The following is a 112614-nucleotide window of genomic DNA, read 5'->3' as shown; positions in this document are numbered from 1 at the left end:
CCTCCTGCTGCTGCTGTGCCACCGGAGCACAATTTCTGTTCTCATCCTGAAGCTAAGTTCTTAACCCGAGGTACTATTTCTGGGTTAGCGGAGTCTGTAACCTGAAGTGTATGTAACCACTGTAAGCGAGGTACCACTGTAATGACAAATCTTTTTTAATGAAAAGAAAGAGAGAATGAGTTTTGTGCCAATGTGATTAGTTTAACAGCAAAACCAGACTACAGACTCTCCACCCTTTCTTTGCATTTCATCATCAAATTAAAACAAATAAAAAGCTTTAGGAAATTGGATGAACAAATAACAAAGTGACTTAAAGATTAACACATTTAATAATGGCACAAGTTTTTGTGTAGTAGAGCAGACTGCATCAGAGGCAGCAAAGAAAGAAAGCACTCTGGAAAATGGATGAATGAGTGTGAGAAAAGACACCTAAGTTTACACACACACACACACACACACACACACACACACACCAATTAATAACTTACACAACAATATGCTTTTCCAACTTTGCATATTGGTAATGATAATGCCAAATCATAACAAAAGGAGTCCATGTTTTGCAGAGTTGATATAACAGACCATTTTACAGACACACTTTGTCATTATATGCATTTCCATGATCTGCAACTCCAAAATGATCCCTCTACTAAAAGTCCAAAGACTTGCAGTGTGATCCTGCACATGATTCAGAATCCTGCAGTGTGATCCATCATCCCCCTGGATTTGTGTAGAGATTAGGCTGTGTTGCATATCCTACACTTCATGGTGCCTTTTCTAGTCACTTTTCTTATTGCAAAAAGTCCAGATCCTATTAGGGAAGCAGGTTTACCTCACAAGAGCTCCAAACCATTCTTTAATTGTGCAGCCATAATTTGCTGGGATGGGGCTGAATCCAACCAGAAAAAATAGTGGCAGCCTGGAAGCACCCGTAATGTGAAGTTCCAGCTCCATTAACTACCCTTCCTCCTGAGCATCCATTGATGGCCTTTATCATTCTTGTCTGCTTTCCTACCTGCATTATATAGGTTGCCTTACTGAAGTAGCAGAGCTCTTATATGGCTGATCATAAGTGGACAAGCAGACTGAAAATATGATTAATGGCCTCCAGTTTGCCTATTCTTACAGCGCTCTTCTTCCTCTCCCCCACCCAGGTTTTTTTGTTGCTTTTTCACAAGGCTCTCCTGGGCAATTTGTAAAAGTAAACACAGAAACACCGATGCAATATCAGACACAGGTCATTTTCTTCCTGTCAGCCCTGTGTATCATTTGCTAGTTTATTGACATCCCAGGATCATGCAAGGAGGGCTGCCAGAGCTCTTAGCATTATTTATTTATTCCTGAGTTTGCTCAGACCTTTAATCAAAGTGCAAAAGCATTTCAAGAAGAAAAACGGGCTTCCCAAAACTGTTTGTATTCAGGCTTTGTTTTGAGGGGTTTGCGGAACGTGCGTCTGTCTGTAGATTTTTTCATGTAGGCTTTTTGGATGGGACCATTGCAAGGTCAAATCTATCCATACCTCATTTTCTCCTGACAAACAACCTGATGATACAGGCTAGGCTGATGGACATCTTGCTTTCTGGAATACAGGCATTAAGAATTGTGTTAGAAAATCCACAATAACTTTAGTGTGCGGATGTCACTGTGATTGAAGAGGAGGCTGATGGCATGCCATAATGGCAGCCCCAGTGGATCTAGAATGGCCCATTTTCATTGCCAGCACTAGCACCTAGAAGTCTGGTCTATCAGTTTTCCTGAGAGAAAGAGACATTTGCTCTTACGTTCCCCTACAGTAGTGCGCCTTCTTCCCCTTCACATTGGTGTTAATGGCTTGTATTCAATTCAGCACCAAGCAACGGTGTCATCAGCACAAGGGTTTATAGCCCATATACTCCCTAATTCTATCCTAGGTTTTCCCCCAAACCTCTGGATCAGATTTGAAGAGGGTGCAGGACATGCACAGGGGAAGGAGAGGGGAAAGTCCTGTTGCACAAGCATCCATCCTTGCATTGATGGGACTGTTACTTAGTGCTGCATTGAATACAAGCCAATGTTTCTTTCCTGGAAAACAGTGTTATGCACTGCCCCCTTCCCTGAGCAGGGAGCGTTTCTGTGCGCTCTGGTTTCCATCATCGTGTCCCGTTGTGCCAGAAGTGGTTTAGTCATGCTGGCCACATGACCTGGAAAGCTGTCTGTGGACAAACGTCAGCTCCCTCGGCCTGAAAGCAAGATGAGCGCTGCAACCCCATAGTTGCCTTTGACTGGACTTAAGTGTCCAGGGGTCCTTTACCTTTATCTTTCTTACCTTGCCTCTGAATACCAGTTACTGAGAATCGCAAGTGGGGAGAGTGCAGTTGCACCCAGCTCCTGCTTGCAGGCTTCTCACAGGCATCAGTCACTCCAGAAACAGGATATGATTTGATAGGGCTTTGGCCTGATCCAGCATTGTGGACAAGTGTCCAATTGAGCAGGGTGAGCATAACCAAGGAACACACCGAAGTGGAAAGCCAAAGTGTTTATTCAGCCATGGCAGAAGGCACAGAATAGGTTAATACCTGAAAAATCTGTGTGACTCTAAGGAGCTCACGACACATATTTATACAGTTATACATCATTACACGTGAAGAACATGTGATCACAGACATGCTTTGCTAAAGTCAAACAGATAATACCTAGTTGGGCTTCACAGGAAACACCTTGTGGCCAGTCTTCAGGGCATGAGGGTCTTAGTTCCTAAATAAAACGTTTTAGCAGATTTGGTGGTTGCTCTCTGTCACAACCTCTTCCCTCCTGGACATTGCCTTTCTGACAACACCAGGAACCCCCCAACCACGAAGTCTGAACGTTTGACTTTCCCAAAAGGCACCAGCACTACCAGGAAACTTCCGACCACAAAGTCTGTCGAAAGTGGACAGTTTGACTTTTCTTCTAAAAGCACCTTGTGGACAGCTAAATGGGTCATGCTAAGTAGGTCATGTCAGTTGCAAGCCATCATCATGGACACACTTAGACCAAGAGGGTCTCTCTAGCTCCTTCACCAGCAGGGCTCTTCTTTTGCTCCTGCCAGCGTTTGGAGGGCCCTTGAACAAGATATCCTCCTTGGATCCCCTTCCTCAGTTTGACTATCTCCTCTTCACCATTATCACTCCCTGTGCCTCTTGTTCCTCATCATTGCTACCCCTTCCTAACTTCCCTGGCAGAGAGCTGATGAGCAAGCAGGTAGTAGCATCTATTGCTCTTCGTTCTTATAACTGCCTTCTGTCTATGCCAGAATGAAAGGTATGTGAACGAATGGGCTGTCAGCGGGCCCCCTTCTGAGTATGTGCCCTCAGCAAATGCCCAGCCATGCTGATCCTCTGATGAGCAGAGCATAAACAGAGGCAAAGAGAGATGCCTACAAAGCAGATCCCTAAATTCCATTGAACTGCCTGGTGGTGCCTGTTAGTGGCCGGGATTGTTGCAAAGAATGTTGAATTACAGTGGAGCCTCAGGTTACATCACCCTTGGCTGCAGACTGGTGCAAACCCAGAAGTACCGGAACGGGTTACTTCTGGGTTCACACTGTCCATGCTTGTACAGAACTGCTAAATCGCGTGCGAGCGCAGATGCGATGCTTTGCGTTGCGTCGTTTTCAGGTTGTGGCGGGACCTCCGGAACAGATCCCCACCATAACCTGAGGTTCCACTGTAGTGTATTTTAGTCTGATCTAGGAAAGTGGTTCATAAGTACAACCGCAGACTTGGGATCCCTTAATCCAGATTAGCTATGCCTGGCTTGAGTAAGTGCCCTACTTTAGATATGCAGCACACACACGTGTGTGTGTGTTTTAAGCAGACCATACAAAACTGAAAGTCAGTTCAAACCCCGGAATAAAGAAGATGAAAGAATGTTATTTGCTCCATTTCCACACAGAAATTTCCCTGCTGCACTGCCTTATAAAAGCTTCAAAAGGAGGAGGCTATAGCCCGATGTACAGAACGTTACCTTTGGAGTGGTAATGCACTTTCTGGCAGCTCAGAGTTTTGGAGGGCGGAGAACAGTCCTTCAGCAGTGGCCTTTCAACCAATCCATGAATAAATGAAGCCTCTAGATCACTGGAACACCAGAGGATGCTTCAAAATAGCCTCCTTGGTGCAGTGCATTAGTTGACTACATAGCTTCAGTGTGTGTAATGAGCAATATATTAATTTATAATTAGTGTAATACAGTAGAGCTCAGCAAATAGCTTGGTGCATCCTGGATAATTCATCAAGAAAAGGAGCAGCCCTTAATGGGTTCGAAGGTTTGCCTGTCCCCTGTAATCGGGAAGGGCAGAATTTATTGTGATTCCTTTTACGGGGCAATTTGATTGCAGCCACACATCTTCATTTCGTGCCTCTTTCCTGCTGCTGCCGCTGCATCCTGCACAGAGAAGGCTGCTCCAAAACTAAAGGACTCCACTGTACCTTCTGTGGCCTCATTTGCTAATACGCATTTGCAGAGTGTGCTGCTTCACAGAACCTTTGACCTCAAGGACTCCCTCCAGTATAAACTCTTTGCTCCAAAACGTTGTCTTGTCACTTTCATAGCAGTTTCCCAGAAGTGTGCTTTCTCTCTCTCTCTCTCTCTCTCTCTCTCTCTCTCTCTCTCTCCCTCCCTCCCTCCCTCCCTCTCCCTCTTCTATTTTATTTGCATCCGCCCTACCTATTCTGTTTTATAGGATTTTGGAGTCATATCCTGGTGGTTCCGATATTTTTATGATCTGATCATAGGGACAGTAAAAGGTTGAAACTGAGACCACAGGAGAAACACTATGCAACTGTAGTTCCCGCCACTCATAGATCCACTAATGGAAATTTTCTCAGCATTCTCGCTGCAAGAAGTGAAGATACAAGGAACCAGGCAGAGGGCCTTCTCAGTAGTGGTGGAATGCCCTTCCACCAGATGTCAAGGAGATAAATGACACAACTTTCCAAAGACACCTGCAGGCAGCCGTGTATCAGGGAGTTTTTAATAATGTTTGATACTTCACTGTGTTTATTTTATATTATGTTGGACGCCACCCAGACTGGCTGGGGCAACACAGTTGAATGGGTGTGGTATAAGTAATAAATCATCATCATCCAAGGGAGGAGCATTAGTAGCAAAGCATTTGTTTTGCATGCAGAAGGCCTCTGGGTCAGTCCCTGCTATTTCCTGCTAAGGGACACTGGATTTAAGTTCTGAGAAATATCCCTGCCAGACAGAGTAACTGGCACTGGCAAAGATGGACCAATGGTCCAAGTTGGGGGATGATTTGCCTCTAAGACCTTGTTAAGGGTTAAATCTTAAACAATCTTACAAGTGGCTGCAAACCTCCTTTGGCCCAGTCATGTCTTTACCTGTCCTGCAGTTGACATCATGCATGACATCAGGAGTACGGCAGGTGGGTGTGGCCAAAACAGTATTGCGGGCGAAATGGGGAGGCCTGGAGGGTCTAATTATGCTCCCGCCCTTTTGTCCCAAAATGGTTATGTCAATCAAGCCCTGTTCTGTTCAGCAATAGGAAGCTCCCCACATAATTCTTGATTTCCGCCTCCTGCCACCTGACAAATAGCAGCTAGGAGGCAAGTTAGATCAGGAAAATGGCACTGGAGAAACGTGTTAAATAACTCCCCCTTCCGCCAGCAATGCTATACTGATGAAAAGTGTGAGGTCCTAGAGAACAAGGAAACTACTGAGACTTATAAAAAGCTGTGGGAGAGGGACACTGAGTGACATCATGGGAGGGGTGTTTCTAGGACTAAGGTAAAACTGTGAAGCCCCCTTGTTATTTTTCCAGTTGGTGGTGGTTTAAGTAATCTTCTGTAATGCTTGCTTGGAATGCATTCCCTTTTTTCTTTGTTGTAAGCTGCTTTGAGCATGATTTGTTGATGGAAAAGTGGCATATGAATGAATGAATCAATCAATCAATGAATGAGCTGGCAGAAGAGGGAAGTGGGATAGCACAAAGGGACACTTCCTTGCAACCAAATATAGTTATATAGTGACTCCACTATGAAGAGAGGTTGCAGCATTTGGGACTTTTTAGTTTAAGAGAAAAGGCAAATAAGAGGTGGCATGATCCAGGTTTATAAAACGATTCCTGGCATGGAGAAAGTGGGTACAGAAATGTTTTTCACTGGTCCAGCACCTTGTTCTCGCGGTGCCCAACTAGATGCCCATGGGAAGCCTGAAATCAAGACCTGAGCACAACAGCACTCTCCTCTCCTGCAGTATTCAGACGTATGGAGATCAGTGAAGGTAGAAAATAGCCAGCAGGTTTAGTAGCCATTGTCGCATCTCTAGCCAAAGACTCTATGTAAACTTGAACAAGCCAGTTAATTTTTCTGGGCCTCTTATACAAAACCCATTGATATGGGCTCCTTCTGTACAGCATTAAATGTAGAAGACCATATAAGCCAAACTTAGGCACTTGACCTTTCAAAACCTTAGGAGGCAGTTCTGAAATTGACAAGATCACTTAAGTACTGGTATAAAGAGCAGTGTGGTTTTTCAATAAAATCTACATACATAAAATCAGCGGTTTTGTCCTAAAAGGCCACTTTTGGAGTTTTGGATAGAACGAACTTCATTAGGATTTCATTTTCTTCCTTGCCTGGGGAGCTGTTAGTTGTGAAGAATAAAAACTACCTCGGCTCAGCATGCCTTTTTCTATACCGAAAGAACTTCGTGAAATCTTGAAAGCTGCAGGCTTCTGTGGGAAGGGGATTTCATTTTCTGTGAAATGATTTGGAAGCAAACATATTTGTACTTACAGCAATGAAATTTTAATTGTGCAGGCTTCATCCGGTGAACAATCTGGTCTAATTTAACAAGAATTTCAGTGATTAAAAAAAAAAGAAATTTATCTGATTTGGTTTCACTTTTCACGACGAAAACGTTTTTATTTTGAGAGTAACACACTATTGGCTTGTTATCACAGGACTATTAAGGGGTTTCCCTCAATTATTTGATTAGTATTAAAAATGCATTCGATTTAGCTCCCTTGTTCAATAACCATTAAATTGTTATTGTTGTCTTTTAAGCTTTATGATCTTGGCATCCTGAATAGTAAAATGTTAGAACCACCCAGGGCCCATTTTAAGTGTGTGCATTCTTGATATATTGCTCGGCCAAATAATGTTTAAATGTTATCTCACGCTACACATTTGCTCTACAATTGTGATTATACCAAGCATGGGGGGGCATGTTACACTGTTTATCCAAATACATACTGGGAAATGGCAGGGACTAGACCACTTACCTACGTGTAGAATAAAACAGGTTTTGTGAACCGGTTTGAAGTTGCAGTCCATCCTGGCCCCAGAAGCCCATCAGCTAAAGTAGATCTTGCTGTAGATATGTCTGCATCAGGTCATAATGGACTGCCAGCCACTCTGCAGCAGCAGCAGCCTGCCTGCATTGACCACCACCCCACTCATTGCAACTGCAAGGGGAATCCCCTTCCTGAGCTCCAAGCATCATACAGCTGCATTGGTCAGAATGGCACTGAACAGCTGGGGCTGGAAGGAGACAGAACCAGGCCCTTTATATTTTCTTCAGGCAGCAGAAGGCTGTCAGGAGGAGGAGCAAGAAAGGACACAGGGAGGGAGGCTCTTCACAATGACCTCTGTAGAAAGCAGGGAGAGTGGTCAGCCATTATATTCTTATTTTGCATTTATATAGAAATTGTGAGCATAGAAAATATTTCACATGTATTCTTGGACTCTTTACAACACCCCTGCAAGGCAGGCCAGTGTGATACTCCTACATTGTGGGTGGTAGGTGGGAAACAGAGAGTTCCTAATGCCATCTAATGTGTTCAGAATGTGAACCAGTGACTTATTAGGCTTTGCACTATGCTAAGAAGTCCTAGCCTAGTGTCTTCTATTTTTCTGCCCGTCTGGCTCTCACTGACATACTGAGCCAATTAGTGATTCCTCTCTCCCAAAGTCTTCCACTAAATTCATTTTATACTTTGAAATTCAGCGCTTTGCCTTTGTTCTCCTTTAAATTTGGCACAATATGCACGCACCCCTGATACTCTCCCGCGCTGAACCCCAACCCCAATTAAGCGCGGATGGGACCGCAAACTTGATCGACCTCCAGCGACCCCCCAAAATGCAGCTCCTCACCCAAAGGCAAGGAAGGAAATGCATCTCCTTCCTTGTAGCCTTGGAAGCGAAGGGACAACGCAGACTCGCCACTTTTGCTCTCGAACAGCCTCGCGTCAGGCAGACAGTCACGCTTTCCTTACCTCTGCACCAGCATGCCAGAGGAAAAGCTCCACCTGTTGAATTTCTGCCTGCCACACCGCTGATGATGAAGGTGCAACGACTCTTACCTGCCGCGGGAAGAAGCACAACGCAGCCCCTACGCCCAGACGGAAGGGAGGAATCTAGTAAGGGGACCTCCCTAGATCCCTGGAGCCTAAGACGCTCCTTCACCTCCAAAAAAGGGAAGAATGCCCCTGGCGGCCTGTAGGGGTCGCTGCGGTCCTTCCGTGCGCCCGCCTCTGCGCGCCCAGCAGCCCCCGGAGGAGGCTGAGGCTCAGGCTGGCAGCGCGCGGAGCAAAGGCAGCCGGATGCCGTGGCGAGCGGAGCCTCCTGCAAAGGCTGCGCGCGCGTGCCGAGCGGCAGCAGGGAGACGCCGGGCAGCCCCGCCGGAGAGACTGGCCGAGGCGATGCCAGGCGGCCCCGGGCGCCAGAGCCGAGGAGGCGCGGGCACGAGGCACCGTTGCTGACTCGCGGTCGCGACGGACGGATCCCGACGGACTTCCCGGGGCGCAGCAAGCTGGGTAGAACGAGAGGGGCGCCAGAGCCGAGGGGGCCCGCTGCCAGGACGCGCCGCCCACCGGTAAGGGAAGCACGTCGGGGGTGGCTCGGCGCGGCCGCTTCGGAGGGGGACGAGCGCGCCAAGTTTCCCCGCGGGCTCGACGGGGCAGCGAGCCGCTTCTGGGCTCCTCTCGCGCAAGTTTGGGGGCTTGGCGGTGGTCCTGCAGCCGGCTGGACAGCGAGAGCTGCGCCGCTCCGTCGCGCCTGCTTGTGCCTGGCCGGCTCACCGGGGACGCGGTGGTTTCGGCCAGCTGGCTGGCCAGGGTGCCTGCGTTGCGCGCTCTCGGGGTTGGAGCGACGGGCGAGCTAGTTTGGGAACTGAACTTCAGCGTTCTCAGCGCCGAGCGCGTTGTCGAAATCGGATCTGGGATGGGGGTCCCTTCGCTCTTGCTTCAAGGGAAACAGGAGCGCCGGCAGTCAGAAGAGCGAAACGGGGTCTGCTAAGCCAGGCTCCGCTTGTAAGGGACCGGCTCTTGGCAACGGAATCGAGGGCTTCCTCGCGGAGTTCGCGGCGGCTCCGATGCCGTCTGGGCAGGTCTGACGTGCACTCCATTTTGGCTGGGCTTTGGCAGTGCGCACGTTTGAAGACAACTGGTGTTCTTGAGAGGGGTGTGTGTGTGTGTGTGTGTGTGTGTGTGCGCGCGCGCGCGCGTGTGTGTGTGAGAGAGAGAGAGAGAGAGAGAGAGAGAGAGAGAGAATGATTTAAAGCTTTCCGAACAAGGTGGAAAGCAAAACTCCGAGTGCTGGCACCGGCCACTAACAAGAAATCCAGAAAATCTAACAACAGCAATTGCTCCTAATACTTCCTCGGTCAGCCCTACTGTTAATTCAGCAGTCTTCCATGCGTAGAATAGGAAAGCACAGTACGGGCGGGGTATCTGCAAGAGGCAGTGAATCTTTGGAGGTCTTCATACCTTCCCCAACAATGCTTGCACGGGGATTTGTTGAGTTCTGGTCCATAGCATGCAAAATCAGCACCTTGCTCTCCGCAGAGGTCGACCTCGGGCCCGCATAGAACATAGGAAAGAACATTCCTGCCCCACTTGTGTCCTGCCAGTCCCAGATTCCGTTGCTGACTTGCATTCCCCTTGCAACCTCACCCTCGTGCGATGGAGCTCCCTAGCTGGCACACAGAAGCAATGGACAATCTCAGGAAAGGTAGGATGGAGGCTGTTGACATCAGCTACAGAATGGAGAGCACCTCCTGGGTCCCCTAAGGGTACAGAGGAGAAGTGTTTACCTACAAGGGGAGTTGCCCTGCCTCACCCCTGATTATTATTATTTTTTTTGGGGGGGGGGTTGGATCAAGGTAATTTCTTCTGCAGCGAGAGTGGCATTTTGTTGCATCACTTTAAAGATAACCCTGATGTCACAGTAGGTGTCAGCGAAGCAGGCTGCTGCTGAGGGCTGCAGCACAGCCACATGGGGCCTCCCGGTTTCCCCTGCTGCTACTTTCTCTCAGGACCACCCAACCTCCAGGTTAAGACACCTGCTTCACTAGATGCAGTTGCAGGGCCAACCCTACTATTAGGCAGAGGGAGACGGCTGCCTCAGGCAGCTGATTGTGGGCGTTGTGAAAGGGTAGCAGATTCGTAATTAGGCGTGTTGTTGCATTTGTAGTTCCAGGGAGGGGAAGAAGCAGCACGTGTTGGATTTTCTGCCTCAGATGTCGAAACAGCTTGACTTGCGTGGAGTGTGTCACTTGTGATCTGCCCAGGTGGCAAAATGTCTTGGGCTGGCCTTGGAAGCATAAACCAAAATAATTTTGTTTCTCAAATTACACTCAAGGCATCTTGTTACTTTCTAGAAATGCTTTCCCCCTTTAACCTATTATGCACTTAAAGTCACCTGTTTACATGTAGGCCTGTTTTGGGTCTGGGAGCATCTAATCCTACAGTACAGGTGAACTTAGGAGTTGCTGGACCACCCTTGCTTGAGTGGGAGACCCCCATGAGCCTCATGGAAAGCCACTCTCAAGGAAGAGCAGGACATAAGTAAGATGATGATGATAATATAGGCCAACTCATGAAAATGCTGTGGCTTTTGTGCGTTCTAGTGGAATGATGGTCTCCTCACACCACATTGCATTCCTTGGAATGTGAGTTCTGATGTGCACCATCCAAATTCAAATTCCTTTGAAAGTAATGCAGTGTTGATAGACATTCTGCACTGGGATGTATATTTGGAGATGTATACTGTTATTACTAATAATTCTAACAGTGGAGGAAAGTTGGATTCAGAGAATGTCTGCTTAAAGCTGTGTATTTTCCAAGACTTATCTCCTCCTTTAATCCTTTCTCTCTCCCTCCTTCCACCAATCATTTAAGTTGTATGGGAGCAGTCCTCCTTGCAGCTTAAAACATTGTCCATTGTCTAGCGACCTCTTCTCTTGACTAGCAGAAACTGCTGGTCAAGAGGACCTCAAGAGGGCCATACTATGTGCCCAGTTAGCCTCAGCCAGCACAATTTCCCTGCAGCATTTCAGCTGCATTCCCTCTCTTTTCCCTGCCTAATTTCGTAGATGCATGAGAACACCTGGCTTAGCAAAGCAATTGGTACAAGTGGCAGGTGCTCTAGGGCTTGTCAAAAGTTCGCTGCTGCTCAGAATTGACAGCAGCTTGTGGCTGCAGTGAGCTGGGCACAGAATGATACCCTGATCTGTGCTTAAGGGCCACAGGTCTCTCCTGTGTGATTTCAGGAATTGCGAGTCCAATTCTGTGTGCACTTGTATCTGTATAAATGCAGAACATGTTTTAATTTTTCTTTTCTTTTTAATTCATGGGCAGTAGCAGATGAGCCTATGCTGATCTCTACATTTCCTTCCCCCATAAATAAATAATGCTGACACCTTTCCTTGATAGGAGGGTGACATCATGGGGTAGAGACATTGCTACTACTTTTTCCTGGAGAAAATATGATGTTTGGAAGACTGCTGTAAATCCACCTCTTTGGCCTTGCAGGTAGCAGCTGAGCCCTGATGCCATCTTACTCAAAATCATGGCTGTCTCAAATCAGGTAGTCTTACTGAAATGAGTGGCTTATGACCATCAGAGTATCTACAAAATTCAGAAATCTTGACTCGTCTCCTCCTTTTGGCCATGATAAATATATTCGGCTGCCAAAGACTGAACCATAACAAAATTGACTGAGGGCAACTTCATAGCCAGATTCCAAAGAAAAGTGCTTGCCCCAAAATGGCTTAGCCGGTGGTTGAACCATAACACTCTCAAGCTCTTTATCACATAGTGATGGCAGCAATGGAGCTGTAAGATGAAAGAGAGAAAATGGTGGTGGCGATTTGTTAGCATCCCCTGCTCAAGGTTTTTTTAAAATGGGATCACCTGCAGCTTAAGGAGGATACAGTTGAGAACCAGGAGCTCACTAAATTTTGTAGTGTACAAAATTGAGAAACTGATTATTTTTCATAGTGACAATACTGTCTAAGGTGCCTGACCCTCCCACTTTTACCACAAAAGTGTGCTTCTGTAGGTGGTATCCAATTCCTTCATCTCACCAGTACACAGATTTCTGCTTGCGCAGTGGGATCCCTCCCATCTCCTCCCCCTGTGTGCCCTGTACCCTCTCTAAATCTGCTCTGGAGATTTCGGAGAACCCCTGAACAGATGTAGGGGGCGGGTGGAGGGAGGAGGGGAGAAAGTCTTGCGACCCAAGTGAAAATCCTTGCCTTGACAGGACAGTTACTTACTGCTGCAACTGGATACTGTATAAGCCCATATTTTTCTGTGGTTGTTTTCTATATATTCCTATATACTATTGGAATGTGGACTAGAAAGATGGAAATGGAGTGACCGTGAACATAGCAATGAGTAGGATAGTTTCCAATCCTGAGGAGTGGAAGGGCTTTGGGAACTGTGTTTGTTAAGCTGAAAACAGAACAAAATGAGTGAGCACGCTATACTGCAACATTTTGCTACAGTCCCACTTGTCTGTAACTATTTTAAGGCATGACAACTTACAAACACAAATTTCCCTTACATTGTTTGATTTTTATAAGGCCAGGGGAGCTGGAAACTGACACTGGGTTTCTAGTGCTGCTGTCAGTATTTCCAGTATTCCATGAGTGGGAAGTGGTCCCAGTCCATAGGCTCAACTCTCTGGCTCTGCCCTGGCTAAGAAGAAGAAGAGTTTGGATTTGATATCCCACTTTATCACTACCCGAAGGTGATAAAGCGGCTAACAATCTCCTTTCCCTTCCTCCCCCACAACAAACACTCTGTGAGGTGAGTGGGGCTGAGAGACTTCAAAGAAATGTGACTGGCCCAAGGTCACCCAGCAGCTGCATGTGGAGGAGCGGAGACGCGAACCCGGTTCCCCAGATTACGTGACTACCGCTCTTAACCACTACACCACACTGGCACCACACTGGGATCTAAGGATGCCATGAGGCTATTGCAGAGATGCTGATGGCAAAGGAAACTGTGGAGAGGGACGATGAAGCAAAAGCATAGCATGTGCTGGGAGATGTGATGGTCTAATTTCTGTAAGCCTGTCTGCTCTTGTTTTTATTATGGAATATTCCTTGCAGAATGGCCCTGGAGCATGTGGTGCTTTCTGAGGCTCTGCTTTCTAGGCTGGATCTTTCCAGCAGCATTACAAAGAGACTCCCAGGTTCTCCACAGCTACCTGTATTTTGTGGAACTTGCTGCCACAGAATGGCACTGAGGTTTAGGATTCAGCTGTGGGTCCAAGTGGTCATCGGCTGGATAGCCAGTATAGGAAAGCTCATATTTTAAATATATGAGCAACCTTGCATATAGACAGCTGTGTGGAAAATCTACTTTGTCCTGAGTCTGGACATTAAGGAAATAATGGTGTGTTTGAGGTATCCCTAGTGGTTCAGATTAGGGCTGCCAAACCCTCCCTCATGGGTTCTGTATATGGGTGTAGTTTCAGCTGCTGGAGTGGCTTGAGATATTACTCTAAACCTCTTACTGACTAGAGCAGGCATGGGCAAACTCGGCCCTCCAGATGTTTTGGGACTACAATTCCCATCATCCCTGACCATTGGTCCTGTTAGCTATGGATGATGGGAGTTGTAGTCCCAAAACATTTGGAGGGCCGAGTTTGCCCATGCCTGGACTAAAGGCTTTCCTCCCTCTCTTCCCCCCATGAAAACCCTGAAATTGGCTCTCGGGGCCCCACCCCCTCTCAGAGGCCCCACCAACATGTACTTTTGCTGGGCTGAAGTACGTCCCTTGAACTGTATTAATACCTCTTGCTTGCCTGAAAGGAGGAAGGAGAGATGTGTATGTAAGACCTCTGTCTTTTGCATGGCTGAGATGTAACCTACCGTACAAAAGCAAGGATTACATCTATTGTTGTGTCCATTTTCATGTCTGGACCCTTCCATCCCTTGTATTAGTGCCACAGAATGTTATCCACAAGGAAATGTGACCTCTACTTTTAAGGCAATTTGTTGAATGACATTGTATGGTGGTTATTGTTCCAAAACATGTTAGTTGGTGTCTTATTGCTGGCAGTTTTGAGGGCCATTGATGAGAAAGTGCACCATTAAATAGAATAAATGAAGAAAGCATAACGAGGAAAACATGATGTACCAAAGTGGAGAATGGTGTAGAACTGGCACTTTTTTACTTTTGTCCAAATAATGATATAACTAGCCTTGCCATAATTACCTTGGAGACATAGTCAGTGATTCATAATTTGTAGGTTCCTTTAGAGAAGGTTTTCCCCCCTAAAGGTTACTGCTAGGTTTGGTATAAATCTAATGCTGGCATCATGTTTTGTGGAGAAGTGTTAAAGCCCATTATATGCCACTCATCCATTTATGTAGAAGTCCTTCCAGTTGTTCATCTGGAGTCCATTTCTGCAAGGTGCCAGAAATGACAGAAATCATACTTGGAGATGTAGCTTGGATTGCGTAGACCACAGAATTTCATAGAATCATAGAATCATAGAATCATAGAGTTGGAAGAGACCACAAGGGCCATCGAGTCCAACCCCCTGCCAAGCAGGAAACACCATCAGAGCACTCCTGACATATGGTTGTCAAGCCTCTGCTTAAAGACCTCCAAAGTAGGAGACTCCACCACACTCCTTGGCAGCAAATTCCACTGTCGAACAGCTCTTACTGTCAGGAAATTCTTCCTAATGTTTAGGTGGAATCTTCTTTCTTGTAGTTTGGATCCATTGCTCCGTGTACGCTTGTCTGGAGCAGCAGAAAACAACCTTTCTCCCTCCTCTATGTGACATCCTTTTATATATTTGAACATGGCTATCATATCACCCCTTAACCTCCTCTTCTCCAGGCTAAACATGCCCAGCTCCCTTAGCCGTTCCTCATAAGGCATTGTTTCCAGGCCTTTGACCATTTTGGTTGCCCTCCTCTGGACACGTTCCAGTTTGTCAGTGTCCTTCTTGAATTGTGGTGCCCAGAACTGGACACAGTACTCCAGGTGAGGTCTGACCAGAGCAGAATACAGTGGCACTATTACTTCCCTTGATCTAGATGCTATGCTCCTATTGATGCAGCCCAGAATTGCATTGGCTTTTTTAGCTGCCGCGTCACACTGTTGGCTCATGTCAAGTTTGTGGTCAACCAAGACTCCTAGATCCTTTTCACATGTACTGCTCTCAAGCCAGGTGTCACCCATCTTGTATTTGTGCCTCTCATTTTTTTTGCCCAAGTGCAATACTTTACATTTCTCCCTGTTAAAATTCATCTTGTTTGCTTTTGCCCAGTTCTCTAATCTGTCAAGGTCATTTTGAAGTGTGATCCTGTCCTCTGGGGTGTTAGCCACCCCTCCCAATTTGGTGTCATCTGCAAATTTGATCAGGATGCCCTTGAGTCCATCATCCAAGTCGTTGATAAAGATGTTGAATAAGACCGGGCCCAAGACAGAACCCTGTGGCACCCCACTAGTCACTCTTCTCCAGGATGAAGAGGAACCATTGATGAGCACCCTTTGGGTTCGGTCAGTCAGCCAGTTACAAATCCACTGAGTGGTAGCATAGTCAAGACCGCATTTTACCAGCTTCTTTACAAGAATATCATGGGGCACCTTGTCAAATGCCTTGCTGAAATCAAGGTAGGCTACATCCACTGCGTTCCCTTCATCTACCAGGCTTGTAATTCTGTCAAAAAACGAGATCAGGTTAGTCTGACATGACTTATTTTTCAGAAATCCATGCTGACTGTTGGTGATCACAGCATTCCTTTCTAGGTGCTCACAGACTGTTTGCTTAATGATCTGCTCCAGAATCTTCCCTGGTATTGATGTCAGACTGACTGGGCGGTAATTATTTGGGTCCTCTCTTTTCCCCTTTTTGAAAATAGGGACAACATTTGCCCTCCTCCAGTCTGCTGGGACTTCGCCTGTTCTCCAGGAATTCTCAAAGATGACTGCCAGTGGTTCTGAGATCACATCTGCCAGTTCTTTTAATACTCTTGGATGCAGTTCATCTGGCCCTGGAGACTTGAATACATCTAAACTAGCCAAGTATTCTTGTACTATCTCCTTAGTTATTCTGGGCTGTGTTTCCTTTGCTGGATCATTTGCTCCAAATTCTTCAGGTCGGGCATTGTTTTCTTTATCGGAGAAGACTGAGGCAAAGAAGGCATTGAGGAGTTCAGCCCTTTCTGTGTCCCCTGTTTGCATTTCACCATCTTCTCCTCTGAGTGACCCCACTGTTTCTTTGTTCTTCCTTTTGCTACGAACATACCCATAAAAGCCTTTTTTGTTGCTTTTAACCTCTCTAGCAAGCCTGAGTTCATTCTGTGCTTTAGCTTTTCTGACTTTGTGTCTACACGTGCTGGCTATTTGTTTGAATTCCTCTTTGGTGGTTTCCCCCCTTTTCCATGTTTTGTACACATCCTTTTTTAATCTTAACTCAGTTAAAAGTTCTTTAGATAGCCACCCTGGCTTCTTTAGGCACCTTCCATGTTTCCGTCTCATTGGTATTGCCTGATGTTGTGCTTTTACTATCTCCCTCTTAACAAACTCCCAGCCATCATGAACTCCCTTTCCTTTTAGTATTACTGTCCATGGGATCTCACCCAGCACTTCCCTAAGTTTTATGAAGTCGGCTTTCTTAAAGTCAAGAAATTGAGTCCTAGTATGCTTGGCTGCTCCTTTCCGCTGTATAGTAAACTTCAGAAGAGCATGATCACTCGCGCCTAATGATCCTTCCACTTCTACCCCACTAACCAGGTCATCCACATTGGTTAGGACCAGATCTAAAATGGCTGTTCCTCTTGTTGCTTCTCCCACTTTCTGGACAATGAAGTTGTCTGCAAGGCCAGTGAGGAATCTGTTTGACCTTATGCTCTTGGCTGAGTTTGACCTCCAACAAATATCCGGGTAATTGAAGTCCCCCATTACTACTATCTCCCTTCCTTTTGCATGCTTGGCCATCTGTTCCAGGAAGGCATCATCTATGTCCTCCGTTTGGCTTGGGGATCTATAGTAAACTCCCACAATGAGGTCTCTGTTACTCTTCTCTCCCTTAATTTTGACCCAAATGCTCTCACTTTGGCTTTGAGGTTCTAAATCTTGGATTTCTTCACAGGTATACACATCCCTGACATATAACGCCACTCCTCCTCCTTTCTTGTCTGGTCTGTTTCTCTGAAATAGATTGTATCCCCCCATTATTACATTCCAATCGTGGGACTTATCCCACCAGGTTTCAGTGATGCCTATTATGTCATATTTAGTTTGCTGTACCAAGAGCTCAAGCTCATCTTGTTTATTTCCCATGCTTTGCGCATTAGTGTACAGACATTGAAGTCCATTAATCATTCCCCCGTGTCTCTTATTTAAGGATTTTTTCCTCCCACCACTTGGTCTGCGTGCTGTTTGCTCCATTTGGTCTATGACATTTGGATGATCATCTTCATCAATTGATAGACTCCTACCTTCAGGAGCACTGTCTCCCTCCCCCACATTAGTCAGTTTAAAGCCCTCCTGATGAGGTTTCTGAGATTTTTGGCAAAAACATTTCTCCCAACCGTTGTGAGGTGCAGCCCATCGCTTGCCAGAAGTCCATCTTCAAGAAACTGCAGTCCGTGATCTAAGAATCCAAACCGTTCCTGTTTACACCATTTGCGAAGCCAGCTGTTCACTTCCACTATTTTTCCCTCTCTCCCTGGGCCACGTCGTTCAACTGGGAGGACAGATGAGATGACAATTTGTGCATTTAGTTGCTTCAATTTCCTGCCGAGAGCCTCGTAGTCTCTTTTGATCTTCTGGAGGCTATTGCTTGCAGTGTCATTGGTTCCCACATGAACCAAGAGGAAGGGGTATTTGTCAGTGGGTTTTATGATTCCTTGCAGTCGTTCAGTTACATCTTGGATCTTAGCCCCGGGGAGACAGCACACTTCCCGAGACATCTTGTCAGGCCCACAGATCACTGCTTCTGTTCCCCTCAGTAGGGAATCCCCTATCACCACTACACGCCTCCTCTTAGGTTTGGTCGGGGTTCTTCCGTGAGCTGTCCGTTCCAAGATCGCCTGCACATTCCCTGAGGACTGACTTTGCTGCTCATCTTCATATACCTGATCGACTGTAATGAGGGAGAGATCCTCAAATGGAGTCTGCTCTTCGTCTTCCATGTTAGGGGAGAGGACCTCAAAGCGATTGTGTATTTCTAAACAATCAGAGCGAACCCTGGGCCTCCTACTTCTTTGAGTCACGTTTCTCCATATATCTGGCTCCTGTGTTGGGGAACTAGCCTCCTTCTCAGGGGAGTCCCCTGTCTCCTCCTTGGTGGAGACGGTGTGCTCTGTTGCTTCCAAGAAGAGCTCCAGCTCTCTAATTCTTTGGAGCGTAGCTACACGTTCCTCCAGTTGCTGGACTTTGTCTTTTAAGAGGGCAATCAACATGCAATTGCTGCAGGTAAAGCTGCCTGCAACCTTTGGCAAGATGGCAAACATTGCGCAGGAACCGCAGGCGACTGCAGCTGTTCCCTCCCCCTCCATCTTGAGAACGTGTCGTTGGGGGTGGCTACAGCGGTCCTCCATCATAAAAAGCGTGAAGACAGGACAAATAACTCCCCCCACAAGAAAAACACCTAGGTCTCCCCCAACAAACGTTTGAGACTAGCTCCCCTAAATCTAAAAGATGGATCAAACTGCGCGCGCCGCTAGGCGCGCGCCGCTGCCCTTCTAGGTCTGATAAGCTCCTCCCACAGCTAATCCCCTGCCTCAACAGAAACCCTGCCCCCTCTGACCTTTGCACAGGGAAAACAGCTAATCAGCCACAAAGAAACACACAAGAAAACCCTTTTTGCTCCTTCTTCAACTGCTGCCCTTCTAGGTCTGATAAGCTCCTCCCACAGCTAATCCCCTGCCTCAACAGAAACCCTGCCCCCTCTGACCTTTGCACAGGGAAAACAGCTAATCAGCCACAAAGAAACACACAAGAAAACCCTTTTTGCTCCTTCTTCAACTGCTGCCCTTCTAGGTCTGATAAGCTCCTCCCACAGCTAATCCCCTGCCTCAACAGAAACCCTGCCCCCTCTGACCTTTGCACAGGGAAAACAGCTAATCAGCCACAAAGAAACACACAAGAAAACCCTTTTTGCTCCTTCTTCAACTGCTGCCCTTCTAGGTCTGATAAGCTCCTCCCACAGCTAATCCCCTGCCTCAACAGAAACCCTGCCCCCTCTGACCTTTGCACAGGGAAAACAGCTAATCAGCCACAAAGAAACACACAAGAAAACCCTTTTTGCTCCTTCTTCAACTGCTGCCCTTCTAGGTCTGATAAGCTCCTCCCACAGCTAATCCCCTGCCTCAACAGAAACCCTGCCCCCTCTGACCTTTGCACAGGGAAAACAGCTAATCAGCCACAAAGAAACACACAAGAAAACCCTTTTTGCTCCTTCTTCAACTGCTGCCCTTCTAGGTCTGATAAGCTCCTCCCACAGCTAATCCCCTGCCTCAACAGAAACCCTGCCCCCTCTGACCTTTGCACAGGGAAAACAGCTAATCAGCCACAAAGAAACACACAAGAAAACCCTTTTTGCTCCTACTTCAACTACTGCCCTTCTAGGTCTGATAAGCTCCTCCCACAGCTAATCCCCTGCCTCAACAGAAACCCTGCCCCCTCTGACCTTTGCACAGGGAAAACAGCTAATCAGCCACAAAGAAACACACAAGAAAACCCTTTTTGCTCCTACTTCAACTACTGCCCTTCTAGGTCTGATAAGCTCCTCCCACAGCTAATCCCCTGCCTCAACAGAAACCCTGCCCCCTCTGACCTTTGCACAGGGAAAACAGCTAATCAGCCACAAAGAAACACACAAGAAAACCCTTTTTGCTCCTTCTTCAACTGCTGCCCTTCTAGGTCTGATAAGCTCCTCCCACAGCTAATCCCCTGCCTCAACAGAAACCCTGCCCCCTCTGACCTTTGCACAGGGAAAACAGCTAATCAGCCACAAAGAAACACACAAGAAAACCCTTTTTGCTCCTTCTTCAACTGCTGCCCTTCTAGGTCTGATAAGCTCCTCCCACAGCTAATCCCCTGCCTCAACAGAAACCCTGCCCCCTCTGACCTTTGCACAGGGAAAACAGCTAATCAGCCACAAAGAAACACACAAGAAAACCCTTTTTGCTCCTTCTTCAACTGCTGCCCTTCTAGGTCTCCCCCCACAAGAAACTGTGGATTAGCTGTGGGAGGAGTTGTTGAGAGTTGTTGTTGTTGTTTAGTCATTTAGTCATGTCTGACTCTTCGTGACCCCATGGACCAGAGCATGCCAGGCACTCCTGTCTTCCACTGGCTCCCGCAGTTTGGTCAAACTCATGCTGGTAGCTTCGAGAACACTGTCCAACCATCTCGTCCTCTGTCGTCCCCTTCTCCTTGTGCCCTCCATCTTTCCCAACATCAGGGTCTTTTCCAGGGAGTCTTCTCTTCTCATGAGGTGGCCAAAGTATTGGAGCCTCAGCTTCACGATCTGTCCTTCCAGTGAGCACTCAGGGCTGATTTCCCTAAGAATGGATAGGTTTGATCTTCTTGCAGTCCATGGGACTCTCTAGAATATCCTCCAGCACCATAATTCAAAAGCATTGAGAGTTGTTAGATGATCCCTATTCCCTTCACAGAGCTACATTTCACAGAATTCCCTGGGAAGAATTGTAGCTCTGTGAGGGGACTAGGGGTCTCCTAACAACTCTCAGCACCCTTAACAAACTATAGTCCCTAGGATTGTTTGGTGGAAGCCATGAATGTTTAAATAGCTTTAAATGTGTAATGCAGATGGGCCTCACTTTCTCAATATTCTGTGCCACTGAGTTCTTATGAGGTTGTTTTGAGGGGCTCCCCTTTAGTATTCTCCCACTAACACATTCACAAACCTCAGGGTTACTTTGAGTCTGCTGGAACCTTTCTCTTGTGTGTGGGTGGTGCAGTTTTGGCTATATAAACAAAAGCATGAGGTGACTTGAACTGAAATTAGAAGGAATTGTGATGAACAACATAAGGTGTGATACCCGATTGCAGAGACCATTTGTGTGGCCCAGCAAAGCTGTTAACATAGGCTTGTTTGCAGCACACAGAACTGCACTTCCCTGAACCCTGAGCATAATTCAGTGTGATAGGTAAAGGTAAAGGGACCCCTGACCATTAGATCCAGTCGCGGATGACTCAGGGGTTGTGGCGCTCATCTCGCTTTATTGGCCGAGGGAGCTGGCGTACAGCTTCCGGGTCATGTGGCCAGCATGACTAAGCCTCTTCTGGCGAACCAGAGCAGTGCACGGAAACACCGTTTACCTTCCCGCCAGAGTGGTACCTATTTATCTACTTGCACTTTGACGTGCTTTCAAACTGCTAGGTTGGCAGGAGCAGGGACGAGCAACGGAAGCTCACCTAGTCACGGGGATTCGAACCGCCAAACTTCTGATCGGCAAGCCCTAGGCTCAGTCCCTCATTTGTATCACGTACAGCCCATCAAGTAGAGTCCTATGCAGTCTGGTGGTAAGTGGAGGGTGTATGTTTTACAGCAGCTTTTTTCCATCAGTGGTGGAGGGATGACTTGTTTTTAATGTTCACTCTGGACCATATAACCTTTTAGAAATGAAATCAACACTTTAGTGCTGAGATCATAATTTTCCTTGACTCTTGGTGATTAGCCCCTGCTAACTCACTGTAGCAATTTATTTCTCGCAGTTCGACGCTGTGGCTCTTTTGAAAAAAGGACTGCATTGAAAAATTAAATAAAATGCTTTAATGATGGTGGCACAATAGGGGCTGAGTGGACCAAGGCTGGAAAATGGAATTTTTTATTATTATTATTTTAAAAAGTGTGCTCTATCACTTAGTAATTATTAGCCTTTGCTGGAATGGGGGCACTAGATGTGGCTTCTCTTTTATCTTGATAATATAATCTCATCAGTGTCTGACAGCCTCGCTAGCAGCACCCCTGGGGTATTAAATGCTTGGGGGATGAACACATGAAAATCATAAAAGTAAGTTGGAAAGCTGTGAGGGATAGTGAACCCTAGAAGGCATTGTGCCTCTCTGTCTTTAATATTCCTGTCAGAGTCCCTTTTGGCAACTGAGCTGACAGGAGCCCGTAGTATCTTAACTGGCATTGTCACAAAACACATTGTCTGGCTTGCAAGTCAAGGCTCCATGCCTGGCTTGCCTCATTTGCTGATTACAATAGAGCATTTTGGCAGTGGTCATGCAGGCTTGGGGCTTTGAAGATTTAGGGGGTGGGGAGAAGAGGGGGTGGGCCTGTCACTTCTCCTTCCTGTTTTGCTTTGGGCAAGGCATCTATTCCTATCTGGTTTGTAGGGAGTGAAAGTTCCCCCAGCAGGGTTCATGAGAAGCATTATGCACAGTTGTGTGTGGGAAGGAGGGAGGAGGTTTTCCTTTCCTTTTTTTATATTTCTTAAAAAGGGAATCTGTAACACAGGGGCCAAAGGTATCATGTTGATATTGTCTGAAGACACAAATGGTACGCTGATAGGCCAATTTTACTGTGTAGCTCAAGAAATGGGTCTCAGGCCGCAGATCCTGGCTTACCTGTGGACTCTGACAAATGGATTCTGCATAACATGAGGCATCTGTTACAGCTGGTGGTGCCATAATTCAAAAGATGACATCCCCACAGAAACAAGTAATGCAAATGGAGTGCAGCAGTATCATTAATAACAGGGCTGTATCTTCCAATGTGGGGGACGCGGGTGGCGCTGTGGGTAATACCTCAGTGCCTAGGACTTGCTGATCGCAAGGTCGGTGGTTTGAATCCCCACGGCGGGGTGAGCTCCCGTCGTTCGGTCCCAGCTCCTGCCCACCTAGCAGTTCGAATGCACCCCTAAGTGCAAGTAGATAAATAGGTACCGCTTTATAGCGGGAAGGTAAATGGCGTTTCCATGTGCGGCGCTGGTGCTGGCTCGCCAGATGCCGCTTAGTCACGCTGGCCACGTGACCCGGAAGTGTCTCTGGACAGCGCTGGCTCCCGGCCTCTTGAGCGAGATGAGCGCGCAACTCTAGAGTCGGACATGACTGGCCCGTACGGGCAGGGGTACCTTTACCTTTACCTTTTATCTTCCAATGTACCTTGTAAAAGCTCCATCACAGGTCTTTGCATGGCTGTTTCCTATGTCCACAACTCCAAGTGGTGGGAGTTGTCTTTGAACTTGTTGTGGAACAGATCAGTGCCAGGATGGACGGATCTTGGGAGTCCTAAATATGCTTCTCCAAGCCTCCCAACAGAAAGAACAGGATCTAATCTTTTTGCCACTGTTTCATGGGGCCCACATCACATGGGAAATGTCTGCAGAAATGGGAGCCAATATTCCCTCTGTATGCCTGGGACCCAGAGGACTGTCTTTGGAAAAATATTCAGTGTAATGTATAATAATAATAGTCATGTGTATTTATATCCCGCCTTTCTCCCAGAACTGGGACAAACCGGGACTCAAGGCAGCTCACAAAAATCAAAACAAACACAAATAAAACTCAAAGCTAAAAGCCTATTGTCAGGGAACTGCCATCGGAGGAACAGGTGGGGAGAGGGCTCCTGGAGGCTGGGAGGGACTCAGCAGCGAAAGCAGGGACCAGCAGGGGGAGAGATGGGTCTCTGGAGGAAGGTCTCATGAATGCGGAGAGAGACGCAGCAGCTAAAGCAGGAACTAGCAGGGAAGGGGAAGGATCTCTGAGGGAAAGCGAGCAAGAGGGAGGGGTCCGGGACACGTCCAGCGAGAACAGTGGGGAGGTGTCAGAAGCTCCCATAGGGAGACCCTTTCCTCGGCGGAAGCTGTCACGTCGTGAGTCCAGAAGACGTGTTTCCGTTAAGGAGCTCCTATGCTGGAAGCGCTTCCGAAAACAACCACTGTCGGAATCTGCAAGTGACTAGGGCAGACATGTCTGAGGAGCTCTGTCACACACAGAGGTTTGTGGAGTTGCACAAACTCTGAGGGACCACGATTTTACGCACAAGCAGCTAATCATCCCATCACACCTATAAAAGATAATAGTAAAAAAAATAAAGTATATATATGTCAAATTCAGATATCCAAAACTCCCTTGCCAAACTAAATAGTGAAAACTGGCTTTTATGATGTGTTCTGCTGCTTTTCTTTTTCTACATTATCTGCTCTGTATTTATTTGGAAATTAAAACCTTTGTGCTGCTCTTGTGTTTTGTAACTTAGATTATATTTTGCTTGTATATTTGGTTTTATGTTGAGGAAGAATAACAATAAAATAAAATGCTCAAAGCCAGCTGCAAGTGAAGCCAAGAGGACACAAGGCACAAAAAACATGCAGTAATTGGTAGGATAAGGGAAGTTGGGAGGAGGTTATTTCCACTGAGCTTTGAGATTAGCCTAGGACCACTGTGCAAGCCTCCAGGACTTCTCTTGCTCTTCTCTTGCCTCAAACAGGTGCTCTGGTTAGCAAATGTGAAAATGGAACAAAGACTGTTGCAGTCAAGCTGAAACCCCCTTCAGATCTATCAGTTGATTTCAGCTGAAGGTCTGCCTGGCCCTTCATTACAGGAAGGTGGTGATAAGGCTCTTCCTCCTCCTTCACATTATTTTAAGTACTACCTGTTGATTAACCCATTTTAAACACATCATGCACAGTCTTGTGGTTGGAGCAAGAGGTCTTCCTTTAAGAAAGAATCTCTTGCTCCTGCCACATGGCTGTACTAGATGAATTTAAAATCCCTGAGTCTGGTCACCATGCTAGGTAATGAGGCTCAACATTCACTCAGAATGGGGAGTGTCTTTAGCATATATTATTTTCCATGTATTTGGAAGGAAGGGGGTTGAGATTAAGAGTGGAGGGTCAAATGGTTGTGGCTGATGATGGTAAGATGCTTTCAGGGTGCAAGACAGCATGTGGCGTAAGCTGCCTCATTGCTCTGTTCTTGCAACCTGGCTATCCCTGTGAGAGAACTGAATTGGCTGCTCTATATGCAGATGCTGCTGCTCAAGTAATTCATTCATGTGATAAGCATTTCTCTGACTTGCTCAAGGACAGAGGCTCACATTTCAATTGCCTGGAGGATCTGCGAACATCTGGCTGTTATTGACTGACCTTCAGCAGATGGATGAGGCACCCAAGCAGGGAAAGGTTGGGAGTCCCTTATGAACTGTTGTGCCTCTTGGGGCTCAGAATAAGGAGGCAGGCTTCTTACTAGAGATGCTTTGAAAAGTGTGCCTATATATAATTTTCTGGGTACATTCTGGTATGAGGGGAAGAGAAGAAATCAACACCCTGTGCATCTAGGCAGGTCCACTTCTCTTCTGTCTGATAGCAGAGTACTCTGATTGCAACTGCCACATTGCCATGCTATAAGAACATATACAGTAGTTTCTGTGCCCCTTCTGCTGCTCAGCAACAATAAATGGCATATTCATGTATTTTGTTTTGGAACTGGAAGAAGGGGAAAGTGAGTTGGAGTGGCACTATTTCCTCCATCCTGCTATACAAGGCAAGAGAAGAGCCTTTGTCCATCCCATTTAAACCTGTGCCAGGTGTTTCTCTTCCAGATGCTCTCAGTTTCTTTTCTCTTGGGCCAACTTGGTATGTAGGCAGGACACTGCAGTGTGCAAGAGGATGTGGCTTTGTTCTGCCTTCAGCACCACTGGTTGTGGACAGCTGCCTGACTTCAAGTCCTATTGTAGAACCAGGAGTGCCCCTAGCTCAGGCCCTCCAGCTGTTTTGGGACTACAATTCCCATCATCCCTGACCACTGCTCCTGTTAGCTAGGCATGATGGGAGTTGTAGTCCCAAAACAGCTGGAGGGCCAAGTTTGGCCATGCCTATCCCTAGCTGGTCTGATGCATTGTTACTACTTTTGCATTTACCATGTCAAATTGTGAGGGTCTTTCCAAATTATTGTTTCCCCTTCCCAGTACTCTTACAATTATACTGGCTCTAATGCTAATTCAGGCCCGTTGTGGGTGGGATAGGTGGTTAATCCAGAGGTAGAGGAAGAGATTCAGCAAGGGCAAGCAGACTTTAAAGAACCATACCATTTTCTTTTCATGGAGATATAGAGAACGAGATTTACTTATGAGGTTGAGCACTCTTCTTCTTCTTCTTCTTCTTCTTCTTCTTCTTCTTCTTCTTCTTCTTCAAAAGAGCTAGTGACTGTTTCTATGCTTGAGTGCTAGTACCATCTTCTTGCTTTTCCTTTCAGAGAAGTGATGAGTGGACACCAGGTTTTAAGGATCTACTTTTTCTTTTTAACCAGACCCCTGAATTTTATCAACCAGAGCCTAGTGCAAAGCAGGGGTGGGCTAAGAAATAGAGAACAGGGTGCCTCTGAGCACATGCTCAGCTCAGAAATTTTGCAATCAGTTCCAGAACCAAGCCCAGAAGTCCCTTTCATGGAAATCCACTCCATTTCTTTTTTTAATGTTCTTTTTCAGCCACCTAATTTTGAGGATAAACTTTTTAGTTGTTGCTATTGTTAGACAATTGGCAGCTGATCTGCTGCAACTCACTCAGATTTATACTAGTAGATCTCAATCTACCTTCTGTCCATCCCAGTTTTAGAGAATGGGTCTCTTCCCCCTCCCCCCAATTCCTGAACTTGCTATCAATTTTTGATACCCATTCCTCAATACTTTCACCATCCCTCTCAAGCAGGCATGCTGTTTTTTTGGTTGTGGAGAGCCCCTTTCACTCGGAGTACAGTGTCTTTTTCCTGTGGCCTGCAGGAGCTCTGATGGGAAGCTGATAAATCAGCTGTAACATCCCTCTTATAATGCTGAACTGTGGACGACCTTGACAGAGACAGGCATCTGATGGCAGGTTGGTAAGTGCAGCTGACAAGATGTTTAATCCTGCAGAAATAGTGCTATGGAGAAGAGGCTCTTGTGACACTTCGTTCCCCTGCCTTGGTGGATAAAATTGCTCGCAGAGGTCAGGAGGTGGTGCTTCGTGAAAAAGAAAACAACTGGGATGCCTGAAAGTAGTTTGGCCACTTCCTCATTACTCTCTCTATCCTAATTGCATCTCAATAGTGCTGAACGTGGAATGCACAATGACTTCTTCACCCTTTTCACAATGGTGTTTATGTGTGAAATAGATTGTTACACAGACAGGCTTAGATCCCTATATATATTTCACCCAGGCCTGTTTGTCACAGGAGAGATTGGAGATGCATATGGAGTAAATGTTTTGCGAGGGGCTCCCTAGTGAGTGGGTCAATTCCTTCCCAGCCACCCACAGGTCAAAGAAAGCGTATAATGAATTCTCTGCCTCCCCAGAACTGACTTTTCAATAAAGTCTTTTCCCTGCTGGGACATCTTTTGTTCATTACCTTTCTCTCTCAGAGACAGCAAGAGTAGGGTGGGGAGAGAGAGATCCTTTTTCTGTGAGTTTCTCTTGTTCTAATTCTCTTTTTCTAAATCTTTTCTATTTCTACTTTTTCCATCAATGATTCGGTGATACTTGGGGGTGGGGGAGAGACTGAGCAAAGGAAATAGGACATGAGGAGAAAAAGGGAATCTTGACAGGAATCCCACTGAAGTTACATACCAGTAAAAACTTTTTTGCTTTTTGCCTTCCATGATCATTGTCAGATTTTTGGGATTCAGACACTCCTGGAATATGCATGCATATTTATTTTATAGACTTTTTCAAAGTTGGTCCTTGTACAACCAAATCTCGTGTGTGTGTTTGGAGAGTGGGGTAAGAGTGGTAAGAGTATCTGGGGAGGCATTGGTTGAAGTTCCCATGCATCCACAAAATCCACTGTGTCTTTGAGCCAATCACTATTGGGATACCTGACAGTGTTCTTGTCAGGATAAAGTAGGTTATTATTATTATTATTTCATTTCTACACTGCCAAAGTGGTTTCAAAATGGTTTGCAAGTGTAAAACCAATTACAGAAACACACATAATTAAAATGCATAATAAGGCATTTTCATCAAAACATTAAAATAAGCACCTGCAATTAAAATGTACAAGGAAACAATCCCACTCAAACAGCACAACAATCAGAAACCGTTTAAACAACCATAAAAATAGGAGTTTCAAGTCAGGAGATCAGGGGAATGCTAACAGGTGTGTCTTCAAGAACTGACAGAATGTCAATATTAATGGGTCTTTTATATTTCAGTAGGGAGAGCATTCCACAACACTGGTGTCACCAGTGAAAAGTCCTGCCTCTTTGTCAGCGAAAGCCAACAATCACCAGGTCATGGCAAAATGACGTGTTGGGTTTCATTTGTTTATCATAATACCCTTGCTTGAAGGGGTTGAAGGGGAAGACACCCTGCCTCTTTGGAATAAAAGCAGGGGGCGGGGGACCCGACACAACAGTTTCTGACTCTTCCAATGCATGCTTGGGGCCAAGTGTGGGTCATGGCTTCAGTTGAGTTCTCTGAATTCAGAACTGGGGTAATGGGGCTTATCAGTGGTTGACTGGAAAGGTGTGAGGGACCATGGTAGCTGGAGTGTCAGACTTGGATCAAGAAGACCTGGGTTCATATGTGAGCTCTGCCATAACACTGATTGGGCTAGCCAGGTTAGGCAGTGATGATAAAGTAGCAGTAACCCCCATGTATGCCATCCTCAGCTCCCCGTAACGTCAGGATTGTTCTTTGATGAATAAGCAGCTGGAAGGATTATTATTTAAGGGCAGCTAACCAATGCAAATGTGTTAATATCCTATTTCACATGCACTGGGGATTAAATCTGGCATTGAAAATCTATTTGGGAGCCGAGTCCTGGTGATTCAATCAAGCCTGGAGGAAAAGCTGCGTGGGGATTTCAAGTGACTGCAGCTTTCTTTGGACTTTGATGATCAGGCCTGAAGCCCCTGTGGAATTGCAAATGGTTGGTACAAAAATGCAGTTTAGTGGCTCTAGTTTGCTATTCCAGACTGTCCCCAGCTTTGGGCAGCTTTGTCCCCAGCCTGGCTCAAGTCTTGCTACTCTCCAGTGTCCCAGATGATTCTTTACAGCCAGGTAACTCCCAATTTATGTGGGGATTACGTTCTGGGGCATCGCGCATTTCCGTGAAATTGTGTATACTTGAAAACACTATTGGAAAAGCCTGCAAGCGCCCTCTAAACTTCTGGAATCCCTTGAAAAACCCTTGGAGAAAAACCAGCAGCGCATACTAGATGCCAGACTTTACTGCAATTGCTCCATCCCAACCTCCTTGCCCAAACTCCCAACTCTCCACAGGCCTCAATAGTCAGAACAAAGGCTCCTGGGATTGCTAAGTACTGTTTTCGCACATTTCCTGCCCTTTCTGGACTCTTTTAGGGCTGTTTTTGCCAGTCACTTCCAGTTTTGGTACGATGTGTGCATAAACTGGTCATTGCCTGTAGAGAAAGAAGCACAGGTTTTGCTTTGAAATGTAATGAGCCCTTCCTGAGCAGTGGTCTTTCCCTGCTGCTTCCACCCAGGAATCTCCCTGGCTCAGCTGCCTCCCCTCTACAGCTCAAACCAAGTCTCTCTTTAAAAACAAAAAATAACCCTTTCATGGTGCATGCTTGCCCCAAACCAGCCCCCCACCCCATATCTGGAACCCCACATGCACATCTATAGGTGGACCTAGCATGGGTTGCTCCCCGGTTTCAGAGATGCTCTTGAAAATGGGTTATCTGAGGGGAAGCTCTTGCGATAAGCGTTCAAGCTACAATTCTTTTTAGCTTGTCATTTGAACCTCCTGCAAAGATTGCAGTCTCTGTATATTGTATAAAGAAGACCAGGAATCCCCAGAGGCTGGGATAATATGGAACATGCCACGCTGGAGTAAGGAACGCAGAAAAGAACATAAAGGGCTTTTAAAAAATAAAACCAGATCCCTTTGTCATCAGTTAAATACATCAAGCAAGAGGGGTTGCTTTTCTCTTTGGCTTTTTTTGAGGGGGGTGTATGTGACTTGCTTCACTGTGTTGTTATATGCAACTAAACTTCAGAAATATGGAGCCAATAGAATTTAATATGAGGTCTTCTTAACATGAGGAAATTCTCTAAAGTACAGAATCTTTATTGCATTGGGGAAAGAGCTGTTTGAGATAAATATGGGTTTTTAATGCATATGTGGAGAAAACAAAACTTGGGGGTGGGCTGTAGCTCTGTTGTAGAGCATGTTCTTTGCACGCAGGAGGTCCCAAATTCAGTGCCTGCCATCTTCCAAGTAGGGCTAGAAAGGAAAACCTGCCTGAAACCCTGGAAAGCTGATGCCAGTCAGCACAGACAATACAGTGGTACCTCGGGTTACATACGCTTCAGGTTACATACGCTTCAGGTTACAGACTCTGTTAACCCAGAAATAGTGCTTCAGGTTAAGAACAGTTTCAGGTTAAGAACAGACCTCCGGAACGAATTAAGTACTTAACCCAAGGTACCACTGCACTGAGGTAGATGGACTGATGGTCTGTTCTAGGTCTGGTTAGCTGTGTTTTGGATCTGAAGCTGAGTACAGTGGTACCTCGGGTTACATACGCTTCAGGTTACATATGTTTCAGGTTACATACACTTCAGGTTACAGACTCCGCTAACCCAGAAATAGTGCTTCAGCTTAAGAACTTTGCTTCAGGATGAGAACAGAAATCGTGCTCCGGCGGCGCGGCAGCAGCAGCAGGAGGCCCCATTAGCTAAAGTGGTTCTTCAGGTTAAGAACAGTTTCAGGTTAAGAACAGACCTCCGGAACGAATTAAGTACTTAACCCAAGGTACCACTGCACTGAGGTAGATGGACTGATGGTCTGTTCTAGGTCTGGTTAGCTGTGTTTTGGATCTGAAGCTGAGTACAGTGGTACCTCGGGTTACATACGCTTCAGGTTACATACGTTTCAGGTTACATACACTTCAGGTTACAGACTCCGCTAACCCAGAAATAGTGCTTCAGCTTAAGAACTTTGCTTCAGGATGAGAACAGAAATCGTGCTCCGGCGGCGCGGCAGCAGCAGCAGGAGGCCCCATTAGCTAAAGTGGTTCTTCAGGTTAAGAACAGTTTCAGGTTAAGAACAGACCTCCGGAATGAATTAAGTACTTAATCTCAGGTACCACTGTATACAGTACTGTTTACTCACTCTCTCACTGCTGGCGTTTGAAACTGAGAACACATTATTATTATTATTATTATTATTATTATTATTATTATTATTAAGTTTAATAGATAACAGATCATTCTTATATATGGTATTTCAAAAAAAGATTACAAATAAAAATCAGTTTGTTCGTATACAAAACATTTCACCACACATTCTTACATGAATACGTATGACTTCCCGCCAGCCCCCCCCCAATGTATTCACATTTTCTATTATCCAGTTATACAAATACTGTAACTATTGCTTTATTTTATTTACAATATCTTGTAATTCCTTACTACTTACAAAACCATTTGCTTTGGTTTTATAGTTCATATATACAGAAAAAATTCAAATGCTGTCATAGACGCCACACCACGGTTGTATTTCATTAAATATTTCTTAAACGTGTCCAATTTTTGAATAAAATTTTGTTTTATATTGCTTCTCAGCCTGTTTGTCATTTGAGCCATTTCAGTGGACTCTACCAACTTATTTAGCCACTCTGTTTTTGTAGGAACCCTCTCCCCCTTCCAGTTCTGTGCAATTAGGATTCTTGCAGTAGCAGTTGTATACAAAAAAAAATTCTTTTAAGTTTCTTACTATCTCTCTATTTACTGTTCCAAGTATAAGAAGGTCTCAGGTTTTTGGGGAAATGTTACTTTTATATTTTTTTTCAGTTCATCATATATAACATTCCAAAACTCTTTTATTTTTGGACATGCCCACCACATGTGGAACATGTTTCCTTCAGATACTCCACACCGCCATCATTTGTTTGAACTGTTTTTGTACATCTTAGATAACTTTGACGGCGTCAGGTACTCATCTAAACTGCATCTTCATGAGAACACATGTTAGTTGCAATCCAGATCTATCCTGTGGTTTCTTGAGAAATACTCCTGTTGGAAACTCGGTTTCCCCTTGAACCAGTTTCCATCCAGTTGGAAAACTTTAGCCACATACTCACTTGGCAGTGGAAGCTGAGGTGTGTACAGTTGAGACAGCCATTACACACATGGGGAGGACAGGCCATGTGCATGGAACAGCTGTATGGGTTGGAGTCTGATGGGGTTGCAGAAGTGGAGAAACCAATCAAGTAATGTACATCACAGGAAGACATCCCTGCCCCTTCTGTGATGTGTACAGCAGTGTGGAATTGTAACCTGAAAAACCAGAAGCATTTCTATTGGGTATTGTTGGGAGTGGAGTGATATAAATAGAAATGAATCTAAGCTCTTTTTATATGCAATAACAGCAGCAAGAATATTGTTAGCCCAAAAATGGAAGCAAGAAGAATTACCAACGATTGAAGAGTGGAGGATGAAGTTAATGGACTATGCAGAATTAGATAAAATAACAGGAAGAATTCGAAACCGGCGGGACCAGAAATTCACGGAAGACTGGAGTAAATTTACAGGCTATTTGAAAAGTATTTGTGAAGACCAGACGACGTTTGTAGGTTTACAAGAAGTTCTGTGAGGAGTATTATTGGAAGTATTGCAAAAATAGATAAAGGAAAGGATAATCTGTTAAGAGACTTAAAGGCAATATAAAGTTGAGAAATGTATAAGAAGTGGATAAAATGGTGGATTATCAGAGGTGCTGATGGAAGTCTAAAAAGATTGTATAAGTGATAAGTTTTGTGGTACATTTTATAATTTATATGTTAAAATCAATAAAAATTATATACACACACACACACACACACACACACACATATATATATATATATATATATACCGTAATTTTTGCTCTATAAGACTCACTTTTTCCCTCCTAAAAAGTAAGGGGAAATGTGTGTGCGTCTTATGGAGCTAATGCAGGCTGCGCAGCTATCCCAGAAGCCAGAACAGCAAGAGGGATTGCCGCTTTCGCTGCGCAGTGATCCCTCTTGCTGTTCTGGCTTCTGAGATTCAGAATTTTTTCTTCTTGTTTTCCTCCTCCAAAAACTAGGTGCGTCTTGTGGTCTGGTGCGTCTTATAGAGCGAAAAATACGGTATATGTGTGTATATATATATATATATATATATATATATGAATTGTAACCTGAAAAGCAGCAGGGCGTGTGTGGAAGCAATAATACTGCATTTCAAGCCACTAATGTATACATACTCTCCCTCCCTCCCTCTCTCGTCTCCCACCCCTTTCAACCATATGCTGCAAGGCAGCTCACAATTTACTTTATGATCTATTGTTTTCCAACAAAAACATTTTTGTTAAAGCCAAAACAAACCAGCAATGGCTACTGTCTTAATCTCCTGAAAGGACATCATCACATGCCTGGGCAAAAAAACCCCCAAACCTGTATGTTTCTCTAGCCTGAAAGCCATCAAATTCTATGCCAGTCCAATAGATATGGGGAGGGAGTAATTCTATACATGTTGGACTGCAGAATGAGGCTTTCACAGTTGTGGTTGTCTTCTTCCCAGGGCTTAACTGCACTGAGAAGCATGTCCAGGTCTATCCTTGTGCTCTTTTTGCCAGCAAGTGAGTTTAAAGCTGGACTGGGGAGGAATTCAGGAAGGTTTCTCAGCATAATGCTGTTAAATAGCTTAAGTTGAGCTTGATTTTAAATGGAGATTTTATTGCTGCTGGTTCGCTAAACAGCCACTGGTTTGTTTGCTTTTTTAAAGAATGCACTGTGTTAAACAGATGCATCTCCCTCCCCTTTTGCTTTGCTTCGGGTGTTTTCCAGAGAAGGAGCTAATGCCTTTTTATGAATAAAAATAAATGCCGAGAGAGTATGAATCTTAACCTTTCAGTGGAAATGGGGTAGTTTGTAGCAGGGAACGGAAATTGGTTCTGGGAGTTTTGTTTGCTGCCATAATGCCTTTTGGAAGCAAGAGCTCTTGGCTGCTAAAGATGGGCAGGCCTAATCGGCCTAACAGTATAATATCTTTTATGAACACAATGGTATTGGGGTGGGTGGGAACTGGCCTTGCTACAGTAGAAAACTCTGAGGTTTACTGCATGTTTGACCTTTTCAGAACCATGTTAAAAGTGTGCTTAGTCACTTGAGTGTTTAGACAGCCGCCAGAGGCCCTGTTTCTTCCCCCCCAGTCTTCCCCCCAAAAGTGGGGCAGACCTCGTTAGTGGTTATGCCCCAGCAACTTCCTCCCTTTTTAAGGCTTTCCAGTGGAGGGGAAAGTTGCTATTTCAGAATTATCATTATCATTATTATTTCCCGCCCATTTGGCTAGGTTTTCCCCAGCCACTCTGGGCAGCTTACAGTGCTTCTGCCATCAAATTTCCCATTATTTGCTGGTCATAGTTTTTACGTTGCTATGTGGGTGAGTTATGTTCTTTGTTGTCACGTTAAATTTATGTTTGTTTGTTTGTTTATATTTTTTTAAGGAGAAAATCCTACGACCTTCACATTTTTATTTATGTTTCTCTTATTTAACAAAATTTATACAGTTTGATGGTAAGAACCTCTTAAGTGGTTTACAAAAATATAAAATAAAGCATTTTAAAAATAAAATAAAAATAAAAACAGTTAAAGAGGGTATCTAAAAAACTTCAAAAGATGATAAATGTCAAAAAAAGCTAAAAATAAATAAGCATGTAACTTCTACATGTCCGGATAGGCGTGCCTAAACTAAAATGTTTTTAGCAGGTGGTGAAAAGAGTACAGCGAAGGCACCTGCCTGATGTCAATAGACAGGGAGTTCCAAAGTGTAAATGTTGCCACGCTAAGCAGTTTCTTACAAGTGCAGAACAAATGTTATGTGGCGCCTGTAACAGTTCCAGTTCCACAGATTGAAGCAGTCAAGTGGGCACACATGGGTAAGGGGTTCCTGCAAGTAATTGTGCTTGGGATTTTCAATTTGTTTTTGCCACTTTGAGCGGTTTCTATAGAAATATGGGAGAATTATGTTTTTGGTAAATGGAAAAGAGAGCCCCCAGCCCCCAATGAGGCTGATGCTGGAGATTTCTTTTATAAAAAAAACACCTAAAACATCTTCATGGAATTAAGGGGTAATACTTCTTTTATCTGGGATGTGGGTGGCGCTGTGGGTTAAACCACAGAGCCTAGGACTTGCCGATCAGAAGGTCGGCGGTTCGAATCCCCGTGTCGGGGTGAGCTCCCGTTGCTCAGTCCCTACTCCTGCCAACCTAGCAGTTCGAAAGCACATCAAGTGCAAGTAGATAAATACCGTATTTTTCACCCCATAGGACACACCGGCCCATAGGACGCGCCTAGTTTTTTCGGGGGGAAATAAAGGAAAAAAAATTTTATTTCCCCCCAGGTGCGCTGCGCTAATCCCGAAGCTTGGGGCGTGCGGAGCTCAGCGCGCCCCAAGCTTCTGGGTGCCAGCAAGGTCTCCGCTAGCCGTGGGAGAGCCGCGCGGCTCTCCCAGGGCTAGCGGAGCGCTGCGCTAATCCCGAAGCTTGGGGCGTGCAGAGCTCAGCGCGCCCCAAGCTTCTGGGTGCCGGCAAGGTCTCCGCTAGCCGTGGGAGAGCTGGGTCTCCCACAGCTAGCGGATAGCTTCCTGAAGCCCGGAGAGCGAGAGGGGTCGGTGCGCACCGACCCCCCTCGCTCTCCAGGCTTCAGCGAAAGCCTGCATTCGCCCCATACGACGCACACACATTTCCCCTTCATTTTTGGAGAGGAAAAAGTGTATCTTATAGGGCGAAAAATACGGTAGGTACCGCTCCGGCGGGAAGGTAAATGGCGTTTCCGTGCGCTGCTCTGGTTCGCCAGAAGCGGCTTAGTCATGCTGGCCACATGACCCGGAAGCTGTACGCCAGCTCCCTCGGCCAAGAAAGTGAGATGAGCGCCGCAACCACAGAGTCGGCCACGACTGGACCTAATGGTCAGGGGTCCCTTTACCTTTACCTTACTTCTTTTATCTATTTTATCTATTTTATTTATTTAGGGACGTGGGTGGCGGTGTGGGTAAAACCTCAGCGCCTAGGACTTGCCGATCGCATGGTCGGCGGTTCGAATCCCCACGGCGGGGTGTGCTCCCGTTGCTCGGTCCCTGCCAACCTAGCAGTTCGAAAGCACCCCCGTGTGCAAGTAGAAAAATAGGGACTGCTTACTAGCGGGAAGGTAAACGGCGTTTCTGTGTGCGGCTCTGGCTCGCCAGAGTAGCTTTGTCACGCTGGCCACGTGACCCGCAAGTGTCTGCGGACAGCGCTGGCTCCCGGCCTCTAGAGTGAGATGAGCGCACAACCCTAGAATCTGTCAAGACTGGCCCGCACGGGCAGGGGTACCTTTACCTTTACCTTACTTCTTTTATCTGTCAGTTTTCTCTGCTTCTGTATGTGCTTAACAAGGCGCCTCTGGCTTAGTGCAGAACAGAGTGTTCAGCCTCTGAGAAGAAATAGGAAAAGTCCATAAAAAATTCCACATCTCAGCCTTCGCCATCATCCTTCCCTCTGATGTTTTGCATAACATGGATTGGACATCTAGCTGTTTTTCTTTTTGTAAGGATTTGAAGACTTGTCACCCTCTATCCTTAAACATGCTCTTCCTGCAGTGCATATGAAGGTTTTGATGTACTCAGGATAGGGCTAGCCATCAGGTAGATGACACTAAGGAAGTCCCAGTAGGTAGAGGCAAGGACCTAGGGAACGTATGCAGATTATTGGTTTTCTTAACCTGAGGGGGACACAATGAGAGATGCCAGCAGAATCAGGCACTCACCTAGTTTTCACATCATGGTAGACCATAGCTAGTTGATTATTGTGACTCTGCTGATGTCACTGACTTTGCTTTGGAGTGTGTGGAAGGAACACACCACAATCCCTGGTTTGGCGTTCTTGTTGTTACCTTCATTACCTGCCCTTCACCAGCATGGACTTTAGTGCGAATTTCTCCAAATAAATATTTTTTTGTAAGCAGTTTCACCTAATATACAGTTTCCCCAAGCAATTTCCCCTAATATAATGCATTTTTCTATGTTATTTTCACTAATGCACACTTTACTGTGCAGCGTTTTTGTATACCTTACTTGGCTGGAGAGCTGCACTGCAAAATTCGGAAAAGTGTGACTTTCGAAGAGTGGCTGTGTTTCAGTTTGCCTGTTGTTTCAAAAGGTGTGACTTCTGTAGGTTTGCCTTTAAATGCAGACTGAACCTCATTTCTTGCCCAGCCTTTCTTGGGAAGCCTGGGCTTGTGTTTTCTTATCTGAGGCATATGGCTTGTTGCCATCCGAGCCATTGGAGCATTCCCTTGTCCCTCTGTCTGCCCTAGAAATAACTCTCAGTGCCATTCTCCAAGCTTGACTGCTTTTTAAAAATAGCATTTGTTATCCCTCACTGGGGATCTTCTTTCCCCTGGTGAACCTCAGAGCAATCTTATTTGAGATGACCTTGGGGCAGGTAAAAACAACTATTTGGGTGATTCGGAGGGAATAAGCAGTGTGGTTGACTTTCGTTGGGATCCCCCAGATTCCAGAGTCTGAGTTGCCTTTTCTTTGACACTTTCCAGAGTCACCTAGTATGCATTCCTCATTCATTAATATTTGCTGGGCATGGTGTATATTCCCATGCTTCCACAGTACTGTAATAAAATCATCATCTGGGAAGCAAGCAATGTCTGTTCAGAGTGGCTCACAGTGTACATTACATTTACCACTGCAAATTACCCACACCATCACTTAGCTCCGCTTGAATCATTTATTAAGTTAGGGTGCTCTGTAGCGATGCCTGGATGTTGGAAAGGATAATGAACCCTCCAGTGGTGAGAGTGCCTGGGGGTGCAGTGTGGGGAAACTATCCAGACCTTACAGGCTAAATAGAGATCCCTTTGGGACAGGATGCACTTTTTGCTTAAGGGTCTGTGTCACCCCGATCTCATTTCATCTCTCTGCAGGCATAAAGGGGTGTAAATGACACTGACACTTGCTCTAAGCCTCTTTACACTGACAATCCAATGCAAAGCAGCCTTTGTGTAACCGAGATCTCATCGGCACTCTGTGTATGTGTTTTTTCTTTCCAGAGGATCAATTAACCTGCATTAGTTAATGCAGTTTCACCTTCCCTCCTCTTTTTCTGGCTTTTCCTTGGAGCCTTCTCCGCACATCACATATTTATGATGCACCCACAAATGTGGTAATGCAAGTGCACACAGATTAATGATGGGTGACCTACCCACCACACAGTTCAGAATTGGCCTTGGCGAAATGAGTGATTTCCCTCGCTCCGAGAAAGTAAACAAAACCCCTTCATTATTTCTTGACCCTACTTCTGAATTCAAAACTGCATCGTGCTCCCTATGACATCGGGAGCACAACAGGACCCAGACACCTCTCCAGCCCAATCCTCCAGGTCTGAATTCAGAAGAACCCAGGGTCAATTTGTTATTGAATTGAGGCTGTTCAGACTTCAAGAGTTGGTTATTCCGAACTTCCCAAGTTTGGAATCTACTCTCATCACTTATAGAAAAACGTGCTGTAAGAATCTGACAAATGCATGTTCAAGTTGGTTGTTAGTATTCATCTGTCTTGAGAGACAATGGTGTGCCTCCGAGGGGGAAGCCAAACCACTGTGTTAGCAGCACCCAAGTTGTAGCACCACCAAAGTCTCCCCAGGACACAAGCCTGGGCAGTATGTATGGTGGTCCTGGGCTGCTGAGACAACACATCGCGGATGTGTTGGGCTGCAGGGCCACATCTCTGTTCTAACTTATTCGCTGTGTGGAGGATCCTCACATAATTTAGAACCCAGAGCACTCAAGAGTTCCAACTCCATGGGAAGCCCCCACATATGCAGAAGATACAGATATATCTAAATAATTGGTGTAGATATTGGGCTCAACACAGCAGTGGAAGAATAATAGGAGTAGAAGGAATGTGGGGTTTGGGGGCCAAACACATGGCTCCACATCCCCATTCACTTTGCTTGCCCTCTGTGCACAAGTAAAAAGGTAAGGTAAAGGATCCCTGGACGGTTAAGTCCAGTCAAAGGCAACTATGGAATGCGGCACTCATCTCACTTTCAGGCTGAGGGAGCCGGTGTTTGTCCACAGACAGCTTTCTGGGTCATGTGGCCAGCATGACTAAACCACTTCTAGTGCAATGGGACACCATGACGAGTGCTAGAGTGCACATAAATGCTGTTCACCTTCCCGCTGCAGTGGTACCTATTTATCTGCTCACACTGGTGTGCTTTCGAACTGCTAGGTTGGCAAGAGCTGGGACAAAGCAATGGGAGCTCACCCCTTTGTGGGGATTCGAACCGCCAACCTACCACTCGGCAAGCCCAAGAGGCTCAGTGGTTTAGACCACAGCACCACCCGTGTCCCTTAGGTTGGTTGCGTGGCAAGTCCCCTCCTCCATGTGAAATGAAGACACTGGACACATTATTTAAGGTTAATGGGCATAAAAAGGCCACAACTTTATTGATTACAGAATTGAAAGGTATTGGCCTTAGGCATTGGCTCCTATCGACTACCCGGCATGGAGACCGGGAAGGGTTATCCATAAGCCGTGGGAGTCCTGTTGAAGTACGCCAACTAGGATCCCACGGGTATCACCGCTCAGGGGCGTGCCGGAGGCCCTTACCTCCCTAGGTTTCGGACAAGACAATGCCCCCCGGAGTCCTCTACCGGACTACCCTTTCCTTAGGGGAAGGTGATGGCGCTTCCTTCCCCCCATTCATTTGCATAACAATAAACCCCTGCCAATGCCTAACCGCCAATACCGTGGAAGTTGTGACGTTTGCTACGAGGTAGGCGAAAAAACCAAAAGGCTGACAGTGCGCCAAATTGGAAAAATTCCTACGAGGCCCCTTGCGGTGACCAACCGGAGTCCATAGCAAGGTCATAGCTAGCTAAGCCTAAGGGTGGGTGGGATGTGAAAACCGCTTGGCTGGAAAGGGGAAAGAGGGCGGTCTCCCGGGCGTGCCTGGCCTTAAGTAGGCTAGGCCACGCCTCCCCAGCCCGCCGATTGGCGGTCCGGGTCGAAGGCACGCCCGGGGATTCCCTGGATCTCGCAGGGGCAAAAGGCCAGCCCCCGTGTGTTGGGGAGGGGGTAGCCCGCAACCCCCTCTCCTCCCAAGCTCGGAAATGGCTTTGTTAACTATTTTGGACATCAGGCTTTTCCATGAATACAAACCCAGACAATATAGTTGCCCCAAGTGGGATGCTGGCCAAAGCCCTCCAAGGAGTGTTAATTTGGTAGTAAGTAAGGTTTGCTGTCATGTAATGTACAGTGGAAGATGTCTCTCAAGTGAGTTCAAAAAGGTTTTGTTGGTTGCAGAGTCTTGGCATGAGACTGTATCCTTTGATCATCATAGCCATTTCTCCAGTATGTGTTTTTTCTTCTTAAAGAAGGATGATTTGGCTCTTTTCTCAACCTTAATCCATTTAGGGTTGTCCAATCCACCACACACTGTAAGTCAGCACAGCAGGGGGAGGACTTGATGATGTTGGCTGTTGTGGGCTTGCTTTCGGAAGGAAGCAAATTGATGGGGATCTTCTCTTGCTCCTTCTGTGAGCAACACATAGCATGGCAGTTTCCCCATATGGATAGGGTTCTGTATTTCTTCGGCTGCATCATATAATGATGTGTTATGTACTACAATCTACTTAGGAGATGCATATTTTGCAGTGCAAGTACCAGGTGATTTTGAGAGACTTTCAAACTAAACGGAAGTTTCACTGCAAAGAGAGAGGGACTGACCAAGTGCATGTGTTGTGTTCATTTATCTTTCCTTCATTTTGCTCTTTCACACAATGCTGGCATTTGAGCTTTAGATCTGTAGCGTTTGTAACATGAGCAGCACGCTTCTCATGATATGTTTGCAAGGGGCATTTCTGAGCAATCGGATGCAATCTTTCAGTTCATCCGAAGGTCACAGAGTGTCCATATTCAGTTGCCATTTGCTCTTGGTCTCTTTGCACTGTGTTATCAGACAGTCGTGTGATTGGAGGCCTCCATATGGCAGTCTTCTCCATTTGTGGGGGTGCTGTTGACAATGAGGGTCCTGCATATTATGACCCCACAGAACCTAGTCTTATTGTCCCCTACTGACACTCCCGTATCTGTCTGTGAGGTTTAACTGGAGATTATGGGACACACTACTCCATGTTCAGAGCCCACAGGTTCTCAGAGGGTCCAGATTGTGCAGCTGTTCTTATGGTGTTGATGTGTGTAAGCTGTTGTATAATAACAGTTTTCATGCACTTTCTAAACAGCTGCTTCACCACTTTGATACATGACCAGATTAGCCGCTCTTGTTGTTGTTTCAACAGACATATACCACACAGCAGGGTGTGAGCAGTCCAGGCATGAGAAAATAAGCCTAGTTTTTTTAAAAAAAGTTTTAAGAGCTATAATGGAACATTTTGTATTTCTTAATTTTCTTCTGCATTTTTTTTTATATAAGCATTTTTTTATATAAGCATTTATATAAACTCACATACTGCTCATATAAACTAAGATGTATATTTTTAAAGCATCCTATAGGAACATTTTATTATGAAGCATTGCATTATGAAATATATTGTATGTATGTTTATGTGTGTTATAAACATCTGTTGTTGTTGTTGTTTAGTCGTGTCCGACTCTTCGTGACCCCATGGACCAGAGCACGCCAGGCACTTTTGTCCTCCAATGCCTCCCGCAGTTTGATCAAACTCATGCTGGTAGCTTCAAGAACACCATCCAACCATCTCATTCTCTGCCATCCCCTTCTCCTTGTGCTCTCCATCTTTCCCAACATCAGGGTCTTTTCCAGGGAGTCTTCTCTTCTCATGAGGTGGCCAAAGTATTGGAGCCTCAGCTTCAGGATCTGTCCTTCCAGTGAGCACTCAGGGCTGATTTCCTTCAGAATGGATAGGTTTGATCTTCTTGCAGTCCGTGGGACTCTCAAGAGTCTCATCCAGCACCATAATTCAAAAGCATCAATTCTTCGGCGATCAGCCTTCTTTATGGTCCAGCTTTCACTTCCATACATCACTACTGGGAAAACTATGGCTTTTACTATACGGACCTTTGTTGGCAAGGTGATGTCTCTGCTTTTTAAGATGTTGTCTAGGTTTGCCATCACCTTTCTCCCAAGGAGCAGGCGTCTTTTAATTTCGTGACTGCTGTCACCATCTGCCGTGATCATGGAGCCCAAGAAAGTAAAATCTCTCACTGCCTCCATTTCTTCCCCTGCTATTTGCCAGGAGGTGATGGGCCCAGTGGCCATGATCTTTGTTTTTTTGATGTTGAGCTTCAGACCATATTTTGCGCTCTCCTCTTTCACCCTCATTAAAAGGTTCTTTAATTCCTCTTCACTTTCTGCCATCAAGGTTGTATCATCTGCATATCTGAGGTTGTTGATATTTCTTCCGGCAATCTTAATTCCGGTTTGGGATTCATCCAGCCCAGCCTTTCGCATGATGAATTCTGCATATAAGTTAAATAAGCAGGGAGACAATATACAGCCTTGCCGTACTCCTTTCCCAATTTTGAACCAATCAGTTGTTCTATATCCAGTTCTAACTGTAGCTTCTTGTCCCACATAGAGATTTCTCAGGAGACAGATGAGGTGATCAGGCACTCCCATTTCTTTAAGAACTTGCCATAGTTTGCTGTGGTCGACACAGTCAAAGGCTTTTGCATAGTCAATGAAGCAGAAGTAGATGTCTTTCTGGAACTCTCTAGCTTTCTCCATAATCCAGCGCATGTTTGCAATTTGGTCTCTGGTTCCTCTGCCTCTTCTAAATCCAGCTTGCACTTCTGGGAGTTCTCGGTCCACATACTGCTTGAGCCTTCCTTGTAGAATTTTAAGCATAACATTGCTAGCATGTGAAATGAGTGCAATTGTGCGGTAGTTGGAGCATTCTTTGGCACTGCCTTTCTTTGGGATTGGGATGTAGACTGATCTTCTCCAATCCTCTGGCCACTGCTGAGTTTTCCAAACTTGCTGGCATATTGAGTGTAGCACCTTAACAGCATCACCTTTTAAAATTTTAAACAGTTCAGCTGGAATACCATCACTTCCACTGGCCTTGTTATTTGCAGTGCTTTCTAAGGCCCATTTGACTTCACTCTCCAGGATGTCTGGCTCAAGGTCAGCAACCACACTACCTGGGGTGTACGAGACATCCATATCTTTCTGGTATAATTCCTCTGTGTATTCTTGCCACCTCTTCTTGATGTCTTCTGCTTCTGTTAGGTCCTTACCACTTTTGTCCTTTATTATGGTAATCTTTGTACGAAATGTTCCTTTCATATTTCCGATTTTCTTGAACAGATCTCTGGTTCTTCCCATTCTGTTATTTTCCTCTATTTCTTTGCATTGCTCGTTTAAGAAGGCCGCCTTGTCTCTCCTTGCTATTCTTTGGAAATCTGCATTCAATTTCCTGTATCTTTCACTATCTCCCTCGCATTTTGCTTGCCTTCTCTCCCCCACTATTTGTAAGGCCTCGTTGGACAGCCACTTTGCTTTCCTGCATTTCTTTTTCATTGGGATGGTTTTAGTTGCTGCCTCCTGTATAATGTTGCGAGCCTCCACCCATACTTCTTCAGGCACTCTGTCCAGCAAATCTGAATCCTTAAACCTGTCCCTCACTTCCACTGTGTATTCATAAGGGATTTGGTTTAGATTGTATCTTACCTGTCCAGTGGTTTTTCCTACTTTCTTCAGTTTAAGCTTGAATTTTGCTATAAGAAGCTGATGATCTGAGCCACAGTCAGCTCCAGGTCTTGTTTTTGCTGACTGTATAGAGCTTCTCCATCTTTGGCTGCAGAGAATATAATCAATCTGATTTCGATGTTGCCCATTTGGTGATGTCCATGTGCAGACTCTTGTGTTGTTGGAAAAGCGTGTTTGTGATGACCAGCTTGTTCTCTTGACAGAACTCTATTAGCCTTTGCCCTGCTTCGTTTTGATCTCCAAGGCCAAACTTGCCAGTTGTTCCTTTTATCTCTTGATTCCCTACTTTAGCATTCCAATCCCCTATAATGAGAAGAACATCCTTCTTTGGTGTCACTTCTATAAGGTCTTGTAAGTCTTCATAGAATTGGTCAATTTCAGTTTCTTCAGCACCAGTAGTTGGTGCATAAACTTGGATTACTGTGATGTTAAAAGGTCTGCCTTGGATTCATATCGAGATCATTCTATCATTTTTGAGACTGCATCCCAGTACAGCTTTCACCACTCTTTTGTTGACTATGAGGGCTACTCCATTTCTTTTACAGGTTTCTTGCCCACAGTAGTAGATATGATAGTCATCCGAACTGAATTCGCCCATTCCCGTCCATTTTAGCTCACTGATGCCCAGGATGTCAATATTTATTCTTGCCATCTCATTTTTGACCACATCCAACTTACATGGTTCATGGTTCTTACATTCCAGGTTCCTATGCAATATTTTTCTTTAAAGCATTGGACTTTCCTTTCGCTTCCATGCATATCTGCAACTGAGCATCCTTTCGGCTTTGGCCCAGCCGCTTCATCAGCTCTGGATCTACTTGTACTTGTCCTCCGCTCTTCCCCAGTAGCATGTTGGACACCTTCCGACCTGAGGGGCTCATCTTCCAGCGTCATAACTTTTATATGCCTGTTGTCTTTGTCCATGGAGTTTTCTTGGCAGGGATACTGGAGTGGCTTGCCGGTTCCTACTCCAGGTGGATCACGTTTGGTCAAAACTCTCCACTATGACCTGTTCATCTTGGGTGCCCTGCTCGGCATAGTTCATAGCTTCTCTGAGTTATTCAAGCCCCTTCGCCACGGCAAGGCAGTGATCCATGAAGGGGCATAAACATCTACCATTTAGAAAAAGGGCAGCTTGCTGCATCTAGTTTCTGTAGCTCTTGTGTGGTGGGTTCCAGATGGACTACAACTCCCATCAGCTTGTATTGGTTGGGGCTGCTGTGAATTGTGGTCTGAAACATCTGGAGGCTATCACATTGGAGGATACAGTTATAACAAAATAAAGGGAGGGAAGGGGTCCTGGACCTTTAAAAACACTTGCACAGAAGAGTACCATTCACAAGTACTGTATTTTATTATATATGGTATGTTATTAAAATTGTCAAAGATTTCAAACACTCGATTAAAACGGCAATAAAAAATAATGCAACATTATAAATACAAAGGCTAAAATGGAAGCAGCAGCCGTAAAACAGAACAAGCGTTAAATACAGGAGCGCATTACAGTTACTCATTCAATGCCTGGACAAATAAATAAATGAAAGTCTGCATTCCAGGTACCAAAGTGAGCCTCTGGCAAGCTACCCTGCATGGAGAGTTTTCCAAAGCTGCAATGTCACAACCATCAGGCTCTCCACTTTCTGTGGATGCCACTTTCGAAAGGACCTTGGAGACAGGGCTGCTGATTGCAAACAATTGATTTAATAAAATACCCTTCCCGTGAAGAGCTTTTTCCTGACCCACTGGTGCCAAGATGTACCCACTTGAAAGTGCAAGGACCTTAGCAATGGGCTTCCCTTGCTCCCTCACCACCGCCTTCCATCTTTTGTCTAAAGTTCTGCACTTGATCTTTGTGTGTGACTTTCAATCAGTCAGAGCCCTAATGGCCACAGCCTCGCAATCTCTCTTAATTTCAAGCATATTAGTACCGCATGCAATCAGCCAATCATGCTAGTTGCCCCCTCAGCAGTGCTAGGAATGTGAGAAGGGCATGTATAATGATAGGTACAGAGCAGAAAGCGCTCAGCTTGATTGCCCTTTGGCCAGTGTTAAATCATTTCAATGCATGCAAACTGTGCGCTGCAAAGCACCAAAGCCATGTGACAAGCCCTGTGCAGGATGATTCTGCCAGAACTTAAGAATTGAGGGCATGTTTTTTAGTCTGGAGCTCCCGGTTGCTGTGAGCAGCACTCTTGAAAGGACAGTGAGTTAGGGCTACAAGTTTTCAAATAAAGCATTTATATAAATATCACGCCTGAGACTATAAATTTCCATCCGAACCAGGCAACATTAGGTCAGGAGGTTTTAGTCTTTGCCGTGGGATTTCTAGTACATACGCCTATACTCTGTGTGGCTCCTTCTTTTCCCCAGCTGGAAACTCTTATGCACACTTCTCATTTTTTGGGTCAATGGCTTCTATACTTTATGGGGCAGAGTGTGCATATATGTGTATCTACATTAAGAATCTGACTGTGAACCTCTGCTTGGTTCAGATGTTCAGTGTTAGTGCTCAGTTAAATAGAGCTCCTCCCCTTTTCCAGCTCCAATCAGAATTAGGCAGAATAATACTCTTCATTAAGTCAGAACTCTGGCTTAGCTCAATCAAGTTTAACACCCTCTTTAAATTGGTTAAAATTCATGCAAGCACCCCTGCACTATTTCAGGATCAAGACATACAGAATAATCAAAAATAACAAAATAATCAAAATAACAAATCCTGACCAGTAGATGAAGTAATATTAAATTAGCAAATAGCTGAGGTCAACTGTGTCTTTGGGAGCAAGGCACATTTCTATTCCTTTGCAAAAAAAATTGCCAGAGTTTGCCAAGAAGAACAAGCAAATCAGCAGTGCAGATTTGCATCAGTGAGTTGGGGGAAAAAAACATCCCAACAATCCTTTAAATTATTTCCAGTGGCTGTGATATCTAATACAAACAATGGAGATTTGATCATGTAGGCACTGCTGTTTTCATACATTTCATGAAGAAGAGGAGCAGGTGAAATTCAAATGCACTCTCTGGAGAATGAAAATATCTCACAGGGCAAGTCACTATTGTGATGTTTAATTTCATCCTAGGTGGGCTGGCTTAAAACTGTTTGTGGAGAGGAATGCTGCCAGGTTAAAAGCTGCTACCTGATAGCTCCCCTGGGTTGCCCTGCCACCCACTCCTGCTCATCATGCTTTCTCCGATGTGGCATGCTAAGCACAGGATGCTCCAAGGAGCCGTTCGCCTGGCTACCACCTCCCTTCGCCTGCTTTGCTCCTCTTGGGGTTGCAGACACAGGGAAGTGCTCCAGCTGGGACAGAGCATTGGTGGGTGGACTAGCTAGCAGGCAGCTGCCTCCTTGCTTGCTGCCTGCCTCCTTGCTTAGCGGGGTTTGGCTGTGTTTTGTGCTGCTGTTGCCTGTAAGGGGATGAGATTCCTAGCTGGCTAGGCCCACCATGAGTCCACTTCAGGGTACTGGGAGGCTAAAGGCTAGCTGCCTGTTGCTTACGGTAATTGCAAAATGGAACTGAGAGGAAGTGGGAATGACAAATAGTTCAGAAAGAAACTGAGTTGAGCTGGGCAGCCTATGAAGTGCCTCGGACTGAGGTAGGCTGTTTTCTGACATACCAAATCAAGGTCAGAATTTATGTAAAAAGTTGGGTCTCAGTAGGTGCTCCATTAACTTTTTTATGATTGAGTGGGCAATGGATCTGTGTTGGTCATAGGATTACCATTGAAAAAGTACATGAAAACCACTTGTTTTAACACGCATGAATTCACAAGAAAGCATTTAGAAGTAATCTTGTGTACACCTGGTTCTGTGATGGATTCTGCTGTTCCCTCTCTCCAGCATCCCCCCTCATGAGATTATCATTGCGTGAGAAGGGAGCGTGAAGCTCTGCTTCCTGGTTCCTTTCCTTCTGTTGCAATTCTCATAGCCCTCTATGTGTTGGGAGCTTTTTCTATTCTAGGCTCCCCTTGTGAGTTCTGAATAAGCTTGTAGCTAGAATCATATAAAATTGGGTCACTAAAAGGATCCCAAATGGCTGTGAGTCAACATTTTCCTTATTAGTTTGGAAATTCATGCAGAACCTTTTTATACTACCACTTTGCAAGTGGATCTCACCATTGTCTGACTAGAAAAATAAACTTATGCGAACAAGGCTGTTTGAATGGAACATTAGTCTCTGTAATGTCTGTGTAAGTGATTCCTATGCCATAACATGACTTGCATGTTATGAGACCTTACAAAAAAATTATCTGAGAATGGGGGGAAATTGGAAGGGTTTGTGATTGTGCTTGTACAACTGAGTGCCCACCTGTCAAGGCTTGACTCGGGTGTAGGTCAGCAACAAAAAAACAAATCACCCGAGGCCAGTTTTTATTCAAGAAAACAAACCACAGAGCTCCAGCCTAGTGGTCTCAGCAACTCTTCCTAGGAGGTCCTGCCCAGATGAAGCAGTTGCAAGCACCCTTCTCTACGACTCCTCCTTTTCAGAGTTTAACCCACACAGTCTCAAACTGTGTCTGTGCACAACTAACCTCTTTTCATTTCTCTCTGTGTTCTTGGAGACCAAGGGGGAAGGGGAGCTGGTCGCAGCAGGAGGGGGAGGCTTCCTGGATTCTTCAGCAAGCTCTTGACCCCCTCCTTTCCAGCCTCTGCTTCAGCCTTAGACTCAACTGCATTTTGTCACAGACTCTTCTTGTTCACTAAACCCTGTCTCCTGTTGCTGACACCTCCTCCTTGCAGCCTTCTCCTTCTTCCTCTGACTGCTCATCATTGTCCCACCAGCACTCCTTTGGTTCTGGGCCTTCCTTCCCATGGGGGTTCCCTGGCTGGTGCCTCCCACCACTTCTCTGCATCCAGCCAGTCCATGGCATCACTATAATAGCATAGCTATAAGACAGCAGGCGCTGGGGAGTAGGGATATAAGAAGGCAAGTTCCATTCCAACCTGTGTTCATCATAATCCACATGGTTTATGTTCTGCTGCAGTTCAGTTTCTGCCAAATACTGTGTTAGCCATCTCACAGTCTGCTAGTTAACATAAGTTATGCAACTTATGAAACTATTTGTGTAACTTGCATTCATTTCAATGTAAAGGAAATGTCAAAAACAATGTATTCAAAGTAATGAATTAGGTATCATTTGCATATTTAAAACAACATCAATGCGAATGACTACAGATTATATTGGCAGGATTGAGTTTCGTTCCTGACCACAGGTGAACATGCAACCTGCAGCTTTTCCACTTCCCTTTGCTGTTTTTGTCAGAATCCTCCAGCATCTCTACTGAGGGGATGGTGCAGTTGGTCATCAAGTAAACGGCATCCATTGAGACTCATAGCTCTTCTCATATTCAGCAGCAAGCCCTCTTGCTAATGGGGCCCTAATTTTGTCCCCATGCTCCTCACAGCTGAATTGAACAAAGGCAACACTGAGTCTGTGGGGGATGAAACCAGCAGGCACTGCCATACCCTGGGCTACATCTAAGTAATGAAGCAGGCAAGGAAGGGCTCTCTGAGGGCAGGTGGGAGTTGGTAGGGCAATGCCTCATCCACCGTAATGGATTGGGCCCCCACTACTGGCCTTGCTTAACAAATACAACTCAGTAACATGGTGCATACACAAACTATGCTCCCCCTTCTGTGAATTCGTTACAGCCATTTCAGAGTTTGGAAGGAGATTAGTTCTCATCCAAGAAGCCTTTCAGGCAGCCTCATAGCAAATACTGTACTGTGATTCCTGAAGAACAAGCAAATTAGAATAGTGGGCCACAATAAAACAAGAGTTTAAGAATTGCTGTCATAGAACGACAGATTAAAATGCTTACAGATAAATCATTAGAGATCCAGTGTTATGTTTTGACAAGGAACAGTTGTGAGCTGGCCCTGTGCCCAGGAAGGGCTCTCCATCACCACAAACAACATACACTCGCTCTCCAGCTCCCTGTTAATAAATTCTGATTGGGCACTAAAGTTTTACAGCTTCTGTGGTTGTTCACTCTGGACCCCGTTAAATCGCAGCAGGTGATATACAAGGCTGTGAATTGTCGTCCCCCCCCCCATCCCTAGTAAATGGAGACTGCACAGGCAAGAAGACTCTATGCTCTGCAACTGCTTGCTGTCCCTTAACATTTCTACATCCTCATTCATAGGACTGAAACTGCATTGATTGCGCTCGTCAGTGATCTCCGGTGGGCTAGGGACAAAGGTGAAAGCTGCTTTCTAGTTCTGCTGGATCTCTCAGTGGCCTTTGATACCACTGACCATGAAATCCTTCTGGACTGCCTAGAGGAGCTGGGAGCTGGGGGCACTGTTATACAGTGGTTCCGCTCCTTCCTCCTGGGCCATGTACAGAAAATGGTGTTGGAGGATGAGTGTTCAGACCCCTGGGCTCTCACTTGTGGGGTGCCTCAGGGTTCCATCCTTTCCTCGCATGCTTTTTAATATCTACATAAAGCTACTAGGAGAAATCATCAGGGGGTTTGGGCTGGGTGTTCCATCAGTATGCGGATGATACCCAGCTCTACCTCTCTTTTAAATTTGAACCAGTGAAAGCGGTGAATGTCCTGTGTGAGTGTCTGGATGTGGTTGGAGGAGGGATGGCAGCTATAGGCTTGCCGTAGGATCTGGCGCTCTGGACAGCAGGCAAAAAAAGAAAGGAAACAAAATGCAAGAAGAACTTTAGGTGCTAGAAATGCACTTTACAATAAGCTCAACCTGTTTGGGGAAAAATCACTTCCGCAAGGGCCCATTTTTAACAGCATTTCTCACATCCAAGGTATAGAGCAGTTTGACTGTGATCCCCATATAGATGTATTCCAGCTGGAGTTACATGAATGGACGCCCCTTTCACCTATTGCCCTTTAACTGCTGCTATCGGCCAGTCATTTTGTAGGGTACAGAAAGAACTGGAAAAAGTTCCTAGCAGCAAGCTGCCTCTTCACCCCAATCTGCCTCATAGAACGTGACACAGTGCAAATGTCCCATTTATCCTATGAGTGGGCTACCCTGGCAAAAATAGCTGCCACCACTGTCCTCAAGGGAAGAAGGGAAGAATAATACCTGACAGTCTTGCAACTAAGGAGGACAGAATGCTGGACTAGGCAGGTCTTTGGTTTCCTTCAGCAGTGATCTTGTGCTCTTTTATCACTTTCCTGCCTTCCCAGATTTCTGTTCAGGTGTTCTATTCAACCCTTCAAAGAGAGGACTGTCCTCTGTAAAATAGGCACCCATGATGTTAGCTGAAATACGAGGAGGGCAGGAGAGGGACTAATAATAATAATACTACTAATAATACTAATAATAATAATAACGCCACTGTTTCTGCAAAGAGGATTAGCCTCTGTTTACAAGCTACTGTATGTGTTATTCTAGAATTTTGTCTTGGGCAGTACGGTTCACTGGTGCTTTTAGGCAGACTCTGTCCACTGTAAATTTAAGTAGCTGTTTGTTTGTTTGTTTTCATTTTTTAGATGCCCTGATGTTTGCCCTTCTTTGCAAATACCGAGTCTATATGAGATTGGCCAATGCACAGACAATAGCTGTGAAGCCCCAGTAGGAGGTAAGTATCATTATTCAAATACCTATTTCTATTATTGCACAAGAAAGCCTGTTGTTAAAAGGCTGAATGAGTCTTGGCAAAATGGTGTGTTTTTTAAAGTGGCAGGAATCTATTTGGAACACACAGATCTTCCTTTATGCCACCAATTCCCTTTTCCTGGGCTGAATTTTGGACCAACTTATTTTGGCACCAAAAAGAAGCTCATTTTGTTCTGAATTTATTTGGACTATATTTGTATAACCCCACTCACTTAGTTTTGAAATGCTGAAATATGTTAAAATAAAGCTTGTTTGTTCCAGAAACAGCAACTTGATCTAGTCTGAGATGCTGGGATTTTTCTGACCTGTAGACTCCCTATCCATGACATGTGGATCTTAATGCAATTTCTTTTTCCTTGGCAGAATGAGTGAGAGGGACATCCGAAGCTTGAGCAAAGGGGTATTGGTGCTCTCTCTCTGCCTTATAACGCTATGGGGAAGGCTGACTCTGGCCTCATCACACCACAGAAGCCATTCAGGTAGGCCAGACAGTCTCTCTTGAATCTGCCCTTGTTTCTTATTGCAGCGCTTTGACTAAAAGTGTGTGCGCAGGATTAGACTTCTTGCATCTCCAGACCTTCTGAGGACTTGCAAGATGCTACCAACTGGACTTCTGAAGAAGGTTCAGTTTTTTATGTTGAGAGGTTTAGAGCAGGAGTCACCGGTGTGTCCAGCAGTACCTCCTATGGCACCTGCAAGAAGTCTCCATAAATACTCCTCAGAAATCTACGGTGCGGGAGAGATTGTTTTCTCTTCCAGTTCAGTTGCTGTTTACACTGGTTTGGCTTCTCCTATACACAGCATCCATTTTGTGACTGGTGCCCTTGGTACTTTCTCAGAATTTCAAGTCTGTTCAAAATTCCAGGTGTGAGAGGTGTACTCAGATGTACTCTAGAGGCAGAACGCCACCATTATTTTAGAATTCCTTCTCAGAGCATGCTCTCTCAATGCTCTTAACAGCTGCATAAAGCCAGCAGGTATTTGACACTGGGCACAGAGGGAGGGGGAAGCCAGCCACTTACTGAACTCAGTAAATATGAAACTCAGACCCTCATCCCTTTCTCCTCTCTGCAAAAGGCTGTTTTAAGGATTGGAGAAGGTGGAAGAAACAACATCACATAGGTTCTTGCCTCAACACTGTCTCCTGATGGGTGGAGTTCACATGAGCACATGAGGTTTGGCACCTGCCAATTCTCAAAGAAAAGAGCCTGGCTGCAAGGTGATTTCCTAGCTGCCCAAGCCAAGAAAGGCATTGGCAAATTGCAAGTGTGCCTTAGGAAAAAAGGTGCACAAACTTCAGAACCCTTTCAGAGTTTTCCCTCAACATAAACCTCCTTTCTGAGACAGACTCAAGCCGCTTTCACACCTATGATGTGCATTGTGGAGAATGGTGAGCAGCATTGCAGCAGCAGGCTTAGTCCCTGAATGACAGACATTCATTGTAATGTTTGAAATGACTCCCACATATGTGACTGTACACATGGGCAGCTTTCCTCTGCTCGCTTGGTAGTCCTTTTTCAGGGTTTCCGAATGCATGGACAGAGTCATCTGTGTTTGCAGTTGTTCTCATAGTAGTGTTTTCAGAAACTACAACGAATGTGCATGGGGTGGCTGGGTAGAACTTGCTGGAATGCTGCAGGCACTCTCCCATTTGTGCTTATTGTACCTGATATAGCCTCTGAAAATGACATCAGGCAAATGCAACTCCCAAGTGGACATCTCTGAGACAGAGCCCAACGTTCCATGTGCAGAGAAGGGTCTTCTCCCTGCAAGAAGTGCAGTCGCTTTGCTGCAATCAGTATCTGGTTGACCACTGTGAAAACAGGCTGGTGGATGAGATGAGTCTTTGGCATGGTCTAGTGGGGCTCTTCTTATGTTATTATTGTGTTTTAAATGGAATGGAAAACTCAGCAAAATCTGATTCAGCTAATGATTTATCATGGATGTGAAGGTGATTCCTGCTTTGCTTTTCCCTTGCTGTCGATGGGAGCAATAAACATGACCTCTGGCTTAGCTTTATGTTCAAACCAGGGTTGCTCCAAACAAACCATAGTGTGTAGCCAAGGTGTGTTATTCAGAGTTAAGAGTCTGAGCAAAATAAACCACTATTCCTGATTCAGATGTCAGGATACTCCAGGTATTGTGTATTATTGCTTGTGCTAGGCGAGGAGCAAAGCAGGAGTCATCTCTACTCTTGTGGTGTACCATTCACTCAGATGTGTCAACTGGGCAATAACAAACTATGGAGAACTTCTGCTCACTAAGGTATAAAACTATTGTCTGTCCCCCACCCCGCAAGCTTAGTGCTTTCAGCTTACGCTTAGCCTTATGATATTTACATTTTGACCTGTTTATTGTGTCCAGTGGGAATACTGTAGCGACATGCCTTTTTGCCAGAACAAGTAGTAAATAAACCTCAGAAATTGACAAATGTTCCCATGATTCTTGTATTTTAGTTTTTGGATTTAAAAACTGATTCTTATGTTTTAATTCTAAGGAACTGGAAGTGTTCTTTAGTTGGGTTAATTCTTTATTTGTGTTAGTCATAGGGCTGACTCAAGTTGCAAATCCCACAAATTTTCTTATCGTGGGTAGCCATTTGGTCATATCTGGTATTTTCCTCGGCTGTTGACTCAGTTTTGCAGCCTGTAATTTCTGTTGCATTTCTGGCCTGGTGCTGTATATGCAGGTGGCAGTTCTTGTCAAGAGTGCTTTCTACCCGTTCCAACTTATTTCAGCCTGCAGTCTGACTTGGAGAGATTACCACCATATGTATGTCTTTGCTGCAGCCAAGCTTGGTTAAGATTAGAAGTCATATTAAGCCTTTATTCCTTGAAACTTCATCTGATGGAGAATGTGATGAGCTTTGGTATCTGGCACTTCCACAAACTGTACCTAGTTGCAAGTTTATTTTTCTGGCTATTTCAAGGTACAGTTCTAATGCTTAAAGCTGCAAACAGCTTTGAGTCAGACCCCGCTCCCAAATCACTAAACAATCTATCTCTCCTTGCCTTACTTACCTTACTATCACTAGATTTGGCCCCAAATTCTACCCTTAAATCTAAAGAATTAATTTCTTTCCTGTTCAGAGCAGCTAAACGAGTTATTGCCCAACGATGGAAGAAAGCCTCTAATATACCGGTAACGACTTGGATTAATAACACCTGGAACATTGCTTTATTAGAATGCCTCACATACCATGGGCAACTAATCAAAGTCATCTCCAAGAAAGATACCTTTGGCACAATTTGGTCTCCTTTTTTCTCTTTTATTGAAAAAGAACAGGATATTTTGATGCCACCATCATCACAGAGGTGTCTTTGGAGGCGATATATTAATTTAAAATGTCCAGTAAACCAGATTGAGAGTATTTGGTGAGCCAGCATGACAGTGACAAGGGACTGAGGATTGGAGTGACAAGGGACTGAGGATTGGAGTGATCATTCTGTGATATTATGGCAGTGGACGAAGCTGTGTTGTAACTTTTGAATAAATGTGTTTTAATAAAGAGGGGGAGAGAGAGCTTTTCCTGGAGGCTTTAAAATGAGTGGCATTGGCAATTCGTGGGATGCAGGTGGCGCTGTGGTCTAAACCACTGAGCCTCTTGGGCTTGCCGATCAGAAGGTCAGCGTTCGAATCCCCGCAAAGGGGTGAGCTCCTGTTGTTCGGTCCCAGCTCCTGCCAACCTAGCAGTTCAAAAGCACGTCAAAGTGCAAGTAGATAAATAGGTACCGCTCTGGCGGGAAGGTAAACGGCGTTTCCGTGTGCTGCTCTGGTTTCGCCAGAAGCAGCTTAGTCATGCTAGCCATGTGACCTGGAAAAACAGTCTGCGGACAAACGCTGGCTCCCTCAGCCTGTAAAGCGAGATGAGCGCCACAACCCTAGAGTCGTTTGTAACAGGACTTAACTGTCAGGGGTCCCTTTACCATTTTTTATTGGCAATTCCGGCATGTTTTATAGGAGCTACTATGCAATTATGCCAAATAAGGCAAAGGGGTCACTTGATGTACTTTCAGACTGGGACCTGAATACAAAGAACAACAAGAATAAAGTCTTGAAATGTACTCAGCCTTAAAAAGCAGCGGTACAATGTGTGGTCTTTTGCTGTTAGAAATATGCATCTAGGAATAGGAATCTATACCTGACCTACTTGCTTCTGTCATTGTCAGCATGGGTCATTCCCAAGTATGCCGTTGGGTGGAGGATGAGCATCTGCTACACACAGAGTCATCTAAACATGGCAATGTAGAATTTAGATTTTTCAGACGTGGGCAGTAGTGAACATAGTTAGCACACAACGGCATTAATGTGTTGTGCATGCCAAAAACCTGTCCCACTGTTTTCTGCTGTATCTGAACCGAGAGCTATGGAGCTGCAGGCAGTTGGAGTTCAGGATATGAGGACTTCAAAGGATTTCTGCCTGAGACTTGCTTCCCTAATTGCTCCATGCTACAGGGAGCAATTAAAAGTGAGTAGCTGCTCTGGTGCTCTTCCTAGTCACAGGCTTGGGAGAGCCTCTTTAGTTTACCGCAGGTGCCTAAATCCCATTTCTGCTGTCTAGCATGTGTCTCGAAGTGTGGTTGGAATTTAGAGAAAGAGAGATGCATAATAAACACCTGTCTGCGGGGAATAAAGGCAAATGATGTTCCAATCTCAGAGGTATGCCTGCATTGTAGCCATCCAATTTGCAAAAAACAACAACAACAAAACATTTCTGTCATTTTCATATGCAAGTTATTTTCCACATCATTTAAAAGAGAAGTTCTTTCTTTCGATGGAGAGAGCTGGTGGAACTTGGGCAAATTAATCTCCTAATTTGGATCTCAATTCCATCCACGTCTGTGGCATACTTGCATCTCACACTGCAGTAATGTCTCTAAAGTTTGTGTTTCTGCCCTTGGTTTCTGCCCATCATGGTCTGGTATTAAGGCAATCAAGCCTGGTGACCCTTCCCTGCATTTTGGCATAGGAACTGTGTTATAAACTTGCTTCTGTGCATAATAAAGTGGGAGGGCCACGTGCACACAGCGAGCTCTGTGAAAGGCACACAGATTATTTCCAAGATCATAGAATTGTTGAGTTGGAAGGAATCCTTAGGGTCATCTAGTCCAGCCTCCTGCAATGCAGGAATCTCAACTAAAGCATCCATGACAGATGACCATCCAACCTCTGCTTAAAAACCTCCAAGCCCACCACACCTTCCAAGGGAGTCCATTCCACTGTCAAACAGCTCATACTGTCAGAAAGTTATTTCTGATGTTGATTCGGAATCTCCTTTTTGTAGCTTGAATCCATTGGTCCGGGTCCTGCCTTCTGGGGCAGGAGAAAACAAGCCTGCTCCATCTTTCATTTCCCCTAAAAGTTGCAATAGTCCTGGTTTTGCTCCACCCCGCTTAGGTTAGGGCTATATTAATGAGTCCGTACGTAGGAATTACTTACAGAAGTACTCCCATGTGTGGTGATTATTTATTTATTTATTTATCTATGTATTTATTTATCAAGTTCTCTGTACTACTTCTGTGGAAAATGTGGTACATAATAAACCAATAATGCACTGCATTCAGTTTTACATATGAGCACAGAAAATTGCTTTAGGCCTTTTCAGTCTGTAGATTCTGTTCAAAATCCCGTCTGCATCCACAAGCTGCTGATTTTACCATCTGTGGGACATATTTGGGCCACACATTGATGTTTTTCAATTTAATTTTAGCAATGTAAATTTGAGCATCAAGTATATGAGGGAAGATGCAGAACAATTAAACTGCAGCTGCATTTGCTAATGTATGACCTCACATAGACCCCTGTTCCACTTCTGCCATTCCCTGCTATAGATAAAACAATTCTAATCCTATAATCCCTAATATCACTGCTCACAACTAACCTATATCTCCCAGTGTGACTATTCCAAACAATCAATGAGCATTCAGCCCCTTTATCATCTTGCTAACCTGCAGCCATTTACATATGAAGATAAACGTAACAATAATAATATCATATTTGGAGAGAATGCAGAACTTGCCTACAATATTTGCAGTTTCCGCAAGTGATCTCATGGGCACGATCCATTAGGGGATTCCTAGGAAGGAGAACAGTTGCTGTAAATAAAGATAGTCCCAGTTTTGGGAAGATTTTGCATAGGGGGAACTGGCATTTTGTGGATAGGAAAGGCTTGCAGTGTTTAGATATTCATCATATTTGCATGTCACAGCAAGCCATAAGACATAGCTTACTGTGTGATTTGCTTCCTGACACTCCCTGCACTTGCTAGAAGGAAACAAACCATGACTGCTGACTCAGAATCATATCAGGAAAAAAGGGATTGAGGTTTGGTTTGCTCTGTAGCTAAGGGTTTTTTTTTTGGCTTATTGATTGCAGTTTGTTTGCATTTTGAGCAAAGCCATGATCCCTGATTTGGGCAAGGTGCTGAGCTTTGTTTCCGCCTTGTATCATCGTTACACTAGGTGACTTATCTTCAAAGGAAGTGCCAAATGTTGGAGGGATTAGCTCTGAAGGAGAAGTGATACTAGTACGCAAGGGATCCGATCTTTTGCTACCCTGTACAGATCTGGCCTCAAAACTCTGTGAACCACCCTGACATCTTATGATGAATGGCAGTATATAAATCTAATAAATAAAATAAAATCAGAATTAAAAATTAATTTGGCACCCAATTCAGAAGGCAAACCATTTTCATGAGTCCAATTGAGATTTCTTTGCAGGGCTTTTCTGAAGTGGGAGGAGGACTGGGATGAGAATGCAGAGCTTGGATCTAGGGGAAGGGCCCTGTGGTTTGGGAGGTGCTGATCTGGATGCTAGGGAGAGGCTTGGTGAGTTGCCTAGAGACAGTCACAACTTAGTGTCATCAGATGCCCCAAATGTCATGGTATATCCTCCTGGTGTGATTGCACTTCCTGAAGCTAAATTGAATAGTGAGCTGGCTATGCCGACTCCTTCTTGAAGGATGTTGTGATGGCTGAGACCATGCAAGTAGATCCAACCTACTTGCAGGAGCTCTGAGTCCAAGATAGGCAACTGAGATAGGCAACTGAGCTCTGAGTCCAAGATAGGCAAAAACACCCAAGCAGGCTGCAATGCAGGGCTAGGGAGGGGTGTGGCTTGGAGAAAGGGGGTGGAGCCTGGGGAGAGTTCCGAGCACCAGGTTAATAAGCTGGGAGGGCTGCATTTGGCCCTGGGCCTGAGATTCTCCGCTCCTGCTGGTAAATAGCTTGATTGCTTTGTGAATGTATCCACTAGATTTCCTGCTGCGGAACAGAGCACCTGTTAAAGATCTACCCACTCACACACTCCCCACTCCTCATCGACAGTGATGGATTTTTATTAAAGTAAGAATGGTATTATGATGAGGACTAATGATCGCAAGCCAAAGCTGCTTGACTGCATCCATTTAGGCAACTTAGGCTGGGAATTCATTGCCTTGCTGAGCCTAATGCCACCCCTATTTCATGTGGAAATACCTTAATCGCATTGTTTGATGTATGCATCTATTTAAATGCAGCTGCTTGTTGAAAGCAGCTCTGTGGTGCCTTCTCATCATGCACTGCTTGGACCTGACTGATTGGATTCAGTTTCAGAAAACCGATTTTAGAAAAATGATTGTTCTTGAACAAGCACATGCTAAACAGGAAGGTGGCGATTAGACAAGGCGACAGATCTAATAGCCCTAAACAGTCATCTCGTTTCCAGATTCCTAAGTAAAGAAATCTTTTGTGTTTAAATGCCATAGAATTAGTGAGGGTCTCTCCCTCTCTTAGCTCACATTGGATTGGACTGGAAAATATGGCTGACTTTTGGAGCCATAGTTTTGGATATCAAATTTGGAATTGCTGTGGAAATGGGAAAAATTACATGTCTGAAGTAGCCCTTTTTTCCTCGTGCACTAACAGCCTGATGGAAAGGAGAGGATAGTGAATGCTGGATATGATTGTTCGGCTGCTGCCACAGCTGGGTAAATGTGGGAGGGGGAAGTGTATGGAGGCACTGGAAATGGTAGGTGAGTACACTGGAAATTCTTCTCCGGATTGGATTTTAATCTGAGACAGATAAGAATTTGGGGGGCCTCTCAGAATCATAGAATTGCAAAATTGGAAGGGACCCCAAGGGTCATCTAATCTAACCCCTGCAATGCAGGAATCTCAACTAGTTTATACATGACAGATGGCCATCCAACCTCTCCTTTTGAAGTAACAATTATATATATTTTTTTTTTATAAAATTTTTATTGGTTTTACAGGATTTTTTAAGAAAAACAAACAAACACTTAAAAAGACAAACATACACGTATAGTTTCAAACATATTTTCATAAACCTCTTTTCTTTGACTTCCCCATACCCCCCCTCTCTGCATCCCAATGTCCATAATTCTACAAACAACTCCCAATTATTACTTTCCGATCTCTGTCATCTTAGTCCTCTTTTGTATTCTAACCTTATATCCCTGTACCCCTTTGTTTCTGAAAACCACAACATTTTAACATTCATTGAGTTTATAGTAGTCCTTAAGATAACTTTTAAATTTTCTCCATTCTTCTTCCACCGTCTCTTTTCGTTGGTCACGGATTCTGCCTGTCATCTCGGCCAATGTCATATAGTCCATCACTTTCATCTGCCATTCTTCCAGAGTGGGTAAATCTTGTGTCTTCCAGTACTTTGCGATGAGTATTCTTGCTGCTGTTGTAGCGTACATGAAAAAAGTTCTATCCTTCTTTGTCACCAATTGGCCGACAATGCCCAAGAGAAAGGCCTCTGGTTTTTTAAGAAAGGTACATTTAAGTACCTTTTTCATTTCATTATAGATCGTTTCCCAGAAGGCCTTAATCCTCGGGCATGTCCACCAAAGGTGGTAGAAGGTACCTTCAGTCTCTTTACACTTCCAACATTTGTTATCGGGCAAATGATAAATTTTTGCCAGCTTGACTGGGGTCATGTACCACCTATAAACCATTTTCATAATGTTTTCCTTTAAGGCATTACATGCCGTAAACTTAATGCCGGTGTTCCATAACCATTCCCAGTCAGCTGACATAATGTTGTGTCCAACATCCTGTGCCCACTTAATCATAGCCGATTTAACTGTTTCATCCTGTGTATTCCATTTCAGCAACAAGTTATACATTCTAGATAAATTCTTAGTATTGGGTTCTAACAGTTCGGTTTCTAATTTTGATTTTTCCACCTGGAAACCGATTTTCCTGTCCTGTTTGAAAAATTCCACTATTTGACGATATTGAAACCAATTTTTGAAGTAACAATTATAAGCTCCTGAATCTTGTAATGCTCACCTCTCTTTTGAGCAATGAGATCAGTATCTAAGCTGGTGAACTTCACTAGCAGTTTTACTTGGAGTCAACAAAACTATTGTCCTTTTGCTGTGTAGATTTTGTACAGTGCCTCTACATAGCCTCTAGTAGTATGTTTAAGCTGGGAACCATTGATTATGTTTATTGTAATAGGTTTTAGTGTTTCTGTTTGGTTCGTAAGTAGCTTTGAGTAATTTCTATGAGTAAAGTGTCATTTCTGCCTCTGGCAGGGAACAGTGCAGCTGCTCCCTTTGAGGGTCTGGATCTGGGCAAGAGTCTGTCAGTTTCAGGACCTCTACCACAGAATTTTCTAGAGGGGTATGGGTAGCTATCCTCTACGGATGATGGCAAAGAACAGAGAAATCACTCTGGTTGGAACCTGTAAGTCTAGAAAGAAACCCTTCTCCTGGAATAGAAGCTGTTGGGTTTGAAACTGTTTCAGAGAATCTTTGTACTGCGTGGCCACCCAATTCAACCAGTCCACATTTATTTATATATTTAAAATATGTTTATATTGCCCGTGGTCATACTGGATTACTGGAAAGCTGTGATTGGCAGAGAGGTTTCAGTATCTATATGTGAGATAAGATGGAATTTATGCATACAGACTTCACCCAGGATGGTTTATATGGTTTAGCTACAACTGCAGGACAACCATTTTGCCAGCCCGATGGCAGACATTCATGTGCATACTTCATATAAACTGTGGCAAAAAAGCTGAGTGCATGTATCATCCCCATGCAGATTATTTTTGCAATATGCTCTGCAGTTGATGTGACAAGATGATAAAAATATGTTTCCCCCCCTCTGTGCTCAGTTAAGGTGTTAGTAGTAATGAGCAGTAAAAACAGGTCTAGTTCTCTCTAGTAGCCATTTAATAATACATGTGTGAAAGGCAGAAGTGAGTTTAAAAACTTTAATTATTCATTGAATATTAGTAGTAGCGATGTGCTGTGCCGAGCACTGAATACAGATTTCTCACTTGGCCTCTAACTGGGATGGAAATGAGCGTGGGATCTTTCTACGGTAGAATTCATTATCTGATTTGATATTTGGCTGTCGGAGAGCTAAGGAGCAGACGTTTACCACATCTCAGGTCAGTAGCCTGAAACGCTTAGAATCATTAGCAGTGTGGTGGTAATGCCAGAAGAAAGATGGGGGCCCCTCCAACCATGTACTGAAAAGCACTGATTCTACTCTGGAATGCATAAATCATGGCAAAAATAGCACAGCCCCCATTCAGTTTGGGACCTGAATTTGGTGGTCCCAATCTGACTCAGGATGATCCAGCAATGACCCAACCTATATCTATGCCCTGAATCAAATAAAGGGGGCCTGCACAATGTTTATTTAGGGGTTTAAGCCACAATTAAGCATGTGGCTAGGAGTGGAGAGGGGAGGAAACACAGGCATCTTATGTTTCCTTCATTACCCCATTTCCTCATCACCCAACTTTTGACCATCCTGGCTTCTTCCAGGTGGATCTGATCTAACCTGGTGCAATTCAGGGCTGCCTCAACCTTCTCCGGCTTCAGGTTGACATGAATTGGACTGATTTGGTTTGGGATCTGAGTTTTGGCTGCAACAGTTCCACAGAGCCTAAAAAGCAGCCTATTGTTTGATCTAGAGCAGGGGCCCAGGGTGGCCTGGGCCTGTTTTGCAGAATCCAGCCCACTTCGCTGCTTGCACTGCCGCTGGCCCCACCAGCACAACTGCACCTCACCTGCAGCTGCGCCTCTTCTGCTGTCACAATGCAGTGCAAGCCATGATAGTGCCATGTTAGCAGCGACTGCAAAGGTGCTGTGGCGCCAGTGGTGGTGGCGCAACAGCAGGGAGGGGGAGGCAGTCAGATCACCCCAAGGAAGTGCCAGCCTTGGCAGGGACAGACAAAAACTTCATGCTTGTTGAATCTAATTCATATCTTACTAGGATTCCAAGGGGTACCAGCTACTTTTAAAAAAATTAATAAATGCTATAATTGCAAGTTTTAAATGTGTGTGTATTTTAACAAGAAACCCAAGATTTACCAAGCAGAGCCAGATGGAAAAAGAGGCATATTTTGAAGAAGAGGGTTCCTTTGAACATATTATGAGTCAAGGGAGTTGTTTTCAGTAGCAGAACTGAACTGAGCTCATAATTCTTGGACTCAAAGTTCCACTCCTATTTATTTATTTCAGCAGCCTAATTTCAGTGGGCAAAGTAGTTTTATTGATGTTATTGCCATCATGGCAGACAATCTGCCCCCTTCTCTCAAGAAGGACCAGTGACAGAGTATCAGCTTTGCATGGAAGAAGGTCCCATGTTCAGTCTCTCACATCTCCCCTGCCTGACACCTTGGAGAGCTGCTCCCAGTCCTGCTGTAGGCAATACTGAACTAGATGGAAGAATGGTCTGACTCGGTATAAGGCTGAAGCAAGACTGACCAAGCAGAGGGTTCTTGCTTTGGCTGCTGCTGATGTTTATGATGAATGAACATGTAATTCCTCCTGATGCTCAGCCTTGCTCCTTGCTCCTATGGCTAGCCCTTCTCTTCTGGGACTAGGGGTGGAAACAGGCTACTGATCCTGTTTAAAGCAGCAGATAGAAGTGAACTAGTTGCTCCCACCTTGATCAGGCTTGCAATTGGGGGTGGGGACAGGGGTTGCAGAAAGAAGGAAAGGCTGCTCTACCTCCCCCCCCTTTTTCCTTTTACCCAGAAAGGCATCAGTAAAACTGCTAGCACAGTTGCAAAGCTAGGCAGTGTCCAGTATGGTTTCAGATAGATAAATTAGATAAGATGGGGGACTGCATGTTGAAATTTCTGTATTGCAGGGGGTTGGACTAAGATGATTCTCAGGATCCCTTCCAAATCTACAATTCTACGATTCTATGAGTAGTGTTCTGGAAGTGAAATTATCCCACACTGTATGTCAAAGGCAGAAGTGGCATTTCACACCCACTACAGACACCAGATATTTAGGGCCACCCCCAGCAAATGTTTCCATTCTTCATGTTTCATATTCACCAAGCATTGAATAAGTAAAACTTTTTTCAAGTCAGATTGAGGCTGGTTTGTGGGAAACCACATGAAAACACAGGGGGGTGGTTGTTTTCAAAGAAAAACTGCCTTTAGGTGTCTGTGGATCCTGGCTAACATCATGTGTTCAGGGCAGAAATGGGAACACACTGGATCCAGATTAACCACTAAGATTAACCACTAATGTATACAGAGCTGAAGACTATGTATCACACATGGGAGACAGAATTCCCCAGTGTGAGTTAAGTCTGGCAGCACAGTAATTGTGCATTTCTTAAAACAATTTGTGGATGCTGCTGTTTCTCTGTCTGTATTTGTGTGACAAGTGATCTGAGGAGCAATTGCAGATCTCTGGAGAAAGACTTTGTCCTTCCAAGTAATGGCATAAAGAACGTGTTTGGCTGCTCAGTTAAAGGTCAGTCAGAATCGGGCATGGTTTTAATTTTATTTTGTACATCCAGGCTTCAAAAGCTCTGTGCTTTTACAATGTATATATGCTCCTGCAAGATAATGTGTTTTTCCCCCAAAGTTCTGGAGGGAAAATAACAGCTAAACTGGAGTGAAAAGCATTGCATACAGTGCAGGAAATTGTCCCAGGCTCTCAAAGGGTTTCCTGCTGCTCAGCATTAAACACTCTCTGATTTGCCTTCTCAGATAGAACTGATAGGAGGTTTCTTCCTGCTCAGCAAGAAGCGGAAAGAGGGGCAGTTGCAGGAGAAGAAAAAACTATTACTCTCATTATACATGCTCTCTAGAGCAGGATCCTCTTTTTGCACAGATGCATAATATGAAATGAAAGCCGCATGCAGATCACTGAAGTTTTGTGGCAATGTTAGCTGCTACTAACAAGATAGACCCAATCCCACTGTCATCTGACCATTACCATCTATGCCCCAATGTGTGACCATGAATATACTCCCTCTGACTAGGGATGTTTCAAGAATTTGTTTTTTGCAAACATGAACCACTTGATCTGCATCTCTTCTTTATCTTATTTATTTATTAACTTTCTATACTGCCCTTCATCCAAAAATTGCAGGGCAGTTTACAATATAAAAACACAAAAGCACATACAATTATAACAAACGAAAACAATATTCCCCACCACAGTTTAAGAGGCCATAGATTGTTTAATTAGTCAAAGGCCTGGGAGAAGAGGAATGCTTTTTCTGGGTGTCTAGAGATATGTAACAAAGGCACAGAAAAGGCCCCTTCTGTGTTGCCATTCTCTGAACTTTTCTGGGCACACAAAGAAGGCCCTTAGATTATATTTGCAGGGTCTGGGTCAGATACATCCTTGAGGAATTGTGGTCCTGAGCCGGCTTTATAGGTCGAAACAAGCACTTTTAATTGTGCCTGGAGATGAATTGGCAGCCAGTGCAGTTGGGCCAGGATTACAGAATTTTGAGGCTGCAAAATAATCTCTTGAGGCTGATTCAATTTAAGCACATGGGATCCCACAACTGGATATTCTATATAAAGTCATGGCATTCCAAATCAGAGGATCAATTTGCTTGTTAATTGTACCCATTGTTATGGTATGATGTTCCATTACACTATGCTTTTCAATTCTGGTATCATAGCCTACAGATTTAAGCTGAATATATCCTTTTTTCAAATCACAGTATGTTTCTTTCAAAGGAAACAGCCAATATAGCAGTACCTATTTTACTTGTTTTAACAAACCCCCTAAAGTTCTTCCAATTAAAAGTAGTTATTGAGTATTCTTGTCTCGTAGAAGAAGTGGTGGTTAAAGATAAACTGTTGGCAGATCTCCACTCTCTCTTAGTTAAGACAACAATTTGGAACTGTACTGGAGAATTAGGTGCCCAGGTAACTGCAGAAACCACCATGATGTTGCAGAATGGTTCCTCAAAAATATAATATCCATGGGTGACATTAAATTGAGGATGACAGAGAAGCTTGGAATTCCAGGTATCATCCTTCTCCACAAAGCAATAGTTTACAGATAACTCTTCCTCTCCAAAAGTCTATTTAATCAGCAGGGTGTCATCACATTGGGTGGTATACACAATTGAAAGTGGATGTGGGGGGACCAGGATTTTTTGCTTTCATGGATTCTCTCATTGGGTTTGTCGGTTTGCATTTCAGCTTCACATCACTCTTCCATCCTCAAAACATTTCCAAAAATTAGCAATCTCCCACACCTCAAGCACCACTTGTATTGGTCTAGGTATTATGCATCTGGGGGCATAATCTGTCCCTAAGGTGAAAAGTGTGTTGGTTCCTTGAGAGTGTTGATTAAGTCTCTTGGACTACTAATATGCAGATCAGGATGCAGCTTATCCTTCAGATTTCACACTTCTCTGGATTTTGCAAAGCACTTCCTGACTCAGATCCCCCCATCAAAATGTACCATATAATTTACCGTATTTCAATATGCATATGTCACGAGATACGCATTTGAAAACCCTTTGATTAGGTTACCCCCCCTTTTCCTCCCTGCATGTGCCCCAGGTGAATGAAGAAAGGAGTGGTGATTGCCATCTTGGCATGCACCCACCCACAACATCACTGGGCAAGTGTGGCTACACAGTCTCCATTGCTGGGGGAGGGGGCTACATCTGTTTTCAAATGGACACACTGAAGGGTAGTGCAGAATCAGTCTGCAATGAACTTTTATTTTTTGGAATGAAACCAGTTTCCCGAAAAGCTCTTTTCAGGGGTAACAAATATGCAATAGATCTAGATTGTGTGCAGCTTATGTAGGAAAAAAGTACTTGGCCAACAGTGATTGCAGAATAAAACATTGTGCGTATGCAGCCCAAGTCATCTTATGATTCTGAAGCAGAGCTGGCATTTCTAAGGAGCTGATGTCAGTGGGTCTGGTCTGAGCATGACTTAGTCAAATACCACCCATTAATTATACAAGTAGCAGATAACACAAAGAGCAGATGAAAACCAGCACATGAATTTTTTTAAAAGTTAAGCCTCTACTTTTATCACATTCCACTCACCTATCTGCCAAATAATTCTTTAAATTGTCATAGTGCTGTGTAACAGCTTATCTTCCATTGTGAATTGAAACCCCTCTTCACGCTGGTTATGTCTACTTTTCGTAATGTTCCTTGCAAAACTACAGCAGACTATCTGTGCAATAAAGTTTGCACAGGGAAATAAAGTGTTCATGATTTTACGGATCCATGTTGTTATGTCTGCGGGAGCTGGAGTAAACGTGGTCTCAAGCTGCCCAAAATTAGCATGCTAGCTCTCCAGGAATAAATTTTGCTGACTGCTTAACTTCCCTTCCCTGGGAAAAGGCCTCTGCTCCACTGTCATGCCAGGTGCCTAATTTTCTTATGCCACTGCTGACCCACTTTTTCCTTTTATTTTTATCCTGGTGTGGCTTGGGGCTCTTTGGTTTTTTATGGCTCCTTGCCGGAGATCTGGAGCTCATTAGCAGGTGGGAAAATGCAATTAGCCACAGAAGAATGATCTGGCAGCAGGATAAATAGCGTGCCCTGACAGCACCCACTCCAGCATAGGGAATCAGAGCAGTTTCATACCTATTCTTTATGGCCCAATCTCCTCTCTGTGTCACCTGTTTACACTGCCTATCGATTCTGTGCTCTGCACAGCCTGTTCTCCGATTGTTATTACAGCTACAGATGAAGCATGGTCTATGTATCTTTCAGAGAAGGTAGCCTGGAACAAGCCCAATTTGCTGCAGGAAGAGATGTTGAGAAGCTTGCAGTGATGACAGATTGCTTAAATTTCAAATGCCTCTCGCTTTCTAAGAAATTCTCTTCCCTCTTTCAGTCTTAGACCAAGGCATTAATTAACACAAAATAGCTGTTTATGACCACTTAGTTTAACAGAATGAGAAGGTTCCTGCAATCTTCAGAAATCCCCCACCATAAAGTACAAGTATTACTGACATGGCGATGTGCACCTATTGGCTAGTGCCTGTGTTGTCACTGATGATGGACCCTTTGCAGACTTACCAAAAGAAGTACAATATGGAAAGAGGCTTATTGTTTTCCACATTGTTACCCATATAGACCTTAAAAAAAAGTGCTGCCTTCTCTCTCTCTCTCTCAAGAGCAAAGTAATTTCCTTTAGTTTCAAGAACCAAAGTTAATTCTTTCCTTCTTTTTTCTCTCTGAAGGATGCATACTTTCCCCCACCAGTATAAATTTCCCTCAAAGTTTGTTTCTTCACATGCATGCTAAATAAGTGAAAAGAATCAGATGGGAAGATATTCATTTCATCCTGAGATTCAAATATCATCTTACCTGTCTGCTATGACACAGTTAAAAATAGTAGAAATTCCAACAAAATTACAAATTGTAAATGAGAAATTCTCATCTCATTGTGTATTGAAATTTGATTTGTAACATTGTTTTTCTTTCTTTACAAGTTGTTCATTGAACTTCTTAGTAATTTAATAACAGCCATGTGTTTTTGGAGCTTTTAAAATAAATCTTAATAATCGAAAAGAATGAGTTCAAATCATAACAATGATTATTGTAAAGCAAACAGCTATTTTCCCTGTGAAACTCTCTCAGCAAAATGTTACTACCGAGAAAACATGTTGGGGTTAGCAACATCCCTTCTGATGTTAGACACAGTTAGTTTCAGCTCCCAACCCTGCAAATTGTTTTCTCTTCCATGTTTCTAAAGTGCCTTGAGATAAATGGATTTAGACTAGAGTTGTCTTTTCCGCCAGACAGAGACTTTATGCTTTTTTTTTGTATATTTATATTTATTTTCAAGGATAATATTTAGGTACAGAATAATAAAAATGCATTCAGCAGTACAGATATTTGTCATTTTTAGTCAATAACAGTTATTGCAAAGGTTGATGAACTCAACACACCAACTATCAATAGAACAGATAACTATTAACTCTGACTTCCAAAACATTCGGAAACCAAAGCACGGCTTCCAATTGGCTGCGTCCTGCAGCCAATTGGAAGCAGTGCCAGTTGTTTGGCTTCTGAAAATTGTTTGAAAACTGGAACACTCACTTCCGGCTTTTGATCGTTGAGGAGCCGATTTATTTGGCACCCAAGGCGTTCAGGATCCAAAGTACAACTGTACTCATTTATACTAAATCTACCATTCACTTGATCTCAATCCCCAGACCTGGCAACAAGTTTGAGGGGCCCTTGGGCAAGGTATCCTGCCCCTGCAGTGCTACTTAGACAGAGGTTGCCCCCCCCCCACATTAATATCTCTCCAACCAATCTTGGCAGGTGGACCCAGGTGGTGCTTTGGGGATTGGAGCAGTGCTTCCCTCCGTTTTAAGGGATGGGAAGGGAGCTGACCCTAAGATCATAGATTGAACAGCATGCATCAACATTTTAACAAGGCCTCCCCAAAAAGCAAAAATAGGGACAGTAATTTCCTTGGGTCAAGGAAAAGAAAATAAGGGCTCTTGCTGGAAGTTGAAGATAGCTTGAGGATTGAGGTATGTCGCACTAACATTTGCTAAACCACGGTTTAGTCCAATGTGAACAAGCCACAGTAATTCTTGGATACATGCACCCCCTCTCCTACAAAGCCACAAGAAGCCTTCATTATCACTTTAATTAGCCACAGTTAGTTAAACCATAGGAATGGCTTTCTATCTCATTGTTCACAGTTACTCTCCTGATGTATAACGCCTACCTGTTCACATTGACAACTGTTTGTTTGAGTAGATTTTTTGGGGAAATAATCTGTGTTATGATATCTCATAAGTTTTATCATACACCCTTTACCTTTGAGTGTCGCTCTAACCTTTCATTATCGAGTCATTTCATACTCCTCTGCCTCCCTTATTAAGTGGAGGTGGGGGAGAGATAAGATGTCTGCAAATGGAGCCTTTCTGTGCCATCTTCATCAAAAGTTAAGTCACTATATGCAGAAACTTTCAAGAGAAACTTCGGATTCAGTTACACTAAGCTGTTTGAGGTTAAAAGCCCTCTTCAGCTTAAGCTCTAAAAAGTGAGGAAATGCACAGTTCAGCTAATCTTAACCTTAAGTTGTTATGACTGACAGTTTATTTTTTGTTCCTGTCAGCTACTATTTTCAGACCTTCAGATTTGCAGCAGGTACTGCTAGGAAAGTTACTACTTAAGTCTTCCATCTTAACTTATGGAAGAATTTGGCCTATCCCTCCATATTTCATTCATTGGGGAAGAATCATACAATTGTAAAGTATCATGGCTGACACGTTGCGTTATTTGTGGAATGCTTTATATGCTTTAAGCGCAGAGCTGTATCAAAGCTCTTAAGAATTTAGTTCTATAATTGTGCAATGTGGGAATGGGAAATGTCAAGGTTTCTAGCTCTAGCTATTTCAGCCACTGTTGGGTTCCTGCCAAATTTCCCAGCATTGACACTTACCCCTTTGGGCCTCCCAGTGTGGCTAGGAGAGTCATTGGCTCATCCTGGACTTAGTTAACAAGTTGTTTATCCAAAATCAGGAGTGTGGAACGCTTTTGACCCAATGGGCCAGGTCTTTATCTTCCCACCCCACCCCTTGCACCGACTTTGATACAAGGGTGGGGCTATGCACCTGTCATTATATAAGAACATAAGAAGAGCCTGCTGGATCAGACCAATGGCCCATCTTCTAGTCCAGCATTGTTTTTTTCACAGGGGTCAACCAGATGTCTGTAGGAAGCTTGCAAGCAGGTCTTGAGCAGAAGAGCACTCTCCCCTTCTGTGGTTTTCTGAAACTGGTATTTAGAAGCTCTGCACTGTATTAGAATATTTTCTTTGCTGGTAATAATAATAATAATAATAATAATAATAATAATAATAATAATAATATATTATTATTATTATTATTATTATTATTATTATTATTATTTATACCCCGCCCATCTGGCTGGGTTTCCCCAGCCACTCTTATAGTTGGCTAGGTTATAGGTCAGTATACTTCCCCATTTAAAACAACCATGGACATCTGCACAGATATATATCTGTCCAATTTGATTTCTGTGTGTGTTTTGTTTTTCATTATTGATTTTGTTTGTGTGGCTGAATTTGTTGAACTGCATGCACTATTAAGGATAAGAGAAAACCAACTTTACTTAGCTAAATTCAACTGCACTTTAAAAAACAATACAAAAACAAGCCATCAAGTTAAATTATTGGGTTGAACATGTGCAATTGTACAAAATTGAAACAATTTCTCTCTCTCTCTCTGTTCCTGCTCCCTGCAAAAGCAAAAAAATAAAAATAAATCCTGTATGTGTTCTGTGTCATTACCGCTTGGATAAAGCACACAACAATAACTCATTTTACTCAGATTCCTGCGTGGTAGCAACCAGCGCCAGAAGTCAGTGAAGGATTAGTTTCACAAAGTACATCGTTAAACTATGGAACTCACTCCTACATGAGGCAGTGATGGCCACAAATATGGGTGACTTCAAAAGAGAATTAGACAAATTCATGGAGGATAAGCCTATCAGTGGCTACTAGCTCTGTCCCCCTATTGACCACAGTAATGATTCTGAATATTAATTGCTGGAAACCACAGGAGAGTGCTCAGGGCCTGCCTGAGGGCTTCCCACGGGCATCTGGGTGGCCATTGTGAGAACATTGGCCTGATCCTGCACACTCTTCTTATGGGGATGGACTAACAAATTTCAAATTTAATCCAAACAGACTTCTACACACTTGGACATTCAGCATGGCTGGAAGAAAACTGCTCTCCCACTGCTAGAGCAGGTTCACAGCTTGGGATATATGTGCAGCAATGCACTGACTCTTGTTAGTTTCCTACAACAAAGGAAAGGATAGATTTTCATTTATTTCTCCCATTCATTTCTGTAGGTTCATTTGTTCTTCATGAATTTTCATGAACGTTCATTCATTTTAGAAATTGCGTTTGAAAAGATTTCGAAGGGGAGAGGAAATTCTGGTGCATTTCTGCTGGGTGGAATGCAATGTTTTTATTGTGTTCACCTTACTTTCAAGGTGGGCAAGTTGTGTTTGTGTTTTTTTCCCTTTCGTTCCGCGATTCATCTCTCCAGTAGTCTTTACTTTGCAGCCTTTCTGGGTACTGGCATGTCCTGAAAACGCCATGATGTCCTCAGCTGGGTTTTCCTGTAAGCATGGAAAGTTGGAGATACTGCGTTTACTGAGCATGATAGTTATTTTGTGATTTATTTATTTTTTAAAAATCAAAGTCTTTTTTAGTTTGTGTTTTTACATAGACTTCGAAAACAATAAGTAAAGATTAAGAGGAGAAAAATGCAAACCAAACCACGACCAAATAAGGAACACAACACAAAACACCTAAGGACTTCCCTTCTTCTCCTACTCTGGTGTCCTTTCTTTTCTCTCTCTCTTCCGTGTATTCTAAGTTACCAAGTTCTATCCTTCTTACTGATTATCTCCACTTCCTTTTATACTGCTAAATTTATTCAAGCCCTGCTAATCTGTTCGCAAAGCAAAGTCTTCTTTAAAGTGAAGTCCCTACTTGCCAGACATAGATTTTACCATCCCAGTGGGAACCTAAAACTGTGTGTTAACTGCATACTGACCAAAGCCTTTCTATACCCCAAACTTCTCCTGCTGTTTAGAATTTGTCTTTTCATGGTTTTAAGTTTGGTAATGAGTTGTAATTCAGCAGCTTCTCTTTCCAGTCTATAGACCAAACTTAAAACCATGAAAGGACCTGGGCTTAACAAAGACATTGGGCTTAACAAAGACAAAATCTTATCTCACTATACATAACTAAACCATTTCTCACCTTCCCACCCCTTGCCTTTTCCTGTAAGACCTATTACAGTCGTTAAGAGTCGTCAACAGGCTCTCCCAGCTATCTGCCTATCTCCCATTCCCACCATCCTTCTGAGTAACACCCCTCCCCACCTTCTCACTATATAGAAGGATCTGGCAACTTCTATTTCAGTGTATCTGAAGAAGTGTGCATGCACACGAAAGCTCATACCAAGAACTAACTTAGTTGGTCTTTAAGGTGCTACTGGAAGGAATTTTTTATTTTGACTATGGCAGACCAACACGGCTACCTATCTACCATTAAAGTAAAAGAGAAAGGGAAGGATTGCCATTCTTTGCCTGGCTAAGAGTCTTGGCTAAAAAGCTCTGCTAAAATAAATAAGTAAATGCTAGTAAAAAAACAAAAACAAACCCTAGTGTTTGCAGCTGCATGAGTAAGCATAGAGCAGGCCATGTAACTGTATTAACCTTGGCAAATTTGTATACATTCTTACAGCCTCTTTTAAAAGACTGTACCCTGGAGAGGATGGGAAAGAAAGAACTGAAGAGTTGTCGGGCATGTGGCTAGGAATGTGGTGTGGGGTCATTTCTGAGCATGATGTAGTTGGTTAGATGTCTCAATAATTGCATTCTGGAGTATGGAAAGAATCCTTGGTTCAGGGTTTAGGGAGGGAGGCAGGCCTGGAAATGGGAAATTGGCAGAATTGGTGTGTGTCCTCCAGTGTAATTTTTGGGAGTGAATGAGATGTGTTTCCATCGCATTCTACTTTTCCAAGATGCTGTTTGAAATTCATGGCGCTTAGCAGCCTCCTGAATATTGTGTGGAAGTCTGATCTTTTGCTACCCAGATCGAGTCTCTAAACTTCATTGTAACATTGCTTGTTACAATATACAGTGGTACCTCGGGTTACAAACACTTCGGGTTACAAACTCCGCTAACCCGGAAGTAGTACCTCGGGTTGAGAACTTTGCCCCAGGATGAGAACGGAAATCGCATGGCAGTGGCAGTGGGAGGCCCCATTAGCGAAAATGTGCCTCAGGTTAAGAACAGTTTTGGGTTAAGAACGGACCTCCAGAATGAATTAAGTTCACAACTCGAGGTACCACTGTAGTGCCAAGCGAATGCTCTGTCAGCGCAAAGATTTCCTCCAGCACTCCGAATCAGACCTGAGGAGGGTGTAGAGCATGCGGGGGGGGGGGGGGAGAGGAGGAAAGTCCAGCTGTACAAGTGGAAATCCTTGTGCAGATGGGGCATGTTAATTGCATACCTCCCAAGATCTTCCTAAGCATTGCCTCACACACATAGTAAACCAAGGCTTTGGTTTTCTTCTCTAGTTTTTGCCGGTCACTTGCCAGTTGACAACCCCTGAAAGAGTAGCAAATATGAAAATGGGTGTGAACGGAAAAAGAAAATTGCAGGAGCAGAAGTGAGATGGTATAAACTTGCTACTCTCAGTCACTTTTCCTCCCGAGAATCAGCTAATGCTCCACTGTCCTCAGGCACTGCTCCCTTCAAAAAATACTTGGTGGCTGCTCCCAGCAACCCCTGAGGCAGTCGTCCACATCCCCCAGGCTACTTACTTAGGAGCCTCAAACATGATTGAGCTGCTTGTGGAACATGAAGGATAAGCACGCTCTGCCCATCTGAAGACTGTCAATTTGTAAGGGGAGAGAGGGTTGTTATTCTTGTGCAGCAGACCATCAAAGAAAAAGAGACCCACTCTTCTCCATTTTCATCATCATGCTGAGTGGTACTTAGGGGAAAACATAAGATAAAGGGACTCCATTGTGTTGCTTGTGTAAACATAATAAGAGAAAGAATGCGCTCCAAAAGAACTTTAATAACCCACAAAGGCCAGGTGAGAGATGAAGTTTCTCATCATCACAAACACATAACCCATGTTTATGAAGCTTCTCCACTGATATGCTGGTTTATAATACTGGTTTGTTAATGGGTGTTAGCCTGAGTCCCCTGGTTTGAATGTAACAGGAAACCAACTCAGACTTAATACAAGCTTGGCATGAAGCTCCAAGTGGGATCATACAGTGGAGGAGTGCTCAACTCTGATGCTCATGCATGGTTCATAAACCATTTCTTTCTTCATTTATATTCATTGCTTGTATCCTGCCTTCCACCAAAAGGCCACAGGGTAGGATGCAGCACATTAAAACCATACAATACCAAAGCACAAAAAAGACTTAACGAAATCCTTTAGTTCATTCAATTACAGGGCCTGCCATATCTGAAAACAATATGAGGGGTTTCATACTCCTCCAAACCAAAGGTCTGGGAAAGCTAAAATGCTTCAGTTTGCCGCTGGAACCCACTTAACATGGCTAAAATGTGAGAGGCGAAACAGAGATAAGCAGTTGTAGTTTGCATTGAATGTGCCTTCGAATACAGCACAGCACTTTAAGTTGTTGGGTTTTATAAAAGCAACATTTGTATACTGCGTCTAACTCATCAGTAAATAAGAGCAGGATTAGGAACTGTTACAGAATTAATGGAAGATTACACCTAAAGAGCTGTGTCAATTTAATAAAACTGTAACAACAGCATTAGGTGTTATTCCCCCCCCCCCCAGACAAAAGTGTGAGTTGGATGGGAAAACAGAGAGGATGCTTGTTAATTTGCAGAGGATAAAGGATTGCAAGCAATAAAAATTATAGGCTCAGAATTCAGAATAATCTTTGCTAAATGGGAAATGGGAAATTTGGTCACATTTGAAAAATATGAACCATATTGTATCCATCTAGGAGAAAACCTAGGTTTTCTGAAAAGCAGTCTGGTGCTATTCTCAGTGGATATGTTATTGCTCTTTTCCCTGTGTGCCTTAGGTACCCAGCCACCTCGCTCATATAACCAGTTCTTTTTCTAAGTCTCTGACTGTCATTCTGCAGGGCAGCTGCTCTGCTGAGGCAGCTGTGTGGTTCCTGCATGGATTTCTGAAGCTCTTTCTGGCTCATTGAGCACCTGAGACTCTTCAGCATTTTGCACATCTCTGAGCACCTGCTATTATCTCGAGCTCTTTTTTTGCTTCCTAGCCTGGTTGCCAGATCTAATGAACAAATTGAGCTAAGCTGGCCAGAATCCTTTACTGAGACCTGTAAGAGGCTGGCAGAACTTGACAGAAGGATGCAAAGGAGACAAGCAGCATTTAGCAGGCTCATTTGTGAATTGAGGAGAGAGAGCCACAGTCTTCTAAATGGGCTTTGTGTGGTGGCCAAGAACACTTTCCTGGCCTGTGTGGTTTGTCCTTATGGAACTATGGTATGCAAGCTCATGGATTGCCTCCCAAGGGTCAGTGTTTCAGTTGGTAGCCTATTAGACTCACCCATAAACTTATTTTGTGTGTTTGGATGGATGTTCTCTTTCTTCATATAGTTCCAGAAGCTGATTAGGGATGGGAATAGCCACTCAGAGTAGATATGAAAATAGATAAATAATAATAATATCAATAATGCTTACAAGTTACACTAAAGGAAGCTTGCCTGGTGCCTTCATTATATATCTTTAAGCACCAGGGGAAAACATTCTTCTTAACCCAGGCCTTGGCTAATTAAATTATCTATGGCTAAATAAACTGTCCGTCATTAGGCTATGTATTTTTGTGTCTTTATACTGTAAACTGCCCTGTGATCCTTTGTTGAAGGATAATAAATAAATACTTGCAGAGGCTGTGCTCATGACACTTGCCAAACATATATATAGAGAGAGATTCTGCTGTGGGGAAACATTTTCCCAACTGCTTTCTGAAGGGAAGTGGGTAGTTTCAACTTTACATATGCTCTTAGATTAGAGATTCAGAGAAACCATATTCAGGCTTACAAAACTGCATAAAGTGAACAAGTGAGAGAGGGCTGCCATGATCAGGGCTCTGACATTGTTTTTGTCACTTTCTGCAACTTTTGGAAACAAGGAGCCCCCTCAGCTCCCCTGTGCCTTCTAAAAACCTGGCTTTCCACTTCTCTCTACACCCCCATGTGTTTGTTCTGGAGGGCTGACGTTACAAAGGAAAGATATTCTTAAGACTCGTATAGATTGTACTGTACTTTGAAAAAACCATAGTTGGCAGATGGGAGGCTTGGTTTCTTTCTTTTTAATCTTGAATTTACTGCTCCTTTTTTAAGGGAGTATACAATCAAGGCAAGACAGGGGAAAAGGAAAACAAATACATATATGTTGCGAAGAGATTCCACAGAGGCAACAGATAGGAACCAGAGTTAGATTCCGCCCCCCCCCCAAAGGTGGAAGATTTATTGGGACTAAGCCAAATTGTTCTGCTAGTTTGTGTACTCAGATTGTGAGTTTTCTAAAAGAGATGGTGTAGCTTATACTAGTTTACACACAGGTAAGAACCCTTCTCTTCCCTTGGAGGCCTGTCTCTTGCCCAATGTGCCTTCATTTTGGTGCCAGGTTAAGGCCTGATCAGGGCATTGGGCCAGCTGAGAGTCATTGATTGCCACTCAGTTTTTGTGATCTGCTCGCTGTCTTATAGTTCATTGCTGATTATTGGTGGTTTTATTGAGCTTTCATATGTTGAATTATTGCTTTTAAGAAGTGTACCCTTCCTGGATATTGATTGATATAGGGCAGGGTAGAAACATTTATAAAATTAAATGAATACTGAAAAAAACAGTGTGTAGGATCTTCTGGCCTTCAGCGCACAAGATTAAATATTATTCATATGATTGTTTTGCCTTGCTCAAGTAAGATGATCCTCCAGCTCATGCTCTGCATTTGTGCACATCTTCTCTTTCAATTTGGTTGTTGTTTAGTGCTAACCATAGATTGTCATTATGTGCATATTAGCAAACCATGGTCATTAGTTGTCCTTTACACCAAAATCAGAAATCCACTCCAAATCATGGCCGGAAATGGTTATAAATTCACATGTAGAATCTTGTGGATGATGTATAGCCAAGTCATGCTCTGAGTAGACCTATTGATTTCAGTGGATCTACTCTGAGCATGACTAATGTTGGATAGCACTCTGTATATCTGGTATCAGCTAATTTCTGGGCAATCTTGCCAATGAAATATAGAGGAAGGAGCCAATGAAGTCAGCACTTTCTCATAATTGATTCCTGATCAGCATGAAAGTAAGCTGCTTGTTAAAGAAGCACTAAGCTTCCTAAGTCTTGCTTAGGTTTGAACAAGTGCATTGACCCCGATCTTTGCCACTTGCCTTGAAGCCTATTTCTTTTGTCTTTAAACTAAATTATCAGTCAATCAGCACATGACCTCACAATCACCACCTTCCTTGTCACAGGATTTTTTTCTTTCTTTTATACTTAGGGGAGAAAACCCTGAATATGGACACAACACCCATTCACCACTTTGCCTATCCATTCAGTTCATTTTCATTTGAGGGAAGAGGAGAGAGATTAAGTTTTAATCTTGCATACACCCCACTTACTGAACCTGCAAAGACACCACAGTATTCTCTTCCCTCTTATCACATTGAATAAAAATGATTTGGCTTGCATATGGGAGCAACTGCACACACACTTAGCATTATTAAACATAATACATCCTTCAAGTGCGGAAGAAGAAGCAACACACATGAATACAGAGGAAAATGCACAAAGGTCTATGAATTGAGGGGCAGCTTGGAATAAACTAGTGTGGATATATATACTATATCATTATAGAATCATAAAATTGTAGAGTTGGAAAGGACCACAAGTGTCATCACGTCCAACCCTCTGTAATGCAGGAAATGTTTGCCCAACATGGGGCTCAAACCCACCACAGAATGAAACATAGAGCTGCCTTATACCACTGTTCCATCTAGCTCAGTATTGTCTACTCTGACTGCCAGCAGATCTCCAGGGTTTCCGGTTGGAGACTATTCCCAGCCTTACCTGGAGAAGCGGGAGGGTGTGTGTGTCAAAACTAGGACCCTTTGTGTATAAAGAAGATGCTTTACTGCTGATGCTTTAGGGCCCTTCCCAGAAACAGATAATATTAAGCATCAGTTATGCTCAGACTTTCATAGGGCACTGTTTCAAAATATTTGAGAAATACCCAAGTTCCCACCATCATCTTTAGCCTTTGCAATTGTCCTCTTCTTCCCATTCATGCTAACTGTCTTTTAATCCACTTCCTCTTTGTCTCATTCTTGATTGCTGCCAGCCAATCTAGAACCCTTCTTGATGGAAGAGTGGGATAAAATTCTTTCAAATAAACAAGCAAGCAAGCAGACAAACAAACAAACAAACAAACAAATATTATTGGGAGATTTTTGTCTTGGGGTGTTTTTTATATAAAAACATCAACACTTTTGACTGACTGACTGACTGACTGAATGAATGAATTTTCATTTGCGTCAGCCATAGGTCATAGCAATAAAACAACAATACAATATACAAAGAATAGAAATAAAAAGTCAATTATGTAAAATACGTTTTAAGGTTTTGAATCAATAGTCAAATAGTGGATCTTATTCTGCCCCAGCTAAAAACCTTGCAGCCTTTGCTGTCACCTGCTCATCTTGATCTGCCAAGATAAAGGACTCTGTGGTGGTGGTTGGGCGACCCGGAATGGACAATAAAAGAGGCGTGATAATCTCATTCCTCAAGTTTTTATAAAGAGTGCAAGCCAGAAGGGCATGCGCCACCGATTCAGTACTGCCATCTCCACAGGGATATAAGCGTTTTTCATGTGGAATCTGTTGGACTCGTCCCTCAAGTACAGCCGAGGGCAGTACATTCAATCTTGCCTCATTTCATAGAATCCTAGAGTTGGAGAATCATCTAGTCCAGCCCCCTGCAATGCAGGGATATGCAGCTGAACCTGCAACCTTGGCATTATCAAAACCATCCACTAGCCAACTGAGCTATAAGACACATTAAACAGCTCTCTCCGCCAGAACAAGGCTATTCTCTACCCTGCCTCCCCCTGCCCCATCCCATCCTGCAATTATCCTATTGTCGCTGAAAAAAGTCACCTGGTGGATTATCAAGCTGTGACTAAAATGTAAGATGCCCTTTCACAGAAAGGTCTGAAACAGCACCAGAATTAACAGAATGCATCAAGGTGGTTACAACATGGTGATCTTCAGTGAACACCCCTCCATTCACGAGGCGTGCTTTCAGTTAGGGTCACATTTCAAAACTGCATTTTGAATTGTTAGGTAATGAATTAGGCTATTTGCACATGCGGTGCTTTAAATTGGATTTTTCATTTTCCTCCTATTGAAAATGGAAAACTTACAGGAGTTGGTATATATGATTTTAAAATAGCTTCCTACTGCCTTGTTTATACTGTACACTACATTTAGAAGTGACATGTTCTGGGCAAAACAATGCTTTCAGTGATATTTGTGAAGATGCAAATTTTCTAGAATAGTTCCCTGGAACCATTTTTTAAAGAGGAAAGTCAAATTTCCCATTGTGGAACACCTTCTCCTTAACTTATCATCTGTTTCCACTCTTGCCATTTATATACCAGGTGAAAACTATTATTTTAATCTCTGCATTTTGTGGCATCTGTTGTTATTTATTCAGTGTATCAGCCAAGTACTAACATAAGGAATTTCTAACTGACTTGCAACATTTTAAGAGAGTATAAGCATAACATAAACTAAACTATAAAAGAACAATACATTACAATAACCCCACATACCTACTGTAATCAAACAAAAGCAAAAAAATCAGTAGAAAAAAATTAATAATAATCATAACGTAAATCACAAAATCAGGCTTTTATTAACTGAATTGTGCTGTTGTTCCTGCAGCTGGGTTGAAGTTATTATATTTTATGTGAGTCTTATGGCTGTGTTTTGCTAGGTTTTAATGTTGATTTTTAATGATGTTTTTGTTTTAAATGAATGCTGTAAGCTACCTCTCAGACTACAGTGTTAACTCTTAACATAGGTTAGAGATGTTTAAAATAAATAGCATATATATATATATGGAACTTTTAATATGAAGGTGCAATCAGATCTGTGATTCCACATTCTGACGTGGGGGAGTCCTGAATACCTACATCCTTGGTGACTTAAATTCATGGTGACAGCAGAAGCTACTAAGGCACCACCTCCAACATCAAATGCTCCTTGCTGCTGTATTAGTAAATAATTAGCACGCTGGAAGAGGAAAGGCATCAAATAGTCTAATCCCAGATGCTTATTTAAATTGAGCAGCTGTCAAACTGCAGATTATAGAGGCATGTAGGCTGACTGGAAGAGTTTCCACATCATCAAAACGCCTTTTCCTAGACAAGCTAATGTAATCTGCATTAAAGAGTGACTGCACAGTGCTGCAATCTCAAAAGCAGGGGATGTTTTATGAATCTTTTGTGCTCACATGACCAGGAATGGCACCCACCTCTTAGTGGTCATGTTCACCTAAACAGGGTGGCATTAAACAAGGTTTTACTCAGAGTAGGGTTGCGATCAAAGTAGCACTTTGCGAGAATGACTTCCGCTGAGCAATGGGATTTTCCTCCAGTATCCTACCCTGCAGGCCCTCTCAATCAATTCTGAGTTTTGCCCCAATACCCTGGAGCAGATTTTGGGATAGTACACTCAGGGAGAGGAGGGGGAAGTCCTGCTGTGTGAATGTGAGTCATTCCTCACATACATTTAATAAGTTGGATACCACCCACTGAAATTAATGAGCATGACTGTCATGGACTGGCTGGACACAGAGGAATGTTAGAAGGCACCAGCTGGGGAACCTCTAAGGAAAGAAGAATGGTGGTGGGACAATGATGAGTGGTCAGAGGGAGAAGCCAGGGAGGGGAAGGAGTCAGAAGCTGAAGAGGTAGCAGGGTTTAATGAGCAGGGAGAGTCTGGGGCAGAGGGAAGTCCAGAATCTGAAGCTGAAGCAAGAGAGGAGGAAGGCCAAGAGGCAGAGATGAGTCAGGCTGGTGAAGAAGCCAAAGTGTCTCCCCATCCTGTTGTGGCAAGCTTCCATTCCCCCTGGTCTCCCGGGACCAAAAGAGGTATGAAACAGAAGGAGCAAAGGCAGACATGCTGGTGGAGTCTCAGGTTGCTTGGGAAAGACCTGGGAGAGGAGGAGACTTAGGTACCTGTGAGAAGGCAGGGACCTTCAGTCTGTAGAACTGGCTCATAGGGGCAAGACCAATTGAAGAAAACTTTCTCGTTAGATCTGGCACTCCTGAGCAGATCCGGTTTATTCTAATAAAGAGTTAACTTACTTCATGTTATTTATTGGTGACTCACTCCTGACAAAGACTAAGTTAGATTAATTTCAGTGGGTCAAACTTAGTTGAGTGCCACCCTAGTAGATCTCTTATGATCTTAGTTGAAGCAGGTACGGTATTTGGAAATGATGAACAGCATCAGAAAGCACACACACAAAAAGCATCTGGGGTATTGCAGAGTAATCCTAACCACTGTATCTACCAGCTGGAGGTGGTAAGAGTGGGGTGGAGGAGCCCAATAGCAGACAGCTGCTCTGCTTCAGTGGGGGACACACATCCATTCAGTAGCACCCACTATGCTTGCAGAAAGCTCTGTGGCCATCAATCTACCGCAGCCAGATTATCTACCAATGGTAGCCTATGAAGGCCCAGAATCAGGGTGTTCCAGCAACGGAGAAGAGGCAAATTGGATCCACTGGAGCCAAAGTGCCTCTGTTTCCCTGAGAAGGGTTGTAGGGGTTCACAGGGGTTTAGTGGCAGGGATTACCAGATAGTGGAGACTCAGCTGTCCTACCTTGCCAGTCAGTTGTGTAATAAAGGGTGTAAGCAGTCTCTTCTAGCCTGCCCCTTTCTTTACATGCTCCACCCTCCAAAGCAGATTTGGGGTGGGGAGGAGAGGGTATCCTGTTGTGCTCGTGGGCATTATTGCACCAGCTCCTGCTAGCACTGCAAATTAATTGAATACAGCCCTATGCTCCTAATTTCTAACGTGCTAAGTATTCCTAAAAGCCGCTCCTTTCATTAAATGCTTAAATAATTGACCACTTTAAAAGCAGCTTGCTAGGTTTCTTGAAATGGCATGAGTAGTTAAACCTTCTTGTAGGGCAAAACAGAACAAATGCACAACTCTCTTTTTTTTGTCTCTAATCTTTAATAAAAGATCGCACTGCACTTTAGAGTATTCACTTGATCTTGTTAATTTCAAAGCATTCTTAACGTTCATTTTTAAATGCTTGTCAAAAGCACAGCTTAATTGCTCATGAAATGCCTTTTAAGTGGGTATTATGAAAAGTTTTTAAAATGACAATTTTGCTTGAAGAATGAGCAAATTCTTAAAATAAATTGTTAGTTAATTACAAACCTGGATTTATCTGCCCCTCAAAATCATTGCTGATAAGATCTGGACAGAACCAATAACTTGGCAGCAATACTGAGTCATAATGGGTTGTATCCAGGGTTTGTTTGTTTTTTCTCAATTGTTATTATTATTTTTATACTCATGTAAGTTGGAACACCCCATTTTTGCTCCCCCCTCCCCACAGCTGTTACTTAGGATGTGGGGATCCTTCCAGAACAATGTGGAATATGATATACACAGCAGTAGAAGGCAGGAGACATTATGACAAACTGGATTCACCATCTTGCATAGGTTTAAGTTTTTTATGCTAGCATAAAACCGTAATTGGAGAGGAAGAACCCCATGAGTCAAGGCTCTGTCTGATTAGCTATTTGCATGGATTGCATTTTTTTATTATTTCTGAATAACAGTTAACTGTATGATGGAGAAGAGAGGCTGTAGTTGAAAAATAACAAGGACAGGAAAGGGAATTTTGAACCCTGTGAAAGCAAAATAGCTTCCAAGATAGACAGAGAAGCTCCATCCACGGTGGGAACTCTTCACCATGTTTAAAGGGTGTTAGATAGACTTTGCTTTAAGAGTGTGCATGCAGATCTTAGTAGCTGTCATAGAGCCATGATAGCTACCTAACTGGGAATATGCAGCCATCTGTGTGTTTGAGTAGCAGGAGGAAGAAAAGCATCCCAGCCAGTGAGTGAGTGAAGCATGCAGAATAGACAGCCATTCGCTGCGCACTTATTTTCTGGCTTTGCAATCCTTACCTGTGAAGTAGGTATTTGCTTAAGGCCTAGGATTCTTGGGTCCAAGCTCTCAATATCCAATGGTGATATAAAGGCTCATTTTGAAATATCTTTATCAATCTCTTGTTATCCTTAGGATCTTCCTTCATCTCCTTTAGTTGCCTTCATCTTCCCTCAATTTACTAAATTGAGATTGCAAGCTCTTCTAGGCAAGGACTCGCCTATTGCTTATGCTACTTTGTAAAGTGCCATGCACAGCGATGGAAGTGCTAAAAATAGCTTGTAAATTATATTCTAGTCAATTAATTAATGAAAGCAACAGACTGCATTGTCTCAAAAGCAGATTGGCTGGCAGCCCTCTAGCTAAAACTCATGAACTTGGGGAAGGCACATTAGACACAAGGGTTAGATAAATGTTGGACTAGGCAAATGGGCTTACTTCTTTTAACCTCAAACTAGGTTGTACCGGTAATATGACCCACTGATGTACTTCCTGAAGAATGCTGTGGAAAAGGAGAATCAAAGATGTAAAAGTTAAAATTAACTAGCAGGAAGGACATTTCCAAAAAGTACAAAGTGACTCAGAAAATAGAGGTAGTTTGAGAGAATGAACAGAACTTTTCAGCCAAACTTGTCCGTCATCTGAACAATGGCCCCAAATATTCCAAAGGAGCCTCTGAAGAGCTTTCCCCCAAAGTCTGCAGGGGAATGAGGTGGGGAAATTGGATGCATTTATCTTCTTCACTGATCAGCCAGTGGGCAGCAGAGAGTGCAGGAAGAAAAGAGGTTGGAAGGTGCACGTAATCATTGCTGATGAGAGGCTGAACAATTGTCTGGCTTTAGCTTTAATACAGAATGGGGCTACCAAGTCTATAAAAGGTATTTCCTTTGTACCTATTGCACAATGGCACAGAATCTCCTTCATTAACAACTTCGGACAAGATTGCTTTGATGGCATTTGCAATCTCCTTCTTTTAACCGCTTAGGACTGTGTTCTTGAGGAGGGGGTGTAACACTTCAGAAGTTTGAGAGTTTACTGAAAGTCCCTCCTGCAGTATTGCACCTTGCACCCCAACATGCTACTTATTAGATTATATAAGGCTGATAAGCAGCAGCATACACAGAGTGCCTTACAAGGAAGCATCCAACTGGTATAGTAAACAAAATGATTTGGAGAAGGCCCAGAACTCCTTGATTTTGAGGACAAACAGGGGCCTTCTCTGCAAACACAACTTGCAAACAGAAGGCCCCAGGTTTAATCTATGACAACTCTAGGTAGCACTGGAAATGGCCCCTGTCTCAGACTCTGGAGGCCACTGCCCACCAGTGTTGACAATACTGAGCTAGATAGACCAGTTGTCTGACTCAGTGTAATGCAGCTTCCTATGTATTTTTAAATTGTTAGATTGATAGGCTTGGTTGTGGTCTACAATACCAGTGCTTACCTAACCTCCCATCACCGGCATTGATGCAGCTTCCTAGAAGGGAAAGGGGCTAGGCAGCAGAGAGGATGGCACAGTGCACTGCATTGACCTCATTACCTTCTTTCATCCCTCAACACTGGCCATGGTGAATGGGGCTTGGAATCCAGCAACATCTGGAGGGCCACAGGTTCTCCATCCCTAACATAAAGTGTCTCTGGTTTGTTTAAGGAGTCCTACAAGTATTTCAGGAAGCTGTCGGGCTCCATGTCAGCCCCATTAGCTTGCAAGGGTTAAAGAATATCCCATTACAAGTGTCAGCCAGTGTTTGAAATGTGCAAGCCCAGGGAAGCCCTTGGCTGAGAGCCAATGAAGGCTCTGCATTACTACCATTTCCATTTAGCTTTATTTATTATTATTTCATGGACGTTTTCTACTAATGAACCATCACTTTCATTTCTGCCCATCATAATTACACAATTACCTATCCTGGAAGTATTTAGTAATAACATTCCTGACCATAAATTTGACTCACTCTTTTAAATAGCGTCATAATTCAGTTTTAATGAAAGCTTGAGTATGCAAAAGAAAATGGGCTTTAGTGGAAGTATAGACAGCAAAGCACCATGTTACAGAGTAACCAACCCCATACTCCTTTCTCTGTGGTTAATGAGTTGTAGTGTGTAATTTGAATAAGCAATGACCCCTTGGATTTGTTTAATTATGAACGTTGGGAAAGGCTCTAACTGAATGGGTGCACCAGGGAATTATATGAAATTGTATGGAAGTCACTAAAAGGCATGGTTTTTCAAAATGGTATGTCTTGTCATTTGAGGGTTTTGTGGTGTGGTGTTGCGAAGAGTGGTGAAACTATGGAGGGAATTGCAACTGATCATTGCACCATGAAGCTGACTGAAAAGAATTGTCATCAATTTAGACTAGGCATGAGAAACAGTTTTGATTTTGTTTGCACTTTTAGGGGAAAATGTGGATTGAATTGTGTGCGTGCGTGCGTGCGTGCATTATTCTGTGCAAAAATGTGTATAATAGTTAAAACTACATATAAAAAAGTGTTCATTAGAAGAAAGGAGTGCTAAAATGCAGATGAATTTTCAAGAGGGTGATTTTTTTTAAAAAAAGAATCCAAATTGCTGTGGAAATTTGAAGAACTTAATTTAAGATTGGGAAACTGGGAAATTGACATATTTCTCCATCTCTAATTCTCAAATAATAGTTGGAGGATTGGAGTTGAGCTATGGGCTGCTCTGTTCAACCTCTCCCTTAACTATCCCCCCCCCTTTCTTTCTCATGTGAACAATAGTCTTTGGACAGCTAAGGAACTGATTTGAATCACTCATTCTTTGTTTGCTTAGTTCATTTACATAATGTTTGAACATTGGAAGAAAATGTCAAAGGGGATGTAATATTGAGCTCACTGATCCTGTTCTTTAATGTGGATAGTAATCTTCCTGTACATTTGTTAATTCTCTGTTGTCCATATGATGTTGTCTTCCAAAACACAGCCAACCCACACTTCCCCTTCCCTCAATCTAGATTTTCTCATACTCTCTCACTTTCAGAGTATCCCAAGTATAAGAAAGTCTAGACTGAGGGAGGGGGAAGAGTTGGGAAGGCAGTAATTTGGAAGAGAACATCATATGGACAACAGAGAATCAGTGGAGGTACAGAAAGCTTACTGTTCATGTTAAACAGCAATATGGATGAGCCCAATGTATCTGTTTTTTAAAGATCCCACCACTGTAGGATCAAATGAGTGGTTTTATGTGCAAAGGCTCATGCCCTAAGCTCTGCCTTGCACTTTGTCTCTTGGGCAAGTTACTTGTCATTTGTGACTAGCCAGGCCCCAACAGCAGCCATTTTGTGCATCGATTTTTTGAATTTTCAGATATGGCCACAAATTCCAAAAAGATAGCTGCTCCTTTTATGCAAACGACTACTCAAAAGCAGTTACATCTAAGCAATCTCTCCTTCTGAGGCAAGTGAAATACAGTTAAATCCAACGTATTTGCACCTTTACAAAATGTTGGATACCATATTGTGAGAGAAATTACTACTTAAATGGGAACAGATAGCCCTTGAATGATATCTGTATTGTGAGATAGAAAAGCAACTGCTCAAATGAAAGACTCTCTGATGGTAATAAAAGGCAAATCTTTGAGCTGAAGAAAGGGTTCCCAGTTGAATTTCCAAAGTCAGTCTCAAGACTGTTTTGTTTGGTATGTTTGTTGACAACTTTAGTGAGAAAAGGAAGAATGTGTCAATGAAATGGCAATTAGATGGAGAGAACAGTCAATTCAGCTGAGAATTGGGAAAGTATACATAATGTATTGGATGATTCATGAACTGCACAGCAAAAATTTAGTAGGGCAAAGTGCAAAATCATGAGCTTCATTTTTTTTTTTTTTTATAAAATTTTTATTGGTTTTGCAACGTTTTAAAAAGACAAACAAACAATGAAAATGACAAACAAACACGCATAGTTTCGTACATATTTTCTTATAAACCTCTTTTCTTGGACTTCCCCATACCCCCCCTCTCTGCATCCCAATGTCCATACTTCAACTAGCAACTCCCAATTATTGCTTTCAAATCTCTGTCAACTTAGTCCTTTTCTATCTTCTAACCATATATCCCTGTACCCCCTTGTTTCTAAAAACCACGACATTTTTAACATTCATTAAGTTTATAATAGTCCTTCAGATAACTTTTAAATTTTCTCCAATCTTCTTCCACCGTCTCTTTTCGTTGGTCACGGATTCTGCCTGTCATCTCGGCCAATGTCATATAGTCCATCACTTTCATCTGCCATTCTTCCAGAGTGGGTAAATCTTGTGTCTTCCAATACTTTGCGATGAGTATTCTTGCCGCTGTTGTAGCATAAATAAAAAAAGTTCTATCCTTCTTTGTCACCAATTGGCCGACAATGCCCAGAAGAAAGGCCTCTGGCTTTTTGGGAAAGGTACATTTAAGTACCTTTTTCATTTCATTATAGATCATTTCCCAGAAGGCCTTAATCTTCGGGCAAGTCCACCAAAGGTGATAAAAGGTACCTTCAGTCTCTTTACACTTCCAACATTTATTATCAGGCAAATGGTAGATTTTTGCCAGCTTGACTGGGGTCATGTACCACCTGTATACCATTTTCATAATGTTTTCCTTTAAGGCATTACATGCCGTAAATTTAATACCGGTGTTCCATAACCATTCCCAGTCAGCTGACATGATGTTATGTCCAACATCCTGAGCCCACTTAATCATAGCAGATTTTACTGTTTCATCCTGTGTGTTCCATTTCAACAGCAAGTTATACATTCTAGATAAAATCTTAGTATTGGGTTCTAACAGTTCAGTTTCTAATTTTGATTTTTCCACCTGGAAACCAATTTTCCTGTCCTGTTTAAAAAATTCCATTATTTGACGATATTGAAACCAGTTTCCAACTTTATGCTTCAATTTCTCCTGACTTTGTAGTCTGAACTTGTCTCCATCCTGTTCTAAGATTTCCCAATACTTCGGCCATCCGGCCTCCGTATTGAGTCTCTTCACTGCTTTGGCCTCCACTGGTGACACCCATCTAGGGGTTTTATTTTCCAATAGATCTTTATATCTTATCCAAACATTAATCAATGCTTTCCTAACAATGTGATTTTTAAAAGCGCTGTTTACTTTATCATACCAAAGATATGCATGCCAACCAAAAGCATTGTTAAAACCTTCCAGATCCAAGATATCAGTGTTCTCGAGGAGCATCCATTCTTTCAGCCAGCAGAAAGCTGCTGCCTCGTAGTACAATTTTAAGTCCGGCAGGGCAAAACCCCCTCTTTGCAAAATCATGAGCTTCAGAGCACTCTTGGTACCTGCCAGAAATGACATATTGACCTGAGCCGAGGGTCTTGGGTCAACATGCATGACATCTATGAACCACTGATGTGATGCATTATAAGGAAAATAAATACACTGCTAGATATAATACAGGATCCTGTTTTAGTCATCCATCTCAAAAAAGGATTTTTAAACAATGGAGCATTTCCTGAAGCTGCTAGGTCAAACTACTTGATTTAGTTTCCATTAATCTTTTTTTTAAAAAAAAACTTGCACACTGCCTAAATTTTACCTCCAGCTCTGTTAACACAGAAATGGCCTGACGTCTCTTTCGTCTTGTTTTCTACCTACCAAAGAGCCTGTGTCTTTTGCCTAAGGTTGGAGACATGCCTGGGTAACAGCTGGATTTTCTATTCCTGAATATAAGGTTTCAGCCATTGCTTTCCCTTCTTACCATGAGCAGAAGTGGCTGGAAGGGCAGAGCAGCACCTTGCAACAGCCTCCTAGCAGAGGGATCAATGCCACTTACCAGGATGGAGGGGCGGAAGGACAGGGTGGCACTGAGTTCAGGGTGGCATGGACACACTAGTGCATCTGCATTGCCCAACCTGGCTGTTGTCCTGCCCTACCCTTCCTGCTAAGTGATGCCACAACCCTCAGCACCACCTTGCTCTGCCAGTAGCTACTACCCAGCAGGCCTAAGTGCAACATACATGGAACCTATGGGAGACTCATTTGAATGTCTTCTACATCCTTCCACATTCCACTGGTGGGTGCACTAGCAGAGCCAATCTAGCATTCCCATCTTGCCATTGCTCCTGGTAAGAGGCAGTGATGTTGCTACTGGGAGACTGTTTCTGCAGTGCTACCCTGCCCTGCCAGCTGCCCAGCAACTTAGGTACAACCTGATCAGCATCTCACAAAGCTTTCCTTGAATGTCTGCTGCCATAGTCCACTCTGTATCCATGGCTTCACTACCTGCCAGGTTTTTCCTTTCCTTTGCTTGCCTATTTTACCATCTAACCTAGGAGTGTTAAGTGTGGTGACTTTCCAGCTGTTGTTGGATTACAACTCCCAGCAGGCCTAGCCAGCATGACACAATAGCCAGGGAAGATGTGAACTGTAGTCCGACAGCATATGAAAGGCACAGTGTTGGCTTTCCCTGACTGAGCCTGTTGAAAGGTTTTGGAGAACCTGAAAGTGTGAACACAGTTTTCTGATACGTAGGTTGGTCTTATAAACTGTTGTCTTAAAATGGATTTTGGAATGAAAGGAACAGGGAGCTGGGCATGTTTAGCCTGGAGAAGAGGAGGTTAAGGGGTGATATGATAGCCATGTTCAAATATATAAAAGGATGTCACATAGAGGAGGGAGAAAGGTTGTTTTCTGCTGCTCCAGAGAAGTGGACACGGAGCAATGGAGCCAAACTACAAGAAAGAAGATTCCACCTAAACATTAGGAAGAACTTCCTGACAGTAAGAGCTGTTCAACAGTGGAATTTGCTGCCCAGGAGTGTGGTGGAGTCTCCTACTTTGGAGGTCTTTAAGCAGAGGCTTGACAACCATATGTCAGGAGTGCTCTGATGGTGTTTCCTGCTTGGCAGGGGGTTGGACTCGATGGCCCTTGTGGTCTCTTCCAACTCTATGATTCTATGATTCTATGATTCTATGATTCTATGATTCTATGCATGTATGACAAGAATGGGATAGCTTTGTTGGTGAGTGAATGGTGTGCGCTAGTTCCTCTCATCCAGCCAGGCTTCCTTAACTAGTTGGACTCCAACATCGAGAAGTCATTAGAACATAAGAAGAGCCTGCTGGATGAGGCCAACGGCCCACCTAGACAAGCATCCTCTTCTCACAGTGGTCATCCGGATGCCCAAAACAGGATCCAAGTGCAACAGCACTCTTCCACAGTTGTGATTCTCTGGCATTCAGAAACATGCTGCTTGACAGTAGAGGCATAACATAGCCACTATGTCTAGTCACTGTAGGCAGCAACCATTTTAGGCACATCTGATATGTGTGCAGCTACACACGCACATCATGCTAAACATAGAAGTTGCCCTAAAATGTCGCCAAAGGGCCACAAAGAAGGGCAGCGCAGGGGTGGAGGAGGGTGTTTGCATGCTTTTTCAGTGGTGTTTCAAATATACGTGGTTCCCCACTTCTAATCTACAAGATGTGACCCATCTGGAATGGGTGTGTACATTTTTGTGGTTTGTAACACATTAGATACATGCAGCTAGATACAATCTAGAAATTATGTCAAGGGCATCATACAAATGAGTTCTTTCCCATCAAAACCTTTTGCAGAGAGGTCTTTTAATGGGCATGGGTTCCACCTTTAGAATTAAAAATTTTATACACATCCTAACAAGTTATCTCCCTTGAGTACATTTTACCTTGCCTGGATTTTTTGATTATTATTATTGCAAGTGCCAGCTGTTCTTTCAGAGTCAACAGAGCTCCAGCTGTCCAGTGGCAATCTGTGAACGGTGCGATTAGATTTCTGTACTGCTTCTAACTTGTTGCTGAGAAATGACAACCTTTTCCTTGGATCTTGTATACAGTAGCATCTTTGAATAGACAGGACGGGTCCAGCTTGGCATTTTGTACTCTGTGGCCTGATCATTCCTCTAGAATGTATCACCATATGTTCAGCATTGTATGGCCCATTTGCTGCTGCTGTAACACAAACACACAATCCCCTTTGACTACCACATCCCTTTGTAATTTGCTGTGCCTTTCTTCCTTGCAGTGCACATAGAGCCTGGCACATGCGAAGTCATCGCTGCTCACAGGTGCTGCAATAAGAACAAAATTGAGGAGCGCTCACAAACAGTGAAATGTTCCTGCTTTCCAGGTCAGGTGGCTGGGACGACGCACGCTGCTCCTTCATGTGTAGACGGTAAGTGAGCAGGTCTCTCTGTAAAGTGTGCATTTGCGTTTGGAAATTGCTGTTGAATTGATTAAGAGTTCCACCCCTAGCTCTGGAGCCTTAATTCTAGTTAGGTGTTCCTGCTGGGAGATTTACATTGGATACTTCTGGCTTCGTAGTTTAAGCAAAATCAGCTGTATATTTAGCTGCAATCAGAAATAATCTCCTGCTCTTACCGGGTTCTTTATGAAAGCACAACACACTTTCCAAATGGGTAGAATTTATTATTATCATTTGACAGCTGATGGATGTGCATTTGAGAAACCGGCCCCGACAGCTTGATTCACTTTGAATAAAGTCACATTCAAATAAATGTAAATATCTTCAGGATCAAGAAGTTAGTAATTCAGCCATCGTCACCAAGCAAGCCATGTCAATCCAGGTTTGCACAGCTTCAAATCACTTTGTACAGTAGTCAGCAGTACTGCCTAAGTGGCACTCCGATTTCTTACCCCGGTTTTGAATTTGTGCCAGCACCAAACCATCTGTATGGGGTGCAGGCACCACTTAGGGGCAGAGAGAGATAGTTAAGGCTAACACAGCAATCATGACCCACTTCAGTGGGACTTACTTCTGAGTACACATTGTTAGGATTGCAACCTAACACATCAAAATGGTTGAGGTCTTGGGCTGAGCTGCATGTTCTTCAGTGAACGTTTTTGGTGCAAAAAGGAGCACAAAAACAACTTATTGATTCTACATTCCCTTCAAGGAGCTTAATGTGGCATGCATGGTTCTCCCCCTTTCCCTTTTGTCCTCACCACACCCCTGTGTGGTAGGCTAGGCTGAGAGACAGTGACTGGCTTAAGGTCACCTAGTGAGCTTCATGGGTGAGTTAGCATTTGAACCCTGTTCTCCCAGGTCCCAGCTTGAGACACTGACCACTACACCATCTCCAAAGGCTTTTTCCTTTCATGCTCCTTCTTTACTCTTCACACCTGGAGTTGGCTTCTCCCTATTAAAGCTGCCATTCCCCCCTCATGGTTTTGAACTAGTAACAAAAGCCACAACACCATTGCAAGAGCAGAGACTGAAGGCAGACTGGTAGAACATGGGGAACTATGTATGCTGTCCCAGGGGAACAGAGTCATAGAGCCCATCATTACTGTTTGCTAGGATTTGGAATTCATTCACTCTCAAAAATGTCCCCTTGAAGTAACTCGTTAGTTGTTTCATTTTCACAGTCTGGGTACAGCAGTCAAGAGGGCACAACTTGGGTTTTGAACTCAGTTTGCCTCATCCAGATCTAAGGCTCTATCCACTGGCTACACATGGGGACCTTCTTGGACCGATGTGTTTTCAGGCATATCTTTGCAACCATTCTTTAAACTCCTCAGGATAATTCATTGTTAGGTAACTGATTTGGGATTCAGTACTTGTGAAATTCTAGATTAGTGGACCACCTCTATTTTTGACTGCGATGGATATTGGCATTGGCCAGACATGCTCGTCCTAGAAAACTGAGACTCCTGCTCTTCCTGGAAAACCGAGACCACCAACACTTTTGCTGCTAAAGGGAAGGGAGTCACATGCAGGATAGAAGTCAACAAGACTGACCTTTCCCACCATTTTTGTCAATAGTACAGTAGGCTATAGACAGCCCTCCCATGGGTCCCATAGATCCTTACTCTTATATCCAAAATGCTTTTTAAAAAAATAAAGGAAATTGGTATATAATTATAATTTCAAGTGCTCTTCTTCTTCCCTTCTCCCTTGCAAAACAGGGCCTACATTGCTGGAGAATACAGATCATGGAACTCCAGCATATATGATAGGTAGGAGATGGAAGGAACCACTGGGTGGTATTTCAGAATTCTGTAGCTCCAAAGGTTTTTAACATAACCGCGGCTCAGTTAATTGGTTAAATGTGGCACTGTTGTCAATTTATTTATTTTGCATTTCACCCCTCAACACGAAGGTTCCATACTTATTCAGAAAGATAAATCAGAGATTTTAGTAAGACTACTTAGAGATAAATGACTTGTGGGTTGATTTGCTCAGTTTCAGACTCCGAACCAATATTTAATGCTCTTGTATGAATGTTCCTTAGTTTAACTCCGAAAGGGGCTCACTTTACAGAGCTCTGTTTCCTTTATTTTATTTTTTAGTCATCAACCAAGTAACCAAGACTGGTTCTAAGGTCTATTGTTGATTTATTTTTATTTTACTTAGAAAAGCCTGTTTCTGCAGTGTAAGTGCTACCAGCATGAATAAGAACATGCCATCTAATCACCTGTGCAAAGCACTAACCCACCCACCCCCATCTATATTTTATTGAGCTGTGTCATTCTGGATCTATCTGAAGTGGCTGGAAGCCTCTGCTGGTGCATTATTGATCGGCTTGGCAGCTTGGCTGGTGCAAATGGATTTGTACATGATGCCAAGAAACTACTTAAAAAACACAGGATACAATTCCCATGAAAGGCTGCATCCCCAAGCAGCCTCACAAAGGTGCTTCTTATTTTGTGAACAAAGCAGTTTCCCTGAAATTATCCACTGGAATTTCACAGAAATTATCGTGCCCGCATCGGCTGCAGCCCAGACATAAAGTTCTTATGGAAGCTCTACATACCTCAGCAATTAAAAGTGCTAAGAAAGCAGAAAGAGATTTCTAATACAATATAAAATACGGTTCATATCTCCCAGTCACCTCATCCTTCAAACCATTGGTTGAGCTATTACTTCTGGGAATGATCAGAATCATTTTAGCTGCTTAGGTGAAAGCTGTCAGCAATACAAGTTCTAGGTTGGAAGTTGAAGTCTAGCTTGGGTTAGCAACAAACTTCACCCTTGGCCAGCCCCAACCCCCCACCCCCAAAACAACCCTGCTCACTCAAGACTTTTCCTGGCTAAAGGTGGACTTTTCGTTCTAACAATCATCCTATCACACCATCACCCTATCTTGAAAAAACAGTCTCTAGTGTAACATAACCACAGAAGAGTCAATTATTAGTATTGTATCTTGTATTGTGGGCCACAGTTAGACTCCACCCCTTGGACTTTGCTCTGCTTTTCAGTTTCAGTTGTGTTCTCTACACAGCCAACAAAAAAAGAAGCATGTTTGTTTGCTTGCAGTAAGAAATAAGTTTGTTATTCTGTGGTTATGATGAGCAGGGGAGAATTGGTTCTCATCGCTGAAAAGGTGAACTTACCATTCAAAAGCTTTCTCAAATGTTTATCAAGCATTTTTATAAGTTTACAATAGGAAGCATATTGTGCAGTAAATACTGTACTACAAATTTAAAGACTCAGACTTATAGACTTCAACAAGAAATTTAGGCATATTATTCTGAAGCACTGTTCTCCCTAACGTTGCACTGCAGTATGCTCTTGCTTGATTCTAAACCTGGTTTTATTCTTTTCGCACTGCAGATTTAAAACTTTTTTAAAACAACAACAAAAACATGCTCCATACTTGTTTATAGTTTCTTAGTTATAGCATAAACTTTTGCTTGCATTGCATTTTCTGGTGTTCGTTTGGCAGTCATCCTGGTGTTCTTACTAAATTTTCTGTTAACTTGGCCTTTACATAGCCCATTATGTGAATTAACACACTCTGCATAGATGAGTGTGAGAGAAGGTCATTGCCTCTCCCTTCCCCTGGCCTGGCGCTCACAACCTCCACCAGTGAATATGGGCACAGGGTTGACTGGTGCTATATGTGCCTCCACAGTCCAATAAATGCCCCACCTAGAAATGTGGGTGCCCCACCTAGCTACAGGACCACCTCTTTCCAGAGAAATCTGGAAGTTGTAGCTCTATGAGACAAATGGGCATCTCAACAATACCTCAGCACTCTTCACAAACTTTGGTTCCCGTGATTCTTTAGGGAAAGCAATGAGTGTTTAAAGTGGCATGATACTGCTTTAAATGTGTTGTACATATTCGGCCTAAATGACATCATTACTCCCTTCCATACTGTCTGCAGAATAGCAGAAGGACTATTCACTTGACCTGAAATGTTCCCATTACATAGGAAGCTGTCTTATATTGAGTCAGACCAGTGGTCCATCTAGCGCAGTATAGTTGACACTTACTAGATATGGCTGTGAAACATTTCAAAGATGTGTCTTTCTAGCCCTGCCTTGAGACGCCAGATACTGAACTTGGGACCTTCTCTGTGGAAAACAGACCCTTTGTCTCACAGAGCTATGGCTGCTTTCCTCAGTTAGTTAGATCACCCTCCAAATAACCTGGGATAGTGGTTCTATCACATAATTTGTGATGCAAGTAGCTCTGTTGTAAACATTTTTTTTAAAAAAAGACAAAAACAATTATTCGGATTACAAAGAGTTCTCTGTCAGGAGAGTCTTCTTTTCACTTTGCTTCAGGGCCCTTTTCAGTTGATTTATATCAACAGCCGGTTCTTGCAGGGCGGTGTGGGTAGATGGAAGAGGAGTTACTTTCACTCACCACAGAAGAGAGGTTCTGAATTACCAATGGATTGGGCACAACAAACTCTGGCTATTGCTGGATTTTGGGGAAAAGTAATTGGCTCAGAGAATAAAAACTTCATCCCCTCAGTGAAACTGGCCTTCTCTTTTCCCAGTAGTGGAAACCTGCTGTTTGATTGGCAACCTCCAGCCTCTGAACGAGTGAGATCTTTTCTTCTATGCATCCTGAAGAATTAATGTGCAGAACTAGCAAGTTTTTTTATCTCCCAAAGTACAGCCCTACTCCTGCATGATTTTTAGATTGGCCTCAAAAGTCCTGCTCCCAATTTCTCCACCATCTGAAACAAGTCAGGGGTTTGGGTCTTTTCAGCTGAGGCACCACACTTTTACAATCCCTTACCAGGAAAGTTCCCTTGGTGCCATTTTAATATTCATTCCAGGTTTTCTTTCAGTGCCAGCTGAAAACCTGTTTGTTGTCCCAGGATTTTGCGGTTTTTATCTGTTTTTAGTCTATTGTTATTTAACTTCATGGGAAAAAATGAATTATTGTTCTATTTCTTCTTGGTAATTTTGTTTTATCTGTTTTATAAACCACCTTGAAGCTTTTTTTTAACAACCAAGTTGTATATAAAGTTTATGAAAGAAAAAATATCTCAGCAATATATATAATTTAACTGCTTGCTGTGAATTCGTTTTGATTGTTATTTGCTGTGTACTTACAGTTCTGTAAGCTGCTCAGCGAGCTTTGGCTGAATGGTAGCTGACAAATAGTTTAAATAAAATTAATTAATTAATCAGTCCTGTGTACTTGGGCTGTGAACTAGAATTGTATCAACATTCACAGAAGTATTTACCCAAATTGCACCTGCTATTCACTCTGGACAAGTTCCAGGACCCAGTGCAGTCTTTCAAATGTAATGTTAACCCAAGGATGGAGAACTTAAGGCAGATGTTAGACTCCAACTCCCATCATCCCTGACCATTCATCATGCTGGCTGCAGCTGATGGGAGGTAGGGATCCAAGAATACCTGCAGGGCCATGTGTTTCCCATGCATCATTTCCATGGATATTCCTGTCCTGTTGTGAAAATGTATGGTGGCACCCGGGCATCCTAGCTGCTTTGATTTCCTCTTAACTTTTTTTTTTTTAATGGATGAAAAGTTCTTGGATCACCTTGTATAGTTGTAAGTTTACTAAGTTTAATAAGTTTACTAAGTACACCAATCCTGAAAGTTGTTCTCCTTTGTCCCAAAGGCCTCCTGAAACCACCAAAACATTTTGGCTGGGTGTAAATATTTGAAACAAATCTAGTCTTAACTATGGTTGGTTTAAACAAGTCAGTAGCAAACCATGGCTTATGATCCAGGTTTGTTAACAAACCAGAATTTAAACAGTGTTCTCCCAGCTGGGATGTAACGCAAGGTTTTGACTAGTTTAAAACTGGAAGCTAAAGTGACTGTGCTGGGAGAAGAAAGTGGAGAATGTGAACCTGAGGTTCACAGCTGCCTGTGCATGTCTGGGCCAGTCTCTTCCTTCTTCCAAGTCTTTCCATTTCTTTTTTCTTAGCCTTTCTGTTGTCCTGAGTTGAGAATAAGATGACAGGCCAAGCAAAATCAGGCTCTGCAGTTTTGATCTCCTACAATGCCACCTTTGACTTTAGCCCGATGTCTAAGGTCAGAAAGAACTTGAGAGAAGCAGACCTCACTCTGATTTTAAATTAGGGCCCTGGCACCATTAGGTACATCATCTCTGTTTCAGTTAGCCTCTCAAGGTTTCTTGCTCTCGCACATTTGTCATTAACATGTATTTTGTCTTTGAAACTGTCAGGAGCCAGGGAAGCCCTAATTCACCAAGACAACTCTTCCCACCAATTCTGTCATGGTGTGCACCTCCTGCCAAGCTCATTCAATCCCCACACCTCCCTTTTGAATGGAACACTGCTGCTCTTTCATTACATTTCTTCCTCTCTGGCCCTGAATGATTTACCTGATGATCCTTCTGACTTTGGTCATGTTTGTGGCAGAACTTGGGTTGATAATGAGATGAGCTTTTCTTACGACCTGTGCCTTCAAATTATTCCAGTGTTGCACTGCAGGTTGGCATGGTGGATGGCCCCTATAGTGGGTAGAGAAACAACTAATAAAATATGCTTTGGGGCTGCTTGGTTCGATTGTAGTACCAGCCAGCACTCCATCCTTGGGATGTGTGAAGATGCAGTGATGCTCCTGCGCCTTTAAAAAAATAAATGTTTAAGAGGATATTTTGTTTTCCTGCTAACCATGCTGCCTTAAATGTGCATCTTGCATTTGATCTAAGTTAGTATTGTCTTATTATCATATTTTGCAATGTTGTGTTTGATGCTTTATGTTCGATTGTAAACTGCTTGGAATTTTTTGGATATTAAGTGGTATAGAAATTCATAATCATAACAACGGCAACAGCAACATGAATGAATGAATGAATTAAAGAGAATTGACTTGAGTGTTCATATTGGTCTACTCTGGAGCTGACCCTGTTAACATTTAAGATTATGGTCAACGTTTCTTTCAGTTTCTGTTTATATTGGGGCCTTTTGCTGCCACAAAGAGATGATCCACTTCACTGACTGCATACACTTTCTCCTGAGGAGTAAATAACTGTAGTGTCCAGCCTGGTGTCGTTGCTTTGCTTTGCTTTTAAAGTCCTGTGCCTTTCATTTTTTCCTAGCCTCAATAGTGCTTCAGAAGTGGTGGTGCCAAATGCAACCATGTGTAGAAGGAGAAGAGTGTAAAGTGCTACCAGATTTGTCCGGATGGAGCTGCAGTACTGGAAACAAAGTAAAGACCACCAAGGTATTCCTAATCCAAGAAGTCAAATAATGCTCCCCCTCTCACACACACCCCAAGAGGGCATTGTTGTGATCCTTTTTATGAGATCCACATAGCGCATGATTTTGTGAATGACAATTGTGATGCTTTGAATCTATTTCAAATAGTTGACTCTATTTCATACTATCTGGTAGGCCAAATAAACAACAGTATGTTCAGGGCATATAATGGTTCAAGAGCCCCACAATGCATCTTGTCCATTCCTGACCACCTGTCATAAAGATCTCAGTTCAAAGTGATTTCAGATAAGTGACCATGGATATCTGACGTCTTTGTGTATTTGTTAGGCAGTTGCTATATACAGTGGTGCCTCGCAAGACGAAATTAATTCGTTCCGCAAGTCTCTTCGTCTTGCGGTTTTTTCGTCTTGCGATGCACGGTTTCCCATAGGAATGCATTGAAAATCAATTAATGCGTTCCTAGGGAAACCGCCTTCAGACCAGGTCCGGGGACAGTCTGTCCCCGGACCTCTTCTGAAGGCTGGGGGGGGGGACAAGGGCTTTTCTTCCCACCCCCAGCATTTTAAAAAACCCTGGGACAGCGGAGGACTTCTCCGCTGTCTGGGGCGATCTTAAAATGCTGGCGGGCGGCATTTTAAAATCGCCCCGGACAGCGGAGGACTTCTCCGCTGTCCGGGGTGATTTAAAAGCCCCTGGGAAGGCAGGCAGGGGGACAAAGACTTTCGCCCCCTGCCCGCCTTCAGAAGGTGTTCCCGCCCCCCGCTTCGGAACAGCGTTCCGAAGTGGGGCGGCTGGGGCAGGTCTTCCCGCCCCCCCTCCCCGCTTCGGAACAGCGTTCTGAAGTGGGGCGGCTGGGGCAGGTCTTCCCGCCCCCCCCCCGCTTCGGAACAGCGTTTTAAAATGCTGGGGGTCGGGAGCGAAGCGCTGCCGACCCCCAGCATTTTAAAACCTTCCCGGGACCCCCCGCTGCTTTCCCCGGAGTGCTTTTAAACGCGGGCGGCGGTGAGGGAATCCCTTGGCCCCCCGCTGGACTTCAAAAGAGCTTCGGGAAGTCCAGCGGGGGGCCAAGGGATTCCCTCCCAGCCGCCCGCATTTAAAAGCACTCCGGGGAAAGCTGCGAAGTGCGCTGCTTTCCCCGAGCGCTTCTAAATGCGGGCGGCGGTGAGGGAATCCCTTGGCCCCCCGCTGGACTTCAAAAGAGCTTCGGGAAGTCCAGCGGGGGGCCAAGGGATTCCCTCCCAGCCGCCCGCATTTAAAAGCACTCCGGGGAAAGCTGCGAAGTGCGCTGCTTTCCCCGAGCGCTTCTAAATGCGGGCGGCGGTGAGGGAATCCCTTGCCCCCCCGCTGGACTTCAAAAGAGCTTCGGGAAGTCCAGCGGGGGGCCAAGGGATTCCCTCCCAGCCGCCCGCATTTAAAAGCACTCGGGGAAAGCTGCGAAGTGCGCTGCTTTCCCCGAGCGCTTCTAAATGCAGGCGGCGGTGAGGGAATCCCTTGGCCCCCCGCTGGACTTCAAAAGAGCTTCGGGAAGTCCAGCGGGGGGCCAAGGGATTCCCTCCCAGCCGCCCGCATTTAAAAGCACTCGGGGAAAGCTGCGAAGTGCGCTGCTTTCCCTGAGCGCTTCTAAATGCGGGCGGCGGTGAGGGAATCCCTTGGCCCCCCGCTGGACTTCAAAAGAGCTTCGGGAAGTCCAGCGGGGGGCCAAGGGATTCCCTCCCAGCCGCCTGCATTTAAAAGCACTCGGGGAAAGCTGCGAAGTGCGCTGCTTTCCCCGAGCGCTTCTAAATGCGGGCGGCGGTGAGGGAATCCCTTGGCCCCCCGCTGGACTTCAAAAGAGATTCGGGAAGTCCGGCGGGGGGCCAAGGGATTCCCTCCCAGCCGCCCGCATTTAAAAGCACTCGGGGAAAGCTGCGAAGTGCGCTGCTTTCCCCGAGCGCTTCTAAATGCGGGCGGCGGTGAGGGAATCCCTTGGCCCCCCGCTGGACTTCAAAAGAGCTTCGGGAAGTCCAGCGGGGGGCCAAGGGATTCCCTCCCAGCCGCCCGCATTTAAAAGCACTCGGGGAAAGCTGCGAAGTGCGCTGCTTTCCCTGAGCGCTTCTAAATGCGGGCGGCGGTGAGGGAATCCCTTGGCCCCCCGCTGGACTTCAAAAGAGCTTCGGGAAGTCCGGCGGGGGGCCAAGGGATTCCCTCCCAGCCGCCCGCATTTAAAAGCACTCTGGGCAAAGCAGCGAAGTGCGCTGCTTTCCCCGAGCGCTTCTAAATGCGCTGCGCTTCCCCGCTGTCCCAGAGATTTCCCTATGGGCTTTCGTCTTGCGAAGCAAGCCCATAGGGAAATTCATTTTGCGAAGCGCCTCCAAAACGGAAAACCCTTTCGTCTAGCGGGTTTTCCGTCTTGCGAGGCGTTCGTCTTGCGGGGTACCACTGTACCTAAAAAAGGATCGCCATGGCCAGTGCAACAGCAGGAGGTTTGGGAAGGGAAGAAGAGAAGAAGCAGCTGTATGTCAGGAAGGCAGTGGAGATCCACAGCTTACACTGCAGCACGTTTTAAGAGACCTCGATACAGTTTCATGCGACAAAAAAATCAAATTAGATTACATGGAGACAGGAACCACAAGTCTCTTCATACACCTACCCGAGATCCTTGTCTATCAAGTCTGAAGCTACTCTGAGAAACTTTAGAGTGCCTTTGTTGCTTCAGTTACAGGGTTGTTTAGTTCCTTATATTTCCTTTTTTATTTTAAATGTAATCAAAGCATGTAATTGGAACTACTTTTTCTAATGCTTGGACACACATTCTGAACAAAGCCATTTTTGTTCAAAATGGGAATTTTTCTGTTTATTACTCAAAAGTGGGATGTGAACACAATGTAGTGTGGATTGCTCCAGCAGTGTGAAGTTCCAGCCAGTCAGCCCATCTTCCAGGATACTCTATTGTATTCTCCCCCACCCCTGAGTTTCTATTCTACCCCCACCCCCAACAAATGCTCAGCATTCTGTGGTTACTAAGAAGGATCGGTCGTTCTTGTGGTGTTTGGGGGGGGGGGGTTTGACCCTTTAAATCCCCCCCTTAGTACTGTTACACCACATCCCAATCTGAGTGGTGTGAAATTCCAGAGATGCCAGGCAAGCCCCCAAGAGGGTCTGTTGCTTCTCCCATAGGTGCAGCAGTCTTGGATCCAAAATAGCAAAAAGCCGTGCTCTCTGTCCCTTTTCCTGCCTGTCAGCCCACGTGGTGCTCTGACTCCACTTTCTCTGCAGCTTGCAAACTCCAAACTGATCTTCCTGCTCGCTTATGTCAGGCCAAACTGAAATCCTAAACCTTTTTCAATCCCTTTTGTCTCTGCCCACTGACACATAGGTGGAGGAGCTCCCCTCCCCTTGCAGTCTGGCACTGAATTGCCTGATGGCCCATCTTTTGTAAGGTTTAAGACTTGGCCATCATCAGCCTTGTTCCACCAATGACCCACACTCAGCTAGCTATGCCAGGCTGGACTATGCCAGCAGTATTTGGCACAGTTTAATCAAACCTTGATTAATTCCACCTTTTACTAAATCCAGGAATTATAGGGAGGATCTGGCGCCTAGGAATTTAGGGGATCCTTGCCCCCCCAAAAAAAACTTACAACGGTACTTCTTGTGCTTCTTCAAACCTTGGGGGATCCTGAATACACACTGATACCCCCCCTCTTATTTCTATGTGGCCCCATTTTTGTGTGGTCCTGTTGGCAGGTTTTATTTGCTATTAGGAGTGATTTGAAAGTGCAACTCTCATCAGAATTTACACAGCAGTAGAAAGGAAAATTTAGGAGGGAATTGGGGGAAGTGCGCTCTTTAAAAATGAACCTTCTCACTTCATCTGAGTGAAATATCATTTTCCCAGAAACTCAAAACCTTTTATTTTTATCCGTTGGAGATGACTTCATTCAAACAAGTTTCTTTCCAGATTTATCTTATATATGTTGCATAGCATTCAAGTGCAGAGTGACAAAATAAGAAGTGGATGAGTAGAGTGAGTCATCAGTTGCAGAGTCAAAGCGAACGTGAGCCGGTAGATGGAAATGGGTTTTGAGGTCTCCCCTTCTAATGGGTGTTTAGCAACAGCATCTTATGCAAGAGCGGTTAAGTGTGTAGATGAAACTCCTCCCAGTATCCCAAGAAATACAATAGTGGAGGATGGTTTGCCTGTAAGACGCCTGCCAGCCTTGGCTTGTTGCAGCCACTTCCCTCTGCTTTGCATCACGTTCCAGCCAAGGACTTTCCAGCCTGTCACAGCTCCTCCAGTTGGAGCAATCATCTGTGACAGAGAGCTACATGATTATTATTTTCATGGCTTGCTGAATACCCTGAAGAACAAGGTATAATTAAAATTTTATCAAACTCATTAGTAATTACATGTATGTCATGGTTAATCAGTTGCATAATTTTGTAATCATTGTTCATACAGTGGAGCATAATTATTCTTCAGGCTTTGCTTGCTTCGTGCTTCCATCTCCTTTCCACGCAAACACCCCATAAAATTATCCTGCAAAATAGCAGCCTGTTGTTCCTTCCTTATCTTTTACTCAGCAAATAGCATGTTCACACTGAAGAGCTTTTAAAAGAAGAAGAGAGGGAGAAAGTATCAGAGCAGCCTCCATTGGCTCAGGAATCAAAATGCTGCTGAGTAATCAATCACAGCAACTTCGCACCACCAACCTTTCTTTATCTGCTTCCCCTTTGCTTGCTCCCCACTTTTCCTGGCAGTGTTACAACTTGACATCATTCACGCACCCTTTGTGCTCTCAGAATGTGGAGCACTTGGCAGTAACCCATTTGGCCCACAGCCAGGCTCTCATTCTGGCTTCCCCCCTCCAACAGGAAACAACGCACTTTCCTTCCTATAGTGCTAATGCCTTGATCCATCTTTCACATTCCAGAGACATACTGCAGAAACCTAACCCAACCCTAGTCTTTATTGCGTGGGGCAACCCATGCTCTTGCAACCAGGTGTGTGTGTGTAGAGGAAGGGCTTTGGTGCTTATGTGCCTGCTGCACAGAAATAGCAGGACAGAAGGAACAAAGTGTAGTATGATGAGACTGCAGGGAGGCAGGAAAACAGCAAGTTCTGAGTAGGCTGAAGAAGAGGACAGGTGATGTATTCTCTTAGGGCTGAATGTGATTTGCAGTGACAAAGAAGAAACCAGTCGTCACGAAGGCACTGCTCAGTTGAACCTGTTGACACTCCTGCCACCTTCAGCAGTTCCTGGAGAACTGCTTCCCATATTACTTCTTTAAAGACACAAGCAATATATGTCTGCACTAAGCATTTGGATACCATAGAGCAGGGATGGGGAACCTGTGGTGCTCCAGATGTTGTGGGACTCCACTTCCCATCATCCCTGACCATTGGCAATGTTTCCTGGGGCTGCTGGGAGCTGGAGTCCAACGACATTCAAAGGGCCCCAGGCTCTGTATCCCCACCATAGAACATGGGTACTACCAGATTGAGGATTATTTGGGATTGGTGTTTTGTTTTGTTTTGTTTTTTGTCGGTTGTTTTTTTTTTTTTTGCAACATCCATACAAAGTCTAATTTAATCTGGATTTGCCCTTTCTGGGGGATAGCTGATGAACATTTTTTTTAAAAAAATACCCTCCGATGCCAATGTCTGGTCTGCAGTATCTCAGTGACCTGCTTGCAAACTAAGCAACTGTCTGGAAGCACCCTGTGACTTTTGTCTGGGAAATGAATGAGGGTTTGCCCTTCCTTATCTCTATGTGCCTTCAAAGAGCACCGCGAGTTGCTTTTCTCAATCTGGTCATCTCAGCCTCTGCATTAAAGCGAACCGCCTCTGTTTGTTCTGTCCACTTTGAAGCCTGGGATCTAACTGCTATGGTATTACTGGATGGGCAGTTAAATAATAAGCATATCTTTCCCCCTTAGCTGTGGGTCTCTGCTGCGTACAAATTGAGCTTCTCTCTCTCTCTGATGCTCTCAGTTTGATCTCCTTGCCATTTTTGCAATGGATTTGCTAAATTGTTCCTGCTGAAATGTGTCTCTTGTTTGGCATGCACACAAGGGCAGGGATAGAATTTAAATAGCAAAATTTCAAATGCATCCACAGCTCTGATGGCTGCCTTGACAGAAATCGCTAGTCCTACTGTGAAATCCATAAGAAAGGACATTGTAATGGGTAAATAGGGCTCGGTACATCTGAAGACTATGAAATCATCCACAGCCATTGGAATAACCCAGCATCTCAAAGCCAAGACACAATTTTCAAGCTGCTGTTTAAGAATTTGTTTAGACTATTTACCGTGCACATAGGACACATGGCAGCAAAGAAAAGCAGGCTCTGGGCTTAATATAAATTATTGCCTGCATGCCGGGCACACCTTTCTCTTTTACCCCCTCCCCTCCGCAGAGGTTCTCTTAATGATTTCTCTTGTAAAATGCAGACACTTGCTTTAAATTATTTTGAAAGGCTTACACACTCTATGTTTTCTCCGCAGGCAGAGTCATGTAAATGTAGCTATGTTGGATGAATGCTAAAGAATGCTTAATAATAATAATAATAATAATAATAATAATAATAATAATACCTAGCACCTCTGCTGCTAAAAGGGTCACTTAAGGTAATCTTGGAACTGGAAGCCTTGAGGTACTTGAAAGAATGAACATGTTAAGTTATGCATTTTTGAACAGATTCCATTTTGGCCTGCCCCAAATAAATCTTTCCCCACTCCCCCCAAATATCCTTAGCTGTTGCTCTTCAATCTTATGTGCACAGTAGGCATTTTAGATTTGAAAGATTTGGCTGTCTTTCACTGCCCCTCTTTGTCTATATGCATGCAAGAAAAAATGCATGGCTTGAGGGTATGGAGCAGAGGCCAAGCAGACAAGCACACGAGTAGACTATTTTGCACCCATTTGCAAACCCACGATAGGATCATGTTCATTTGGTGGATGGAGGATCCTGCCTTAAGAGACGCAATTGCATCAGGTTGGATTTCTGTGCCTTTCCAATGCTGAGAGTGATTCTGCAGGCTGCTGTTACGGGGCTGAACTTGTCACTTTCAAATGTCAATGATATTTTTCCAGGGCTGGCTTTTTATTGATCCCTACATTGATCTCTGGGATTTGGTGACTGATTCCCCTTCATAAAGATAATAAGCCACTGAGAGTCTGAGGCGCTTTAAAGGTTAACAAAGTTATTGTGGCCCAAGTTTTCATAGACTGGAACCTACCTCTTAGCAGACAGTGGCAGAGCTGGCAGGACCAGAATAAAAAGTGGGTGGACCAAGAGGTGATTCTTACATCCAGTGGGTTACATTCCAGCAACGCAGAAACCAGAGGTCCCAGCACGCACGCTCTCCCTCTCTCTCTCTCTCTCTCTCTCTCTCTCTCTCTCACACACACACACACACACACACCACATCTCTCCATCCAGGCAGGCAAGAGGCATGATCACAGTCAAAGGATATATTCCAGCCAGTCAAAAGGACATGACGATGTCATAGCAGAGGGCCACCCCACAGAGGGGTCTGGCCTAAGCAAGGTATATGGCCTTGGAGAGACCTGAGGGCCAGTTAGAGATGTCTGGAGGGTCATGTTTGTTTCCCCATCCCTGATTTCATAGAATTGTAGAGTTGGAAGGGACCCCAACCCCCTGCAATGGAGCATTTAATGCATCTAACAAAACGGGAACTTGCCTACAAAAGCTCATGTGACGATAAATACGGTTAGCTTTTCTTTTTTAAAAATCCTTTTACTCAGTTGTTTTCCTGCCCTTCCTCCAAGAAGCTGCAGGCACCCTACATGGTACTCGCCTCCTTTCTTCATCACAACAACCCTGTGAGGTAAATGAGGCTGAGAGATGGTAACTGGTCCAAAGTCACCCAGTGATCTTCGTGACTGAGAGAGAGTTTGAACTTGGACCTTCCTGGCTCTAGTCCAGTTCTCCAACCACATAATCATGCTGCTACCACAGTACTCTGTTGGGGCAAATAATCTTAACTTCACATACGGCCTGAATTGGCTGTGATTGATCACAAAGGAAATATTAGGTTCTTGGTGAATATCTCTATGAAAATGTTGAACCTGTGTGTGGCAGCCATGAAAATAGCAAAGGGATTGAAAATAAACACTGCCAAGATGCTGCTATACACATTGTTGCGACAAACAAAATTATCCAGGGAATGGAGCAATTCCCTAAGAGAATAGGTTACAATGTCTGGGGTTTTTTTAATTTTGAGAAAAGACAAGTAAGATGGGGAAATGGAGAAAATATAGAGAGAGGCTGTCAGCGTCTCTTACTAAAACCCAGGATGATCCAGTGTTGGAAGATTCAGGACAGTGTGTAGTCAAACTTTGGAATTTGCTACCACTTTGCACCAGCTTTCAAAGCAGGCAGACAGGTTTGTGAAGGATAAGGCTGTCTGTGATTGCTAGTCATGATGGCTGCGTACTGTTGTAGGTGGTGTGCCTCTGAAAACCAGTTGCTGGGGAATGCAGCTGGAGCAAGTGCTGTTCCACTCATGCCCTGCTTGTGAGCTCCTATTGGGCATCTGCTAGGCCACTGTAAGAATAGGATGCTAACCTAGATGGGCCTATGAAGTGATCTGGCAAGGTTGCTCTCTTAAATTGCAACATATTAATATGGTTATGTATTTTGTGGTTTTATCTGGTATTTTTATGCTGGTATTTTATCTGGTATTTCTATGGATGAAGGACGGTACACAAATTTAATCATCATCAAATAATTCTGATGTACCGCAACCTTCCCTCGTGGACTGAAATTCATGTCAGAATGCAACCATATGCTTGCTTAAATAACTTTGGTATGATTTTCCTACGTAAACATTTTGACTTGTCTCCTCCCTCCCTGCCCCTCCATTTGCTTCCAGAATTGTTGACTTCTGAAAATTACATGTTTCAGTCAGCTCACTCCTATGGAATGTTTTCTTCTCCCCACAAAATGAAAGAAAAACGTTTGGGGGATCGGTTATCTTATGAGGAACAGGTCTGCAAAATCTTGTTAGACGTCTTCTGAATGCTGAATAGGAATGGTCGACTTATCCTCTCTATTCCTGCAAACTCTCAGTGCATCTTTTTCAATGCAGGGCAACTTCACCTGCAAGGAAAGCCCATTCATGCAAGAGCTCTATGTATGCACTGGGATGCACAGGAGGTTCTGGATCAGAGATAATTCCTTAGATTACCAGATATCTGTCTAATGCATTTTCCTTTGTTCCCAGGTGACAAGGTAGATTTGAGAAGATCTGCTCTCATCTGATATGCATCTGTGTTGACATGGCTGGCACTGCAGAAATGGCACAACGTGGCTTTTCTCCAGGTGCAAGATATTCCTTCTATGTTCTGAAGACCTGGAAACAGAAGGACCTCATTGGCACAGGATAGGAGGCAACTGTGGTATAGGATGCCTATTTTTCATGGGCACTTTATTGTTCTTCCTTGTGTACACCTGCCAAGGGAGTGGTGCTGCAGTTTGCTCCCCCCTGGAAGAACAGCACCAAGGATTACAGGAAAGGGGTGACGTACCTGTCTGGGCAGAGATCTTGGGAAATTTCCCTTGTTTTTGAAGATAAAATACTGCATCAACCACTGATTCAGTGCAGCCTCTAAGGTATTTAACCATCAGCTGCTACTAAGTCTACAATTATGGGTCTTGAATGCAGTTACAAGAACTGCTCCACATTCTCCTTCCATACCATGGATATACCTGCAAAAGAGAAGAACGTATTTCTTCCCCTAGTGCTCAATTAAATATTGGAGTTGCATAGAATCTGTTGATAACTACAAAGGAGGGGAAAGCAATTTTCCTTCCTTTGAATTCTCCTGTGTCTGTAGGCTGGATCTGACGATCACTAAAGAGAATCAAGGTGTCGAGTGGGTGTCAAGTTCACGATTCAAAATAAAATTCGTGTTTTTACAAAATCTTCCCAATTCATGTTTTTGTCGCTTTCATAGAAGACAGGCTTTGAGTTCTGGAAACAAGAAACCAAATTATAATCTTGTGTTGTGAAATTAGAGGAACTCCAAGAAAGACCATGCAGTTGCTCCAACATTTACCCAGTTACCAGCTTCAGATTCTGTACCTGGACGGATGGAAGAATCTACAGTACAGACAGAAGTTCATTACACTTTGTTGGAAGCACAAGAGATGAGAACAAGTATTCATAATGCTGTCTCTTTCTTTTTCATGAGTCACCCAAAATGTTCTCTCTTGGTCTTTTCCTCTCCTGTTCAGTAATTAATCAGGCTTATACTCTCATCTCTTCTGTTCCTTCAAAGTCACACAAATTACTGTTGTTGTCAGAATTCTATTGCAAATATTAGAAATTGCGAGGGGGGAAGGTGTGTTCTTCTCTTTGCTATGTTGTGTCTGCTACAGTCTTAAATTTTACTCAGAGAACTGAGAGAGCTTAGTTACATTTAGTATTAAATAAAGACTTGTACTTGGCAACTGTAATGAGTGCAGATCCCTCTCAGGGACCAATTGATTGCTCTTATACCTCCTCACAAGAAAATATTATGAGAACTAAGTTAAACTTCCCAGCTTATGATGCCATTGCTGCTTCTGCTGATATAAATGGAGGAGAGGATCCACTTTAATTCAGTGGGATTTGACAAGGAAAGGGTAGGAGAAGACAATAGACAGAGAGAAACGACATAGCTTTGGTGAAGTTCTCTCATTGTTTCTGGATGCACAGGACATCTAAGCCCCAAAGTGGAAATGCTTATTCAAAGCTTACTTAGCATTTTTCATAGCAAATTAGAACAACAGGCATATAACAGAAAGGTTAGGGTTTCTTAAAGACAAGTCATTGCTGATCTTTCCTATTGGAGTGTTGAGATCTGCTCCCAGCTAATTGGCATCCATAAACATGTTCCATGTCTGTGTCTCATTATGTCTACCTTGATCATGAAGGTTCATTGGTTTGACTTGGGGGAGGGTGGTGGCTGAGGCTGAGAATGATTGCTTACCCTTGCTAAGTATAACCCAAAGTGAACACCTGACTCCAACTCAACCAAGATGGATGTCAGGAGCTCCCGGAGAGAATGGGCAAACAGCTGCACCTTCAAAACTCTGCCTTGACCTGTCCAACTTGGCACTGGCCTGGCCTCCATGCTGTGACTGTATGACCTGCTGACTTTGTTATCTAAACGTTTTTTTGTAACAGACAATGTTATACCTGCTTCGGATGCGATGTAAATACCAGGCTGTGAAATATTAAAGTTCGTTTTAATCTCTGCAGGATGGATTTGTTCATTTAAATGTGAGCTTGTTTTTGAGGCCAAGTGGGGGAGGAGAAGCTGTGGGCTTTCTGAAATCATCTTCAAGTAATCGAAAAAGCAACTGAGCAGTTTACAATAGGGGGGTTGTTCTGATGGAGGAAAGAGAAGAACCTCATTATGTGTACCTGCTTAAACCATGTCAATCTATTACCTTAGCTTTTTGGCAAAGTAGTGAAACTCTTTCTTGAGTACAAAAAGCCTGTCAAAATGTTGCTGGCTCCCCAGCGGTTTGTAACGACTCGGATAAGGTTCAGTCCAATTCACTGCCAGTGACTTGTCAGTGGGCAGAAGTAACTCTGTAAAGCAGGGGTGATAAACCTGTGGCCCAACAGATGCTGTTGGACTTCCATGAGTCTTGGCCCATAACCAATGGCCAGGGTCATGCATGATGAGAGTTGTAGTCCAACAAGATCTGGAGGTTCTCTATCCCTGTTATTCAGCAAAACAGCCTTGTTTCCTAGCACAGATGCAGGCACACAATTGATCCACTCAGGGAATTGGAGGCTGGTGTGCTCCTGCCATATCACCCTCTGGCCTCTTCCCTTCCCCTGCGTAAAGGAACACATGCTCCAAGCAGAGGGGCAAGTTGCATATGAGATGTGTGCACAGGCCTCCTTACCCTGTAAATGCCTGGAATAGTGTCTGTACTCGTGTCATAGAGGGGAGGCTTATGGTTCCAACTCATATATATGCTTGATCAGACAGTGGTAATTTAGTGAATGTGTTTGACACAGGAATCTCTATTTGCATCATTTTGTATTTATTGAACCTCACCTGCTGTTCAGTTAACTCATTTATTATTTTGATATGTTTGGAGCTTCGCTGTCCTGAATAACCTGGTGTAGTCCAGTTCTGATTCCAGGTCACGTATGCATCTTAAATAGCATTGCCCTTTATACTGATCCATGGCAGACTCTTCCCGGCACTGTTTACTTCCTAGCATTGTCAAAACTGTCATGAGTTTTAACACACTGTGCATGTTTCCCCCAAATCAGTTACTGATCCATAAGAAGGCCCCATGCTCATATGCTCAGACTGCAAAGTATTCTTGGGACTTTATCAAACATCTTTTGAGAGTTCTAAAATATACACTATCCATGAGATCATATCTATCCATTTGCAGATATTCTCACAAGATTCTAAGAGCCTGATGAGGCATGACTTCTCTTTGTAGAAATCTGATTCTTCTTCAGCAAGACTTGTCCTCCTTGGTGCCTGGCTTAAAAATGTTGACAACAATTTTTCTGGGATCGGTATTTGACTGACTCTCTTGGAGTCCTGGATCCTGCCCCCCATTTTAAAAATTGGCATTACCCTGCCTACTATCTAATCCCCCAAAGAGCTTCCTCCACCTTCAGTGTGTTTTGCATCAGGATGTTACTCTGTCTCTGCTCTTTGCATTCTGCTCTTTTCATTACAGTGGAAGCCATGACTGTAGCTTCAGCATTAAAGAGTCGGTTTTCCTGGACAAAGCAGCAGGGCGAAACAAGTACAAAAAGCCCTTTGACACAGAGCTTTAAAGCACAGACCTGTGCCTAGAAAGTACAGGGCAAAAGGTGAGTGTGGCTGAGCCCTGAGTGACAGCAGCTCTCCATGGTTTCAGACAAGAAGACTCACCCAACTGTACCTTGACATGCTGGAGACTGGACCTGGGACTCTCTGCATGCAAACCAGATACTCTCCCACTGAGTTGTGGCCCTTCCTCCTCCTCCTGTCTAGTTTAGCCCCAAGATAACAAGAGTTTATCTCCAACAGCTCAGAAAGGAGTAAACTGTGGTTATACTTAATCTGATCATTATAGCTGAAGTGAGACAAATCAATTCACCTCTTCGCTCTTCTGGATTTCTCTCCTAGCTTCCCTCTGGATTCTAGACTCTGGCCTGTGTTCATTGTGTAGGGAAACCAAAGCAAATTTCATGTGCTGGAAATTCCAGCATCCTACTGAAACACTTGGCAAAAGATGTTGCTGCCGTTGGGAGATTTGGCAAAAGCGTTAGCCTTGTGTTAATTTCATTAATCTTTAAGGCAGCTTTTAAACTGAGTTAACAGAGCAGCGAATAATCAGGGCTTTGCCAAGCCTTGAGATGTGCAAATGCACATAGAGAGTGTGTGGATTTACAATGCATCCATTCATATAGGTGTGTTTTGTTTGAAATATTTCTAGAGAAAGCAAGAGTTTAAAGCAATTGGGCTGGGGAAGCAATAGACAGAAAGTCTTTTATTTGCCACCAGCAGCTGTATTTCCACATGTGTAAGGAGGGTAGAGGAGTTACTGGTGGCGGAATGATTAAATTGTTGCCCTGGGAATTCTGATTAGTTAGAAGGAAATGTAGTTAAGACCA

The 112614-nt window shown here is 43.9% G+C and overlaps 1 protein-coding gene across 2 annotated transcripts; it reads left to right on the top strand.

Annotated features, from left to right (window-relative positions):
* The first annotated feature begins 8593 nt into the window (after positions 1 to 8593).
* Positions 8594 to 110231, top strand: TAFA3 (TAFA chemokine like family member 3). Of its 2 annotated transcripts, none has more exons than XM_083509129.1 (6): positions 8594 to 8856; positions 51396 to 51484; positions 51886 to 52001; positions 91576 to 91725; positions 98857 to 98981; positions 108211 to 110231. In XM_083509129.1, exons 3-6 carry the CDS (start codon positions 51887 to 51889, stop codon positions 108220 to 108222), a joined length of 402 nt encoding a protein of 133 aa, XP_083365255.1. In that variant the 5' UTR covers positions 8594 to 8856; positions 51396 to 51484; position 51886; the 3' UTR covers positions 108223 to 110231. The 2 variants fall into 2 exon arrangements, with proteins under 2 accessions (XP_083365255.1, XP_083365256.1); XM_083509130.1 differs by lacking the exon at positions 8594 to 8856 and adding an exon at positions 9350 to 9369.
* Positions 110232 to 112614: the final 2383 nt, after the last annotated feature.

This window comes from Podarcis liolepis (genome assembly GCF_965112155.1).
Source record: "Podarcis liolepis genome assembly, chromosome: 6".
Taxonomy (NCBI): domain Eukaryota; kingdom Metazoa; phylum Chordata; class Lepidosauria; order Squamata; family Lacertidae; genus Podarcis; species Podarcis liolepis.
This window is presented reverse-complemented; position numbering and strand designations above follow the sequence as displayed.

Coding starts and splice junctions, on each gene's coding strand:
- TAFA3 (XM_083509129.1), top strand. CDS start 51,887: ATGAGTGAGAGGGACATCCGAAGCTTGAGCAAAGGGGTATTGGTGCTC. Junction 52,002..91,575: donor ACACCACAGAAGCCATTCAG/GTAGGCCAGACA, acceptor TCTTCCTTGCAG/TGCACATAGAGCCTGGCACA. Junction 91,726..98,856: donor TGCTCCTTCATGTGTAGACG/GTAAGTGAGCAG, acceptor ATTTTTTCCTAG/CCTCAATAGTGCTTCAGAAG.